Source organism: Mus caroli, unplaced genomic scaffold (genome assembly GCF_978045245.1).
Source record: "Mus caroli unplaced genomic scaffold, Mus_caroli_1 scaffold_11, whole genome shotgun sequence".
In the NCBI taxonomy this organism is placed as follows: Eukaryota; Metazoa; Chordata; class Mammalia; order Rodentia; family Muridae; genus Mus; species Mus caroli.
In genome coordinates, this window is record NW_028227266.1 from 7804241 (window position 1) to 7948419 (window position 144179).

General features: G+C 37.8%; 1 pseudogene; it reads left to right on the plus strand.

Moving 5' to 3' along the window:
* Positions 1–15400: 15400 nt before the first annotated feature.
* Positions 15401–71035, plus strand: LOC147001959 (uncharacterized; annotated as a pseudogene).
* The last annotated feature ends 73144 nt before the right edge of the window (positions 71036–144179 follow it).

Here is a 144179-nt window from a genome sequence, read left to right on the forward strand (position 1 = left end):
AAAATACAACAATTGTTCAGAGACTGTAGCATTGAACATGTTACACACATATCTTACAATCCTACAGGTGTAAGAATTATAGAACAATCATACAAGACTCTAAAGAAAATTCTCATAGCACAAAAGGGATATATGGACTCTCCTAAAGATAGTTTAAATAATGTTGTATTGATTATAAAAATTTTAAATGTCAATAGCACAGGTATCACAACTGCTGAAAAGCACTGGATTTTAGAAAGGACTGATGAATTAGATTGAAATAAATATGTGATAACCTCAGTACAGAAGACAGGAGATGTGTCACACTGGAGAAGCAAACATGTTTTTATTTCAATAGGAGAAGAAAAAACTTTGTAATCTTGCAAAATTAATAAAGATCAACTTTGACAGGTGGAGACTCCTGAAGATCATTATGTTATAGACATGAGAGAAATCAAGAGGATTTTGTAGCCAACACAATTTAATGGCTATGCTTAACTAAAGTCCTGCCTGGAGGTATTTTCTTGTTTTAGCCAGTCTCAGAGATGTTCTCATGTAGAGGGATCAACAATAAGTTACCTGTTTTCTTCTTCTTGACATTTCAAGTTGTGTAGATAGAAACTTACATTATAATTTGCTTATACAATCCTAACTATCTCATAAAGAAAGACAGGTGCTTTACCTGCTTGATCAGACAGCAGAGAACTATCCTTAACTGAATTGTGCACCCTGGACATTCCATACATTTTTTTATTGCAGAGCTATCTTTATCTTTGAGAGTCATATTCTTATAACAGCAATGATGTCAATGCAGCCCTCTCAATATCCGTCCTCAATCATGCTGAGATGCTGTGACATATATTCTAGCATCCTGCTTTATTCTACCACAGAATGCATCAGTGCTGTTTCCTCAAAAATCTGCATTTGGAACAATATCAAAACTGCTATCTAGATTGTCCATCAGTCAAGCTCTCAACTTTCTCAGCAATTTCTGAACTTTGCTTTGGACAGCAAATGCTTCAGTTAGCTTTCTTGAGACTTACCAATATCGTAAGCAAGGTGGGCTCAAAAGGAAAACAATTCCTCAAATCAGCAGAAAGCATGTGTTGTCCCCATCTCCAAGAGGTAAATTGGATGGTTTTGGTTGTTCAATGAATGATGGATATTTGTCATCATTTAAGATGGATGGTTATAAGTTGTTATCATCTTGAACAGAGAGGAAATAAAATGAGAGAGGTTAGATTCAGTATTTTTTTTTTCATTTTCTTTTTTTTTTCCTCTATCCTTTTTTCTTCTATCTATTGTTAGGGGAGAAAGAAGGATAAGGTACAAAATGAAAAAGGGGAGATATGGGAATAATAAATGAAAATAGGAATGAAGGGAAGATTACTGAATCTACCTTTAAACTATAAAATGACTACTAGCTAAAAATCATACCTTTATAAATGTATTTGTATTTTGATATAACATTAAGGTTATATTTTGTTGCAACATAGTGTGTATCAAAACTTTTTAAGGTATTATGCATATTTAATTCTTAAAAATATTTTAAGTTCTACTCCTTTTGAGTGCTGTTATGACAAACTGTTTAGGATAATTAAGAAATACAAATTGGTAGTCAAACTCATGGTCCCTTTAGATACTAGTGTACTTATTACAAAAGTATGTTTTGAAGGTTGATCATAGATAATAGCTAGAAGCAATCATTGGTTGCCTATTCAGATATACTATAAATAGGTAGATAGTCTTCAAGAATACCAGAGATCCATATAAAATGACATTTTATGATAGTTTACTAACAAAAGGCATTTATGAAAATAAGACAGCAAGAAGATGATGACCCTTCACATAGAATTTACTTCAAATGTGGCAAGCTAGTCACTGTTATTCAAACTATACAACTGAAACACAGAGAAGTCTACTGCCGAATTTGACAAGTCAGAGTAAGGAGTCCTTTATATTTCCTGCTTCTCAGAAAAGTCTGCCATATATTCTGGGAAAGAAGTCCAAAGATGATGCTTTAACAGCTCAGGGAAATTTTTGAAGCCTTTCTCAGCTAAACAGATTTCTTTGTCATTTTTATAGCTTTATAAGCTGCTTGCCTATACTTCCTGCATATTCAGGTTAAATTTACTCCTTCTCAAGTCTCTATGGGCTCTAGGAACAGATAGTTACTGCAAGCTCGCAATTAGGCTTCAGTTGTTTCAGATTGAGGAAAACCTTATAAGGTGTAAGAAGATATTTTTCAGTTGATAATGCAAGTTGTAATAGAAATTGATTTAGGTATTGAACTTTGAACTCATGAAAATAGGACAGGTAGTAGAGTACTTGCTTTAAGGTTGCCAAATACATATAGCCTAGATATTATGAATGTAATGTTAACTCATAGTTTTTATTGTTGTTTTTATTATTTATAGTTTCTTATTTTCCTTTCTTTTTTGTTGTTGAATATTTTCTTTATTTACATTTCAAATTTTAGCCCTTTTCCCCACCTTCCCCCCTCAAGCCTCCTTATCCCATCCCTACCCTGCTTCTATGAGGGTGTTACTCCACTCACCTACCCACTGCCATCTCCTCACCCTGGCATTCCCCTACATTGGAGCATCAAGCCTTTATAGGACCAAGGCTCCTCCCACAGATGCCCAAACGAAGCCATCCTCTGCTACATATGCAGCTGGAGCCATGGATCTCTCCATGTGTACTCTTTGGACAATGGTTTAGTCCCTGGAATCTCTGGGGCATATGGTCAATTGACATTATTGTTGTTCCTATGGGGTTACAAACCCCTTCAGCTCCTTATTGAAATTTTCTTATTGAGAAAGAGAAAGATCCTTTTATTGGACTAAAAGGGGGAAATGTAGGGAAAATTTCTTGTGTACTGTATGGAAGCACAACTTATCAATAAAAAAAGCAATTGACCAATGAGCTGAGGAGATGAAGGAGTTCTGATAGGGAGAGAGGATCTCTTGGATAGAGTCATGCATGGGAAGATTCAGTCTAAAATCTAAGGAAGACTATCACATTAAGTTGAAGTAGAGGTAACTAGCAATGTTGTATGACTTAGACTAGTTAAAATGGGATAACTGAATAAACACACATGAATATACATAGTAAATAAACTAATTAAAATTGATCTGGTAATATTTATGCCTATTGTTAATGGGGTTCTTCTGTCGTTTATCTGATTAAAGAAAAATCAAGAAGAACCTTAGAGCATGGATCAAGTTATCTCATTGAAATCTTATCTACACATGCTTAACATTAAACTTATCTTTGCTTTTCAGACGAGCAACTGAGGGTGAGGTTAACCGAGGGAATTCAGATAATTAGTTTTCATCCTTGGAGTAGTGTCAAGATTGTATTTTCTCTGTGACTTGACACTAGGTACCACATACTATGTTACTAAAGAATTCTTAGTCTCAGTAAACTTGATTTTCATTATTCATACACAAAAGGTATGGGAATGATATATATTTAGAAATAATGCATCATTCCATGCATTTATCAATGAATTTAGAAGAGGAACCCCTACAAAATGACTGGTAATCTTTTAATATGGCACAATTAAGTTCTTTTCCTTGTTAAAACTTATGATCCTTTCAGGTGTATAGAGAACCATACTCTTATTTCTAGAATGTTAGCTAAGCTAAGTTTCAGAGATATATTTATTCCACACTATCAATTATGTAATAAAATGTTCAATAAACAGCTAGCAAATAGAAGATTGTCGAGAAAATGAGACAATCTTATTACTGCTGCCATGAAACTCATGAAGAGCTAAGTTTACCTTGGATAAATTGATGAACAGTTTTGAATGAGTGTTTGGTGGCAGAGGTGAGTAAAAGATTAGGCTGTTTCCAGTTTCCCATAGAAGGTTCTTTAGGCACTACAAAATTTTATTTGTATTGATTTAAAAGGTAAAAAATAAATACAAAGAATTGCTCCAACACATAAGGAGTGATGTCCCAGCTGTGACTGCTATGACTTGCAGAACACTCAGTGAGTTAATTTTATATAGAGAACAACTAATTCAAAGATAAATGCTTAATTGCAAGATTTCCAGTTTATATATTTTGTTGTGGTGGAGTAATAGCTAATTTCATGGTCTGCTTATATAATGCTCATAAAATCTCTACTTAAATCCACAGTACTCAGATGTATCCAATTACTGCTTCTTTTCATTCTTGATTTACCCAGAAAATGCTACAACAAAGAAGAAAACTTTCAATGAGAATATATGTTTAGAATAGCAAAGTTGTATAAAAGTAACATAACAAGATAAAAAGTCTGTCAGAACCAGTAGGTCACAAGACATGTAAATAACATTTACTACTTTACAGGATCAGGAGGTAAGGAAGCATGAAAGAACAAAAGGTATTAATACTGGTTGATATGTCAAAGAGCCATAGGATTCATGTTAAAGAAGCCACAGTGACCAAAACAGGAACAAGTTGAATGATATAACAAATAATGTTGGATTAAATTTAATTAAAAATATAAAGCAAATATTCACATTTTTATATGAATGAGTAAGTCAATGAATTAATGGTTAGCAAAACACCACCCATGCAGAGATTATTTAAATGATTTGTCTTCCTGAATTTAAGTTATTCCCTTTTTCCTGCCCGATGAAACTTTATATTTGTAGACCTTAGTCTTCATGGCAGAGAAGTCTAACAATCTCAAGTTTGCATTCTATACAATTTTAACCCAGTGCTTAGTCTAACAATCTAAAATTTGCATTCTATGCAATTTTAACCCAGTGCTTAGACACCAAGGTGTCATCTCATGTAGTAAAATTCTATGATTCTTGTGCTCAAAATTTTGGTCTCCTTTGTACCTAGTTGGGCAGTCATGAAAATGGCACCAGACAAAGTACAAAGGAAATTTATCCTAAGAAATAAGTAACTAGCAAGATCAGAAGAATCAAGGAAAATCCAAGAAACTGCCCAGTCAAAAAGAGCATATGAAGCCCAGTGAGCAGATAGATTGCAGTCCACTGACAGGATCTTAGAGCACCAACAATAAGAAAGGATTATGAGAGAGGCTCTGGGAGTCTGAAGAGAGTGTGGGCTGTATTTATGAAGGCTGCAATATTGATTCACTGTCACTAGTGCTCATGTGTAATCCAAATCGGCAATGTCAGTGAGAGTAACCACGGTGCAAGTACAGAACATAAAAGAATCTCTCTTCTAATATTTGTTTAATATTCAAATTCAATTTATTTCCTTTAAATTTATTTTACAAATGATAATATTATTGATATGTCTTCATTGTATAAAGTGATGAGCTTGGTTAGGATTATTTTACACATGTGTATCATGTTACTATAATCAAATCTTTATTGCCACTAACTACTTCTCATTATTGCTGCTATTATAATCATGGTATAAATGACCATAACCCTTGCCTTAGTTACTTCAACTGCTTCAAGACATGATCTTCCTGATTTCACCATTTCCTTCATGATGCAATTTTGTTTTATTAGGCTCATATAATGGTACTTTAACAACATAAGTTAGATCATATCATTCATCTGTTGAAATATCATCAAATAAATTTTTGTCTCATCCACAGTAATTGAAAAGTCATTATGTCATTTGATTACCCATTTATCTTTGCTCTTGCTCTACATCAACCACTCTGGCTGCTGTCTCTTATTTAAACATGATAAGCATAACCACTGTTGTGCCCTGAATTCACGGGAAACCCAGATGAGTCCAAGAATTCCAAAGTCCGCTGCAATTCGCAAGAGTCTTTCATTGTTTCATGTTCGAACTTTGTTCTCCTGCCTTGCACTCACAAAGTGAATGCTGGAAATCGACCCTGAGTCTAGAAAGCATTGGGTTTATATACGGTATAGTTAGGAATAATGTGAATATTCACAGAAAACGGGAGTATAGGTGGAAGAGTACTGAAGCGGGAGGTGGGTTAATGGATGTCTGTTCAAGGATTAATTTTTACTATCTGTGATCTGACTTCTGTTTATCTTTTTTAAATGGTCTCCTTTGAGCTTGTTATTTCTCTAAGGTCTCAAGGACAGGTACCTGGAGTTTTGCTGCTTATCAGCAGGAATGTTTTGTTGTTGTTGTTGTTGTTGTTGTTTTGAGGCTGGGAGGATGTCTCCTCAAAAAGTCTTCATTAAGGGGAATTTTATGGGGAGTGCCATTCTAACACTAGGGAAGGGGTAGGGAGCCCGTGGCTGGTGAAGGAAGATGCAGCACAGAAACCAGCTATCTGCATATCTTGCTTACCTAGTGCTGCAGGGAGGATGGGAGCTTCTGTGGAGGGGGGTCGGGGTCAGGAAGTGCAGAGGCAAACTGTATTCAACAGTGAAGTCTCTCTAGTATCATTATTTCGGGGGTAACACAGCCATCTCCTGGAATTCATTTCAGTCTATGTCTGTAGTGATTTATCTATTTTATCCTTCCTCATCCAGCACCTCTCCATCTCGTCAGAGCATTCTCTCCACTCTCATTTTTATTTTTTAAATTTTATTTAATCATTTTTTATACACTCCAGATTTTATCCCCCTTCTGTTCTACCCTCTGACTGTTCCACATTCCATATCTCCTCCCCACTCCCAGCTCCTATCTTCATTTGGATGTCTCTACCCTCCCCCACTCCCCATCCCACCAGACCTCCCTACTCCCCGAGGCCTCCAGACACTTGAGAGTTAAGTGCATCATCTCTGACTGAACCCAGACTGAATACAGTCCTCTGCTGTATATGTGTTGGGGGCCTCATATCTGCTGGTGTATGCTACATGGTTGATAGTCCAGTGTCTGAGAGATCTTGGGGGTCCTGTAATTATAAATGACCATAAGTGAAGAGTTAAATAATGAAGATTGGCTGTCAATAGGATTTTTTTTTCCACAGAAACACACACACTTAAGATGTTATCTTCATTGAGGCATTACCTTCATTGTAATTCTGTTGAACTGAATATGGTATGTTTATTATTCTGAGGTTGTCTTTAATAAGAAATATTTACAATTACACTTTGTAATCCAGCAGAGTGAAATTATTCCATATGCTACAGTACATCCAGCATAGTCATAATGATGCTTAGCTTCCATATCTCTGAAATATCATGAGCTGACATGGCTATACACATAAAATGATACAGTTTTCTTTAGTTGATATTGAAATAGAAGTATACCATTAATTCATTTGCTTATAATATTTAAATAGGATGAGTTGTAGTCTTGTTTGAAATTTGTTGTAGTGGCTATTCCTGATTGTCAGTTTGACTATATTTGGAGTGAACTACAATTTAGAATTAGAAGGCTCACCTGTGATCCTGATCTTGAGGCTGAAATATACAAGTTTCTGACTCAGATCTTGGCATGTAGATCTTGAGACATAGTGATTGTGAATATCAGGAGACTAAGCAAGGAGATATCTAAGTTCAAAGTCATCTGGGACAAAGCATGTCCCAGATCCAGATGTGGTAGTGATATACACCTTTAATTGGGGCCACACCTTCTGCTGGAGATCTACATGAGTTCTTTGGAAGAAGGAAGATTCAGTCTTCACCGTCATCCCTTGCGGGATGAGCAACTGCTAGATCATTGGACTTTAATTCACAGCTGCTGATGTTCATTGTTGGGGAGCTGGACTGCAGACTGTAAGTCATCAACAAATTCCCTTACTATATAGATACTAGCCATAAGTTCTGTTACTCTAGAGAACGCTGACCAATACATTTGTTATTTAGAATACCCCTTATTTGAATCTCTGGTGATTCTTTTCATTTTTGAAGTACCACAAAGAAGAATGTTATAAATGAAAACTTTATTCATTTTGAAACATGAGATGCTGATCTTACTCCTGTTTTAAAATCTGTTTGGTTTATATGTGACAGTTTGTACTGTCAATCATTGTCTGGATTAAGTAATGATTTTTGCTTACGATAGTACTGAATCTACAGTTTTACTTTCAAAGTGGAGTCATCGCCTCTAAATTTTCCAAATATTAAAACTTTACAGAGTGATTTATGCCATCTCAGGGAAAATGTGATAGCTCTTTCAATTATAAGATACCTATTATGTCCCTTTGAATGACAGCAGTTAGTTTTCATTGAGGTGGAACAACTCTAATGAAACTATTTTCTTTGAACAAAAGCAATTTAAACCTTTGCTTTCTGTGGGGAGAATGAGCCAAAGATAAACTTTTAAGAAAAATCTGTCTTGATAATTAAGCATGCAAGCAATCATACATAATTAGTTAACATGTATGTGCCAGAAAGTAGAACATTGCAGACTAATTGATGGACAAATTAGAAAATATCTTCAGGAGACAACTATACATGTATGTATTACTCTAAAGTATAATTTCTAATTCTGTTCCTCATTCTTGAATATTGTAAAGATTCAGAGTTTCTTTCCTCTGTTTATATTTGGTACATCACGACTTCTAAAATTAACTGATAGTAAATGTCCAACATTAAGGTTCTCTTTTGAGAACTACCTCTATCTGACCATGTTTTAACTTCCATTATGGAAAATGTCATTTTGTACAAAGGGCCACCAATCTTGGATTATTGTGGCTTGTGAGTCTAATGTGTACACTTAAATTTAAATCACTGAGTCCTAGGCTAGGGAGATGGCTCAGCAGTTAATAGCACTGATTGCTCTTCCTGAGTTCAGTGTCCAGCAACCACATGGTGGTCACATCCATCTGTCATGGGCTCTTATTACCAATTCTGGTGAGTCTGAAGACAGCTACATATAGTTAGATAGACAGACAGATGAAATCATTGAGTCCTTCACTGGAATAGACTACCTTGGTTTCAAAATATACTTGAATTGAGTCTACCTGTGGTCTATGTAAGGGAAGCAAAGTGAAGTAGCAAACTAGACCACTCTGTGAGTAGAAAAACAGTTTATTGAGGATAAAGTGCAGGGCTCTCCCTCAGGAATAGATAGCATAAGCTATGTGGGAAAGAAAGTGGATTTTGTGTGATATCAAAGTAGGGGGTCTTTGGGCTAATGCAGGCTGCTCTATTGGTCAGAACTTGTTATCTTTTGGGGCAGGGGATAGATAATGGAAGTAGTGGTTTTCCCTGTAAACAGAAACCAGCATCATGAGATTCCCAAGGATGGCTGAGTTAAACCAGATCATAGTTCTCCCTGCATTAGGCCAAAGTAATGATCATAGGGCAGTGTTAGCAGAATTGCCAAACTTGAGGCCTGATATAGATCTAATAGTGTATAAAACACAGACATGCATTTTTCTGTTTTACAGGAAGTTAATATATATGCAGCAACTCTAGAATCTAAAACACATTGTTTGGAAACAGGAAATCTACCTCATTTTCAATACATGAAATATGTTGTCCCTTTTGTTTCTGTGGATCACTGACATCCATCTTCTTACAAGACACATTGATTTCTGTCCTGGTTCGCTGAATCTCTCTTCATCTGATCACTTATTTCTCAGTTGTCTACTTCTTCCTGCTAATTGCTTATGGTAATATGGGGTCTCCCCTACATAAACTGTCTTTGGCTTCTAGAAATGCTTAATCAACCTAGAAAGTGAAAAGGAAATAAAATCACAACAGATACCTCAAAATTCTCTGATGTTAATTTGGAACACAAACCCAATTGTTTGAAGGGGAAAGAATAACTCTAGGGTAAAATTTATTATCCAGAATTCCATGAACTACTAGATTTGTTAGCATTAGGTGAGTCTATATATAGCCAGAAGCTCTCTGTAGCCAGTTCCAAGACCTAGATAAAAGACGTCATCTCTACGTAAAAGCACTGCCCCTGTTTCCATTGCCATGACACCTGCTGCACATCCTTTGGCACATGCATCACATGTGTCAGAGCCTGGATAAAAGATGTGTATCCTGATGCACACCCCACTTCTTCTCCTTCCCTCTTACCCTCTCAGAGGTCACCTCTACCAATAAAACCTCTCACATGAGACCTGTTGCTGGTATGATCTTCCTGGGTGCGTGCTGCATATTCAAGACTGGAAATGGAGGCTAATCTAAAATCTACTTTGTGTGGACTTCCTCCATGCTCCCTTTCCCCTTTTTCCCTCTCAGTGTATCATGTAAATCTCTTATTATGTGCAATCCCTGAACAAGTGTCTACTTTTCTGGAAGATCAGAGCATCCTATGTAGCCTGTTTTTCTCTCAAGCTTTTCAGAGTTATCCCATGGCCTTTGTATAAAGATGCCTTTTATTTAAATGGAAAGGACATATTTTTCTACTTTCTGCATACAAAGAAAATTTAGACAGAATATCCTTTCATCAAAGTATTATAAATGGGGCATGAAAGTTTCAACTTGACAATTGTAAGGGCAATATTATGAAATATTGAGTATCAGTCTGCTCCAGTAGAGCTGGAGTTTATGATCAATGCTGATATTTATATCTGAGTTATTTCAAGCAGTCACTTTTTAACTTAAAATATACCTACTTAAAACTATTCTTCAATTTTGCACCTGAATATAGATTATATCCTTTGAATAACTTAACTTCAAAAGCCACACAATTTTATAATCACTTGGAAGTTTCTCTATTTCCACCATCTTACAGGCAGAAATTTAGATGTTCTCTCTCCCTTTCCCTCCCCATTTTTCCTTTGTTAAGAAAACTAATTCTATATCACAACAAATCTTCCTGAAATGCACTTCTATGGCATAAATCAAAGATCTCACTCTTTCCCTTTTTCCTAGTAGAATTTGATAATCTTAGAAAGACTCCTTAAATTATACCATATGTATGTCAGTCGCTATGACATGAAAGACTTGATCTTGTGTTCTTTCATTTTGACCTTTCTGTAACATGAATGGATGCAACATATGCATCATTGGGATTTTTTTTCTTTGCATACACTGGAAGATAATCCTTGACTTCTATGAGATGGGTAGTAGAGGGTCTATATTAGAAACAATGTAAAATGATTTATATGAGCTTTGCCTGAGTTTAAGTGAATCAAATATTAAAGGCTTGCCTCCACTGTAGTGAGAGATTTCTTTCTAAACCCAGGTATGTAATATGAATATGTTTTTGCGTTAAACCAAGGTGTGGGATATGTGGCACCTTCATACTGTCCATTGCCATTAACTATGATTGTCTTTTGCTCTAAGGGGTTATGATTTTTGCCAGATTAAGATAATTTAATTTTGGGGAATCTGGAAAAATATATATGGAAGAAGCTAGAGGTGACAGAAGCCATCTAGGATGCTCTATGAAAGATAAGGGAGTTTCCTGGAGATGGCCCACCATTTTGCATGACTGAAATAGGAGCACTCTGGAGAGGCATAGCCATAGAGACTTCATCCCAGGATTGTTTCTAGAAGCTCATACCTTTCCTAGCAACTAGCAGCTTTTGGCCACAAAGTTATTGATAGAAGTTGCCAATGGTAAAGAAGAAAACTCCATGCCTCCCCTTTTCACTGGCTGCCTCAGTTTACCCTGTGATGCTGAGCAGGCAGGGATTCAGTGTTACTCCTCATGTGCTGTTGTTGTCCCTGCTGTTGCTGATGACTGTTGTTGTGGTTTGTCAAGTAGTTCTGAGCAAAGGGAGGAAAAGAAGAAAATGGATATCCTGACAAAGAAGATTGGACATGCTTCAAGTTAGCCTAGCATGAATCAGCAGGAAGTATGCCATCTTTCCCCTCTAGCCTTTCTTTATGGTCTAGTGTTGAAGGGTTGGAATGAATTAGGGTTGAATATATGTTGGAAGGTTGATAGGTATAAGAATCGAATAAAATGTAAAAAAGAAAACACAAACAAACAAAACAACAAACTATCAGTAACTGGTGCCAAATATAAGGCTAGAAAGAAGGGGAAACTTGGTTTCTAATGACATAGAGGAAGAAACATTGGGAAAAAATGAATATTCTGTTTCAGGGGTGTATTGGTGCTGTGGCTTATGGGTTTTGTCCTCTTTTCACAAAAAGGAGATTTTATATTGCTTGTTCTTTTTATTCTTCTGGTTCTTCTTCTTCTTTTTGTTTTTGTTCTTCTTTTTCTTGTTCTAGTTCTTCTTTATCTTATTCTAGTTCTTGTTCTCCTTGTTCTTGTTCTTTTTCTTCATCTTGTTGTTGTTGTTGTTTTCCTTCCCCTCCCTCCTCCTCCTCCTTCTTCCTCTTCCTCTTCTTTGAGTATATTTAATTAGATAAATTCTTCATTTACATATCAAATCTATTTCCTTTCATAATTTCCTCTCCAAATTCCCCTATACAATCCCCCTGCCCTGCTCCCCAACCCACCCACTCCCCCTTCTTGGCCCTGGCATTCACTTGTACTGGGACATAAAAACTTCACAAAACCAAGGACCTCCCCCCATTGATGGTAGATTAGGCCATCCTCTGCTACATGTGCAACTAGAGACAAAAGCTCTGGGGGGTGCTGGTTAGTTCATATTGCTGTTCTTCCTATAGGGTTGCAGATCCCTTTAGCTCCTTAGGTACTTTCTCTAGCTCCTTCATTGGGGGACCTGTGTTCCATCCAATAGGTGACTGTGAGCATCCACTTTTTTTTTCTTTTTTGAGATATTTGCCATGTACTGCCATAGCCTCTCAGGAGAAAGCTATATCAGAGTCCTGTCAGCAAAATCTTACTGGCATATGTAATAGTGTCTGTGTTTGGTAGTGGTTTATGGTATGGATTCCCGGGTGGGGCAGTCTCTGCATCGTCCTTCCTTCCATCTCAGCTCTGAACTTTGTCTCTAACTCCTTCGATGGTTATTTTGTTCCCCATTCTAAGAAGGAACGAAGTATCCACACTTTGGTCTTCCTTCTCGAGTTTCGTGTGTTTTACAAATTGGATCTTGGGTATTCTAAGTTTCTGGGCTAATATCCACTTATCAGTGAGTACATATCAAGTGTATTCTTTGTGATTGTGTTACTGCACTTAGGATGATATTCTCTAGGTCCATCCATTTGTCTAAGTATTTCATAACTTCATTGATTATAATAGCTGAGTAGTACTCCATTGTGTAAATATACCACATTTTCTGTATCGATTCCTCAGTTGAGGGACATCTGGGTTCTTTCCAGCATCTGGCTATTATAAATAAGGCTGCTATGAACATAGTGGACCAGGTGTCCTTATTGTAAGTCAGAAATTCTTCTGGTTATACGCCCAGGAGAGGTATTGCTGTATGTTCCAGTAGTACAATGCCCAATTTTCTGAGGAACCACAAGACTGATTTCCAGTGTGGTTGTACCAGCTTGCAATCCCACCAGCAATAGAGGAGGGTTCCTCTTTCTCCACATCGTTGTCAGCGTCTGCAGTCACCTGAATTTTTGATCTTACCCATTCTGATTGGCATGAGGTGGACTTTCATGGTTGTTTTGATTTGAATTTCCCAGATAATTAAGGCTTTCCAACATTTTTCCAGGTGTTTCTCAGCCATTTGGTATTCCTCAGGTGAAAATTCTTTGTTTAGCTCTGTACCCCATTTTTAATAGGGTTTTCTGGAGTCCTTTGAATATATTTGATATTAATCCCTTATCAGATTTAGGATTGGTAAAGATCATTTCCCAATCCGTTGTTGGCCTTTCTGTCTTATTGACAGTGTCTTTTGCCTTACAAAAGCTTTGCAATTTTATGAGATCACATTTGTGGATTCTTGATCTTACAGCACAAGCCATCAATGTTCTGTTCAAGAATTTTTGCCCTGTGCCCATATCTTTGAGGCTTTCCCCCACATTCTTCTCTATAATTTCAGTGTCTCTGGTTTTATGTGTAGTTCCTTTATCCACTTAGATTTAAGGTTTGTATAAGGAGATGAGAATGGATCAATTCCCATTCTTCTACTTGATAACTGCCAGATGAACTAGCACCATTTTCTGAAAATGCTGTCTTTTTTACCAATGAAAGGTTTTAGTTACTTTGTCAAAGATCAAGTGACCACAGTTCTGTGGGTTTTCTGGGTTATCAATTCTAGTTCACTGATAAACCTGTCTGTTGCTTTACCTGTACCATGAAATTTTTATCACAATTGCTCTGTAGTATAGCTTGAGCTCAGGCATGGTAATTCCACCAGAGGTTCTTATATTGCTGAGAATAGTTTTTGCTATCCTAGGTTTTTTTGTTATTTCAGATGAATTTACAAATTGGCCTTTATAACTCGTTGAAGAATTGAGTTTTAATTTTGATGGGGATTCCATTGAATCTGTAGATTGCTTTCAGCAAGATAGCCATCTTTACTATATTAATCCCACCAATCCATAAGCAAGGGAGATCTTTCCATCTTCTGAGATCTTCTTTGATTTCTTTCTTCAAAGACGTGATGTTCTTATCATAGAGATCTTTCACTTTCTTAGTTAGAGTTACTTCAAGGTATTTCGTATTATTTGTGACTATTGTGAAGGTAATTGTTTCCCTAATTTCTTTCTCAGCCAGTTTATACTTTGTGTAATGAAAGGCCACTGATTTGTTTGAATTAATTTTACATCCAGCTACTGCACTGAAGCTCTTGATCAGGTTTAAGAGTTGGAATTTTTAGGGTCAATTATATATACTATGAAATGCTCCTCCTCGTCTTTTTCGATAACTTTGTGTTTGAAGTCAATTTTATTTGATAGTAGAATGGCTACTCCAGCTTGTTTCTTTAGACCATTTGCTTAGACAATTGTTTTCCAGCCTTTTACTCTGAGGTAGTGTCTGTCTTTTTCCCTGAGATGGGTTTTCTGTATGCAGCAAAATGTTGGGTCCTGTTTATGTAGCCAGTCTGGTAGTCTATGTCTTTTTATTGGGGAATTGAGCCCATTGATATTAAGAGACATTAAGGAAAAGTAATTGTTGGTTCCTATTATTTTTGTTGTTAGAGTTGGGATTCTGTTCTTGCAGCTATCTTTTAGGTTTGTTGAAGGAGCACTTTCTTGGTTATTCTAGGGGATAATTTCCCTCCTTGTGTTGGAGTTTTCCCTTTATTATCCTTTGAATTACTTGAGTTTTGGAAAGATATCATATCAATTTCATTTTGTCATGGAATACTTTGGTTTCTCCATCTATGGTAATTGAGAGTTTTGCTGAGTATAGTAACCTGTGCTGGCATTTGTGTTCTCTTAGTGTAACCTCTTCCCCCCCCCCCCCCCAACCTGAAGCTGGCTGAACCAGACCTGGACTTTGCTGCCACTAAGGAGATTATCTAGGGTGGAGCTTGCCTCCCTAGATCACTCTATTTTTCAGCCACTGTCGCTGCTACCTGCTGGGAGTCTGCCTAGCTATTCTGGAGACGACACCCTATCCTGCACGTGGCCACCTGCAGCTGGGCTCCAAGGATGAATTGGTGGGAATGGGCCTCCCCTCTCCTTTAGAAAGCCCATCTGCCATTAAACATTTGAATCTTGAGCAGACTAGCATGTCTTGGTTCCATTATTTCTCGACCCACCTAGATTCCCTCTTTTCTTTCAGCTCCAGGTTGCATCCCAGGCTCGAACGCAGACATGAGAGCTGTAGGTCGGCCCAAACAATTTGGTGTACCAATGCGGGTCCTGGGAGTGGCAGAAGACACTGGAAGAAACACTGCTGGTATGGAGCTCCACAGATAGGAAAGAATTTGAAAATTCGTACTGGGACACAGAGAAGCAACGGGCAAAAGGTTGCTAAGGTGTGATACGGTCTGAGCTGGAACAGCGCAGGTTCAGCAGTGATATCAGGATCTAGGAAAGTAACAGGCAGTTGGCTGCAGCATTCAGAAGCTGCGTTTTAGGGAGAGAAATAAAAGGGTTTGGATTAAATAATCAGGCAGATTGGCTGCAGTAGGCAACTGCATCAGGTGGGAGGAAAATGGATTTTGAAACTCTCCCAGAGGCAGAGAGAAATCTTGGGGGATGTCCTGCCTTTTTCTCTCTAGCCCTTACAGCAGAAGTTCTCTGTTCTCTTTGTTCTGTCTAAAGTCTAATGTCTAGTGCACCTGTCTGTTCACGTGTTCAATTCATGTGTGTTCATGTCTAGTCGTCTGAATGACTGAATGTTCTGTGTTTCATGTTGGAAAATAAAGATGGCTAAAACTTTATCTGCTGGTTTAGCAAGAGAGTGGCCACAAGCTTTAGCCAGGATCAGGCACAGCAGGAGGGCCCCTGCTGGAAAAACTGCTTTTTAAGAAAGGGAGTCTGCAGCCTCATGGTTTTGGGGTGAAAAAGCTGATAGATGTTTTTTTCCTAAGAAAATTCTCTGCAATCATGATTATTGCATTTAGCTAATAACAAAGTGCTTTTTATTTTATAATTATAGCTAGAAAAATTAAAATTCTGATTGGTCTAAGTGTAGAGGCTTCATTTGATTTTTATTGGTAATGTGCTCTGGGTATCTTCACAAGAGTATCAGCTCATAAGTTATTGGTTAGGATTAAATAATTATAACATTGGTAACAGAAGGTTAACTATAAGTAATCATTATAAAGACTGTCCAAAACTTAGAAGCATAGACAGACAGTCGAATTGTTCCCCCGAAATCTGTCCTCAATACAGGAGGGCCAAAATGCTCGGGTTAGAAAAATTTTTCTCATGTTCGAGTTAATGCAAGTTCAGAGAAGCCTTGGGGCAGTTGGCACATAATCTCCTTTGTTTCTCAAACTGTGACTAGGGAAGTTCTGAGAACTGCCCCCCTCCCTGCCTTCAGGAGAAAATTCCTTTTAGCCATAAGAGCACCTTTGCAGATGTTGTTCTAAATAAAGTTTAAACTCTAAGTTTATAAAAAAGGTCAATCAGGCTATAGAATTTATCAGGACATTGCGATTTGACTTGCCTACTTCATGTAAAGTTATTGTAGATTTAAGAGTTTATTTTTTCCTTTGCATTCTGATAATTGTAAAGAGTTTTGCTTCTAGTGAACTGGTGATCATTGGAAAATTTTGCCTGTAGGTATGGCTAACATAGTTTTACATTATATAAGAAAAATTCTTAGCATATCTGCATCAATATAAGAAGCTAAGAGTTTGACTCTTTCAGTGTACATTGTTTCCTAAGTGGAAAGTATTTTATTAGCTAATGACTCTAAAGGGAAGTTTACTTTAAATCCTTGCTCTCACAGAAGGAGCTTTTAAATTCTGGGGAGTAGTTATTGCTCCAGAAAAGATTCAGAGGCAATATCTTTTTAATACTTAGGGTTTTAGTTCACTACAGAAGGCTTTGCAGAAAACAAAGAAAGCTTTTATAATTGTTATTAATTATAGTCAATGGTAATTAAATATTAGCTGTGCCCACAGCAATTCTTTGGCAAGAGAAAACATTATTGTAAAGTCATTTTTCTTATCTGCTCGGCCATTGGCACACGTGGAGCCAGCCAGCTGCTGGCTGCTGCAGGGCACAGCCTTGGGGCACACAGCTTTTCCTGAGCGGTAGTGGTAAGGGAGGCCACCAGAAAGCGGACGGCTTTGTAGCGAACTTAGGGGAAAGTTGGGTTTGCCATTGCACTCATGAGCTTCCACCTGTCCCCACTGGGGTCAGCTGTATATTTCCCGCTAAGACACGAGGTGCTCTGCTGTCCTCGCTTGAGCTTTCTGGACTACAACAGATTAGGCCACCTTCAGCCTCTTCTGCCTGAGAGGAAGACCGAGGGTGGGCGAGGCCAAGGTGGCTCATCTCAAAGCACAGTTTCAGCATCCTATTAAAACTACTGTGGTGCTAATAAAGAATTGTAAGATATATTTGTGTACTTTGGAAAACCTATAACAAAAATTGTGTCTTAAGAACCTCACAAAGTGTCTGTTCCTTGTTCAAAACAGCAATTAAATTGTTATTACAGAATATTAATAATTGACCTATTGCATACCATCATTTTAAATAAAATTGACAATCAATATCCCAAAGATAAATTAAAAACATTTTTATGCATCCTTTTGTGTCTTCTATAAATTCATGAATGCATGCATCCCAGTTACTGTGTTTAAAAACAACCCCTCTATGGGAAATAAGTAGATGTGGATTGGATCACACGCTTATCCTTTTGAGCTTCCCCCTCTTTCAGCACAGATAATTAAGTTGTGTGATGTGGATGGTGTTTTAAAATGCTGAACAATCAAACCTTAATTTGTATATTAATAGTCAATATTATATCTCAGAGCTCACAATTGCTAAAGATTGTTCGTCCCTAGGATGCTATTAATTCTCAAATTTGCAATTGCTTATGCATATACAACTTAAAAGTAAAAAGGCTGGATTTATATCTCAGGCAGTCTGTAGGTCCTACATATGAGATGGACTGGATATATAATCTCGTTCTTTATATATTCAAAACAGTTATGGTTTAAGATAATATTTTGGTATTCTTGGAATATGTGCATGTCAAATTGTAAAAATTGTTTTTGTTCTTAGTGTCCTCAGTTCCTACTTGTTTCCACATAATAGTGTTAATTCTTGAGGACTTACACTTAATAAATTGCTGCAAATAAATGCTCTTATTTTTAAATAAATTATACACATGTGACTATTAATAACTTTTCAAGCTTTTTAGTTACAACCACTCTTCAAGAGAAACAATGTAAAGTGCAATTAGTTACTGCCCATGTTACATTAATACTGACTATAGCAGTCAAGTATTTGAGATGTTTTGTCAACAAATTATTAATTCTCAAGGACAAGGTATTGTGCAACTTTAGAACTCTCGCTTCTTAAAAGACAAAGAAGGGGGAAATTATATCCCAGTGCATATAATGTATTCCTGTGCACATTATTTAAATCATACTTTTATTTCGGAATTTTGAAATTTGGATGTCAAAGAACTTAATAAATGCCTTATAGTATCTTAAAAGGATCTACTTATTGGCATATGGCTTGATCCTGAACAGCTACCTTATTAGGAAAGAGAAAAGCATAAATTTTCTTCACAGAACACTCCAGAAGCATGAAGGCTAATTCGTGTGACAAGCTGACAGGTAAGTTCGCTCAGTGCCCTGACTGTAGTGACAAGAAAGCTGAATTGGGTACATGTTTTCGACCCATCGTTGCTTGCCATTTTTCCAGTTTGGACAACCGGAGCTGCCATGCTTCAAGCTTTTAAAACTTATGGTAAAAAGAACATCTGAGACTGTGTAATCTGACTAAGAAAGATTAGTCATATAAAAGAGTTATAGTGATTCCTCTCATTCCCTCATTGTGACCAGTTATTCTAACTCAATCTTGGACTGGTCTAGTAATAATTCCAGTATTAGAGAATCCCAGAGAAGATAGCAAAATATTGTTAATTACCTAAAAAAGTTAATTTGGAGCACAGCTTCCACCCCCAGAGAAGCGACAGACTTTCTGCAGTTCTCAAAATCACCTCCCAGACACCTAGAGCTCTAAGTCTAAGCTTGATCAATGCTAATTTGCAATTGAATGGAGTACCTTGACTTCCCCCAAAGAAGCTTTTGTACTGCTGCCTTTCACTATCTTTGTTTTTCAAGAAGGTCAGTCAATGCCCTTCAGCCTGACTGCAGCAGGTGTACAGCCTCACCTCCAACAGCACAGGTGGCAGTTATTAATCTTCATTCAAGAAGCATTTGGGAATAAGGTTTGCTATGAGGTCCAGACAGTCTAAGACAGACACCCAGATCTTGGAATCACATCAATCTAGACAGAGGTACATGCCAAGAGGCCGTGGCTTATTAATAATTCACCACAGAGCCATGTAAAGAATTGGAGGCAAAGGTTAATGTCTTAGAAGTAGTAGTCTTAACAATAGGACAGAAAATAGCATATATTAAGGCTAGAAAGGCAGAAATTTCAGATATTAGCAATAGCCACTTGGACACTTGGATCATTGATGAATTGGCCAGAGATTTAAAAGATAATCTAAGTGCATTCAATCCCCTGGATTGGGTTCAATATATATTCCTATTTGCTGTTATTATTGGCACTATTTTATTAGTAAATCATTGTGTTTCCACTCATCTTTAGAGCACTCCTGAGATCTGTAGTTATGATGAGGCGGGACATTCTGGAACTTTGGCAGAAATATAAGAGAGAGAGAGAATGCTATGCATACTCCAGTGAAGTTTGCTTGGCAGGCCGAGAGGCCTGAGAGCACTCGTGAGGCAAAAAGTTTCACGGAAACTCACCTCCTGGAACTTTGGCTCTCTCATAATCCATATATTCTTACCCTATCCCCGAGTTAGTCTGGTGTATGGATCCATGTGCTCTCTTTTAGTATTATCTTATTATGAGTGCCTTTTAAGATTGAATTCTGACATAGCTAAGGCTTCACCAGTGTTCCAACTTCCTACAAAGACCTTGAAGCTGACAACTTGGAATTCAGTAGGAATTCAGTAAGGAAGTTACCTATTCAGTAACTAATTAAGCATTACAAAAGATGGAGCCAGCAGCTCAGGGCTGGTCTGCAGAGTGCTTACTAGGGACAGCAGCCAGCCTCACCATAACAAAGGAATACACAATTTGCTTAGTTAATAGTGGGTTTACCATGAGAAAAGTTGGGGAATCCCACTGAGAGAGGTTTCTTCACTAGGGCCAAAGAAATCAGGCAGAACTAAAGAGAATAAATAAAATTTATTCCTCAGTCCAGCTTTTTTTTTTAAATATTAATAACAGGGAGGAAATTGTAACCTCCCCCAAAACCTGAAGCTGGCTGAACCAGACCTCAACTTTGAGGCCACTAAGGAGATTACCTAGGGTGGAGTTTGCCTCCCTAGATCACTCTATTGTTCATCCACTGTTACTGCTACCTGCTGGGAGTCAGCCTAGCTATTCTGGAGACTACACCCTATCCTGCATGTGGTTACCTGCAGCTGGGCTCCAAGGATGAATTGGCGGGAATGGGCCTACCCTCTCCTTTATAAAGTGCATCCACCATTAAACGTTTGAACCTTGAGCAGACTAGGATGTCTTGGTTCCATTATTTCTTGATCCTCCTAGATTCCCTCTTTTCTTTCAGCTCCATTTGCCTCCCAGGCTCAACCCAGACATAAGAGCCACAGGCCAGCCCCAACATCTTAGGGGCTGTATAACCTCTGTCCAGGATCTTCTGGCTTTTATAGTCTCTGTGAGAAGTCTGTTGTTATTCTAATAGGTCTGCCATTATGTGTAACTTGACCTTTTTACCTTACTGTTTTTAATATTCTATCTTTATTTAGTGCATTTGTTGTTCTGATTATTATGTGTTTGGAGGAATTTCTTTTCTTGTCCAGTCTATTTGGAGTTCTGTAGGCTTCTTGTATGTTCATGGGTATGTGTTTCTTTTTGTTTGAGAAGTTTTCTTCTATAATTTTGTTGAAGATATTCACTGGCTCTTTGAGGTGAAAGTCTTCATTCTCATCTATACCTACTATCCTTAGGTTTGGTCTTCTCATTGTGTCCTGGATTTCCTGGATGTTTTGAGTTGGGATCTCTTTGCATTTTACATTTACTTTGATCATTGTGTCCATGTTTTCTATAGAATCTTCTGCACCTATGATTCTCTCTTCTATCTCTTGAATTCTGTTCCTGATTCTTGCAACTATGTTTCTTGATTTCTTTCTCAGGATTTCTATCTTCAGAGTTGTTTCCCTTTGGGTTTTCTTTATTTTTCTACTTCTATTTTTAGATCTTGGAAGCCTTTTTTCAATTACATCACCTGTTTGTTTGTGTTTTCCTGTAATTCTTTAAGGGATTTTTGTTTTTCTTCTTTTAGGACTTCTACCTGCTTAGCAGTGTTTTCCTGTAATTCCTTAAGTGATTTTTGTGCTTCCTCTTTAAGGACTTCTACCTGTTTAGCAGTGTCTCCTGTATTTCTTTAATTGATTTATTAATGCCCTTTTAAAAATTCTCTACCAACATCATGAGATAGGAAATTAAATCTGAATCTTACTTTTCAGGTGTGTTGGGTTATCCAGGACTCACTGTGGTCAGAGTACTTGGTTCTAATGATGCTGAGTGGACTTGGTTTCTTTTAGTATGATTCTTACATTTGCCTTTCACTATCTGGTAATCTCTGGTGTTAGTTGTTATAGCTGTCTCTGGCTAGAGCTTGTTCATCCTGTGATTCTGTTCGCCTCTGTCAGTACTCCTGGGACTCCAACTCTCTCTTGAGTCCCAGTGGTCAGAGCACTTTCTGCAGGCAAGTTCTCCCCTTGCAGGGAAGGTACTCAGAGATCTCAAGCTCAGCTCTGCCTTCTTGCTGAAGATGAAGACTAGAAGAGACACTGTCCAAAAAGCTCTTTTGTTTCTATGGCCCGCATACTCTCCTGTGCGTACTGGTCTCTGAGTGACCTGGGATAAAAAATGGCAATCTTACCTTTGTCTCTTGGTCAGAGCCCTCCCTGAGGGCCAACTCTCCTCTGGCAGAAATGTGTGCAGAGGTCTGGGTCTCAGATCTGCCTCCTGGCTGAGGATAAAGGCCTGAAGGGACCCTGTCCAAAAAGCTCTGTTGCTTCTGTGATCCAAGAGCTCTCCTATGCAGACTGGTCTCTGAGAGACCTAAGGTACAAGATGGTACACCCATCTGCATCTCAGGCTCAGAGCCCTACATGGAGGCTGAATCCTCTCTCCCTCTCCCTCTCCCTCTCCCTCTCCCTCTCCCTCTCCCTCTCCCTCTCCCTCTCCCTCTCCCTCTCCCTCTCCCTCTCCCTCTCCCTCTCCCTCTCCCTCTCCCTCTCCCTCTCCCTCTCCCTCTCCCTCTCCCTCTCCCTCTCCCTCTCCCTCTCCCTCTCCCTCTCCCTCTCCCTCTCCCTCTCCCTCTCCCTCTCCCTCTCCCTCTCCCTCTCCCTCTCCCTCTCCCTCTCCCTCTCCCTCTCCCTCTCCCTCTCCCTCTCCCTCTCCCTCTCCCTCTCCCTCTCCCTCTCCTTCTTCTTCTTCTTCTTCTTCTTCTTCTTCTTCTTCTTCTTCTTCTTCTTCTTCTTCTTCTTCTTCTTCTTCTTCTTCTTCTTCCTCTTCTTCTTCTTCCCCTTCTTCTTCTTCCCCTTCTTCTTCTTCCCCTTCCTCTTCTTCTTCTTCCCCTTCCTCTTCTTCTTCTTCCCCTTCCCCTTCTTTCTCTTCCCCTTCCCCTTCTTCCCCTTCCCCTTCTTTCTCTTCCCCTTCCCCTTCTTCCCCTTCCCCTCCTCCTCCTCCTCTTCTTCCTCCTCTTCCTCCTCCTCCTTCTTTCTCTTTTACCTGTACTTACTTTTCTTCCTCCTCCTCTTCTTTATCTTCTTCTCTTCTTCTGGCCTCTCCTCCTCCTGTCTCCTCCCCTCCACCCATCCTCTCATTCTCTTCCTTCTTTTTGCTGTATTCCATTTTAAAGAATGTTGGGAGAATGGCTGAACAATTGGAAAACTTGCAATTGGATTTGGAGGGATCTGAGAAACAAAAAGTTGATGACATAGGAATGCCAGAGGGGTTATCCTAGTTTCTTGTTTTTGAAAGGACTTTAGAGCTGACTGTGCAACCATTAAGGTTGCAGGTAGAGATGGAAGTGTTCAGGAAGTTGTAGTGCCAGAGAGCAGTGAGCAAAAGAGTTTGGACCTGGTGACTGAGAGTGGGAATTTCTTTCAGGTTGAAAGAGGGATTGAGCTAGAAAGCTGAACACCACCCTGATTAGCTCTATGCACTTTTGGTTTCAAGTCCCTGAAACCCATTCATGAGGCAGGGATTCTGGATTAGGAGACTATGGAGGACCACAGTGTGAAAGAGATATAGAGTTAAAGACAAATAATCCATTTCAAGAGTAATGATCAATTTTGAGCCAACTGTCTTACCAGATGAGAATTGGCCTTTGGTTACAAGATTATCACCATTAACTTTCCCAGTAGTCACACAAGGTCTGCTTATAAAAATGTTAGTGCTTTAATTGTGGTGATTAATTGATCTGATTTAATGCAGAGAATTTGTCCATTTACAAATTTGAAGCTGAAAGCCTCAGACTCAAAATGGCTGTGTGTTAACTCTGAGGAATATGGTACTCTCTCCCATAGAAGCAAGCAAACTTTCTGAGTGGAACTAGTTTTAGGTGAGAATTAGGCTGTGGTAAAGGGTATAATTGGGCTAGTGAGTACAACTGGAGGGTGGAAAGAACTCAACATAAACTCTTACTGGCAGAAAATGGCTTTGGGCCCTAGCTCAAGGATCCTCAGAAAGAAGTACCAGTGGTTTCAGCCAAGAGCAACAAATTTATCAAAAAGGGAAAAATATGGTGGAAATATGATGAGTGAATAAAAGAGAGATTATTGTATTTACTTTTAGACTAAAATAGTAAAAAGTATAAAATATTTTACATTGCTATGGATTATTATATATTGAGAGAAATTTGAGGTTGTTTTATTAAACTCTTGTTTAATGTATTATAATATGTAATTCATTTGAAAATATAATGTAAAGTTCTATCATTATGAAACCTACTATTGCAAATTGTTTAGGATAAATAGGAATTCAAGTAGTAGTTAGTTAGTTACCTATAAATAATCTTACTTGTATTCTTCTTAGGGATTGGTGTAGATGATTACAGATATTTACCTTTCTGAATATGTTTTAAAGTTAAGCTGATAGTACATAGATAGAAAGAAGCAGCATCTGTTCATTTAGATATACTATAGATACCTTGTCTTCAAACAATTCAGAGACCTATAGAATATAGCACCCTCAATCTACATAAAAAAGATTATGGATATAGAAGAACCTCCACATGGAGTTTGCTTCAAAATTGGAAAAGCTGGCCACTGGCAAAACAAACAAACAAAAATACAAAAACAACTCCTCTTACCTTGACTGCTCACAAACTGTCTAAACTAAACTACCTATCTAAACTGTGGACAAGGGGGACACAGGAAAATTGACTCCCGAATTTTGCAGAAATAGAGTCTTTCAAAATTCCTGCTTCACAGAAAATTCTGCCAGATATTATTGATTTATAGGCTAAAGATTAGGTGCCATAATGATACAGAGGAAGCTTGAGTGAATGTCAAGGCAGTGAACAGTCTGTCATTTATATAGTTTGTCAGCTGTTTTCTCTGTACTGCTGGGGTATGCTATGTGAAATTTTGTCTGTGTCCTTCTTCACCTACCTAAGGAATTCTATATTTGTCTTTAAGAAAAATCTGGCAGAAAATTAGCTGGGCTGGAATTGGAAGGAGGTACTTCCTGAGAGAGGTAAAGGAACTCTGTGAAGGAGAGAAAGGTGGTGCTTTTCACTAGCAGACTTGAGAGGAGATGGACCTGACCATGGCCTGCAAAGTATAGCTAGCCAGGTAGCTAGATGGAGCTAAGTGGGAGGTTTAACACAGATAAGCTGGTTGGGTGTCTGCCCAGCTAAGGCCTGAGTTTCTGAAACATGAAAATATAACTCGGTGATTATTTGGGGGAAAGTTGGTTAAGAAATAATTGCCACTCTATAAGTTTCCAACCCTAATTCATATAGACAGAACATAGTAATACTTTAACGTACACTGTACTTCCTGTTTATGCAGGCAATATTTATTCATCTCAGGTTTCTGATGTAGTCTTACCATTTTTATTATTATCAGATTACAAAAGAATACTCACAAAACAGGTTCAAGTTTATGAAGACAAAAAGCTTGTGTTGTTTTGATTATTTTACTTTGAGAAATGCAAGTTATGATAAAAAAGTGGTTTAGGTACAAAAACTTTGAACTCACTGGGTTTAGATAGTGAGGTATTTTCTACAAAGTTGCCAAATACATATGGACTTGTGGCAGGCTTTTTCCTGTCCAAACTATTTAATTTTTAGTGCAACAGGAGGCCGGTTATTGGACAGGGAAAAAGGAAGCATAGCTAAGAGTTGCAGGAGGAGGAGGAGGAGCAAGATGGAGGAAATACACGAAGAAGATCCTGATCCTGTGTAGTTTTAAGTAGCTGCAGGTAGTTATGACTAATATATAGGGAAAGAATAATTGGGATAACTTGTCTAATCTAGGTGGGCAACTTTTGTCATTATCAATTGGCACAGAAACTATTGTGTGGGCATCTTGAGAATTGAGAATTTACTGATATAAAAGTCTGACTGGTTAATTATAAGCTTCAAAAGATTGTTTTACTGGGTTACTGGAATGTGAGACCGCCAACTAGAGGCAAGGGAACCTGAGCAGGGAATACCTTGACTGGTCGCTGTGGGGGATGTGGGGTAGGGGGCTAGCTAGAGACAGAGGTGGCAGACCACACTAGGGTAGACAGTTGCCACAGGAGTATAGGAACTTGGAGGTTCTTTTTTAACATTTCACACAACATGGACCAGACATTGTAAACATAATTCTTACTTGATAGTTTTCATATTGTTCCTTTTGTATATAGTTTAATAGTGTTAGACAAAGAACAAAGTTTGAACTAAAGAGGAATGCATAGTGATACTGTTGGCTTCTTTAAAAGCCCAGTTTGATGATGTGAATGTTTTTGTTTTAGCTCCAGGTGTGGGATAACAGGCTGTTTCACAGATGGTGACTATGATGTGCCTTGTACACTAGCATAGGTATGATTCTTGACAGCTGTAGATATTTTATTCTGCACTCTCTGGAGAGTTTATATACAAGAGAGCATGAGAAGGCCTGGATTGGCTACTGCCCCTCCTGCTCCTCTTCCTGCTGCTGTAGCTGCTGCTTCCTGTTTATCAAGTGGCTGTGAGCAAAGAATTGAGAAGAAATAGGATACATTGCTAATGAAGATTGGACTTGTCCCAAGGCTCTTAACGTCCCTTATCAAAACAAAGTAGTCAAAAGAGGTCTATACCCCTCTTTCATCTAATCTTATTTCTTTTCTACCCAGTGTTGGGAGTTGGAAAGCATTAGGGTAGACTAAGTATTGGAATAATGGCAAGTATAGAAACCAAATAACATGGTCAAGGATATCAACCAAGACTCCTGTTTCAGTAAATCTCCAACCCCAATAAGCCTATGCAAAGAACACCCAACCTAATTATAGTATTTCTAAGCTGTACACCTTGTTTGGGCAGATATACCACTACACTACTCTATTCCCCAGCTATGAGATCCCTTGTTACATGTGGCTTCTCCAGGCCATGTGGGACTTCTCCATCTTCTTTCTACCTCCTCTTCCTCTGTCTCCTCCATCTCCTGTCTCTTCCTTCTTCCTCTTTCCCTCTCTAAAACTTCCAGCCCTACATTTCCCTCCTACTACCTAATCACTGGCTTTAGCCTTTATTTGACAAGGTAAAATGGGAAGAAAGTTCATATGAAATCACCTGAGTACATAATCCACTACTCATGAGGGATGGAGGGGCAACCCCTCTTGACAAAGCAGAGTTAGCATCAAAATAAAAACAGCTGAGTAGTACTCCTTTGTGTAAATGTACCACATTTTCTGTATCCATTCCTCTGTTGAGGGACATCTGGGTTCTTTCCAGCTTCTGGCTATTATGAATAGGGCTGCTATGAACATAGTGGAGCATGTGTCCTTCTTACAAGTTGGAACATCTTCTGGATATAAACCAAGGAGAGGTATTGCGGGATCCTCCAGTAGTACCATGTCCAATTTTCTGAGGAACCGCCAGACTGATTTCCAGAGTGGTTGTACCAGCTTGTAATCCCACCAACAATGGAGGAGTATTCCTCTTTCTCTACATCCTCACCAGCCTCTGCTGTCACCTGAATTTTTGATCTTAGCCATTCTGACTGGTATGAGGTGGAATCTCAGGGTTGTTTTGATTTGCATTTCCCTGATGATTAAGGATGCTGAACATTTTTTTCAGGTGCTTCTCCGCCATTCAGTATTCCTCAGGTGAGAATTCTTTGTTTAGCTCTGTACCCCATTTTTAATGGGGTTATTTGATTTTCTGGAGTCCACCTTCTTGAGTTCTTAAAAGAACTCACATGATATGTACTCACTGATAAGTGGATATTAGCCCAGAAACTTAGAATACCCAAGATACAAGTTGCAAAACACATGAAACTCAAAAAGAATGAAGACCAAAGTGTGGTCACTTTGCCCCTTCTTAGAATTGGGAACAAAACATCCATGGAAGGAGTTACAGAGACAAAGTTTGGAGTTGAGATGAAAGGATGAACCATCTAGAGACTGCTGCACCCAGCGATCCGTCCCATAATCAGCCTGCAAATGCAGACACCATTGCATATGCAAGCAAGATTTTGCTGAAAGCACCCTGATATTGCTGTCTCTTGTGAGGCTATGCCAGTGCCTGGCAAACACAGAAGTGGATGCTCACAGTCAGCTATTGGATGGATCACAGGGCCCCCAATGGAGGAGCTAGAGAAAGTACCCAAGGAGCTAAAGGGGTCTTCAACCCTATAGGTGGAACAACAATATGAAATAACCAGTACGCCCAGAGCTCATATCTCTAGCTGCATATGTCACAGAAGTCGACCATTATTGGGAAGAGAGGCCCCTTAGTCTTGCAAACTTTATATGCCTCAGTACAGGGGAACAGCAGGGCCAAGAATTGGGAGTGGGTGGGTGGGGGACTGGGTTGGGGAGGGTATGGGGGACTTTTGGGATAGCATTTGAAATGTAAAATAAGAAAATACCTAATTTAAAAAACATTAAATAAACAGAAGAAAAAAAAATACAAATATCACCAGGGCAGTCCACAACACACTCTAGGTATTTTAGGCTATATCCTTATCCTTGTATTGACCTCTATTTTGTCTCTACTGTTGTCTGATTCCGGAAAAAACAAAAGAGGTAGTAACAGTACTTGTGGGCATAAATATTTACTGACTGAGGAAAGTAGAGGGTCACGGTACAGATCAAAATTAACTCAGAAAAGTTATCTCAGGTGGTAAGGTAAGTGTCTCTGAAAATGCTATGTAATCATTACCTCCTTCCTTATACCATGCTTTCTCCATAAGAGTGAACTCTGGAGCCAGGCATGGTGAAGCACACCTTTGATCCCAGCACTCAGGAAGCAGAGGCAGGTGAATCTCTGAGGTTGAGGCCAGCCTGGTCTACAAAGTCTGTTCCAGGACAGCCAGCGTTATACAGAGAAACCCTGTCTTGGAAAAACCAGAGAGAGAGAGAGAGAGAGAGAGAGAGAGAGAGAGAGAGAGAGAGAGAGAGAGAGAGAACTCTGGTTATCTATCTCCTGCAAAGAATGGCTTATTGTGATCATTAATGGTTATTGTAGAGTGAATAACAAGTAAACAAGCTTCTGACTCCTTTGTATTCACAGCCTTCTGCTAGAAAAGTTAAATAAGCCTCCTCATCTTAATCTAACTGCAGTTCTAGGAGGGGTAAAATTTGATATATGTGAGTATTTGTCATGCCTCCTGCAGATGACACATGATTTTCATTTTTATTTTATCCCTTCTCTTTTGTAATGACTTATTCTACTTGTTTGATTTTTTTTGTTGATAAAAATATATTGCATATCCCTTTATTATTTGTTTGACCTTAAAAACAAATTCAAGTATTTTTGGATAAAAAATGAAATGCTTAATTTCTATCCATTTTAAATTTTCTTTTAAAAAGCAATAACAGTTGTTACAGTGTAAGCATGCAAATTTGTCAACAGGGTTGCTATTGGTGTTTCTGGTCAGTGTCCGTCAATGCTTCCTAAACATTACTATTTGTCAGAAACAACTGGAGGGATGATTTAAACAAAGACAGCAGTATCCCAAGTGCAGATATTACAATCCCCTATTCTGTTCTTACTATTCTCCTTTTTCCCTCTTCTCATTTGCTTTTCACATTTTATTTTTGTGCTATCTTATTCTCTAACTACTGACAGTACTTCTCTAGTCTTTAGTAAAATTGTAGTGGTGATTACAGCAGTGCTCACAGGAACATCTACTTATTTCAACTATAATTACTGTAACACCAGTGATTCTATTGTATGCTCTCAGGATTGCTAGTTATCTGTATAGTCCAGCTTTCTCACATCCTTGAAGACACATGAATCTGTAAATCCATATTTCTTTGTTAAGTTTACACCTGTAGAATATTATAACATACCCTTATTTTCCCCTCATTCTGAATAATTCATCCTATTTTGAAAATGGTGAACACAGCTGAGTTTTTCAAAAGTATTTCCTGACTAATTTCTGCCTCTCAACCTTCTCCTGAAAGAGAATACATTCATGAATTTAAGATTAGTTTGAATCATATTTACTTTCTTACTAGGGAAGAAAATTACAGACAATAAAGTTCTTTGTTGATTTCTGAAAAAGGTTAGAGAAAATGTTTATTAAAAATATGTTAAAACACTATGCCCCCTTAGTATTATGGCACACTTTTTTTCTCTTTTAAAACATTTGATTCTTCTAGTTTCACAGAAAGCAAAGGGTTTAAGAAAATGCAGTCAGCTGGGCATGGTGGCGCATGCCTTTAATTCCAGCACTTGGGAGGCAGAGGCAGGCAGATTTGTGAGTTTGAGGCCAGCCTGGTCGACAAAGTGAGTTCCAGGACAGCCAGGGCTATACAGAGAAGCCCTGTCTTGAAAAACAAAAATTAATTAATTAATTAATTAATTAAAAAAAGAAAATGCAGTCAATGCAAAATGAAATACTAGTAAATCAAAGACTTAGTAAATAGTAACTAAGACATGCTTATGATACTAAAATCAATGAACTGCAGGAGCTTTTTGTGCTTTTTTCTTTTCCATGATATTTTGAAGAATTTACCTCAATATCCACTTAATTTCAAGGTACTCAACTAGCAACAGATGCTCTCTACACTTAGATCAAATTTAGTATTGAATGATCTTTCTTTAGTTCCTTCTGTAGCAACATCTACATCAGATAGAACTGCCATTTTCAAATAATTTTGCTCTTCCTTCAAAATGGTTTTAACCTACATAAGTTAACAAACATTTGTTAGGCTCACGACTTATGATAGCATCGCATGAAAAGAAATATATTCAAAAGTCTGTAGAGATAGATATGGATCAGAAGTTCAGCTGCACAATTTATTCACTAGGTAGGCTAAAGTTCCTTAGTCTTTCTGGAATTCTATTTATAGAACAAAAACAATGCTTCATGCTCCAATGTATTACTTTGAGGTTTAAATAGAAGGCACTGGAATAATGATTTTAACATATGACATGCAAACGTTCCTACATATATGTGCACACATGTGAATATATACTCATACACATATTTATTATACTATGTCTTTTGTCACAACCTGAACCATTGAAAGTGACTACATTCGTCTCTACATCATCTGTTTCTGATTGTCTCTATTTTTACTGTTTTCTTGTGAAGATCATTGATAGTTAAACTCACTAATCTTGGTCCCATCTCTCTTTGAATTGTTATGATTACTGAGTTGCCCTGATATAGATCTTAATTTTAATTTAATACGGTAGACATTTACTGCTCTGGAAAAGCAAAATTATAGACTTGGTATATTTCTAAACTTAGAATACACTGCAAAGTAAAAATTATTATTTATCAGAAAAAAGTCATGGTTATTTAACATCATTTGGTAAAGTTTCATGCATAAGCAAACATATTTTCACAAAATATGCAAAGCATATCTATATCTATATATGAATATATGATAGAAACTTGGCAAGAAGCATAGCAGTCAATTATAACCACTACATTTTCTGTTCATTACAAGTTAATCCTTCAAGGTTCTACAGTCTCTTTTACTGAGTCATGTTTTAAAGGACATTTTTTATAGACATTACCAATATTTAAATACACTTACACTGTTGAGAGTAAAGATGAATATTAAGCAAACATCTAGATAACATATAAGTCTCAGAAGAAAAAACATCTCAAGGAAAAAAATTTAAAATAAGTTCAACTGGAGCTAGAGATTGCTCAGTGGTTAAGATTATACACTGTTCTTATAGAGGCTGGAACATAGCTCCTGGCACCCATGTCAGAGGATAATGATCCATTGAATTCCATCTCCAGATGATCTAATGCCATTTTCTGACCCCTGCTACTAACTCACCTCATATATGCATAAAGAGAGACATATAAAAACACAAAGTTATAAATAATAAAACTTAATATCTAAAAATTATGTTCAATTAAATGAAAGAAATGTGATTTATCAAATCCTTTTAAAGTAGGTAAAACAATACAAACAAGAATATTTGTACTATTAACTGCACGTGCCAGGGGAAATATCTCACATGAATAGACTTGGCTCTACATTAAAACGTAGGAAGTTAAAGCAAATCAAGAACACTACAAATACTAAACAAATTATATCAAATATATCTAGGAAAAAAAGGAGTGGTAAAAAAGATGGCATAAAACAAATAAAATTGAATGCAGATTTCAATGATAACAACAAAAGAACAACAACAACAACAAAAAAACAGAAAAACTAAACATAAGCATTGGTTCTTTAAAGAAAAGCAGATAGACTTCTAATCCATGCAACAAGAACAGAGAGAACAAAATTAGAAATATTAGAAACAAATAGAGATGATAGATAGATAGATAGATAGATAGATAGATAGATAGATAGATAGCTGGCACTAACTTTTTTAGATATTTGAGGCAATTTGGCAACCTGTACAACTGCTCAGCTCCTTGAAGATCAGACCTGTGAAAATTCACATCAGAGATAAAACAGACTATCTGAGGAAATTTATCAAAAGGAGCTGCACCAGCAAGAGTCTTCCAAATAAAAAGAGCAAAACTTCTAGATGGTCTACAGGTGAATCACATTAGGTATTTAAGAAAGAGCTTCAGAAATAGTTTTCAACAGAAAACAGGACAAGTTGATTGTCACCAAATCTATAAAAACTTATGGCTGATATTGTTGTTCATAAATTTGCAGCTACTCTACCCCTTGATGATCAAATATGGTAAGACATCAGATTAACAAAATATGTTTAAAAAAATCACATGACTACTTTAATAAGCTTGCCTTCTCCAAATTTAGTGAAAGACTGCCAGCTCCTTGCCAGCAGGTCTAGGCAAGAGGAGAGAGGTCCAGGTCTCGGTTCTGGTCCCGGTCCCACCAGTGTCTCTCCGAGGCTGAGCCGAATGGTGAGTGTCAATGGACCAAAAGAAACACAATGAGGCCAGGGTCTTGTTGACGCAGGAACTCAACTTTATGGCATCAACCTCTCTCTTATATAAGTATGGAATATAGGGAGGGGGATTTTGGTGGAGTAAGATGACATAGGAAGTGGGGAAGGATGATGGAGGGTATGAGGTTTATGACAGGATCAATGGCAAAGCTCTACATCAGCACCATGATACAGAAGTGACTGAGACAGTTCTCAAAACTCAAGCCAGGCTTAGGCTCTCCCACAAGGCCGCAGAAACTTGAGCAAGGCTCAGGTTTGTCCTCAAGGCCCAAAACAGGGCCAAAATAGGGCCCAACAAAAGACTGTCTCAGTATGTGTGGTGGAGACTACATGAAGATATATGTCCCTGCCTTCAAATCATGCACAGGCAGGGGCACTTGTTTATATATAACAGTGCTATGTTAACACAATACTTAACATTCTACACTAAATTTTCCTCTTGAAAGTACCACTAAGTTAAAAAAAAATCAAGCATAAACCTCCTTTAAGCAAAATATAAAATATTTTCTTTACTTCTATAAGGTGAAATATAAACAAAAATATATCGTTTTGAGATTAAGAAAACTGAATGTATTCATTTTTAGTTGACAAAATGATTAACAAAGAAAATTTCTTGATGCTAAGTGGTCAGATAAAGGTTGCTTGAGAAAAAATGTCTTACAAGAGCAAACCATATATTTCGTTGTTTAAACAACAGATTTGTCTCTCTCTGTTCTTGGGGGATAGAAGACACACATACACAAAACTGCTACAGATTCAGGTTCTGGAGAGGATGCTTGGACTAAGGAATTGCCTTCACTCTAGCTGTATACTCTCTAGCTGAAGTGATGAGCAAAATGTATCAGATCTGTACAATGGGGTTATCTTCATATCTAAGAAGATTCATTTATGCATATATCCAAGCAGACATCACAGTAAGGGCTGTGGTCATGTTAAGAAACAAAAAATGTAATCAAGAAGATATCTCAAACATAAGTATAACAAAAGAAAACTCTGGACAGAATTTTAAAACAGTGACTAGATACGTAATTCTGTCTTTATTGTCTTTATTGATACATATAAACTGTCCAGAATAAGCAGGTAGTTGAAAATTTAGTAAAGAAATACAATGGGGAAAGACAAATGAATACTCTATAATTGTAAATTAAAATATATAACATAAAGTGTTCATTTTATTTAATTTATTTTTGTTTTGCTTTTTTGCTGTTTTTCTTTTATTGAAAATAATTTTTTCATATAATATACTCATATTATGGTTCTCTTTCCCCAACATCTCCCACATCCTTCTCAGATTTTCCCCCAAATTCACACCCTTTCTTTATTTCTGTTAGAATACAAACAGGTATGTTAAAAAAATAATAAAATAAGAGAAGATATAACAAATCAGAATAGGAGGAGACAAAGAAACAGAAGAAAATATCAAGAGAAGAAATCAAAGAAGCAAATACACACAGAAATACAGATGCTCACACACAGAGAAATCTCATTGAAACACAAATTCAGAAATCATAATATAAATTCCAAAGAACTTTACTGATTAAAAAAAATTCTCTGGCAAAGTATTATGAGACAAAACTTGCAAAAATTTCACTGAGTTTGCTTTGTGGTAGTCATCTACTCCTGGGCAAGGGCCCTGCCCTGAGGGGCTGTGATAGGCAGTCTATTTTGGTTGAATAAGGCTTGTTCCAGCAACCCACTAGAAAATTCTGAAAGTTTGCAATATACTCAAGTATGGGACTGTGATAGCCTATTTTGGTTGAATGGGGCTTGCTCCAGTAACCCAATAGAGAAATCTACAAGGGACCTAAAGGCGAGCCAGGTTCCCAGACTCAAGTGCATATCCATAATTCTGTGACTCAGTCACACAGACAAAAATCCAAGCTTCTGGCATTCTGGCTAGACCCCACCCCCACAGTTACCAAACTATACCCAGGTATGCTCCTCCCCACAGTTACCTGATAGCCCAGCCCACTATAATAGAGGCTGCTTTGTCCCTCCTCTCTCTCTTTAAGGTCTCACCTTTCTTACTCTCATCTCTAGCATCCTTCTTTCTATCCCTCCCTCCCCTCTCTTTGTGGCCATGGTCAACCTCTCTCTTTCTACCTTCTCTCCATCCACCTGCATTTCTACAATAAATCTCAAAAAGAATAGAAAACCATAGACTGTCTCTGCTCATCAGGGCATACAGTGCTTGAACAATGAGATAGGCTTTCTCTTAACCAGCTGCATCTAACCTCCTGCCTGAAGGTCTTCCTGCGCTCCAGCCACAGAATGGACCAAGGACTCTCACCCTGCTATGGGAACCGCACAGCACCTCCCTCTCTCCCTGCCTTCTCCTCCCTTCAGCCCTGGAGCAGACTGAGCCCCCCACCCTCCACCGCGGAGGGGAGGCATTCTGTTCTCAGCTCTTCCTCGGTCTCTAGTGGTGTCTGGGATGCCCGTGGTTGAGAACCTGATACCTAGGAATGCCCCTTGTCCACCACCCACCGAGCTGGGGCCAGTGCTTCACACAGCCAGACACCCACCTGAGGCCATGTGAAAAGTGTGCAGCAGTCCTTCCACATCTGCCCACCCAGAGTACTGGAACTCTGGCAGGACATGGGTTTTCTCCCACTCCCTTTTTAACCGTGCTCCCTGACTCGCACTGCCCAAAGTCTTGTCAATTGTATCTTCAATGAGACTGTTGGAGAAAATCGCTATCTCTCTCTCTCTCTTTTATAATTTTATTTTATTAGATATTTTCTTTATTTATATTTCAAATGCTATCCTGAAAGTTTCCTATACCCTCCCCCCGCCCTAATCCCGTATCCACCCAATCCCACTTCTTGGCCTTGTGTTCCCCTGTATTGGGGCATACAAAGTTTGCAAGACCTAGGGGATTCTGTTCCCAATGATGGCTGACTAGGCCATCTTCTGCTACATATGCAGCTAGAGACACTAGCTCTGGGGGGGGGAGGGGTACTGGTTAGTTCATATTGTTGTTCCACCTATAGGGTTGCAGACCCCTTCAACTCCTTGGGTATTTTCTTTCTCTAGCTCCTCCATTGGGGGCCCTGTGTTCCATCCTATGATGTGAGATGACTGTGAGCATCCACTTCTGTATTTGCTGAACACTGGCATAGCCTCAAACAAGACAGCTATATCAGGGTCCCTGGGCTGGAGAGATGGCTCAGCCATTAAAGGCTAGGCTCACAACCAAAAATCGCTATCTCTTATAGAAATGGTTTAGAATTGGAGATAGTGTCTGGGTTTTCGATAGGGCCTATGTCCATATCCCTCTTAGCATTGGAGCTCCATCAGGCACAGACTCATGCAGCCATTGTGAATACTGTCACAGTCTCTGTGAGTACATATGTGCACTGGCCTTGCTGTGTTAGAAGGTCTTTTTCTTGGTGTGCTCGATTTCCCTTGGCTCTTACAATCCTGTCTCCTCTCCTGGAGGGTATTATGAGTCCTCCAGGGAGGAATTTGGGGGAGCCATCCATTTTGGACTCAGTAATCCAAGGCTTGTAACTTCCTACACATTGCCCAGCTATGGGTCTCTATACTTGTTCCCCCCACAATGCTGGAGTAAGCATCTCTGATGATGACTGAAAAAGACACTGATCTACATGAATAGTACAGAATGCTAGGAGTCATTTTATTGCTATGCTCCTTTAGCATAACATCAGTATTTTATTTTCCCCTATGTCTTTGTCCTACCTAGTCTCAAGTTTTGGGCCATATGAGTAGTGTCAGGAGTGGGCTTTAAATCTAATCAGAGATTGGTTGTTTATTCTTACCAGCTCTGTGGCACTACTGTATTAGTATATTCTTCAGGGAAGTCACCATTTTACATAGAATGGTTTGTAGCTGCTTTGATGTTTACCTTTCTTCTCTAATAATAATATTCAGAGTACCATCCAGCAACATGAGTATCCATCAGAAGAGGTAGCTCTAAGTAGCTAGCAACTCAAATTTTCCATCTTAAATAAGTTTTGCAAATGTTGTTCTCAGTGATAAGACATTACAATTAGCTGGTGGAGAACAACCAAAAAAGAATGACCTGTGTTGTTGTTCCCTTTGGGCAACAACTGATCAGATTTCACCCATGCTTAGAACTTGTAGCTTCCTTTGGTGACAAGAAATGTCTAGCTGGTGCTCTGTACCTGCATTATTTGGAAATTCCATTTAGGTTACCTTTCTAAAGGTATCTATTTTAGGAAGGTACTAATGATTTAGGTTTCCATATGTCACCTCAAATGGCCTTTAGTTTTAGTGTACCTCTCAGTATTCCAATCTCTTCTTCAACCTCCCATTGTTTTTAAACATTCTGGCTGCAGTGTTCCCTTGATTTTTTTCTCTGTCTTTTCCTGTCCCCACTCCCCACTGGCATCAACTTCTTACTGAGTTGCCTTTTTAACCTTATTATGAAAATGGATGTCTAGTTTTACTGCAACTTGATATGCTGTGACTGGTTGATACCTATTGAAGCCTTCTCTGTACTGAAGTGATAGCTCCTCTCCCATTGTTAAGAGTTCAAAAGGAAAACCAAGAAACAATAGTAATATCTGTGCACAGGGTCTGCCTAACCCAACTCCACACAGGCTTGCTGATTGGTGGTTCAATCTCTGTGAGTCCCCATCAGCCATCTTCCCCACCAGCACCACCACCACTTCCCAGTGACCAGTCAAGGTATTCCCTGCTCAGGTTCACTTGTCTCTGGTTGGTGGTCACACATTCCAGTAACCCAGTAAAACAAACTCTTGATCTGATAATAATAAAAATGGTAAGACTACATCAAAAACCTGAGATGAATAAATATTGCCTGCATAAAGAGGAAGTACAGTCTACGTTAAAGTATTACTATGTTCTGTCTATATGAATTAGGGTTGGAAACTTCTAGAGTGGCAATTATTTCTTAACCAACTTTCCCCCAAATAATCACCGAGTTATATTTTCATGTTTCAGAACCTCAGGCCTTAGCTGGGCAGATACCCAACCAGCTTATCTGTGTTAAACCTCCCACTTAGCTCCATCTAGCTACCTGGTTAGCTATACTTTGCAGGCCATGGTCAGGTCCATCTCCTCTCAAGTCTGCTAGTGAAAAGCACCATCATTCTCTTCTTCACAGAGTTCCTTTACCTCTCTCAGGAAGTACCTCCTTCCAATTCCGGCCCAGCTAATTTTCTGCCAGATTTTTCTTAAAGACAAATATAGAATTCCTTAGGTAGGTGAAGAAGGACACAGACGCAATTTCACATAGCATACCCCAGCAGTACAGAGAAAAGAGCTGACAAACTATATAAATGACAGACTGTTCACTGCCTTGACATTCACCCAAGCTTCCTCTGTATCATTATGGCATCTAATCTTTAGCCTATAAATCAATAATATCTGGCAGACTTTTCTGTGAAGCAGGAATTTTGAAAGACTCTATTTCTTTGGGAGTCAATTTTCCCCCTTGTCCACAGTTTAGATAGGTAGTTTAGTTTAGACAGTTTGTGAACAGTCAAGGTAAGAGGAGTTGTTTTTGTATTTTTGTTTGTTTGTTTGTTTTGCCAGTGGCCAGCTTTTCCAAATTTGAAGCAAGCTCCATGTGGAGGTTCTTCTATACCCATAATCTCTTTTTTATGTAGATTGGGGGTGCTATATTCTATAGATCTCTGAAGTGTTTGAAGACCATCTATCTCAAGTTGGAGCAGCCATTGGTTGGCCACTCTGCTTTTATTTCAAGTATTCTGGTAGCCAGGAGGAATTAATTGTAGGTTGAAGGTTTTGTGGTTGGGTTGCTGTACCAAGTCTCTCCAGTTGAAGTCTTTCCTTGTTACAAGACATGGCAGATTTAGGCTCCATATTCCCCATTGTGAGGAGTCTTAGCTAGAATCATGCTCACATATTCCTGGAAGCTACCATTCACCACTTTTAGCTTATTCCAGAGATGCTACCTACAATTCCACTTGACTCTCCAAGTATTCTGCCCTCAGTCCTTCCCTAACTTGAACCATCCTGTTCTCATCTCAACAACTCTATTAAAAAACATCCCCCATCCAGCCTCAATGTCTATTTTACTTCATCTTCACAAGGAGATTCCTATATCCCCATGAGACATCCTTGTTATTTACCTTCACTGGGTGTTTGGATTGTAGCATGGTTATCTTTTACTTTAGAGCTAATATCCACTTAAAATGAGTAAAGAACTATGCTTATCTTTTTGATCTGAGTTACTTCACTCAGGACAATTGTTTTTCATTTCACCAATTTGATGGCAAATTTCATAATGTCAGTGCTTTTAACAGTGGTTATCCAAACCAGGTGATTTCCAGTTTCTGGCTATTAAGAATATTGCTGATGTGATTGGGTTACCTCACTCAGTATGATGCCCTCCAGGTCCAACCATTTGCCTAGGAATTTCATAAATTCAGTCTTTTTAATAGCTGAGTAGTACTCCATTCTGTAAATGTACCACATTTTCTGTATCCATTCCTCTGTTGAGAGGCATCTGGGTTCTTTCCAGCTTTTCGCTATTATAAATAAGGCTGCTATGAACATAGTGGAGCATGTGTCCTTCTTACCGGTTGGAACATCTTCTGGATATATGCCCAGGAGAGGTATTTTGGGATCCTCCGGTAGTGCTATGTCCAATTTTCTGAGGAACCGCCAGACTGATTTCCAGAGTGGTTGTACCAGCTTGCAATCCCACCAACAATGGAGGAGTGTTCCTTTTTCTCCACATCCTAGCCAGCATCTGCTGTCACATGAATTTTTGATCTAAGCCATTCTGACTGGTGTGAGGTGGAATCTCAGGGTTGTTTTGATTTGCATTTCCCTGATGATTAAGGATGTTGAACATTTTTTTCAGTGGCTTCTCAGCCATTCAGTATTCCTCAGGTGAGAATTCATTTTTTAGCTATGAGCCCCATTTTTTAAATAGGGTTATTTGATTTTCTGGAGTCCACCTTCTTGAGCTCTTTATATATATTGGATATTAGTCCCCTATCTGATTTAGGATAGATAAAGATCCTTTACCAATCTGCTGGTGGCCTTTTTGTCTTATTGAAAGTGTCTTTTGCCTTGCAGAGGCCTTGCAATTTTATGAGTTCCCATTTGTCGATTCTTGATCTTACAGAACTCACACAATATGTACTCACTGATAAGTGGTTATTAGCCCAGAAACTTAGAATACCCAAGATATAAGATGCAATTTGCTAAACACATGAAACTCAAGAAGAACGAAGAAGACCAAAGTGTGGACACTTTGCCCCTTCTTAGATTTGGGAACAGAACACCCATGGAAGGAGTTACAGAGACAAAGTTTGGAGCTAAGATGAAAGGATGGGCCATCTAGAGACTGCCATATCCGGGAATCCATCCCATAATCAGCTTCCAAACGCTAACACCATTGCATACACTAGCAAGATTTTGCTGAAAGGACCCAGATATAGCTGTCTCTTGTGAGACTATGCAGGGGCTTAACAAACACAGAAGTGGATGCTCACAGTCAGCTATTGGATGGATCATAGGACCCCCAATGGAGGAGCTAGAGAAAGTAACCAAGGAGCTAAAGGGATCTGCACCTCTATAGGTGGAACAAAAACATGAACTAACCAGTACCCCCCAGAGCTCGTGTCTCTAGCTGCATATGTATCAGAAGATGGCCTAGTCGGCCATCATTGGAAAGAGAGGTCCATTGGTCTTGCAAACTTTATATGCCTCAGTACAGGGGAACGCCAGGGCCAAGAAGCGGGAGTGGGTGGGCAGGGGAGTGGGTGGGAGAGCGTGTTGGGGACTTTTGGGATAGCATTGGAAATGTAAATGAAATAAATTTTTAGAAAAGAATATTGCTGATATAAACAGTGTTAAACAACTGCCCATATAGTATGATGGAACACACCTTGGGTATATGCCCAGCAATGGTATAGCTTAGTCTTTAGGTAGATGGAAACCCAGTTTTCTAAGAAACCACCAGGTCTGTGGATTGTAACGTGGCTATCCTGTATTTTATAGCTCATTACCTCTTTTAACTGAATACATACCATACATTTCCTTTTGGGTCTGGGTTACCTCAGGATATTTTCTAGTTCCATCCATTTGCCTGCAAAATTCATGATGTCCTTGTTTTTAATAGCTGATTAGTATTTCATTGTGTAAATGAACTATATTTCCTTTTTCCATTATTCAGATGAAGGACTTCTAGGTTGTTTCCAGTTTCTGGTAATTGTGAATAAATCTGTTGTGAACACAGTTGAGCAAGTGTTTTTGTAGGATTGTGGAGAATTATTTTGGGTATATGCCCAGGAGTGGTATAGTTTAGTCTTCAGTAAGAACTCTTCTAAATTTTCTGAGAAACCGCCAAATTGATTTCCAGAATGGTTGTACAAGTTTGCACTACTACCAGCAATGGAGGAGTGTCTCCCTTGCTCCATAATCTTGCCAGCATGTGCTGTCCCTTCAATTTTTGATCTTAGCTATTCTGACTACTGTAAGGTGGAATCTCAGAGTCCCTTTGATTTCCATTTCAATCATGGCTAAGGATGCTTAACACTTCTTTAAGTGTTACTCAGGATTCCTTTGTTGAGAATTCGATGTTTAGCTCTGTATCCTAATTTTAATTGTTTTTGATGGTTGTGGTATTTAACTTCTTGAATTATTCTTATATTTTAAGTATTAGCCCCATGCCAGATGTAGGGTTTGTGAAGATTTCCCCCAATTTTTAGGCTGTAATTTTGTCCTATTGATAGTGACATTGATTTACAGGAGCTTTTCAGTTACATGAGGTCCCATTTATTAAATGCTGATCTTGGTGCCTAAGCAATTGGTGTTCTGTTCAGGAAGTTGCCTCCTATACCAAGAAGTTCTAGTATTCTCCACTTTCTATCTTATTAGACTTACTGTTTTACACTGAGGTCTTTGATCCAGTTGGATTTGCATTTTGTGCAGGGTGATAAATAGGTATCTATCTGCATTCTTCTACATTTAGATATCAAGTTGGACAAGCATGATTTTTGAAGATGCTTTCTTGTTATTATTATGTAATTTTGGCTTCTTTGTCAAAAATTAATTAAGCACAGGTAGGTGGATTAACTTCTAGGGTTTTGATTTGAATCTAGAGAACAACCTGTTTATTTTATGCCAGTATCATGTAGTTTCTATTACTATTGCTCTGTAGTACAGTTTGTAATTAGGGGTAATGATAGCTCTGAATATGCTGTCATTAAATAAGATGGCTTTAGCTAATCTGCATTTTGTTTGTCCATATGCTTTTGGATATTTTTTCAAGGTCTATAAAGAATTATATTAGAATTTTGATGGAAATTGATTGAATCTGTATATTACTTTTGAGAAGATGGTCATTTTTTCTTTTACTGTGTTAATCCTACTGATCAGTCTAGAAGGGAGAACTCTCCATCTTCTCATATCTTTTTTATTTTCTTTCTTCAAAGACTTGAATTCATCATTACATAGATCTTTCACTTGCTTGGTTAAATATCACACTATAATATATAATTTGTGGATATTTTGAAGGATGTTTTAATTTTTTAGTTAATATTTATCTAGAAAGTTTACTGAAAGTGTTTATCAGTAGTATAAATTCTCTATTTGAATTACTTGGGTCTTTTGTGTATAGTATCATACCATCTGCTATAATCCATTCTTTGATTTCTTCCTTTCCATTTGTGTCCCCTTCATCTCCTTCAGTTTTGTAGCTAAAACTTCAAGTATTAAATTGAATAGCTACAGTGAGAGGAGACAGCCTTGTCATGTCCTTGATTAATGTGGAATTGCTTTACATTTCTCTACAATGAATTTGAGGCTAGCTATCAGCTTGCTATATATAGCCTTCATTATATTTGGTGTATCCCTGGTATCACTGATCTCGCCAAGAATTTTATCAAGCAGTGGTGTTGGATTTTGACATAGGCGTTTTCATTAATCAGTGAGATGGTATTGTGTTTTTTTTTAATTATTATTTCAGTTTGTTTATATAATGTATTGTTTTGTCAGATTCTCATACATTAAACCAGTCCTGCATCCCTGTGTTGAAATAGGATAATCTGTTTTGATATGTTCCGTTATGAAGTTTGTGAGAATTATGTTGATTTTTTGCTTCAATCTTCATGAGGGGAATTGGTCTAACAATCTCTTTACTTGTTAAGTCTTTGTGTGGCTTGGATATCTGCATGACTATGGTCTCATAAAAGAAATTGGGAAAAGTTTCCTCTGTTTCTATTTTGTGGAATAATTTGAGGAGTATTGGTAAGTCTACTAAAATTCTATGGTAAAGCCATCTGGCCTTTGCCTTTTTTTAGTAGGGAGAGTGTTATTGGCTTTTTCTATTTCTTTATGGGTTATAGGTCTACTTAAATTGTTTATATGTTTTTGAGTTAATATTGGTAAGTACTGTTGATTGAGAAATTTGTCCATTTCTTTTAAATTTTTCCAATTTTGTGTACTCCATGTTTTTGAAATAAGACCTAATGATTTGGAATGATGAAATGTTTTGTAGATATCTGTTATTTGAGTCATAATGTCTGTTCATTCCATTATTTCTCTGTTTAGTTTCTGTCTGGATGGCTTGTCCATTGTAAGAGTGGTGTGTTGGAGTTTCCCACTATCAATGCATATGGTTTGATGTCTGATTGAAGATTTAGCAATAATACCTTTATGAATGGTGCTGTTGCACCTGGAGCATAGATGTGAAGATTTGAGACATCATATTGGTGGATTTTTTTTCTCCTAATGAGCATGAAGAGTCCTTTCTCATCTGTTTTGATTAATTTTGGCTGATAATATATTTTATTGGATATAAGAATGATTAAAAAAGCTTGCTCCATGGTTCAATTTGCTTGAAAAACTTTTCCAGGCTTTACTCTGAGGTAACATCTATATTGAAATCGAGTGTGTGCATCTTGCATGCAGCAGAAAACTCATATATTTCTACAATTGATTAGTCTGGTTTTTTTTTTGTTGTTGTTAATTGGGTATTGAGTCCATTGATGTTGAGAGATACTAATAACCCAAAATTTTTAATTCCTTTTATTTGATATTGCTATTGTTGCTGTTTATACGTGTGTGTGTTTGTTTGTTTTTTCATTTTTGTATTAAAAGTGTAAAATTATTTATTTTCTGTGTTTACTTGGGTTTCACTAACCTCTTTGAGTTAGAGATTTCCTTTTAGTATCTTCTGTAAGGCTGGGTTTGGGGATAGATATTTAAATTTAATTTTGCCATTGTATATATTGTGTACTCTATGTTGATTGAAATTTTTGTTGGGTATTATATTCTGGATTGACATCTGTGTATTTTGAAGTCTGAACCAAATTTCTCTAGGCCCTTCCAGATTTATAAGCTGAGAAGTGATTTTTATAGGTCTTCCTCCTATTGTTGTGGTTAATATTAATATTAATTTGGGGCTTCTACCCTGCTTTGGATAATTTTAATTCCCAGATAAAAGACACAAAACTTTATATTTATAGTCAGCCTTAAGCAGCATTACAGCTGTGCAGAGATTAACACTCCAAGATATTCTATCTACTTTTCTTTCAATAACCCTGAGATATGACTTGCCATCATCCATATGGGCAACTTTTACTCTGACTCCCTGCGTGGCCAGTTCTCATGATCCCTTACCCCATGGAGACTTCTCTCTTTCATGGCCTCTGCCTCAGACCCCAAGCCCCCAGAACTGAAGCCCAACCTATTTCTCATTTTCCCAGCAATTGTTTGTAGCATCTTCACTCAACCAATAATTTTAAATTAAGGAGAAAGGCTATATAGCATCACTTGGTATACATGAAGACTCTCTCATCCCTGAGGCAACCAGATCTTGAGAGCAATTATCAAGTATTAGCATACATAGCAAAAGATCAAACTTCAATAATTCTCCTTTCCTATCTTAATAAAATATTAAACAAATAAATTATTCAATAAAATATACCTTCTCACATAATATTAAACAATTATTATTTTTAGGAACAATCATGAAAATTATTAGGTAAGAGGTACATTCAAAAAGTCCAGTCTGTTTATATAAGAAAGGACAAGGAAAATATAATGGCTGGAACTAAACCTTGTATTTTTAAATAAGTTGCATAGCCATAATACCTTTATAAAAATTGTAACTTACATAAAATTAACCTTAATTTTGTATCAATACACAAAGATTTATACCAATGAAAGTCTTAAATCTGTTTCAAAATATAACAATTTGTACCAATGTAACAACAATCACCTTATTTAAGAATAGCAATAGCTCTAAACTGGAGTAGATTTAATAATCTACATTTTGTTTATTTATATATGATAATTTTATATTTCTCCCCTTTTCTTCTAAATTTCTTCCTTTTATCTAAGAGAGAATGGAGAGAGAATAGGACAGGAAAAGTAGAAATCCTTACTTCTAATATCCCTATTTAGTTTCTTCCCTGTCAAAGACCATAAGTATTTATAATCTTCTGCCAAAATGACATCACATGTAAAATTCATAAAATAAAAAAAAAACTTTGCATCCCAACTTAATGGCCTAGGACAATAATTGTCTTACAATTTCTTCTTGCTAAATTTGGGGAAGAATTCCTATTGGGGATTCAAAAAATTGGGAAAGTGATTAAGTCAGAAGAAAGACAGTGTCATTTGTTGTGCAGTCTGTATGTGTTGAATAAGTGAAATCTTGTTTGGATCAGTCTGTATAGCTGGATGAACCAAGGTCATCTGGGAATAGTGATCCTTCCTGAAGCTATTCTTTGAGGCAGGATCAAGCACAGAAACTGGAACAAGTCTCAGCATCTCAGCATCTCTGAGGGTGAATGTTGTTAGGGCTGCATTTTCTCTCTCTCTCTTGGTTTCTACCTCCAGATCCAAGCACCTAGAACCAAAACCATATCTATCTTTCTTATGTCCAAACAAAGGCTGAAAACATCAATACTCAAACACTAGTTTTGAATTAAGGAACAAGGTTACATATTATCACTTGGTGCCTATGAGGATTCCCTCATCGCTGAGGCAACCAGATCTTGGAGACCCATATTTAGCATTATACTACATAACAACAGACCAAACCTCAACATTATATGTTATTTGGCCTTTTTCTTGCAACTTTTAATGTTCTTTCTTTGTTCTGTAAATTTAGTGTTTTGATTACTATGTAGCAAAAAGATTCTTTTCCCTGTACGAATCTATTTGGTTTTCTGTAAGCTTCTCATATGTTTATAGCTATATCTTTATTTAGATTGAAGAAATTTTATTCTATGGTTTGTTGAAAATATTTTCTCACCTTTTGAACTGGAATTCTTCTCCACTTATCCCTATTATTTTTACGTTTGGTCTTTTAATAGATTTCCAGATTATGTTAGGAGTTTTTTAGATTTAATATTTTTCTTTTTTTAATTTTTAAATTTTAAGATAAGCTTTAAACTTCCATGTTCTGCAATTTTTTATTACAACATAATAGCCTTTGCTAAAAATATTTAGGAAATATGTTGTTCCATTGCTCCCTATATAAGAAACTCAAAATAATATTTCTCATATATTAGTCTAATTCTCCTTTACATAATTAGACTAGAATGTCATTACCAATACTAACTTCAGGAAAGAAGGTTAACCTAAATTTTGCTTTGGATTTGATAACATCTTCCTTGATCAGTATATTTGCTTCTTCTATTATATCTTCAATTCCTCAGATTTTTTTTCTTCCACATTCTATATTCTATTTGTGATATATCTGTAGTTTCTTCTGGCTTATCTCGATTTTTCACCTCCAGGATCCTCTCAGTTTTTGTTTTATTAATTCTTTCTACTTCCATTTTCCTGTCTTAAACAATTTTATCCAATTCCTTCACCTGTTTGTTTACATTTTTGTGAATTTCTTTAAGGTATTTATTAATTTTCTCTTTATAAAGTTCTTTATAATCTTCATAAGATTGGATTTAAAGTCATTTTTTGTGCTTCATTTGTGTTGGAATATTCAGGACTTGCTGTATTAGAACTGGATTCTGGAGGCCCCGTATTTCCCTGGCAATTTTTGATTCTGTTCGTCAGCTCACCTCTAGGCATCTGGGCTTTAGTTATAAATTTACATGCTGATTTCTGGATCTTTGTTTCTTTTTGTTTGTTTGTTTTGTTTTTTTCTAGACAGGGTTTCTCTGTATAGCCCTGGCTGTCCTGGAACTTACTTTGTAGACCAGGCTGGTCTCAAACTTAGAAATCTGCCTGCCTCTGCCTCCTGAGTGCTGGGATTAAATGCATGCGCCAACACGACCGGCTGGATTTATTTTTCTTATATGGATTTTGTTGTTGATTGATCCCCATTGGTTTTTGTTTGTTTGTTTGTTTTTCCCTAGTCTTACAGCTGAAGTGACCTGGGGTTCTGATGACCAATGATTCTTAAGGTCCAGTTGGGTCTTTCCACTCAGTTTTTGTAGCCAGCTTATTCTCTGCGTTCTTAGTACAGAGTAGTCTCCAGTAAAGCAGAAGTCTTCAGCCAGCGTTGTGGGCCAGATTATGGAGCCCAAGGGATGGATACAGTTTACAGGTATTGGGAGGCTTTATTGAGAGTTACTAAGTATTTGATGGTGTATTACCTAGTGTCCCTAGGACTGGGATAGCCTCTGAGTAAGCACCCTGAGTTGTGGGTTGGTATATGAGACCTAGGTGAGGTGGTGAAATTCAGGGCTGTTGGGAAGGATTTAAGGAAAGTTGTGGGTATGGATGGTTTCTTACCTGGGGTCCATGGTGCTGGTATGGCCTCTGGGAAAACAGCTGACATTGGGGATATCATCCCATTTTGATCCTCTTTTTCCAGCCCCCCAGCCACAGACCATCCATAACTATCTATTCTATTTCTTATTCCTAAAGCGATCCAGCTTTATCCCTATTGATCTTGGCCATTCTGACCTGAATAACATAAAATAACAAATTAGCTTTGATTTCTCTGATAACAAAAAATGTTGAACATTTAAGTGTTTCTCAACCATTTGAGTTTCCTCTTTTAAATATTTTATGTGTATACATGTACCCCAATTTTAACTGGAGTGTTTGTTTTTTTTTTGATGTACTTTCTTTTGGTTTCTTTATATATTTTAGATATTAGCCCTCTTTCAGGTATGTAGTTGCTAAAAAGCTCTTCCAACTCAGTAGTCCACTGCTTTTTCCCAATGATCATGGCCCTTGGCATATAGAAACTTTCAGTTTCATGTAGCTCCATTGGTTAATTTATTTCTTAGTTCCTGTGCTATAGGCATTCTGCTATGAATGTCCTTTCTTGTACTTATGAGTTCAAGACTATTCCTCACTCTTCTTTTTGTCTGATTCAGGGTCTTATGTAGAGGTCTTTGATCCTTTGAGCTGAGGGATAGATTGGAAATGGAGAAAAAAAAACCACTTAGGCAAATTATCAACAGTATAGTAGCTAGTATTTGTAAAACTAATTACTAAGAGGTAAATCTAGCTGAAAAATGAGTAACAATACTACCAACTAGAATTTCTGAAATGTAATGAAATCATCCATTTATCACCAAATCCCATGTCTCTATAAATATTTGACAAATAACTGTTAAAAAGAAAACATACAAAGCATTTTATAGTCAACCTTCTGAAAATCACAAAGAGAAACATTTCAAAACAGTGAAAATAAACCACACTACAGGGAGCAAACCTCTCTCTTCAGAGCCACAGCCCACAGAACAATAGGAAATCTCTAAGATAAACATGTAGCAAACCAAGAATTCTACATTCAACAGCCACATCTCCAAACAATAGATGTGAAACAAAAACATTTTCACATAAAAGATGAAAAGATTTGCTGCTGTCCAATCTTGGAGACAAAGGCTGTCAATCAAACTCTTGAAGGCTTAAGAAGGAGCAGTGACAATGTAGGAGAAGCAGGAACACAAAAGGCAATGGAGGTATCAGGGGTACCACTTGTGAGGCTCACTGCAAAAAGGATTGCATGCTTGTCTCTGAAGCTCCTTAGAGATTAACTCACTGTTTAAAGAAAAAAAAAACATTAATATCCCATTGAATGTGAATTTTGTAGATATAAAACATGTAAGAACCATAGCACTGGCTCTGGCATAATCATAGCTATGGATTTATTATTGTGTTCACAATTATGGAGAAGCTTGATACATACCTGTTTCTTTGATTTTTTTTCCAGAGAGGCCATTAAAAATGCCAGAATATTTAACTGTATACTATATAGTATGTAGTATGCATACTTTTACATCATCTATTACCCCAAGAGATGACAAAGCTTTGTGTAGTAGCACCCTCCAAAATCCCTGAACTTTGAAAATAGAGAATTGTTCCAAATGAGATGTCAATCTTGGGTGCGTTGTGAATTCTAGATCTAGTAAAACTATATTGAGATACCACTTTTCTGAAAAAAAAAAAAAAAAAAAAAAAGCAATAGCAAAAGTCCAATGCCACGTACTCTGTTTGAGTCAGCTTAAGCCGAGAGGCTTGAAAGTCACTCGTGAGGCAAAGAGCTTCAAGGAAGCTCTCTTCCTGGAGTCTGGCGTTCCCTCTAACCCATACATTAATTTTCCATTCCCGCGTTAGTCTAGTGTATAGATCCATGTGCTCTTTTTTTAGTATTATCCTATTAAAAGTGCCTTTTAAGATTGAATTCTGACATAGCTAAAGCCTTCTGCCAGTGTTCCAACAGTCCTAGAATGTCCTTGAGCAAGACCATGGGCTTGAAATTCAGTAAGAATGTAAAAGCTAAGTCACTCCCTTACACAGGAATTTACCATCACTAAGGAAGAAGGAAGTTTCAGACCAAAGGAGAAACCAGAATAGATACTTAGAACTATAGCAAAGTTACACCCATACACACGTATTTACAATGGCCTAAGGGGAAGGTGGACTATACAATAGACTAAAATAGGAACTATGGCAAGGGCGCAAAGCCCTTGACCCTGGTTTCTAAGATTAGTGAATCTGAGGTGGAGCCCTTGTTGATCCAGTTGTTATCAATGAATTCTATCCCAGGTGGTTCCTGTTAGACCTTTTGTGTTTGCATCCCTCTGTTTTATGTAAGATTCCGGTTACCTCATTTGTACCTTGCGAATATGTCACCCAACTTCCTTATTGTCTTCTGCATAAGAAGTCTGATGCTCGATTTGAAAAATACATTCAGATTCCACACGACCTCTTCTGTGTGCGTCTGTCTGTCAATTCATCCTACGCTTTGTCCATCCGCGACTAAAGACCTGTTCCATGCAGACAAAGGGACCCAGAGGGTCTGCGGCAGTCCAATAGGTAAACAAGGAAAATGAGGGAATATAACAAATTGTTAGTTCAACTCAATGAGATCTACAAATACCTTAAATGTTAATAAGATACATCTTCTTCTTCTTCTTGTAAGACAGAAATTGCACAAGACCTGATCCCAAATCCCAACATACATGTAAAAGATGTGCATTGTTGTACTTGATTGAAACACCAGAATTAAGAGGTAGAAACAGGTGGATCCTTGGTTTACCCTTGCCAGGCAGCCCAACCCAAACTCTTAGTTTCTAGATCAGGGTAGATGCCTTGTTTTAAAAAATGAGATGGATAGTGAGAATGGATGACATCATATATCTTCCTCTGACAACTTCCCAGGGTCACATGTCTATACACATGTATGCAGCATATGACATACAATTATTCTTTTCCTCCTCCTCCTCCTCCTCCTCCTCCTCCTCCTCCTTCTTCTTCGTCTTCTTCATCTTCTCTCTCTCTCTCTCTCTCTCTCTCTCTCACACACACACACACACACATACACACACACACACACAAACACACACACAGAAATACACACAGAGACACACAGACACACAAACACAGACACCCTCCCCCACCCACACACAACAGAAAACCTCAATCAATATACTGCGGAAGCATTGATACAGTCTCAGAGGAGTTTTGAAATCATTGGCATCATGAAGGATGTAGAAGCTATAGTAGTTATCAGTTATTCCTATGGCATTTTTTTTAATGGCATTCTATTCAACTCACATGGTTGACTTGAGCAGCGGATAGCAGGATCCTGAAAAATGGCAGAGAATTTCTTTAAACGTACCCATGTGCAGCTGCTCTACCATATATACTTTCAGTGTTTGTGCAATTAACATATCTTTCGGTACCTGGTTTGTAACTATTGATATGACAATTTTCTTTTTCTATCTCTGCCAATAAAGCCAACAAGCAGTCACATTAGTGAAGATGATTTGATTTATATACTTATTTTATACATATATGTACCTAGAGTCATGGAAAAAGCTGTGTTACTACATGTTTGTGCATATGTATCTATATGTTTGGTTAGGTGTTTGTGTATGTATACAGCAAATTAATAAATATGCTAATTTATAATTTTAAAATGTATTAGTTGTTATGAAGAAAAACAACAACAGATAAAGTAAGCAAATAAGCAATCCTCATCTGGTATAGGACAAGCTATACTACATGGACCATGTGATTACAACATATCAAGTGGCATTCAAGGTGACAGGAGCTGTTGGCTCCCTCTATCAATAAATACCAGTTTGAGTCCTAAGAATTATTTTAGGAAAATATTGACCATCATCTTCATATACAAGTCCTTGGGACCTTTGAAGCCTTAGTTCATATTAAAAGCATGACTAATTTGTTATTGAACTTCTGAGTGTTATCTAATACAACATTCCATAAGTCAGGACACATATAAAGGTATATCATCAAGAAATCTAGAAGTGGGGCAGAAAGTGCAATCCCCAGCGATGCCCTGGAGTCACAATAAGATTCATAAACATGTAGACCATCTTATTGTGGTCTCCAGTCTTGATGCCCTGTCTTCTCGCCCTGATCTTGTAACTAAGACATCATTGAGATATTCTTATGATCATTTATAGAGAAAGTTGACATTGCACGACCTGCTTTACATATTAATAGTACATAGGATGCACTATTGTACAACTGTTGTTTGTGCCTTAAAGAGACCTGAAAGACAAGACTGAAGTAGACTCCTTTGTGGAGACAATTTTGAACAATGTGCTTCACTGAAAAATGTTCTTAGAAGGAGAAACAAGCAGATTAATTATAACACACTAATACAAAGTTATATATACCTCTTCATAAGATTGAATTAAACTATTATTGAAAATTTGTTCAAAGAAAATATGGAATAAAGTTAGTGGACAAATTTGTCCTAATATATTCAAGGGAGCAAGACTGTGGTTTTTTTGAGGGGGGGTGTAGTTGGTTATTTATTTATTTATTTATTTATTTATTACTCTCCATAGGCGATTTCAGTAAAGAATGTTTGAGAATTCATCAGATAGAAAAAGCTGCCCTGGAAAGACCAGCCATCAGATAGATAGAACTGCCCTGGAAGACAAGCCAGCTGCTTGTCCTAATCACTCTTCTTGTTAGTCAAGAGAATGATGTTATGAAGACAATACAGAAAGTAAGACATCCACAGACACTTACCAAGGTAAGTCATCTGATGTTCCCAACTAAAAGCCCAATCTTGTCGCTACAGAGTGCCACTGTGCCCTAGATATGATCTTCTACCTGGGGACAGCTGTTAGATAGCTGGGGGTAGGCTTACTAGACAGCGTTGATTTCTCATGAGAGGACCAGAAATGTGATCATAAGATATGTATTTGCCTCCTTTACATGAAATTCTTGAAATACTTGTCAAAGTTATTATTCAGGGTCCTTCATGTAGCTTCATCCATTGAAACAATATTACTTGAAATGATATTGCTCAAGGTATTTTGAGTAACCAAATCCTTCACTTTATAATGAAACCAATAAATGGTTAAAAAAATCATGGCACTTTGTAAAGAACTTTGCAAGTAGTTGAAAAGACACATTTGGTTATTCTCTTTCCCTGTCTGTCTCTGATTCTGTCTCTGTCTCTGTATTCTCTCATTCTCTCTCTCTCTCTCATCTTGTACCAAGTAGTCTCAAGTAGTCTTTATTTTCACAATAACAGACTACTATCTATGTTTTACTGACAAAAATTTCAAAGTGGTTACATATAGCACAGTATTTCTTTCAATAAAGCTTCAGTTCCCTACAAACAGCAATTTATTTAAAGTAACAAATTTATGCTTTTAAGGTGTACATAATGGTCTGAGGCTCAGTGGTTAGAGTGCTAGCCTATCATGTGCTGTAACTTGGGATTGATTCACAGCATTATATAAACTGGGCATGGAAATGCACACCTATAATCCCAATGCTGGAGATAGGAGGATCACAAACCTCCCCTAGTTATATAATAAATTTCAGACCAGCCTGCCATACATAAGGTACTCTTAAAAACATTAAATGGCTAAACATTAATTTTTACTATATAAAAATTGAAGGCTGTTATACTGAGAGATACTTTCTCCTTCATATGAAACAGAAGGTAATCTGACAATTCAAGTCTCTTTAAAACTTAGGAACTTCTTATATGACAAATTATAATTCACTCCATCAGAAAAAAAATCTTCCAGCCTCCCAAACCAACATTTCCTATTTTAATCTAAAAGTCGAAGAAACCAGTGATAAATGCCTTTCATTTGCCTATGGCCATGTTAAAGGACACAGGGAGCAAAAGGATTTAAACTTCTACAGCCATAACAGAGAATTCCAAGTTCTGTTTAGGTGTACCTGGATTTGAGCTTTTCCTTTAAGAAAACCTTGATTTCAGAAACTTGTACCATCTAGAAATGCAGAGAATAAAAAACATGTAGATTTTTGTTGTTTTGTTTGTTTCATTTAGATTTGAAGATGAAATTTTTCTTCTTCTTCTCCTTCTCCTTCTTCTTCTTCTTCTTCTTCTTCTTCTTCTTTTTCTTCTCCTTCTCCTTCTCCTACTCCTTCTCCTCTTCCTCCTCCTCCTCCTCCTCCTCCTCCTCCTCCTCCTTCTTCTTCTTCTTCTTCTTCTTCTTCTTCTTCTTCTTCTTCTTCTTCTTCTTCTTCTTCTTCTCCTTTCTTCTTCTTAATTTAAAACACATAGTATAAACCAGGCCTCAAGACATTTAAATATATTTCATCAAAATATAACATTATTTTGTATATAATTTAAAAACAAAATTTACATAATAAAACTTAAAACATTTTATCAAAATGACAGAAAAAATAATTTCTCACCAAAATTCACCATTTAGAAATGAAAAGACCACATACTGAGAAAGAAGAGATGATATACATTCTTAACTCAGGAAGATTTCTATAATCTGTAAACACTTTTTATGGATATGCAATCCACTTTAACAGGCACTTCATTGAATAAGGCTCTTGGGTTAAGTGGTGCTTGTTCTTACTCTCCATCATTATCTATCTAGAAAAGTCAGATGAAAATTAGTACAAGGAGACACTACCACATTCTTTGTAAAAGAGATAAAATTTATTTACTTTTAAAGCTCTTACAATGTCTGACAATTTGGCCTAAGAAATCATTACTATAGCCCAGGCCGATCTTTATTTTCTCATACAATTTCATTTTTTAATGACCATTACAGAAACCCACATAAATTGCAGAGTTTTGGTACCCAGTCCCAGTAGAAACATCTATAAAAGTTGCACACACACATACATACATGTAACCTCCTTCAGCCTACAAAGGCTGGATCAGACCACACGCCACTGAGGCGGGGCCACTTGCTATGCTGCTTCTCATCCCTCTCCTTTGATGTGACAATGCCTGCCACCTGCCTGAGGCCTAACTGGTTCTCTAAGATTTTCCTGAGTTAATTGCAAACTGTAAATTTGGCTAATTTCTGCTAAAAGGTTGTTCTGACAACTTCACAAGAAACTTGGCCTGACTGGGGATGGGCTCCCCTCTTTATACGTGCAGATTTTATTATTAAACATTTGAACCTTGAGCAGACTCTCTTGTCTTGGTTCCATTATTTCTCTACCCGCCTAGATTCCCTCTTCTCTTTCAGCTCCAACATGCCTCCCAGGCTCGAATCCAGGCATGAAAGCCACAGACTGGCCCCAACAGTTTGGCGAACCAACGCGGGGCCTGGGAATGGCAGAGGACATTGGAAGAAACACTGCTTGTAGGGAGCTCCACAGATAGAAAATTTTTACCAGAACATGAGAAGCAATGGGCAAAAAGGTTGCTAGGTGTGGTACAGTCTGAGCTGGAACAGCGGTGACCCAAGCTGGATCCACTCAGGTTCAGCAGTGATACAGGGTCTAGGAACATAACAGGCAGCAGCTGCAGCTTCCAGAAGCTGACTTTTAGGTGAGAGAAATAAAAGGGCTTGGATTTAATAATCAGGCAGATTGGCAGCAGTTGGAAACTGCATCAGGCAGGAGGAAAATGGATTTTTGAAACTCTCCCAGAGGGCGAGAGAATCGGGGACACCCTGTTTTAGTCTCTCTGGGCCTTACAGCAGAAGTTCTCTGCCCTCTTTGTGTTTTTGTCTAAGGTCTTTTCTAATGTCTGGTGCACCGGTCTGTTCACGTGTTCAATTCATGTATGTTTGTGTCTAGTCATCTGAATGACTGAATGTTCTGTTTCATGTTGGAAAATAAAACATGACTAAAACTTTATCTGCTGGTTTTGCAAGAGAGTGGCCACACACTTTAGCCAGGATCAGGCACAGCAGGAGGGCCCCTGCTGGAAAAACTGTTTTGTTTTGTTTTTAAGGGAGTCTGCAGCCTCATGGTTTGGGGCAAAAAAGCTGATAGATGGCTTTTTCCTAAAAACATTCTCTGCAATCTTGATTATTACGTTTAACTAATGACAAAGTGCTTTTTATTTTATAATTATAGCTAGAAAAATTAAAATTCTCTGATTGGTCTAAGTGTAGCCGCTTCATTTGGTATCAGCTCAAAAGTCATTGGTAAGGATTAAATAATTGTTACATTGGTAACAGAAGATTAGCCTTAAATTGGCAATTCAGGAGTCTTTTCAAACACGTGACATAAGCAGGCCAAAAACTGGGCCTCCTAAGATACTTCTAGCTGAGATAATATTTAATGTGATTCTTATCCCAGAAAGTAGAATTAGATAGATTTAAAGCAATGTCTCTTTACTGAAGCATTAAAGCTTGCACTGTCATGCATTCATAGGTGTAAGTTGGCAGCCAAATCTCGCAATGTGGTAGTGAAGATTTAGTGTTGATTCTAAAGTGATATATTGCATTGAAATTGGGTATTGCTTTCCCAAGGCTGTAGCTATTATTCTAACGTTGCATAAGATACTTAAAAACCATGGTTAAAAATTGCCAGTGTTCCTTTAACTGCAGCTGGCAGTTTGATAGCAAATTTAAGATTTTAACTCACCCATATATTGTTAATTAAGATAATTACAAGAGTAATCATCTTATGAGAGCCCTAACACAGCTCTCTGTGGCTATACAGCCATACAAAGCTCAGGGCAGCCTCAGTGAGGTTTGTGTGACTTTCTTTTGTTTTGCAAATGGTATGCCTAAAGAAGTTCTTGCAACTTGCCTCTCCTTGCCTTCAGGGGAATTTTCTTTTAGCTAAAAGAGCACCTTTGCAGATCTAGCCAGATGCTGTTTTAATAAAGTTCAAATTCAAAGTTTATAAAGGATCAATCAGACTATAGAATTTATAAAGGCATTACAATCTAGTTTGCCTACTTCATGTAACGTTATTATAGGTTTAAAGTAACTGTTGCTCCAGAAAAGACTCAGAGGCAATATCGTTTTAATACTTAGGGTTTTAGTTTACTACGGAAGGCTTTGCAGAAAATAAAGAAAGCTTTTATAATTGTTATCAATTATAATCAATGATAATTAAATATTAGCTGCCCATTTTAGTTAATGGTTATTAAATGTGCCCATAGCAATTCTTTAGCAGGCTGCATTGTGACTAAGGGTGTGAAAACCTTAGCTGTCATTAAGCTGACCCTAAGCAGAGCCGCTTTATCCTTACTGTAAACATTTATCTAGTTCCTGTAAATCCTTTTGAAGCCATTACTTTGTTTCCTGTCAGGTAACTTTAAGGTACTTTGCCTGCTGTGACTTCCTATCCCCTTTATTTTCTGTATTCTTTGTCAAGAGAAAACATTATTCTTATCCTCCTGGCCAGCCAGCTGCTGACTGCTGCAGGGCGGGGCCTTGGGGCAGGTAGCTTTCCCTGAGCATGGTGAAGTGGGAGGCCACCAGAAAGTGGGAAGCTTTGTAGTGAACCCAGGGGAGGGCCTTGCTCATCATTGGCCCCATGAGCCTCTGCCTGTCCCCACCGCCCTTGCTTAGGTTTTCTAGCCTACAACAGATTGGGCCACCATCAGCCTCTTCTGCCTGAGAGGAAGCCTGAGGTGGCAGCGGCAGCAGAGGAGGTGGCAGCCGAAGCCAGTGCCAACAAAGATACGCAATGCCTTCACTTTGGAGATGCAGGGCTCAGCAGCAGGTCAGGTCAAAATCCAGAGTCCTTTTCAGAGTGGCTCCGCAAGCCATGGTGGCAGACTGCCTAGGCTTGGCTCCGCTAGGCCCAGAAGGACAAGGGCAAACGGGCCCTCTGAGGTGCCCAGTGGGTGTAGGGCCTGGAACTGCGGAGCCACAACAAGGCAGGTGGGCGAGGCCAAGGTGATGCTCATCTCAAAGCAGAGTTTCAACATCCTATTAAAAATACTGTGGTGTGTCAGGAGGAATTTGGTGGTTATCATGTAGAAGAATGCAAATTGATCCATTCCTATCTCCTTGTACTAAGATCAAATCTAAGTGGATCAAGGAGATCCACATAAAACCAGAGACACTGAAACTTATAGAGGAGAAAATTTGGAAAAGCCTTAAAGATATTGGCACAGGGGAAAAATTCCTGAATTGAACAGCAATGGATTGTGCTGTAAGATCGAGAATTGACAAATGGGACCTCATGAAACACCAAAGCTTCTGTAAGGCAAAAGACACCATCAATAAGACAAAAAGGCAACCAACAGATTGGGAAAGGATCTTTGTCTATCCTAAATCAGATAGGGGAATAATTTCCAATATATATATAGAACTCAAAAAAGTGGACTCCAGAAAATCAAATAACCCTATTAAAAAATGGGGCTCAAAGCTAAACAGAGAATTCTCACCTGAGGAATACCGAATGGCTGAGAAACACCTGAAAAAATGTTCAGCATCCTTAATCATAAGGGAAATGAAAATCAAAACAACCCTGAGATTCCATTTCACACCAGTCAGAATGGCTAAGATCAAAAATTCATGTGACAGCAGATGCTGGCTAGGATGTGGAGAAAGAGGAATACTCCTCAATTGTTGATGGGATTACAAGCTTGTACAACCACTCTGGAAATCAGTCTGGTGGTTCCTCAAAAAATTGGACATGGTACTACTGTAGGATCCCGCAATACCTCTCCTGGGCTTATATCCAGAAGATGTTCCAACTAGTAAGAAAGACACATGCTCCACTATATTCATAGCAGCCTTATTTATAATAGCCAGAAGCTGGAAAGAACCCAGATGCCCCTCAACAGAAGAACGGATACAAAAAGTGTGATACATTTACACAATGGAGTACTACTCAGCTATTAACAAGAATGAATTTATGAAATTCCTAGGCAAATGCATGGACATGGAGGGCATTATCCTGAGTGAGGTAACACAATCACAAACGAACTCAAATGATATGTACTCACTGATAAGTGTATATTAGCCCAGAAACTTAGAATACCCAAGATATAAGTTACAATTTGCAAAACACATGAAACTCAAGAAGAACGAAGACCAAAGTGTGTACACTTTGCCCCTTCTTAGAATTGGGAACAAAATACCCATGGAAGGAGTAACAGAGACAAAGTTTGGAGCTGAGAAAAAAGGATGGACCATCTAGAGACTGCCATTTCCAGGGATCTATTCCATAATCAGCCTCCAAATGCCGACACCATTGCATACACTAGCAAGATTTTGCTGAAAGGACCCAGATATAGCTGTCTCTTGTGAGACTATGCCGGGGCCTAGCAAACACAGAAGTGGATGCTCACAGTCAGCTATTGGATGGATCACAGGGCCCCCAATGGAGGAGCTAGAGAAAGAACCTAAGGAGCTAAAGGGATCTGCAACCCTATAGGTGGAACCACATTATGAATTAACCAGTACCTCGGAGTTCTTGACTCTAGCTGCATATGTATCAAAATATGGCCTAGTCGGCCATCACTGGAAAGAGAGGCCCATTGGACATGCAAACTTTATATGCCCCAGTACAGGGGAATGCCAGGGCCAAAAAGTGGGAGTGGGTCGTTACGGGAGTGGGGGGAGGATATGGGGGACTTTTGGGATAGCATTGGAAATGTAAAAGAGGAAAATACCTAGTAAAAAACATAAAAAAAAACCCTATTGTGGTGCTAATAAAGAATTATACGATATATTTGTGTATTTTGGAAAACCTATAACAAAAATTGGATCTTAGAAACCTGACAAAATGTCTGTTCCTTGTTCAAAACAGCAATTAAATTGGTTATTACAGAATATTAATCATTGATTTATTGCATACCATCATTTTGAATAAAATTAACAATCATTATCCCAAAGATAAGTTAAAATTTTGTTTTTATGCATGCTTTTGTATCTTCTATAAATTCATGCATGCATGCATCCCAATTATTATGTTTAAAAACAACCCCTCTATGGGAAATAAGTAGATGTGAATTGGATCACACCTTTATTCTTTTGAGTTTCCTCCTGTTTCAGCACAGATAATTAAGTTGTGTGCTGTGGATGGTGTTTTAAAATGCTTAACAATCAAACCTCAATTTTTATATTAATAGTCAATATTATATCTCAGAGCTCACAATTGCTTAAGATTGTTTGTCCCTCGGATGATATTAATTCTCAAATTTGCAATTGCTTATGCATATACAACTCATAAGTTAAAATGCTGGATTTATATCTCAGGCAGTCTATAGGTCCTACATATAAGATGGATTGGATATATAATCTTACTCTTTATATATTCCAAACTGCTATGGTTTAAGATAATATTTTAATATTCTTGGAAACTGCATATCGAATTGTAAAAAATTCTTTGCTCTTAGTTTCCTCAGTTACTACTTGTTTCCACATAGTAGTGTTAATTCTTGAGGACTTATACTTAGTAAATTGCTGCAAATAAATGCTCTTATTTCTGAGTTAATAAACAAATAAATTATACACATGTGACTATTAATAACTTTTCTAGCTTTCTAGTTAAAACTGCTCTTTAAGAGAAACAATTGAAAGTACAATTAGTCACTGCCCATGTTCCATTAATACTGATTATAACAGTCGAGTATTTAAAATGTTTTGTCAACAAATTATTAAGTCTCAAGGACAAGGTATTGTGGAACTTTAAAACTTTAGATTCTTAAAAGACAAAGAAGGGGGAAATTATATCCCCATGCATATTATTTAGTGCATTCCGGGGCACATTATTTAAATCATACTTTTATTTTAGAATTTTGAAATTTAGATATCAAAGAACTTAATAAGTGCCTTATAGTATCTTAAAAGTATCTACTTATTGGCATATGGCTTGATCCTGAACAGCTACCTTATTGGGAAAGGGAAAAGCATAGGTTCTCTCCACAGAACGCTGCAGAAGCATGACAACTATCAGAAGGATTCATGTAACAAGCTGACCTGTGAGTTTGCTGAGTGCCCTGACTTTAGTGACAAGAAAGCTGAATTAGGTACATGTTTTCAACCCATCCTTGCTTGCCATTTTTCCAGTTTGGACAAGCGAAGCTGCTTTGCTACAAGCTTTTTAACCTTATGGTAAAAAGAACATCAGAGACTGTGTAATCTGACTTAGAAAGATTAGTCATATAATAGAGTCATAGTGATTCTTCTCTTTCCTTCAATGTGACCAGTTATTCTAACTCAATCTTGGACTCGTCTAGTAATAATTCCAATATTAGAGATTCCTATTATAGCTAAAAATCTTAATTACCTAGCAAAGTTAATTTGGAGCACAGCCTCTACTTGCAGAGAATCTCTGGCCTTTCTGCTAATTCTCAAAGCCAGCTCCCCCACACAGGGAGACCAGAGCCTGAGCTTGATCATTGCTAATTTGTAACTGAATGGAGTACCTGGACTTCTCCAAAAAAGCTTTTATACTGTTGATTTTCACTGCCCCACCTTTGTTTCTCAAGCAGGTCAGCCACTGGTTCAGCCTGACTGCAGCAGGAGTAAAACCTTGCCTCCAACAGGGCAGGTGGCAGTTATTAATCTCATTAAGAAGCATTTTAAGTTCATATTGTGGCTTTTGTCTGATTTGAGTGTAAGGTGTGATATGAGGGCCGGTTATTCAATGACAGGCCACCAGATCTCAGAATCATACCAATCTAAGACAGAGGTACATGCCAAGAGGCCGTGGCTATTAACAATACACCACAGAGCCATGTTTTGTGTAAAAACACACACACACACACACACACACACAAACAAGTTGCACGTACGCTCCTATGACAGATAAGGGTGATTCAAGAAGATCTGAGATCCTAAGACAGGGATGGCTGCCAGCCACCATAACTCCCAGGCAGGACTATAGAGCATAAAAAAATTTTATGCCTCAGTCCAGTTTTGTTTAATATTATTTAAAGGGGGGGGAATGTAACCTCCTTCAGCCTAGATAGGCTAGATCAAACCATATGCCACTGAGGTGGGGCCACCTCCTGTGCTGCTTCTCATCCCTCTCCTTTGATGTGACAATGCCTGCCACCTGCCTGAGGCCTACCTGGTTCTCCAAGATTTTCTGGAGTTAACTGTAAACTGAATTTGGCAAGTTTCTGCTAAAAGGCTGTTCAGACAACTTCACAAGAAACTTGGCCTGACTGGGGATGGGCTCCCCTCTATATAAGTGCAGATTTTACTATTAAACATTTGAACCTTGAGCAGACTATCTTGTCTTGGTTCCATTATTTCTCTACCTGTCAAGATTCCCTCTTCTCTTTCAGCTCCAAGATTCCTCCCAGGCTCAAACCCGGACATGAGAGCCGCAGGCCGGGCCCAACACATACACACAGAGAGACATCTCAGGAAATAGTGTGAAAGAGGGTATAGAAATATTGTAGAAGTCAAAACATCAGGGAGTTTGCTGTGACATTGTGTCTCCTACTTATGTTAGAAGCTACAGCTGTAAAGTATTCCCAATATAGCTAAATCATAAGCTGTACAACAATAACACCAGTGGGCATGTAACATGGACATGGGATAACTTAGGAGGCCTTGATCCTACTCAAAGAACTGCAGACATATTGAAGCATTGTAATACCCTTTTCTGACAAATGTTATTTTGGCTCACGGGAAAGAAAAGGTTATATATCTGTATTGCTGCACTCTGCTTTCTGAAAAAAAAAAAAAAGACTTTAAATGTTCCTATGAGAGTTTATAACAGCCACTTTTTAAAGAGTGTCTTAAGTTACACAGAGCTAAGGAGGTCTTATGAGTTTGTGTCATCACCCTATTATCAGAGCACTGAACTGCAATTGTTGCAGTGCTAATTGCTTGTCTCCCTGTTTTTACCATTTTCAGAAACATCAGCTCCTTTCACACAGGGCAAGTTAACTGAAATATAACCTATGATGACTTTAAATTCACAATCATACTCCTTTTCTGGTAACATTATATCTTTTATATGAACTACTTCAATCTAAATTCCAATCTTCATTTTCTCCAGAATACATATTTTGGTAAGAACCTGCACCTTAGTATAACTATCTTCATAGTCTTGACCTTTTCCTTAGTTGTTCCTTGTGGATCTCTTTCTAATTCCAAGCCTTACAATGAGTTATGTTTAACTCAGTCACCTAAGATGCCCCTTGGAATTCTGAGATTTATTTTCTTTGGATATAATATGTACTTTAATATCTTTCTGTGGTCATACCTCATCAAGAAGGTATTCATTTTTTTAAATAAAATGAAGCAAACTAACTATAAGGGGTGATCTCTAAAATGTAACATTTGTGTTTTTATATTTCAGCAAACAAATGATAATTGTACTATGCTTGAGAAATATAACGTGATTTTTTTTTTTATAGAAGTGTATATTGTTGGGCTGGTTAGACTGGTTTATGGAGTGAACATATTTGCCCTCACAATCCTGTGACTTGAGTTCTGTTCACTAATACCCATATAAAAGCTGAACTCAGTGGGAGACTCTGTAATCTAAGTAGTCTTATGATAACATAGAAAGTGAAGGAAAATAATTTTCTGAATTTTATAGTCTTTTGCCTTTAAGTATGAAGCTCAGTGGCAAACAATGAAACCCTACATTAAGTGTTAAGCACTGACCAACACCCAAGGTTCTCCTATTATTTCAACTTGCATCAGGTGACAAGCTGGTGAACACACACACACACACACACACACACACACACACACAAAGAGAGAGAGAGAAAGAGAGAGAGAGGTATTAGTTAGGGAAGCAGAAAACTGGCCTGAGTAGGGCCACAAGCCTCTTCGGGTCTGACCAGCACCTGGGTAGCTAGAGCGCAGGGTCGGCTGACACCCGCCAGCTACCCACGACACGCGCCACAGGATTTTGAGACTTCTGGTGAGTGGAACACAGCTTCTGCTCCAGTCCAATCATGCGGGACCTGAGACTGCTTTGGTTGGGGAGGCAGAAATCCGGCCTGAGTAGGGCCACAAGCCTCTTCCAGTCTGAACAGCACCGGGGTAGCTAGAGCGCAGGGTCTGCTGACACCTGCCAGCTACCCACGACACCCGCCACAGGATTTTGAGACTTCTGGTGAGTGGAACACAGAGTCTGCTCCAATCTTTAAACAGTGACAACAATAACAACTAATCCCAGAGATTACCAGATGGCGAAAGGTAAACGTAAGAATCTTACTAACAGAAACCAAGACCACTCACCATCATCAGAACCCAGCACTCCAATTTTGCCCAGTCCAGGGCACCCCAACACACCGGAAAAGCTAGACCCGGTTCTAAAAGCATATCTCACGATGATGGTAGAGGACATCAAGAAGGACTTTAATAACACACTTAAAGAAGTACAAAAGAACACTGGTAAACAGGTAGAAGACATTAAAGAGGAAGCACAAAAATCCCTTAAAGAATTGCAGGAGAACACTGCTAAACAGGTAGAAGACATTAAAGAGGAAGTACAAAAATCCCTTAAAGAATTGCAGGAGAACACTGCTAAACAGGTAGAAGACATTAAAGAGGAAGCACAAAAATCCCTTAAAGAATTGCAGGAGAATACTGCTAAACAGGTAGAAGACATTAAAGAAGAAGCACAAAAATCCATTCAAGAATTGCAGGAAAACCAGACCAAACAGGTGATGGAACGGTTTCTACAGGGAAGTAGAAACAATGAAGAAAACCCAAATTGAGGCAACACTGAAGATAGAAACACTAGGAAAGAAATCTGGAACCATAGATACGAGCATCAGCAACAGAATACAAGAGATGGAAGAGAGAATCTCAGGTGCAGAAGACTCCATAGAGAACATTGACATGACAATCAAAGAAAATACAAAATCCAAAAAGATCCTAACTCAAAATATCCAGGAAATCCAGGACAAAATGTGAAGACCAAACCTACGGATAATAAGAGTAGATGAGAATGAAGATTTTCAACTCAAAGGACCAGCAAATATATTCAACAAAATTATAGAAGAAAACTTCCCAAACCTAAAGAAAGACATGCCCATGAACATACAAGAAGCTTACAGAACTCCAAATAGACTGGACCAGAAAAGAAATTCCTTCCGACACATAATAATCAGGACAACAAATGCACTAAATAAAGATAGAATACTAAAAGCAGTAAGGGAAAAAGGTCAAGTAACATATAATGGCAAGCCTATCAGAATTACACCAGATTTTTCACCAGAGACTATGAAAGCCAGAAGGGCCTGGACAGATGTCATACAGAAACTAAGAGAACACAATTTCCAGCCCAGGCTACTATACCCAGCCAAACTCTCAATTACCATAGATGGAGAAACCAAAGTATTCCACGATAAAATCAAATTCACACATTATCTTTCCACAAATCCAGCACTTCAAAGGATAATAACAGAAAAAAAACAATACAAGGACGGAAACCACGTCCTAGAAAAAGCAAGAAGGTAATCCCTCAACAAACCTAAAAGAAGACAGCCACAAAAACAGAACACCAACTCTAACAACAAAAATAAAACGAAGCAACAATTACTTCTCCCTAATATCTCTTAATATCAATGGACTCAACTCCCCAATAAAAAGACATAGACTAACAGGCTGGCTACAGAAACAGGACCCAACATTTTGCTGCTTACAGGAAACTCATCTCAGAGAAAAAGATAGACACTACCTCAGAATGAAAGGCTAGAAAACAATTTTCCAAGCAAATGATAGGAAGAAACAAGCTGGAGTAGCCATTATAATATCTGATAAGATTGACTTCCAACCCAAAGTCATCAAAAAAGACAAGGAAGGGCACTTCATTCTCATCAAAGGTAAAATCCTCCAAGAGGAACTCTCAATTCTGAATATCTATGCTCTAAATGCAAGGGCAGCCACATTCATTAAAGACACTATAGTAAAGCTCAAAGCACACATTGCACCTCACAGAATAATAGTGGGAGACTTCAACACACCACTTTCACCAATGGACAGATCATGGAAACAGAAACTAAACAGGGACAGAGTGAAACTAACAGAGGTTATGAAACAAATGGATCTGACAGATATCTACAGAACATTTTATCCTTAAACGAAAGGATATACCTTCTTCTCAGCACCTCATGGTACCTTCTCCAAAACTGACCACATAATTGGTCACGAAACAAGCCTCAATATATACAAAAATATTGAAATTGTCCCATGCACCCTATTAGATCACCATGGACTAAGACTGATCTTCAATAACAAAATAAATAATAGAAAGCCAACACACACGTGGAAACTAAACAACACTCTTCTCAATGATACCTTGGTCAAGGAAGGAATAAAGAAATAAATTAAGGACTTTCTGGAGTTTAATAAAAATGAAGCCACAACATACCCAAACTTATGGGACACACTGAAAGCATTTTTAAGAGGAAAACTCATAGCTCTGAGTGCCTCCAAAAAGAAACTAGAGAGAGCACACATTAGCAGCTTGACAACACACCTAAAAGCTCTAGAACGAAAGGAAGCAAATTCACCCAAGAGGAGTAGAAGGCAAGAAATAATCAAACTCAGGGGTGAAATCAACCAAGTGGAAACAAGAAGAACAATTCAAAGAATCAACCAATCGAGGAGCTGGTTCTTTGAGAAAATCAACAAGATAGATAAACCCTTAGCCAGACTCACTAGAGGGCATAGGGAAAGTACTCTAATTAACAAAATCAGAAATGAAAAGGGAGACATAACAACAGACCCTGAAGAAATCCAAAACACCATCAGATCATTCTACAAAAGGCTATACTCAACAAAACTGGAGATCCTGGATGAAATGGACAAGTTTCTAGACAGATATCAGGTACCAAAGTTAAATCAAGATAAGGTTAATGATCTAAACAGTCCCATATCCCCTAAAGAAATAGAAGCAGTCATTAATAGTCTCCCAACCAAGAAAAGCCCAGGACCAGATGGGTTTAGCGCAGAGTTCTATCAAACCTTCAAAGAAGAACTAATCCTAGTTCTTCACAAACTATTCCACAAAATACAATCAGAAGGTACTCTACCCAACTCATTCTATGAAGCCACAATTACTCTGATACCTAAACCACATAAAGACCCAACAAAAATAGAGAACTTCAGACCAATTTCCCTTATGAATATTGATGCAAAAATCCTCAATAAAGTTCTCGCTAACCGAATTCAAGAACACATCAAAACAATCATCCATCCTGACCAAGTAGGTTTCATCCCAGGGATGCAAGGATGGTTCAATATACGAAAATCCATCAATGTAATCCATTATATAAACAAACTCAAAGACAAAAACCACATGATCATCTCGTTAGAGGCTGAAAAAGCATTTGACAATATCCAACACCCATTCATGATAAAAGTCTTAGAAAGATCAGGAATTCAAGGCCCATACCAACTATGATAAAAGCAATATACAGCAAACCAGTAGCCAACATCAAAGTAAATGGTGAGAAGCTGGAAGCAATCCCACTAAAATCAGGGACTAGACAAGGCTGCCCACTCTCTCCCTACCTATTCAACATTGTACTTGAAGTCCTACCCAGAGCAATTAGACAACAAAAGGAGATCAAGGGGATACAAATCAGAAAAGAAGAAGTCAAAATATCGCTTTTTGCAGATGATATGATAGTATACATAAGTGACCCTAAAAATTCCACCAGAGAACTCCTAAGCCTGATAAATAGCTTCGGTGAAGTAGCTGGATATAAAATTAACTCAAGCAAGTCAATGGCCTTTCTGTACACAAAGGATAAACAGGCAGAGAAGGAAATTAGGGAAACAACACCCTTCTCAATAGTCACAAACAATATAAAATATCTTGGCGTGACTCTAACTAAGGAAGTGAAAGATCTGTATGACAAGAACTTCAAGTCCCTGAAGAAAGAAATTAAAGAAGATCTCAGAAGATGGAAAAACCTCCCATGCTCATGGATTGGCAGGATCAACATTGTAAAAATGGATATCTTGCCAAAAGCAATCTACAGATTCAATGCAATCCCCATCAAAATTCCAACTCAATTCTTCCAGGAATTGGAAAGGGCAATCTGCAAATTCATCTGGAACAACAAAAAACCTAGGATAGCAAAAACTCTTCTCAAGGATAAAAGAACCTCTGGAGGAATCACCATGCCTGACCTAAAGCTGTACTAAGAAGCAGTTGTGATAAAAAACTGCATGGTACTGGTATAACAACAGACAAGTAGACCAATGGAACAGAATTGAAGACCCTGAGATCAACCCACATACCTATGGTCACTTGATCTTTGACAAGGGAGCAAAAACCATCCAGTGGAAAAAAGACAGCATTTTCAACAAATGGTGCTGGCACAACTGGCGGTTATCATGTAGAAGAATGCGAATTGATCCATTCCTATCTCCTTGTACCAAGGTCAAATCTAAGTGGATTAAGGAACTCCACATAAAACCAGAGACACTGAAACTTATAGAGGAGAAAGTAGGGAAAAGCCTAGAAGATATGGGTACAGGGGAAAAATTCCTGAATAGAACAGCAAAGGCTTGCTCTGTAAGATCGAGAATCGATAAATGAAACCTCATAAAGTTGCAAAGCTTCTGCAAGGCAAAAGACACCGTCAATAAGACAAAAAAGACCACCAACAGATTGGGAAAGCATCTTTACCTATGCTAAATCATATAGGGGACTAATATCTAATATATATAAGGAACTCAAGAAGGTGGACTCCAGAAAATCAAATAACCCCATTAAAAAATGGGGCTCAGAACTGAACAAAGAATTCTCACCTGAGGAATACCGAATGGCAGAGAAGCACCTGAAAAAATGTTCAACATCCTTAATCATCAGGGAAATGCAAATCAAAACAACCCTGAGATTCCACCTCACACCAGTCAGAATGGCTAAGATCAAAAATTCAGGTGACAGCAGATGTTGGCGAGGATGTGGAGAAAGAGGAACACTCCTCCATTGTTGGTGGGATTGCAAGCTGGTACAACCACTCTGGAAATCAGTTTGGTGGTTCCTCAGAAAATTGGACATAATACTATCAGAGGATCCAGCAATACCTCTCCTGGGCATATATCCTGAAGATGTTCCAACCGGTAAGAAGGACACATGTTCCACTATGTTCATAGCAGCCCTATTTATAATAGCCAGAAGCTGGAAAGAACCCAGATGCCCCTCAACAGAGGAATGGATACAGAAAATGTGGTACATTTACACAACGGAGTACTACTCAGCTATTAAAAGGAATGAATTTATGAAATTCCTAGGCAAATGGATGGATCTGCAGGGCATCATTCTGAGTGAGGTAACATATTCACAAAAGAACTCACACAATATGTACTCACTGATAAGTGGATATTAGCCCCAAAACTTAGGATACCCAAGATATAAGATACAATTTGTTAAACGTATGAAACTCAAGAAGAATGAAGACCAAAGTGTGGACACTGTGCCCCTTCTTGGAATTGGGAACAAAACACCCATGGAAAGAGTTACAGAGATAAAGTTTGGAGCTGTGAAGAAAGGATGGACCATCTAAAGACTGCCATATCCAGGGTTCCATCCCATAATCAGCTTCCAAACGCTGACACCATTGCATACACTAGCAAGATTTTGCTGAAAGGACCCAGATATAGCTGTCTCTTGTGAGACAATGCCGGGGCCTAGCAAACACAGAAGTAGATGCTCACAGTCAGCTATTGGATGGATCACAGGGCCCCCAATGGAGGAGCTAGAGAAAGTACCCAAGGAGCTAAAGGGAACTGCAACCCCATAGGTGGATCATTATTATGAACTAACCAGTACCCCAGAGCTCTTTTCTCTAGCTGCATTTGTATCAAAAGATGGCCTAGTAGGCCATCACTGGAAAGAGAGGCCCATTGGACTTGCCAACTTTTTATGCCCCAGTACAGGGGAATGCCAGGGCCAAGGGGTGGGGGTGGGTGGGTGGGGGACTGGGGGGGGGAGTGTATTGGGGACTTTTTGGATAGCATTGGAAATGTAATTGAAGAAATTACCTAATTAAAAAAAAAAAAGGCGTGCGCCACCATGCCTGGCTAAACCCTCCCCCCCCCCCCAAAAAAAAAAAAGAAAGAGAGAGAGAGAGAGAGAATAAATATCATCATAACTTGTTTACATTATGATTAAACAAAACATTAACATATGCATATGTGATATCATGCTCACTTGACATACAAAATTCTATAATGTAGTACTGTATTTTTTGATATGCAATATATCTCAAACCTTTGTTTTTCTGACTCTATGAAGGATTGTACTCTTTGTCCAGTAACTATCTGAAACAGGAAGAGATGTTAGAACAGACATTTCTGTAGTTCATAGTTGAGTCTGAACAACAGAGAGATAAGCTTAAGACTTGGCAACATAACCTAGAGGAAACACTAGAACTAAAGGTTCAGGATTTTACTGGTCAGAATAAGCAACAGAAAGAGTAGAATGAAGGTTGGGACAGGAACTGGAAGAGACACTAGGAAAAAAAAATGACAGTTCAGAGATCAGAGTGAACAACAAGGAGATAGAGATAAAATTTTGGAAGCAAAGTCTAGAGGATAATTTACCAAAGCTGGCAAATCAAAATAAGGCAGATGCTGCAATATTAGAATTACAACATAAGAAGAAGATAAGATTATGGAAGCAGGGCTTAAAACAGAAGATACAGAAAATTATAGAGCAGCATAAACACCAGAAAGAGAAACTGAAGACTTGGCAATGTGACTTAGAGGAAACACTAGAATTGAATACACAGGAAAGTATAGATCAGAATAAGAGGCAGAAAGATAAAAATGAAAGTGGGAGACATGAGCTGGAAAACATGCTAGAACAAAGGATTCAGCAGTTCACAGATCAGACTGAGCAGCAGAGAAAAAACAATGATGACTGGAAGCAAGTCTTTGAGAATAACCTTTTAAAATTAATCAATCAAAATTGCAATATAACGAAAAAAAATCAAGATGTGAAGGCAGAACCTGGAACAGAAAATACAAGAATTCAAGGAACAGGAAGAGCAACAAAAGGTGAGATATAAAGTGTGGTCACCAACCTTAAGGGAGAAATTTACATTTTCAAATAAGGAAAATACTCAGGTAAAGACAGAAGATAAAATTAGAGAAAGTCAACCAAAGGTTATTAGAAAACAAACTTTAGTCTATCTGATACATATATATATATATATATGCCTCCAGAAGTTGATGGTCCACAGGGTTATCAGGAATTTGAATGGCAATCCATGGAAGTGTTAGATCTGAGAAAATTTAAGGAAAGTATCACTTATTTTGGAGTACATTCACCATTTGTAAAACAAATTCTGACTTCTTTGGCTATTAAAAATAGAATAATCCCTCATGACTGGAAAGATATGGCAGGAGCACTACTAGAACCTGCTGGAAATCTACAATGGTCCACATGGTGGAAAGACGATGCAAGGGAGATAGAATGACAAAATAGAGCCAAGGGTGGAGAAATTTCCACAGACCAGTTGCTTGGTGAAGGTCGCTTTGCTGAGGTAGAGATGCATGCTGTATATAGTCAAGAAACTTTGGCATTGTGTCAATTTTCAACCTTAAGGCCTGGGACAAATCGAAGAATCAGAGAAAAGACTTGAACCATTTATTCATGTCATACAAGGTCCACAACAAAAACCTTCCCTGACGTTTTACAAAGGTTAACCTCAGCTGTCAAAAGGAGCATATCAGATTTAGCAGCAAGGATGGCAATAACTGATTCTTTAGCCTTTGAAAATGCAGCCGGGCTTGGTGGCGCACGCCTTTAATCCCAGCACTCCGGAGGCAGAGGCAGGCGGATTTCTGAGTTCGAGGCCAGCCTGGTCTACAAAGTGAGTGCCAGGACAGCCAGGGCTACACAGAGAAACCCTGTCTCGAAAAACCAAAAAAAAAAAAAAAAAAAAAAAAAATGCTGAATGCAAGGGAGCAATCAGACCACTGAGGGCAAGGTCAGCATCAATAGATGAGTGGATTAGATATGCAGCTAATGTTGGATCTTGCTCACCTGATATGACTGTAATAGGAGAAGCTGCCACTAGACACCTAGAGATGACCCACATTTTCAAATATTTCAATTGTGGTGAACAAGGTCATCTCAGAAATGAATTCAGGAAAAAACAAAGAATACTAAAATGGGGCCTATGCCTTCTGGAACATGTCCAAGTTCTGGCAAAGGTTGACATTTGACCAGGAAATGTAGAGCAACAACAGACAAATGGGGCAACACCCTGCCAAAAATCTCCCAGGAGGTCCTCCCAAAGTCTCCAATGCCAGGCAAGGAGAGTTCCTCTCCTCAGGACAATTAAACAACATCACTGCTTCAAAAACAGATGTTCTGAGACCAGACAGGGATGAGGCAAGTTCTATAAACCATTCAAAAAGCCTCAAATGGAGCAAAAATCAAATATTATGGCAAACTTGTATAGAGAATCAAAGGCCAAAACTAAGAATACTAGTAAACAATATTGAGATTGAAGAAATGGTTGACACTGGAGCATATGTCACCATTTTCTCTCCAAAATCTTGGCCTACAAGGTAGCTACTTCAAGAAGTAGAAATCCAATTTCAGGAGTTGGACATTATCCCAAATAAAGCAAAATACCAGATGGCATAAATGTATACAGGACCAGAAGGTCAGGTAGGAAATTTGAGGCCATACATGCCTATATCAGCCATTAACTTATGGGGAAGAGACCTGTGGGAACTAAAAGGGGGCAGAGGAAGGAGGGGGATGGAGGATAGCCCACGTCTGGCCAGAGTTCCACCTATGCTCTGGACAGGCAGATGCAAGAGGGCTGCCAGACATTTTCCACTCAGCTCTGGGTGGGCATCCAAGCCTCTGACCTACTCGACAGGGGGTGGACAAAGGGAAGTTCCTGAAACTCAAAGGGTCCCCGGGGTTACACCCTTTAGCCCGGATGTTATGGGAGAGAGGGCAGGGGAAAGAGAGGTTCCCACACAGGCAAGAGTGAGCACAGTGGACTTTGACTGGAGCACAGGAAAGTCTTCCATCGGGAGATTAGAAAGGGCTCATTAGGAGAAAGCCATCCCATCCTCCAAGCGCTCCGGGCCTTGATAAGCAGAGACAGTTTATAGTTTTAGAGCTTTATTATAGAAAGGCAGGGGGAAAAAGAGAAGGTAGAAAAGAGAGAGACAAGCCCTGGCCAAGAAGAAAGAAGGGGGAAAGGAGAGAGAAGAAAGGCTAAAGAATGAGAGAGAGAGAGAGAGAGAGAGAGAGAGAGAGAGAGAGAGAGAGAGAGAGAGAGAAACACAAAGAGACGAGAGGAGTGAGAGAAGTGAGCAAACAAGGAGAGGCCAAACAACCCCCTTTAAAGTATGCTGATAGCTTTTCTGTTGCTAGGTAACCGGGGAGGAGTTTAGCCTGAAGGTCAGAAGCTTGGGACATTGCCTACATGACTTCTAACCATGCTTCTCTTGTGGGGGCTGTGGGGAGTGGTAACTTAGGCAGGAGCCAGAATTCCAGGAGCATGAGAGAGCTCCTTCTGTCCCATGTAGGTAAATTATCACCACCGGCTCCAGGGGGTTCAGCATCTCAGCTTGACTGGAGACCAGCCTGTCTGTGCATAGCCCAATGCCCCACAGAGATTTATTACAGCAATGGAAAATCCAAATTAATATCCCCTCATTTTAAGTGTCTATCCAAGAAACCTGTCAGGCTCCTAACAACAATTTTAAATTAGTTAGGGAAAGTTATCAAAGGCAGTTACAGACTGTCCAAGCTGTCCATAAACAAGATAGAGAAGAGACTGACAATTCAGCTCTACCCCAAGAAGCCACTGCTGACAAGACACCAACAGCCTTACCACTAAGGTGGTTGACTGACCAATCCATTTGGATTGATCAATGGTGTATGACAAAAGAAAAACTACAGGCATTAGAACAGCTAGTACAGGAGCAGCTGGAGGCTCAGCATATAGAGGAGTCTACCAGCCCTCAGAATTCTCCAGTATTTGTTATTAAAAAAAAAAAAATCTGGCAAATGGAGGATGTTAAAAGATCGCAGAGCAATTAATAAGATTATTCAGCCAATGGGTTCCTTGAAGCTTTGGATCCCATTGTCCTCCTTGTTGACTAAGGGATGGCCTATCATAGTGATTGATCTAAAAGATTGTTGTTGGTTTTTTTTTTTTTTCATCATTCCTGTACATTAATATGATAAGGAAAGTTTTGCTTTCAATAGAGGTTGCCCAATAAAATATATCATTGGAAAGTCCTGCCACAAGGAATGTTAAATAGCCATACCTTGTATCAATATTTTGTACAACAGTCATTGGAGATGATCTGAAAACAATTTCCCCAATCCACTATTTATCATTATATAGATGACATCTTATTGGCTGATCCAGATATGAATATCTTTTTTTTAAATTTTTAATACTTTTTTATTATGTATTTTCTGCAATTACATTTCCAATGCTATCCCAAAAGTCCCCCATACCCTCCCCCCTACTTCCCTACCCACTTATTCCCATTTTTTTGGGCCCTGGCATTCCCCTGTACTGGGGCATATAAAGTTTGCATGTCCAATGGGCCTCTCTTCCCAGTGATGGCCGACTAGGCCATCTTTTGATACATATGCAGGTAGAGTCAAGAGCTCCGGGGTACTGGTTAGTTCATAATGTTGTTCCACCTATAGGGTTGTAGATCCCTTTAGCTCCTTGGGTACTTTCTCTAGCTCCCCCATTGGGAGCCCTGTGATCCATCCACTAGCTGACTGTGCGCATCCACTTCTGTGTTTGCTAGGCCCCGGCATAGTCTCACAAGAGACAGCTATATCTGGGTCCTTTCAGCAAAATCTTGCTATTGTATGCAATGGTGTCAGCATTTGGAAGCTGATGCCCCTCAACAGAGGAATGGATACAGAAAATGTGGTACATTTACACAATGGAGTACTACTCAGCTATTAAAAAGAATGAATTTATGAAATTCCTAGCCAAATGGATGGACCTGGAGGGCATCATCCTGAGTGAGGTAACACAATCACAAAGGAACTCACACAATATGTACTCACTGATAAGTGTATATTAGCCCAAAACTTAGGATACCCAAGGTATAAGATACAATTTGCTAAACGCATGAAACTCAAGAAGAATGAAGACCAAAGTGTGGACACTGTGCCCCTCCTTAGAATTGGGAACAGGTATAAATATCTTGATGAAGGAAAAACAAAAACAAAAAACAAAACAAAACAAACACCAAAAACCTTGCTTTGCTGGGGATTGCAAATACCACTAAAGTGGTTGAAAAAATACAAAGAGGGGATTCTATTAATTATCTAGGGTATAAAATAAGTCTGGAAAGTGTTAGGCTACAAAAGGTACAAATCAGAAGAAACCAATTAAGGACACTTAATGATTTTCAAAATCTACTGGGAGATATCAACTGGCTGCAGGCTGAGATTGGCTTGGCCACTCAGAAGCTAAGCAATTTATTTCAAACTTTACAAGGTGATAAAGATTTAAATAGCCCAAGGAAACTATCACCTGAGGCCGAGAAGGAGTTAGCTTTGATAGAGAGGAAATTTCAGGGTATACATCTAGATCATATTGATCCAAAGATGGCTTGCATCTTAATTTTCTTACCATCTACTTATTCCGCTACAGGAATTCTTATGCAGAGGGAAGATTATGTCTTAGAATTGATATTTTTAGCACATAAACAGAATAATAAATTAAAAACCTACACTGAGAAAGTCTCTGAATTGCTACTAAAAGAAAAAATGAGAATTAGTTGGAATGGATCCGGCTGAAATTGTGGTACCTTTTACGAATGCAGAAATTGCCTCCTTATGGGCACAAGATGTACATTGGCAAAGGGCATGCAGTAACTTCTTGGGAGAGATCAACAACAGATACCCTAAAAGCAAGTGGCTTCAGTTCATAAAAGAACTAATTGAATTTCCCTTCATATAATAAAGGGAACTCCAATATCTGGAGCCCCTACATTTTACATTGATGCCAGTAAATTAGGAAAGGCAGGATATAAATCAGAAGATGTAAGTAAGGTTTCTGAGAATCCCTAAAAGTCAACTCAAAAATCTAAATTATATGCAACAATCATGGTGTTGTCAGCTTTTCAAGAGTCCCTTAATATCGTAACTGCCTCTTAATATTCATAAAAAATTGCTTTACATATAGAGACTGATGAAATTATTCAGGGTGATTCTCAATTGACTTCACTATTTATTCAGCAACAACAAATGATCAGAAATAGGAGTTATGCACTACATATAACACACAGAAGATTCCATACAGGTCTGCCTAGGCCTCCGGTACAAGGTAGTAATGAAATTGACCAGCTACTGATAGGAAGTATACTAAAGGCTTCAGAATTCCATTTAAAAAACATCATGTTAACAGCAAAGGTTTAAAGGAAGAATTCTGTATCACTTGGCAACAAGCCAAGGAAATTGTGAGGCAATGTCCTACTAGCTCATTATATAACCAAACTCCATTACCTACAGGAACTAACCCTAAGGGTACCCAAAGAAAAGACATTTGACAAAAGGATATCTTCCATTTTACAGAGTTTCGTAAACTGAAATATGTGCACCATGCTATAGACACATATTCAGGATTTCAATGGGCAATGCCTTAGCATCAGAAAAGGCTGATTCTGTAATTACGCATTTGTTATACGTTATGGCCATTATGGGAATACCCACACAAATTAAAACAGACAATAATTTGGCATATATTGCTAATAAGATGAAGAGGTTTTTTGCATATTTTAATATAAAAACTGTTGCAGGCATATCACACAATCCTATAGGATAAGCGATTGTGGAGAGGTCTAATCAAACTCTAAAGCGGATGTTTGATTGGCAAAAAGGATCGGCAAGAACCTCCAAAGATTGATTTCATAGTGCTTTCTTAACCATAAATTTTTAAAATGCTAATTAACAAAACACCACAGCCGCTGAAAAGACACTGGGTTGTGGAAACTATTGAACTAAACCAGCCTGTTTATATTAAGGATATTCCGACATCTGAATGGAAAATGGGAAATGTGTTACTCTGGGGGAAGGGTTATGCCTATGTTTTCACAGGAAAGGAAAAGCTGTGGGTTCCTTCCAAGTTGATAAAAATCAGACACGATAAAGGGAGACAGACCTCCTGAAGACTTTGGCAAAAGAGAAGAAAAGGGACACTAACAATCAACAAAATAGGTGATGTATATGTGCTGATGTTTATGTCTCTGTATATGGAGATAGTTCTGGAACCAGCTGAGACTAAAATTTCTATACACAGCCAATAACACTTATTGGATACAAATTTCTTGTTTTTTTATTAGGTACTTTCCGCATTTACATTTCCAATGCTATCCCAAAAGTCCCCTGTACCCTCCCCACCCACCCCCCTACCTACCCACTCCCACTTTTTGGCCCTGGCGTTCCCCTGTACTGGGGCATATAAAGTTTGCAAGTCCAATGGGCCTCTCCAGTGATGGCCGACTAGGCCATCTTTTGATACATATGCAGCTAGAATCAAGAGCTTCTGGGTACTGGTTAGTTAATAATGTTGTTCCACCTATAGGGTTGCAGATCCCTTTAGCTCCTTGGGTATTTTCTCTAGCTCCTCTATTGGGGGCCCTGTGATCCATCCACTAGATGACTGTGAGCATCCACTTCTGTGTTTGCTAGGCCCCGGCATAGTCTCACTAGAGACTGCTATATCAGGGTCCTATCAGCACAATATTGCTAGTGTATGCAATGGAGTCAGCGTTTGGAAGGTGATTATGGGATGGATCCCTGGATATGGCAGTCTCTAGATGGTCCATCTTTTTGTCTCAGCTCCAAACTTTGTCTCTGTAACTCCTTCCATGGGTGTTTTGTTCCCAATTCTAAGAAGGAGCAAAGTGTCCACACTTTGGTCTTCATTCTTCTTGACTTTCATGTGTTTTGCAAATTGTAACTTATATCTTGGGTATTCTAAGTTTCTGGGCTAATATCCACTTATCAGTGAGTACATATCATTTGAGTTCTTTTGTGATTGGGTTACCTCACTCAGGATGATGCCCTCCAGGTCCAACCATTTGCCTCGGAATTTCATAAATTCATTCTTTTTAATAGCTGAGTAGTACTCCATTGTGTAAATGTACCATATTTTTTTGTATCCATTCCTCTGTTGAGGGGCATCTGGGTTCTTTCCAGCTTCTGGCTATTATAAGTAAGGCTGCTATGAACATAGTGGAGCATGTTTCTTTCTTACTAGTTGGAACATCTTCTGGATATATGCCCAGGAGAGGTATTGCGGGATCCTCTGGTAGTACCATGTCCAATTTTCTGAAAAACTGCCAGCCTGATTTCCAGAGTGGTTGTACAAGCTTGCAATCCCACCATCAATGGAGGAGTGTTTTATCCATTCCTATCTCCTTGTACTAAGGTCAAATCTAAGTGGATCAAGGAGCTCCACATAAAACCAGAGACACTGAAACTTATAGAGGAGAAAGTGGGGAGAAGCCTTGAAGATATTCGCACAGGGGAAAAATTCCTGAATAGAACAGCAATGGCTTGTGCTGTAAGAGCGAGAATGGACAAATGGGACCTCATGAAACTGCAAAGCTTCTGTAAGGCAAAAGATACCGTCAATAAGACAAAAAGGCAACCAACAGATTGGGAAAGGATCTTTGCCTATCCTAAATCAGATAGAGGACTAATATCCAATATATATAAAGAACTCAAGAAGGTGGACTCCAGAAAATCAAATAACCCCATTAAAAAATGGGGCTCAGAGCTAAACAAAGAATTCTCACCTGAGGAATACCGAATGGCTGGATACAAATTTCTAATGACTTCTTATTACATACCATCCTTTGTAAGGGCATTTATACAAAGTTATATTGCAGTTTGTACTATGTGATCAAACTAACCTGAAGAAAGGCTGTTGTCTTTATTGATCTTCATTGACCAATCTGTGTACCCTGCACACTCCATGTGAACTTTCTTTACAGAACTTACTTCATGTTGCTTTTTAAGTTTTTTATATTGCAGAATGAAAGAAGATAAAGACAGCCCTGGAAAGATTCACACTCTGGGACCATGCATTCCAGCTTCACACTTGATTCTACTTCAACTACATCGAAGCTGCTTCTTTTAAAGACTTGCTTCCAGAACTTTTCCAGAACAGCTAGCTTACCTATCCAGCCTTCTAAATGTCATAGTCAAGATGTCAGCTAAGCAATGAACTTTCTCAGCACACACTGACTGGAAAGCAAATGATGCCAGCAAGCTCTCCTTTGACAAAGCCAACTTTCCAGTTTCCTTTTGGACCCCCAGATGGGAATTCTTTGCCCCAATTCAGCTGGAAGCTGACAAAAGAAGATCATTGTCCCAGTTCCTTATGTTGGGGTGGATGGTTGTGGTTATTTTAGGAATCATTAATTCATTGTTATTTAAGGGATACTGTACAAATCTAGCTTTGGACAGGGAGGGAAGTAGAGAGAGTTAACCCATATCCTTGTCTGCTGTGGCTTTGGATGGGCCAGCAGGACCAGGAAAGGAGAGCTTGCCCCCTGCCATGAAAGTAGGAGAGCTAGTGTTCTAATCAATTTAAATAACTCTCAGGTCCTGATCCAGGGCTTTGAATTGGCCCACCCCACTATCTATCCATCAATGAACCACAAGAGTTCATGAAAATTTCATCCAACCGATCCAAAATGACAGTATCATGACACATGGCAATAATAGGATATCAGAAAGGATGCCCAGTGAGGTTCCAGTATTGCTGAGGTAGCAGAAGTCAGAGTTCATGGACTAGAATAATGAGTCATTGCAATGAATATTTGCAAGCAAAAAAAAATGTGGACAAAATGTTTTCTGTGGGATAAAATACATCTTCCACTATGAGATTATTTTTCTTTCTCCTTTTGGGAGAGAGGTTGCAAAATTGGAGGTTGGGTACAAAGGGGTACAAAGGGAGGGGGAGATGGGTAAGATTGGGGTGCATGATATGAAATTCACAAAGAACCAAAAAAAGTATAAAAAGAAAAAATAATAGTTTTATGGTGTTCATTGTGATAGGCCCTTGTCTGATAATTATGCCAGATAAAGAGGCAATAAAGTGAAACCTTTAGTATTGTGATAGAGTTTATACTTATGTCATATTTAGAATGAAGTCCAAAGGAGAAATTATACATGCTTATTTTTCATCTGGTTTCATCATAAAATGTGCAAAGATGTGCCTGTACTTCAATTGCAAACTCATGTTTTCAAGTTAGACTTCCTGATGAGCAATTTAAAACTTGATAAATAAAAAATAAAATAAACAATCTGTGACAATGGTGATTTGTCCTCCTTACCAAGAGAAACTGTCCATTTCTTGGCTAGGATTTTTCCTGGTTGTAATTGCCAATTTTCCTTGCCAGGTTCTAAAGTGGTGTTTGTCATTGTATCTCATTAGCCTGCGCTCATCAGAAGGAAACCCGTCCCCTCTTCGACTTTATAATATTTTCTTAGGCAAGTGTTAATAAAACAAACAAATCAAACTAACAAACCAAACAAAGAAAACTAACTTGGTGTCCATTATGTTATTTTGTAAGAGTTTTTTATTTCATATGAGAACTTCATGTCTTTCCAAAGGCATGAGCCATAAATTCTGACATTAGAAAACAGAAAAGAATGGCATGCACCCACCCTTCCAGTTATTGCTGCTTTCTGTGACAGACACATAAGGAGGACACTGTGATCACAAGCAGGCATATACAAAGAACTTGATAAATGCTCTCTGCCTTCATTTTTGTTATCAGAGTGTTTAATAAATCAACATGGTATTATCCTGGTGGCAAAGCTTTAAAAGCAGTTATTTTGATTATACTTGTTTTTGTTTTGCCTAACTCTTTAGGTACACTGAAAGCAATTGTTCAAACACTTGAAAAAGTGTTAGTTTTATCAATAGAATTATGTCTTAATGGAAACTGAGTGACAGCTATAAAGTTGACTAGTTTTATGCTACTTTTATTTTTATTTTTACTTTTTTTAACCTTTCATTGTGTGGAAGATTAGATAAAACAGGTAAAGGGTCCTGGGTTTTAAGGCTTCTGTCACAATTTGTAGATGAGCTTTTTTCGTGAATTTCTGTGGTTCATTGATGGGTAGATGTTGGAGTGGGCCAATTCAAAGCCCTGGATCAGGGTCTGAGAGTTATTTGAATTGGTCAGTCTACTAACTCTCCTATTTTCATGTCAACTCTTTGCCTCCCACAACCTGGCAACCAGATCCAGCTCTACCCTGGCACTCAGGTGAGATGAAGGGCCTATTCACTTGAATACTGCAGCCAGTCAGGAAAAGGGCCACAATCATTATCCAAGCCAATTTTCCCACGTGCCATAATTGGTGAGGAACAAGGGAGGGAAAAAGTGTATCTTTCTTTTGTAACAGCTACCACAGAGCAGGCAAGAGGCAGGGCCAGCTCTCCCACACTCACAGGCTTAAGGCCAGCCAGCTCTACTATGCTGATGACATATGGTTCAGGGCCCTCTCTTCAGAAGGCTACAACAGATAAGGCTCCAATGACCCTGGGGCAAGTTCTCCTCCATGCCATAGGTGCATGAGTGAGGAAGGGCATCTCTTCCTCATCCACTTCCCTACATGAGAGTTGAGTGAAAGAGCCATCTTGCCTAAGCTCATACACTTGAGGCTGTCTCACCTACAATTCCAACAACTAGGGCTAGCTCTACTGTACTTCCTGGGCAATGTGCCAAGTTGCTTTCCCAAGTACTGTAGCTGACTAGGAGTGGGGTCAGTTCTCCTACTCTCATGTCCCCAGAATCACCTTTCCTATCATGCCCAGGCAAGTAGTGGGGCCAGTTCTGCAGATCCCTCAGACATCAACCTGTCCCTGGACCATAGCCCAGACCACAAATGTCTGCCTGGTATTTAGTGGCAACAGACTCCTGCTGCCACAGGTCGTGGGCACATATTTGGCCCCCAGAAGAAGCACAGCCCAGGAACTCACTATAGTCCCTGGTGGCAATACCAGCTATTCACATTGTGCTCTTCCTCACAGTTCTTGGGTCTCTAGTTCTGCCTCTTTTCATTGTGCCCACATTCTTTTGTTTCCTTTTCTTCCATTTTCCCACCACTTACTTGCTCCTCTTAGTGGCACCCTGGATCTCCCAGGAGTAGTCTCAGGAGTACTATGTACCTTCTGCACAGTATGGCACTGGTCAGGGGTCATCACCGGTATGGTCTACTCACCCACACCCACTCATGACCAGACTGGTGGTCATCTCAGGCTTGCTTCCTGCCCAGGCCACATAGCACCAGATTGGCTCTATCCTCTGGCTCACCAAGCTAAGGAGCAGCCAGTCCACTTGGTCCCAAGCAGGGTTCATCTTTTCTCTGGCTTGCTCCTTGCCCTGGGAGCCCAACAGGGCTTGTTAGAAATAGACTCAAATTACTACTTCTTAGTAAGATGGTTCTCCAAAAAAGTAGAAGCATAATGAATCAAATGTAATACTTAATGGTCAAAAGTGATTTCAGTGCTGCAGAATTTGTATATTTTGTATATTTGAATTTGTATATTGTAAGAACCAAGTTCTGTTTTGAGTGATGCCCTTACTGCTGACAAGCTTCATGCATTTGACATCAGTGTGCACCTCTCACACTGATGGTGGTGGTGGTGGTGGTGTGTGCTTTGTTTCATTTCTGCCTATGAAGGAAACTGTGCCTTGTTTGCGTGTTGCTTTTGTTTTTACTTCCTATCTTTTCTACTCCACTGTCTCTACTCAAAGTCAATTCCTAAGAGCAAGAATGATGTTTGAAGCTTCTTTTGTTCAAAATCATAGCAGCTGGTTCTCTCCAAATGGTAGCTAATTTTCTTCCCAGAACATCTTTTTTCTTTCATTAAAATAAAATGATGCCCACAGAGAAGACAAGTGTTTGAAGAATATCTCCTGCAGGTATTGAAACCAAGGAAACTAAATTCCTGTCAGAGGTCAGCAGTAGGCTTTTTCTACTGCTAATGTTTGCACTAAGTCTGGATGCTCAAGCCATACATTTCTTTGTATTTTAAACGGGAAGAGTGCATAGTAGATCTCTTTTCTCATAGAAACTTTTAAAATTGGCATAAAGCCATTGCAACTGTGAGGATGCCTGGCTATCCTTCACAGACATGAGGTTAGTAGTCATCTGATGAAGAACCAGAAAAGTAAGCTCTCAGCCAGCAACAAAACTGCTTCTCTCAGGACTCTACATTCATGGTCAAATAAGTAACTGTGAAATCGCAACTGTAACTCAAAACACTAAGTTATATAAATATGTGATCAAAAATATTTTTGCAAGTTGTGTGATTTTAGTTGAAATTAGAAAGATGAGATAAATAAATTGTCAAAAGAATATTACAATGAGTGGAGTGGACATTTTAGTCAGGCTTTATGATATAAAACAGAACAAATCAGCTCTTTCATTATGATTTTCTACTATTTTTCATGTGAAAGACCTAAAAAAACAACCCCTACTCTTTACAGTGATAATCTACAGCCCTGGGAGCACATACACATGTAAGCACACAGAAACATAAAACATACAAACAAAAACACAACACACTTAACCCATGTCTCCATACACACACACACACACACACACACCATTACCCATGTCTGTATACTCACACATACATTCAACCATTCACACGAATCAGTACACACTCACATGTACACATACACACACAATCACATGCACACAGACACACATTCAAAGACATAGACACACATGTATACACATAGATATACGCATATACACATACCTATACACAGAAACATATACACACAAAACAAGTTAATACATATATATATATATATATATATATATACACACATATATACACAAAATGACACACAGCTTCTCGTACATAGATACACTCATACACACATAGACAAATAAATACACATACATGTCTGCCCAGAGATTCTTGTTGAATATTTTTAAAATCCAAAATTCTTATGTATAACTATTATGTTTACTAAATATAGTTGTATTCTTGGATATTTTTGTACAGATTCATCATTATATGGTTATCTGGTAATTTCAAAAGATCAAAATCTGCTAAAATCTCTAATTTCCTTAACATTTTGGATCCACAGTCATGCAGGACTCACAGGGATCCTCTCTATACCCACCTTTCTCACATAGGCACATTCAATGTCAGCATCCCTAGTTATAGCGACACACCTGCTAGAGCTATATATGTTATAGATCTTTATTCCTTAAGTCCACAGTTTACTTTGAAAGTCATTAGTTAGGCTGTATATTCGATGTACTGATATACACATCATGATATGCATTCACCTGGTAGCACCAATAAGAATAGCAACAATATAAATAGATACAAAACAAGGTGATTGCTGGATCAGAAAGCAAGTGTATATTTACCTTTCCAATAGTCTGGCAAATTTCTTTGCCTTCCCAAAGTGAGTATATTTCTGGCCTCACATTATCTGTCCTTGGGTGTTAGTGTTTTGGATTGGATATTCTAACAGGCCTGGAGTAGTAAATCATTGCCATTGTATTTGAAATGTATGGATTGTGCATATTGAGCATGTCATGATATAATTCCATGACTGGAATACTCCTTGTTGAAGCATCTAGCTAGTATTTTTGTCCACTGTTTTAACTTATTCTGTTGTCTTAGGTTGCTAAACTTGTAATTTACTCATATATTTGGAATAAGAGTATATCTTTTACCAATGTGTTCTCCATGCTCATATTTTACTTGGTGTTGAGGCTATTTGTTTATTTGTTTTAATTTTCACTCTTTTATCCTTGGTTTTTGCTGAGCAGAAGTTATACATTTCAAAGCAACTCAGACAATAGACAATTTCTTTCATGGGCCATATCTTTGGTATTGTACCTAAGTGTCCTCACAATAAAAGTCATCTAGCTACTTATCCAATAAATATTCAACAAAGTGTACTGTCTTGTTGGGTTACAAAGGCTTTGTACTCGTCTTGGCATTCTTTGAATAACACTGTACCTGTACCATACAGTTGGTCTAGGTTATACTTGGTGAATCACAAAACAAAGCAAAAAGAAATGAGCATGGAATGGAGAGCTGTAGGGAGGAGGGTAGGTTGGAAGAGGAGGGAAATAAGTAACAGACCAGAGAGATGAGAGCAGTCAGAATACCTTGTGTACACCTAATAAGTTTTCAAAGAAAATTTTATTAATAAAAATTAGTAAAGTCAGAATGTAAGAGAAAATGCAAGGTTTTCAACCTTAGTCAATAATTTTGACCTAATCTTATGACTATTTATTTATTGCTATTAAAACAAAATTATTGTTCATATCAACCTCAGATTAGCTCATAGAGGACTCTGGCAAATTTCTTTGCCTTCCCAAAGTGAGCATATTTCTGGCCTCACATTACCTGTAATTACAACTACAAACTACATACAAACTACAGGTTACAAGTGATAGTCTGCATGGTCTTGATGTCATGAACATGAACTACATTTCTGTTTAAGTGTAGCTTATGTGGATTTATTTATCTTAGAAGAAAAAATGTTTACTCTTGGTTTTGTTTTAATATGGTTAATGAGATAAGGTCTTCAACAATGAAATGAACTACAGTGTAAGTTCATCTCAGTTTCTGATGTGTATGGAGTCTAATGATAAAAATATATTTTTAAAATAGATACAAAATTCAACAAAATGTAACATTACATAACTGTTATAGAATGCTGAAAGAATACAAAAAATACTGAAAAAAAAACATGCTGGTAACGATGTGTGGAATGGTATTCATTCTTGGTGGTGTTAAAAACTGGTGTGGCGACTATGGAAAACAGTATGGAAAATCATTCATTAAAGGCTAAAAGAAGAGCATTCATATGCTTCCATTTTATCCTCCGAGGTATGTGCCTAAAGGACTAAATGCCTTATTCTAGACACTTGCTCAGCCATATTCACTGCTATTCAATTCAAGTATCTAGGAAATGGAAACAACCTAAATGTGCTTCAACAGAAAAGACAATGTGGTACATATACATTATGGAATACCATTCAGCTGTAAATAAAAATTAATTACTGGATTTGCTAGTAAATGCAAGCAACAAAAACCAAGAGTAACCACCTTTGTTATTCAACCTTCTTTTTGGTCTCAAGTAAACTTCAGAGCACAATACATAGTTACATTAGATATCCTTCAAAGAGCAACCTCTACGTAGATGAAGAAATATGAAATATTTCATATTTCCTTTGCTTTCTTTCTTCCAGTGTGGAGATCATTCATTGGCTTGGAATTGATGGTAAAATGTGTCCTATAATCTCTTATTTTAGCCTTCTTCTAGTTTGTACTGGAAGAGAACAGATAAAAATTCTTCTATAGAATTAACTTACTAATTACATGATCTCTTGGCATATATCTAACTTCAGATAATTACCCAAACAAAATGTAAAAACTGATAGAAATAAGTACTGGTTTTTGACTAAATATTTACCAATACTCTTTATCACAATAACACAAAATAATAGAAAATTGCACAAAGCAAAATCACCATAAAAATTAAAGCACTGCCAATTAAATAGTTGTATGAATTATATTTGACTGGTTATTTTATTTTTCTCTGAATCTTTGACAATTGTTTCACATAACAAAAGTTATATTATATTATTATTATTATATTCCATCTATATGAGTCACCTTATTTTAGAAGCAGAATGAAAAATAACAGAAGTATTTGAGTCATATTCAAAAGCTCCATACAGGCACACTACAAAACTCCTAATTATTTTCTAGAAATTGCGTCTTCTCAGTCCTGTCCTGAAGCTCTTTTGATCACACTTCTCTGATTCTAGTTATGGAGAATAACTAGAAATTAAAAGTGCCAGACACAGGGTAGTGTTTAAATAGAAAATGAGAAACAGCATCAAACACAGAAGGAAACTCAAATCTGTCACTAACATAGATCAAAACATTTGATTAGTTGGAGGAGGAATCCACCATATGGTAGAGTCTTAATAAATGTTTAATCACAGTAAGGATTGAAAGAATAGTAGCAACAAATAACAATAATTAATCCAATCTACTACTGTCTGAACCATCTACCCTAAAATTAGTGGAAACTAATTTACATAAAATATCTAGAAGGGTGTGTGGAAATATTAGTCTAATAAGTAGCCTGTCTTGAGGGACAGCTACTTATTAAGTAGTTACTAAAATATTTTGTTCTAATATGTCATTATTGTATTCTAAATTATATGTTTTGGTTTGAAAACAACTCTATAGAATGACAAAAGGCTGTAGTCAAATTTTTGAATTGGTATTTCCCTTGGCCTGTCAGAATTCTATATAATGCTTGCCTTCAGCACTAGTGATCCAATTACACTATGCCTTCATGTTGAAGCCAGTTTTCTGGAAAGAGCAGAGTTTAATGTAGTGCAGCTACAGAAAAAAAAATCAATATCAACAGGCAAAATAAGCAACTCTCAGCTCTTGGAGAAGGCAGTGTTCGAAACATGAAGGATCAACATATCAACCAGAAAGGCTGCTGAGACCAGCAAGGATATTCTGACAGCAACACATAGCCACTGGCAAGGGTTTGAGACAGGGATGCCTACACCCTGGTTATAGCCGAATTTTGGAAGATGTAGTTACTGAAGGTTGTGAGTAACTAGCAGAGACACATTTTAACAGACAGGTTTTCTAATACCTAAATGTCTCGCAGTATTTCAAATGCTTATACTGGAAACAATCATCCTCAAAGTATACTTAAAGAATTTTAGGGTAGATATTATTTAACCACTCAAGAGATCCTGCTTTTAACATTTATTATAACTGCTTTCCTCAGTCAGCTATTTGTCTCCTGTCTTCATCTATCAGTCATTCTTGTTTTGATGAGCCTCAAAGAAAAGTGAATAAATCACCATATATTTCTTAAATGAGAGAGTCTAGATCTTGTTACCTATGGTGACAAATTTGCACGCTTAATTTTTTTTATTATTTGAGATGCAGACATTAGTACAAATATAGGATAAGATCTGTTATGCCAAGATAAAACAGCCTTTTGGAATTTCTTGAAAATAATAAAAATAATAATTTGCTTAAAATGAATTCTCTGTATGCCAACAATTAAATATATTTTAAGTGCTTTTTATAGTCTCTACATTATTTACATCAAAGTTAGAAGTTGATACTGTGTGAACACACTTTCAACAGCTTATTACACCCTTAAATAGCTTATAGGAATTAATTTATTAAAATTTGTATGTGTCAGAATAAAATAATATTTTTAATAAATTTGATTTCCTTGGCCTCATAAAAGATATATTACACATATATGTAGTATACATATTTTGTGTATATAAATATATATATGTTATATTTTAGATACTTCTTTTTTTGATTTTCATACATGAGTAGTATATTTTTTCATAGTTATTAATTCACCCCTATACCTCTTCAAATCCTCCTCTTAAATTCAGGTTCTCACTCTCTTACACACACACACACACACACACACACACACACACACACTGGTTATTGCCAAATGTTGAAAGACCTAATTACTGAAGGTCATGGATAAGCAGTAGTAGAGACATATTGTTACAGAATTTCTGATGTCAAAATGTCTCCACAGTATTTTGAATGCTTATAGTGGAAACTCTCATTTTCGTATGTTTGGGTGAATATCTGAGTATCAAGTACAATTTGAGGCTGGAAAATGGTTCAGTCAGTAAAGCATTTGCAGCCCAATTGTGAGGTTCTGAGTTGAAGTCAAAGAATTTACAAAAAAGTTCAGTGCCCTTGAAGCAGTAGCCCGCCACACCCAATAGTGACCAGTGAAAAATTCTTGAATCAAATAAGTAGGAAAGTTAGAACTCACTCGAACTGCAATTGTCCTCATATCTGCAAAAGTATAAGGTTGTACTTATTTACCCAAATCCACACGTGCTCACCCCCCATCATCATCATCATCATCATCATGCAGTGTGCATGAAGAGTGACCCTTTATAATTTAAAACCAAAAAGAAAGGTTCTGAAAAAAATTATATTTCTCATTTTTTTCCTTGTATACGTTGGGAGAAATAGAATTGAGAGAAGGAGAGAGAGACTCATTTTGTCCACTCATTGAGTACCATTGACAGCTGTTATTGCCCTGTGTCCCATGCAAAACACTGAGTACAATTTGCCCTGATCCTAATCATTTCTAAAAAGCACGCTGTTCAGAATAAACTCCCACAAAATGAAAGCTTATACTTTCAGAGCAGACATTACTTTTGAACATGTTTGTTTATGTCCATATCCCCATGATGAGAACACAAATTGCTTTTAAGATGTCAGAAACCTGTAATCCTCAACCTCACTGTGTGCACTTAGTTTCCCTACTTAAACTATATATTGCTATAGTGTTATTTGTGATAATGTTACTATATCCCCTTTCCAAGTATATGGCCACATGAATGCATTTTAAGAGGGATTTAATCATGCAATAAATTCTTACTTGGTTTAAATATAAGAATGTATTTTTAGCAAACACTTTTAAATGGATATATCACATTTTTAGTATGATTATCCATGTAAATTTAGTTTAAAAGTTGATGTGGTTAAGGATGTTTCATACTTATAAATACGTCATAAATGTAGTCTCATTTAAATGAACATGCATGTTTTGTGCTGTTGCCTCTCAGTATGTACATATTTGTAAATATATTATAGATGTGGTTAAGTTTAAATGAACAAAAATTTGGGTTGAATCTTGGGAAATATTTTAGATGGAGACAGTCATATCCCTTTTGCCAACACATTTTGCCATTTAGTTTTCATTCTAGGAACATTTTGATATTCAGTTGTCTTTGGAACAATTTCCTTTGTACCATGGGTGCCTAAAACTTTTAATTGTTTAATGACAGCAGCTTTACAAGGAAGGAAAAAAAGAAAAACTAGCCAAGAATTTCATCAGAGCAAGAAAAGGAGATTACCAACTCAGAGGATCTTTCCTTTAACACACATATAGTGATGTGATTGTCTCTACATGAAAGTTGAAGTCTGTCTTGAAGCATGTCAATATATTAAGTTAATTTACAGTGTCCTTCTTCAGCAAGGTAAAGATGAGAAATATCTAACAGATAACACAATGGAAATATAAGTGCATGGCACAAATCATTCAATTTTATTCTCAAGTATACTCTATAAGTTGGTGGTTTTTTATAAACATTTTAAATTTTATTATTATATTATGTATGATATTTATTCTAAGCAGTCTTAAATGAACATACTGAGTGCTTCTTGATTACCCATTATATCCCTATAATGGATATATATATATATATATATATATATATATCATATATATAAGTACATACATGTATATGAAATACATTTCATATATATGTATAAATATATAAATTTTCTAAATTGTGTGATCTTGTCTTCAGGGAATTTATACTTATAATAATCATGACTATTTGAGTTTCTAATATAAAATGTTTAATGACAGCTATTCAATAATTGATAGACCAAAACTCAATTTATTGTCTGGATATTCATGTGGTTGCACTTAAAAATAACTAGCATCATATTCATAAGTGAAAACAAGAACACTTCTAATCAGTGCAAGGTTGGCTCACAGAAGAAATGTAAACAGTATTATGTCCTATTTTTCTCATCTTCACTGCAAATTAACTTCCACATAGAAACGGCAATAAGTTTAATGATATCTTTATTATTTTCTGCTTAGCTTATGCCTTAATTCACTCTAATAAAAGCTACTTTTACATAACTAATACCATGCCACATGATCTTACCTTTTTCTACTTCCCTCAGTATTTTGTACAGTCATATTGCTTATCAGAAAATATTTATTTAGTCCCTCAAATATCTTCTTTATACTCTGCACTAGCTAATTTTGTGTCAACTTGACACAGGCTGCAGTTATCACAGAGAAAGGAGCTTCAGTTGGGGAAATGCCTCCAGGAGATCCAGCTGCAAGGCATTTTCTCATTTAGTGATCAAGGAGGGAGGTCCACTTGTGGTCGTCTTGGTTCTATAATAGAGCAGTCTGAGCAAGCCAGGGAAAGCAAGCCAGTAAATAACATCCCTCCATGGCCTCTGCATCAGCTCCTGCTTTTTGACCTGCTTGAGGTCCAGTCCAAACTTCCTTTAGTGATGAACAGCAATGTGGAAATGTAAGCTGAATAAACCCATTCCTCCCCAACTGCTTCTTGGTCATGATGTTTGTGCAGGAATAGAAACACTGAGTAAGACAAATTGGTACCAGGAGTGGGATATCCTGTGACCATGTTTTGGGGAGGACTGTGGAAAGACATTGGAACTTTGGGCTAGAAGTTCGATTCAAGTGTAAAGAGCTCTGTCAGATGTTGTGTAGAAGATTGAAAGATAATGTTGACAAAGTACAGAAGATGGAGGCCTTGCTCATGAAATTTCAGAGGGAAAATTAAATACTCTTTTCAGGGCCATTGGTATTTTGGAGTTTGATTATTCTGTGGTTTTGGTTAACTGGGATGAAGAATCTGCTGTGATTAAGAAGATACCAGAACTACTAAAGCAAAACCTTTGCATTACTGAAACTATTAATGCTAGTTAGCTGGAGCTAAGAAATTAGCAGTGAATAAGAAGGGACCAGCATCACAGCACCAGGACCATGTCACCTAGGGCATGGAATTGGCATACACCCCCCAAGGCCCCTAGAGGACTCTCCACATGATCTTAGGATCACTAGTGAGTGGAACACAACATCTGTCCCAATCCAATTGTAACAGTTCTGTGACAGCAGGAACAAGGACACCAGAGACCTTGTTAACCAGAGGCTAGGGTTCTTTTTTTTATCAGTTCTGGTCTGTTTGGAACAGGCCAGACAGCTCCATGATACACAAAGGAAACACCACTTCCAGGCACTATAACAAGCCCAGGATCTTAGGGCAACAGGATCCCAGGATAACAGGAGCTGGGTCACACCAGTATTTCAGGGTCTCAGAAGAAGCTTGACTGCCAAAAACTCTGACACACCCAGAATCTCAGGTTCACAGGAGCCCACAATCAAAGGATCACAGAGAAAGCTGGACTCTGAGGAGTCCTGAATCCACTGGGATTATAGGAAGTACAGGCTCCAATCAGATATATTGAGGGCAACATGAACTTGAGATAATCAGATGACAGGAGGCAAGCATAAGAACAGAAGCAAGAGAAACCAAGGATACTTGACATCATCAGAAACAACCTCTCCCACCATAGCAAGTCCTAGATATACCATCACACCAGAAAAACAAGATGGGGGTCTAAAGTTGCTTCTCATGATGATGATGGAGGACTTTAAGAAGGAAATACAGGAAAACACAGGTAAACAGCTGGAAGCCTTTAAAAAGGAAACACAAAAATCCCTTAGAGAGTTACAGAAAAACACTATCAAACAGGTGATGGAATTGAATAAAACCATCCAGGATCTAAAACTGGAAGTAGAAACAATAAAGAAAATCCAAAGGGAGACAAGTCTGGAGATAGAAACCCTAGGAATGAAATCAGGAACAATAGATGCCAGCACCAGCAACAGAATACAAGAGATGGAAGATAGAATCCCAGGTGCAGAAGATTCCACAGGGAACATGGACACTACAATCAAAGAAAATGCAAAATGCAATATGATCCTAACTCAAAACATCCAGGAAATCCAGGACACAATGAGAAGGCCAAACCTACAGATAATAGGAGTAGATGAGAATGAAGATTTTGAACTTAAAGGGCCAGCAAATATCTTCAACAAAATTATAGAAGAAAACTTCCCAAACCTAAAGAAAGAGATGCCTGTGAACATACAAGAAGCCTACAGAACTCCAAGTATACTGGACCAGAAAAGAAATACCTCCTGACACATAATAATCAGAACAACAAATGCACTAAATAAGACAGAATATTAAAAGCAGTAAGGGAAAAAGGTCAAGTAACATATAAAGGCAGGCCTATTAGAATTACTCCAGACTTCTCACCAGAGACTATGAAAGCCAGAAGATCCTGGACAGATGTTATACAGACCCTAAGAGAACACAAATGCCAGCCCAGACTACTCTACCTAGCAAAACTCTCAATTACTATAGATGGAGAAACCAGAGTATTCCATGCGAAAACCAAATTCACACACTATCTTTCCACGAATCTAGCCCTTCAATGGATAATAACGGGAAAACACGAATACAAGGACGATTTTTAATAGGATATTTTGTTTATTTACATTTCAAATGTTATTCCTTTCTCTGTTTCCCCTATACAAACCTCCTATCCCTTCCCCCCTTACCTTGCTTCTATGAGGGTGCTCCCCCACCCACCTACCCACTCCTGGCTTACCTCCATAGCATTCCTCTACACTGGGGCATCAAGCCTTCACAGAACCAAGGACATCTCCTCCCATTGATGCCAGATAAGGCCTCTTCAGATCCTTCAGTCCTTCCCCTAACTCCTCCACCGGGGTCCCTGTGCTCAGTATGATGGTTGGCTGCAAGTATCCAGATTGTGTTGGTCAGGATCTGGCAGAACCTCTCAGTAAACAGCTGTATCAGGCTCCCACCAGCAAGCACTTCTTGTTATCAGCAATAGTGTCTAGGTTTCATGACTGCATGTGGGATGGATCCCCAGATCTGGATGTCTTTCCTTCAGTCTCTGTTCCACTCTTTACCCCTGTATTTCTTTTAGACAGGAGCAATTCTGAGTTAAAAATTAAACGGGGGTGGGGGGAGATGCTTAACCTCTGGATATGGTCTCAACAGGTTCTCCCTCCATTTTGTGGGTTATTTGTGGGGTATTTTAGCTAATATCATCCCTCGTGATCCTACCTTCTATTTCCCTTGGTTATTTTGTTCCCCCTTCTAAGTAGGACTGAAACATCTACACTTTAATCTTTCTTCCTCTTGAGCTTCATGTAGTCTATGTGTTGTATCGTGGATATCCCATGCTCTTTGCCTAATAGTCACTTATCATTGAGTACATACCATGTGTGGTCTTTTGTGACTAAGTTTCCTCACTCAGGATGCTATTTTCTAGATCCATCCATTTGCCTGGGAATTTCACGAAGTCATTGCTTTTAATAGCTGAGTAGTACTCCATTGTATAAATCTGTCACATCTTCTAGTAGATTGGCATGGCCCTCAGTTGAGGGAAAGAGCCACCCACCAATCTCAAATTTTTTAACACATAAATGTTCCTGTTCAAAGGAAAGACGGGGACAAAAAAATGGAACAGAGACTAAAAGAAAGTCCATCCAGAGACCACCTCACCTAGAAATCCAACCCATCTGCAGACACCAAACCCAGACAGTATTGCTGATACCAAGAAGCATTTGCTGTCAGGAGCCTGGTATGGCTGTTCCCTGAGAGCTTTTGCCAGCACATGGCCAATACAGATTCAGATACAGCCAATCATTGGACTGAGCCTAGAAACTAGCATTGGAAGAGTTAGGGGAATGAATGAAGGAGTAGCCGCATAGGAAGAACAATAACATCAACTAACTAGAGACTGAAGAGGTCCTAGGAACTAAACCACCAACTAAAGTCTATACATAGAGGGACCCATGGCTCTAGATACATATGATCTTACCTGATTTCAATGGGAGTGGAGGCCATTGGTCCTGTGGAGGCTCAATGCCTAAGCATGGGGGAATGCTAGACCAGTGAAGCAGGAGTGGGTAAGTGGAGACGCACCCTCAAAGAGGCAAAGGGGAGGGGAGAGACATGTGATGGGATGGGAGATATGTGGAGGGGGATATAATTTGAAATGTAAGCACATAAATGATTAAAAACTTATTGGTGTCTTAAACTCATTTCAAATAAAAGAAAGAAAAGGTGACAGCATGTCTCGTTGGAAAAGTGTTTGTTGCCATCCTGAAGACCTCAGTTCCCTCCTTACAACCCATAGGTGAAAGGGTAGAAATGAAAGCAGTGAGCTCTGCTGCCTGCTTCTGGGATTTGTTAAATGTGTTCTCAACACTTCTGTATAATTTTGAAAACAATTTTTAGGTCTTAACTAGGTTTTATTAGAATTGGAAGGGAAAGTGAATAAAAATCATTTGGTCTGAAATATGAGTCTGGTGAAAGAGTTAAACCATCACCAACTTTTCTGCTAAGTGGAAAAGCAAAGTGTTTATCTGATAGCTAACAACAAGGAGGGTTTTAAAACAAAATCTTTGAAAAGCTCTCGAAATCATTAAATTCCTGAGTTTGAGCAAAAAGTGACTCAATAAGTAGAAATGAAACATGTTTTTATTTTTCTTTTATTTCCTATTAATCATTATTCATTTGCATTTCAAATGATATCTGCCTTACCTGCCATCCTTCCACAAACCCCTCATCCTACATATGCTCTCTCCCCCTTCCCCTTTGCCTCTATGAGGGTGCTTCTCAACCCACTCACCCACTCCCGCCTCACTGCTCTATTATCCTCTTACAATGGAGCATCCCTCCACTGGGGGTCTTGCCTGTCTACAGGAAGTGGTCTTTACAGGTCCTATTTCCCCTTTTCTGGGTACTTTGGCTAAAGTAATCCCGGTTGGGTCCTGAGAGCAACTAGCTTCTCTGTCTGGGACTTTTTAGTTGTAATCCGCAGTTTCTCATCCCCACTGCTCCTTACTTCTATTCAATTTCATGACCCTCTGTAGTTCTCTCCTGTACTTTCCCATATCCTGACACTCTTCCCTCCTCCCTCCCTCCCTCCTCCCTCCCTCCCTCCCTCCCTCCTACCCTCCCTCCCTCCCTCCCTCTCTCCCTCCCTCTACCTTCTGTGATTACTTTGTTTGGCCTTCTATTTAGGACTGAAGTATTTACACTTGGTCTTCCTTCTGGTGGTGCAGGCAGGTAGAATTGCTGACAGAGGCAGAGGCAGGAGGATGACAAGTTTGAGGCCAGCCTGAGCTACACATTTTTTGCTCATTTTAAAAGTACAAAACACATTCCAGACTTACTGTAATTCCCCAGTTATGAGAAGACTGGTAACTCTAATGACTTGAATTATTTTTTTCTCTTTGGAAAACTGATTATGCAGTCCACACAAAAACAGACACCACATGCCTTGTCTATAGGCAGATGCCACTCCCAATGCTTTGAGAGTTACAGATGTGAGGCTTCTGTGGTGTGAGCTCTCATACCAATTTGTTCTGTGGTGATATCATGCAGCTAGCTTTTGGAAGTCATGGCAGTTTTCTATTCACTAAAAACGAAAAACTTTTTATGTGAAAAACTACAAGTGCCAAAGGAAAAGTTTTATTTTTAAATCTAACAATTACATACAGAGCCATTATAACTGTTAGTCTGCTCACATGTTCAGATTGTCATTCCAGTTGTTTTACTTTTTTTCTGATACTTTATTGCCTTTGTTTCCATTTTTATGTCAATTCTATGTTAACTACAGACTTTTACCCAGGCTTTAAAATTTAATATTAAAAGGGAACCTGGAAGACTGCAATGACTTAATCGTTTCTGTAGTTTATAACTGAAGCAAAACAAACAGTGGAATATCACCAGCTCTTTGAACATGAAATTCACAACGGATCTTGGAGATGTAAAGTAAAAGAAGCAAATCACACACAAGAGATAAGAGAAAAGTATTTTTATTTCCATAGTTTGGTGAAGAAAAAAGCAGATGGCTTATGGAGAAGTGAAGTTGTGCTGTGTAATAGTTTACCAAGAATAGAAAGCAAAGGCAGTAACGATGCAAGAACTGATTTCCAATGCGGAAGGTCAACCATCTGTGAAGCCTGTTCTTCTTTTTGAGACTGTTCAGAGCAAATAACAGACTATTCACCATATCAGGGTATGTCATAAAAGCCTGATGCTAAACAGACCTTCAACCTACCTGCTTTATAGTATGTCATTTTTCTTTGTTTATGCATTCCATATATATTATCCAGTACACAACAATGCCTATCCAGCAACACTGCCAGGAAAAACAGAATAATAAATCCTATTTATATATTTCTTTCTTAGAGACAGGAATCAAAAATTGTATTTTAAAATTAGTATTCAACTTGAATTAAAGCAATCTAAAAATCGCTTAATTCTTTTAAAAAGATTAATAAAGATTTTGCAACACTAAGAGGCTTATTTTTTTCCCTTTTGAAAGTAGACAAAAAGGCCACTAAAAACATACATGCTTAGTCAATTCTGCAGAGTCTCAACAGTTGATATATTTTAGTGAACACTGAGATAAAAAGTCTGTTTATTCTTTAATGTTCCATAAAAATATTAGAATCATGTATTTTGATTGGTGGAAAATTTGATATCTCATTTTTCTGACCACAGTTTTTCCATCGAGGGCCAGTTTTCAAACTACATTACCTATGTGTTCCCCACCCTAGATCACTAGATACTGTACCACAACATCCTTATTCAAACATGTCCAAGACCAAAGGATAGCATGCCCATGTGCTGTGTGATAGTCTGCTAATGGAGTCATTTTCCCTCAAAATGGAGTTATGTCTGGAAAATAACTGGCCTATTGCTAGTGAGTCTGGAATTAGATGGGATTATCTGTACTGAAGATTCTGGGTTCTGCCACTTTTTGTTGTGATACTTTGAAATGTGGTTTGACATCCATATGCTTCATTACTTCCTTTATAAAATATGGAAAACAATAACATTTTTTCAGGGTTTTCAGAAAGAAGAAATTAGTCAGAATCTGTAAAATTATCACTGCAATCCTGGTACATGAGTGACTATATGGCTGTTAGTTAAAAAATCATGGATTTGGTAAATATGGACTTTCTCCAAAGACCCCAACAAGTGTGTCTATGTGTTTGTGTGAGTGAGGCCAGGTTTACAATCTGGTCTAAGCTGATGTAATATTCAAGTTTAAATGTTTTAACTACTAAGACATGATCGAGCTGTGAACCATCTTTTGCTTTAAATGCTTACCTGTGCTTTGCTGCAGGATCTTAACTTCACATATAATGCAATAAGTTATAGTGCAATCATTTACAAATCACCATTACTTTTCTTTTTAAAATACAGTTTTCATAAGAACTCTAAGTATATGCACACACATATGTATGTGTATATATATATATATACTCTATAATATTTTGCTCTAAAATGTGTATACATTGGAAAACAAAATCAAACTAATTGCCATTCCCTTCTTATCCTGGTTATGTTCTGATTTAATGCATTTTAAATTAAAAATATAATTACATAATTCCCCCCATCTCTTTCTTTTCTTTAATTACTCCCCAGGTCTCCACCCTTCATTCCCTCCCATTTGTGCTCCCATCTGTCATCTGTCTCCTTCAAAAATTAATGACCATTTTCTTTTATTACACACACACACACACACACATACCACAGTGCATATCCTTTTTGCTTGTATATATATATATATATTTATATACATATATATATGTATATGTGTGTATATATATATATGTATATATATATATGATTTCATGGCTAAACACTTTGCATTAGATAACTTTCAAAGGTCTTATACCTAGGATAGGTTAATTCATTCTCTCTCTCTCTCTCTCTCTCTCTCTCTTTCTCTCTCTCTCAGCAGTCATGAGTTGCCTATAATTTTTTTCTACAGGTGGGACTCTGAGGTTTTCTTCTTTCCAGAATAGCATCTTTATTGATAACTTCACTGTTCAGTTCTTATTTAAGCATTCATTTCCAGGAAACTCAACCTCAGATCAGACTTCTCAGCACTCTGCTTTGAATAATAAGCCCGATTTTACTTCAATGATGTTCCTGGAGCCTTAGGTACAGAAGGTATGTTGAAGATGTATCCACTGAACCTTGTCATGTATGCAACTGTGGTTTTCAGTGAGGCCCATTTGTTACAAAGTGAAGCTTCTGTGATGAAGGTATAAGATAACATTGAGAATACAGTCAGGAATTCCATTATTCTAGTAAAGTAACAGTGTAAGCTCTCCTCTAAGATCTATGCCCTCTCATGTCTCAGGGAGTTGGCTAGTACTAGGAATTATATTCTCTGGTAAGTGTACTTTAAGTCTGATTGGACAACTGTTACTTCCTACTAATATATGAGTGCCACCAATGAACTTTTATCTGTCTGTTTCTGTCTGTCTGTTTCTGCCTCTCTCTGTCTCTCTGTCTCTTTCTGTCTCTCTCTCTCTTTGTGTCTCTCTGGCACTCTGGTTCTCTGTCTCTGTCCCTCTGTCTCTGTGTCTCTGTCTGTGTGTGTGTTGTTATTGTTGTTGTTGTTTTTGTTGTATGTGTTATGACACTTGGGCTAACTGCTCCATGTGAAAGCTATAAAACAACCTAACAAACTGTACCAGTCATGAAATACTCCACTGGAATTGTTGCTTAAAATAGTCCAAGTGACTCCCAGAACAGTAAAAGCTATTGCACTTGTTTAACTTTCAGAGGTGGAAGATAAGAAGGGACTTTCTGAATACATGTATGTTGAAATACAGGTTTATTAAACATGGGATCCTCCTGAAGTAGAAATTTCTGGTTTCTTTTTAGAGGCAATTGTTTCATGTGATGTTTTCCTGGAAACTTTTCTATAAGAGAATGTTTTTGTTGAAGCAGACACATGAGAGGGTGTTTTGATGAGAACTCTCAGGTGGTGTTTTTCTGGAAGCTGCCTGGAAAAATAGCATAAGATGTTTTGCTAGAGTGGATGCTTGAGAAAACAAGTGATGTTTGGAAAGTGCATAAATACAACCCAACAGACAACAATGCTGGGTGGTATTGGTTTATTTTGACACTCTTTGCTGGTCTTCATTGGGCTTTGCTGATGCTGGTCTTCACTGATGATGCTTGACTTTGCTGATGATGTTGTGGCAGTGATTTGCCTTGCCACTCTTTGCTGATCTTTATTTGTTATGATGATCGGAGAGAATGTAGACAGAAATGTTCCAAAGCACTTCTTGTGATATTCCAGCAGCTTCTGGACTCTTCTATAGACTCAGCCTGATTGGCAGACCCTTGTTTGTTTTTTTCTGAATAGAACTGCTGTTGCTGATTTGTGAATGTTTTTTCTGAGTAGATCAAACTACCACTGCTGATTTGTGTGAACTGAAGTGCTGATATCCTGAAAACAAAACTTGGAATTACCCCCCAAAACAATTTTTAAGCAGGTCCACATACCCCATTTCACTTATTAACCTTTTCTTCCCACAAACTCTGGTGGTTGGTGGGCTAGAAGGGATGTTAAAGAGTTTAAAAACCCTTATTAAAGTAGGTTTTGAAAAATCTAAGCCTACGGCCTCGTTGCTGTGCTCTGAACTTCTTAATATCAGAAAGTATTATACAGGCTTCTAAGGGAATAATATAATGAACAGTCCTATATAGCTATGACAGCTATGAACCATAGCACTGGTTACTTTTTATATTATGAACATAACCTGGAATCATCTGAGAAAGAGAACATTAATTGAGAAACTTACTCCATTGGCTTGGCCTGTTGCCTATCTGTGACAGACTGTGTGCATTGATGTGGAAAGCTCTCACCTGTGGACATCACCATTACTGGGTCAACCTGACTACATAAGAAAGTGAGCAAGCCACTAAGCAGCATTTCTCCATGGTTTCTGCTTGCATTCCTAACATGAAGTCCCACAGTGCTGGACTATAACCTGAAATTATATGTCAAATAAACCCTGTCTTCTTCAAGTTCCTTTTAGTCAGAGTATTTACACATAGCAAAATGGCAAATTAGAGCAGTCTGATAGATTCTGGTTATTTTGTTAGTGAAAACTATAAGCATTCCTATTTAGCAATGTTTAAGAATATAATAGAGCAGTATTAAATGTTTCTAGAATATGAATAAGTAATAAAAACCAAAGAAAAGTAAGCCATTGAAAAGATTTTTGGTTCCACGTACTCCATACATTTTCTATGAAATCCACATCAAAATGTTAATATATTAGCAGAAATATAGAAAACAATCATTAAACACCCATAGAAAAGCACCTTGGCTATCAAAGCAATAGTGAAACAAGATCAGAGAAATAAACACCACAGTATGGAGCTTCAAAACACACATGAGTACTAGAAATCCAAGCAGAATAGCACACTTATTTATGTGTAATATGATCTAGTAAACATATTTCATGGTCTGCAAAATAATTCAAATCAATATTTTGAAAGGACATCAGCATCCCTTCTCAATTATGTATTTCTTTTAATACACAAAATGTATAAGTAATATGAGACTATCAAATAAAAAAGATAATGAGTTATATATTAACAAGTGGTTTTTATATATCCACGAAGTACAAAAATCATGACATTTATGACAATAAGAATTCAGAAGAAATTAAGCCCATTGAAATAACTCAGCCCTAGGGAGACAAATGATTTTGTCACGTGAAATTAGTCTATAAAATGGAGAATAGTGGTTATCATGTTTATGGGTTTTTGTGTAAATATAAAAGGTGTCATTTTTAGAAGAGAAAGTAGGCTAAGACATCTTTTAAATTAAATAATTGAAATAAAAATTTAATAATTATGTCACCATAATGTCATAAATTCTCCTCTATGTTATCTACCCTGTTATACTGGCAAGGATATTTGTTCAATTCCTATGACATTCTACTTTGATTCCTAAACTCTGTATTATATTTTGATTTATAGTAATGTGATATATTCAATTTGATGCCTAGAATGTACATGGTGGAAAACCAAAAATGATACCTTCATGCTTACAAGTGATGTCTCTATATGTCTTATATTAGAGAAATAGTAAAATGTAGTAAAAATGTAGACAGCTTACTGTGCATGCACAATCTAGCAAATTCAACACACTTCAGTGGCAACTGTCTTTTAACTAATACCTATCAGTGTATAAATACAAGAGAATGTTTAAGAGAAAAAACAACAATATCAACCAACCAGAACCCCCAGAGATCCCAGGGATTAAACCATCAACCAAAGAGTAGACATGCATATGTAGCAGAGGATGGCCTTGTTGAGCTTCAATGGGAACCCTTGGTTCCATGAAGGTTTGATGCCCTAGTGTAGAGGAATGCCAGGACAGGGAGGCAGGAATGTGTGTGTGTGTGTGTGTGTGTGTTGTGTGGGGGGGTATCCTCATAGAATCAGTGGGAGGGAGGATGAGATACAGGGTTTGCAGACAGGGAAATCTGGAAAGAGAATAACATTTGAAATGTAAATCCAAAAAATATCCAAGAAAAAAATAATGTATAAATGGAAAAAAATTGGTAGGACAAGGACAGATGCTTTAGAGTCATTCAGAAATCCAGTGAACATCTTAATTTCTTACCACAGTTGTTCCTATAACTACTATAAATTCATTGTTTTGTTGATTTGCAAATAACTCAATATGAAGCATTTACATGAAAAATCACATGAGCATTGCTGAAGAACTTGTATACTATATACTTTGATAAGCATCATGTTTAGTAGGTGGGAGATGAATGATTTCAGAATGTATTCACAGTGGGTGTGACCAAGCATCCTGTATTCTTAAAATAGAATTATATAATCCTGCTTCTTTCTGCCTCTCCAAAACTCTCACTGAGCCTTTCTCTTTTCAACTTCCTTTATTTCTCTCTCTCCTTCTGAAACCACATCCCTTTCTCTTCCCTGAAGCAAACCCATGCTATAGGTTTTATATCTAGTTTGTTATCTGATAACAGATAAATGAAACTTTCAGAAAGGACACGACTCATACAAATCTTGATACTCTAAATTTTCAAATCTATTCTTCAGTTTGTTAGTTTATGTACATGTCTCTTTATAGTATCAGCATCCTTTGAAAGTTCACTTTATTCTAACTGTAACAAAGAACCTTAACATAATCTGTGAATCTGCCAGTGTCAAGAAAGTATGAAGCATGGAATTATTTGTATAATGCTGTTGGGAACAAAATAAGGGGGGGGGAAGTGGGAGAGAAAAAGGGGCCTAATGTCCAGCCAGAGTTCTTGTGCTCTGGGCAGGTAGATGCAGGCAGAGCTGCTGGACACAAGCTTTTCCACTAGGCATGCCTGACCCTGGCAGCGGGGGTGGGGGTGGGGTTGTGGAGGGGGTGGAAAGGGAGCAGCTCCTGACTGGGGACCACAGAGGTACCTTGCTAAAGCCCCAGGGTTGTAGGAGAGAGGGAATAGGGAAAGAGTTCCCAACACTGGCGAGAGTGGCTCAGCTGATCTAGAAGGAGCAGAGACTTTCTATGGTTTAAGAGCTTTTTTTATAGAAATGCAGGGGAAAGAGAGAAGGTAGAAAGAGGGAGGGGGGTGGAAGAGGAAAGGCTAGAGAGAAAGAGAGAAAGAGGGAGAGAGGAGAGGAAAGAAGACAAAGAGATGGGGAAGAGGAGAGAGAAGTGAGAGAAGTGAGAGGTGAGAGGACAAAGGAGTGAGAGAGCTAGGTGGGGGCTGAGCACCCCTTTTATGGTCTTCACTCTTGCTAGGTAACTGGGGAGGAGTTTAGCCTGAAGGTCAGAAGCTTGGGCCATTGCTTATGTGACTACTGACCATGTTTCTCTTGTGGGGGCCGTGGGAGGTGGTACCTTAGGTAGGGGCCGGAGTTCCAGGAGAATGAGGGAACGCTTACTGTGTCATGTAGGTGAATTATGACCATTGTAGTTCAGACCTCAGCTCAACTGGATACCAAGCCTGCAATTCCCCACATAATGCCACAGTATGACTAACTTTTGCTTGTTGAATTACTTTCTGATATTTTCAGGCACAGTGAAGAATCTAGCATGCTATAATGCCTGCTTTATGTTTATAAAGGTTTATCTTCTGTGGTAACAATGGTAGGTGACCCCTTTACCATGTTTCACTCTACTTTGTTTCCTTGTTTTATTTATCTATTTATCCCCCAGGATTCTGTCACAGGCTATTTTTTTCAGGTTTTTTTTTTAATTCTATTAGTACTGGTAATGAATTTGTATGTTTTTAACTAAAAATTCTGCCTGGTTAAAATTTATATTCTGATGAGCTGCACAGTCCAGTCTAGTATGGACACTATTACTAATGCCAGCAACTCCTAGCAGCCTTCATTTCTTGAATACTTCAATATCACCTTTTTGTCTTTTATAATATGATCTAAGCATCTACAGATGCAGGAGAAAATTTGAGCGTTTGGGTTTCATCACTCTGAGAGTTTCAAATTTCAAATTTCTGTGGCCATAAATAATTGCAAATATTTCTTGGCATGAGTATTTAAGCTGCCTTGTCCTTAACTAAATTTTTGGAGCCGTTCTACTCTTCTCCACAGATAAATAATAGAACCAGCAGTCCAGATCTTACTGAATTAAATATTATCCTCTCTCATGCTTTAAAGGTCATGGGAAATTTTCTTTGTAATCTGCTCAGAGAACCAGTGCAATTCAGTAGGGCTGTTGTTTGACCGAGAACAAGGGGACTTGGCCATTCAGTGTGCAAGAAACAAAGACATCTGTCCTCTAAGAAGCAGCTGAGTTCTTTACAATAATACAAGGAATTAACTGAGCACAGAGCTCTATTGTTGTATGACTGTGTTCTTTACAATCAATCAGAATCAGAGATCTGAACTTGTGAAGGCTTCTAGCCCAAAAGAACTTTGTTCAATAAAATTATTTAAGTTTTAACAAAATTGATTACTACTGTAGGAGACATTCCCATTGATGGGTTTCATTCCCAATATACAAGAGCAAATGACACATATATTGATGAACACAACTAGAAAGTAAGTTTAAATACATAATGATAGTTTCTAAAAATACTTTAAAATGTAAGCAAAAATATTTTTCCTTATAATAAAAATTCTTAAGTCCCTGGACTCCCATTTACCTCTTCCTGCTGCTTGTTTCTAATCCACATTTTGTGATTTATTGTTGAAGTTATTTCTTCCTGAGGTGTCAGAAAGATGTAGACCTCAGTATTTGACAGAATGGGAACTGTGAGTGGATAATATGCCTTTTTTCTTAATCTTTTATGCAACTCTAAATATTGCCATGAAAAATAATTTGGCAGAAAAAGAAAGCTGAGGTCCAATTTAGCATTTCTCTAAAACCATGATTCTGGAAGTCTACTTTTGAAAGGCACGTTTTGCAGAAACTCAAAATTTCCATCCATACTTCTGCAGGTTATATTACTTAATTGTTTTATTATGTCTATAATATTAAGCCTTTAGATGGAATAATAGTAACTTTGGGACTTGGATGATAATTTCTATCCAGACAGCGTTCATGGATGCTGCTTTAGGGTTATGGTTGCTGCGATAAAGAACCATGACCAAAAGAAACTTGCAGAGGAAGGGTGTTTGCAGTTTAGGCATCCATGTCACAGTTCAAAGGAAATCCAGAAGGAATTCAAGTATGTTAGGAACCTGGAAGCAAGAACTGAACTAGAAGCCATGTAGACTTGCTCATCCTGACTTGAATGTCAGACCAACAGCACAGGGGGTGGGACTCCTCAATTGGCCACCCATTCAAATGCCCTAGAGGGAAGAATCCCATTCCTGTGGCAGCAATCTATCATACCATAAAATAACATGATTGAAAATAAAACTCAAAATTAAGGAGACATCCCCAGAAAATCAAATTTCATTCTCTTTGAGTTGAAATGGAAATGCAAGATTTTAAACTAATTGTCTCAGAGACAACAACAACAAAAAAAGTATGTCTGGAAGTGGATGGATTTTAAGAGTTGCAAAAGGGGTAAATATGGTCATATCAGATACAAACTTATCAAAGAACTCATAAAAAAGAAAAAAAATCCATGTTATTTTTGTTTTTTTTCTAGTTTTAATACATACATTTAAAAGTTTCACCTTGTGACATTTTAAATTTTGGGTTAAATTTATTTTGAAAATTACATCTACCATTAACATGTGTACAGTCACACAAGTTTCATGTCATTAAATGTTTAGCAGGAATAATGATAAGAAAATCCCTGTTAGACACATTTTTAGTTTCTACAAATACAAGTAACAAGCTATTGTTTCTCTCGTTGGTGGAAATAACCCTCAACTTAAAAACCACTTCTTTTCATGCAGATGTGTGACCACATACCAAGTATAATTCTATTCAAAGCCACACTACATTGTCATATTTACTGCTCTATTAGAGAGTTCTCTCTAAGGATAGCACTTCCAAGCAAAGACAGCTGCTGAGCTCAGTTTTCTATTATTTAAAATTACTAACCAGTTATTGGGCTTTAGCATCACAGTTGAGCCTGTCATCTACGACAGACATAAATAAATGCATGTTTTTTTTGGTACATATTCATGATATATTTGTCCAATAGATCCTTGGGAGTTTGCCCAAAAATTAAAAAAATAAAATAGATTCCATATACATATTTACTATCTACTTGAGCTCTTAGCTTGCACTACAGATTTTAAAGAAATTCTTATTTAAATAGTCTTCAATGAGATATGTATGGTTCCATGTTTGTTTCATTTTCCATCAGTAGGGTGTTAAAAAGATTGTGTATTGCTCTTCCAGATGATCTAGGTTCAATTCCCCAAGTCTGTATGACAGCATGACATAGTTTTAAAAACTAACCTACCATTCCTTAAAAATGAAGAAACAAAGAAAGAAAGAAAGAAAGAAAGAAAGAAAGAAAGAAAGAAAGAAAACAAAACAAATCAAAAACTCTGCCCAAACAGAGATATATGAGACAAAATTCTACAAAACTACCATTGATTTTGTTTATATTGTCCTGGGTACAGGGCCTACCCTCAAGTGTGGTTTGTATACCAAATGGGACTTCACTGGAGAAATTATGTTTTCCTTTGCAAGTGGTTGTCAATTGGAGATGACTTGTTAATTAAGGATAGAAGATAGGGTCAACTTCATCCTCTCAGAGCTGGGACTCCACTTAATTAAAACTGTGCAGGCCTTGTGCATGCTGCCACAGCTCTGTGAGTTAATGTGTCTATCTATCCTTTTGTGTCTTGAAGATACTGTTTCTTTGGTGTCTTCAATTCCTATTGGCTCTTAAAATCTTTCTGACTCCTCATCTTAATGGATCCCTGAGCCTTGAGAGGAGGGGTTTGATGAAGACATCCTACTTAAAAGTGAGTGTTCCAAGGTCTCTGATTCTCTGCATGTTGCTCCTGTCTCTGTATTAGTTATTATCTACTGTAAGAGAAAGCTTCTTTGATGATGGCCAAATGAGACACTTGTAAAAACAATTCCATGCATAATATCCAGAAACTTTTTATTACTTTTAATGACAGCACTTTGATGAAAAAACAAAACAAAACAGCAACAAGAAATCATCCTTGTCTTTCATGCAGCTATCTTCTCTACCTCTGTAATGTTGTCACCTGCATGGGCTCTCCACCTCTCAGCCATCCTCAATTAAGGGAATCTCTAGGCCTCTGTATGTATGAACTAAATGCAAAACACCTTGAGAGCTCTAGCTAGGAAGTGAAGAGGTCATATGAGCCTGGAGCAATAGAATATGGAGGAAAGTGTGAGGTAATTAGAGATAAATGGTGGGGAAAGGTAGATAGAGGGCAAAAGTTAGAGAAAAAAAGATATTTCAGGGAATGGCAAGACTAATAAATAGGGAGAGTGCAGCTTGATTTACATGCATGGTTAGAGAAAATTAAAGCTAAATGGTTGAAATAGAACAAGGTGCACTGAAAAATTAACTGTATTTCTTTCCTTCATATTACTGGAAATAAGTTTCATTGTGTAATTTCATAGATAAGTAGTATGAGTGAAAATAGAGAATCAGTGACTATCAATTTTTGTCAAACTAGCCCACTTATATAAGTTGTAAGAGTGATTTTTACGTTGTGGTAAATTATCTGTCATGGTTCAAAATTATATTTTAAGGTTGTTTGCTGAATGCTTTGCTAAAATTCTTTCTGCATGATTCTAAAAAATCCGATAATCCTCTTATTCACAGAAGAAGAAAAAATACTCCTTGGAGTTGCACACAACTAGCATGTTACACAATCTACTTGTTTTTATCTCAGTCCACTGCTTGGTAATTGTCCACCAAAGGATGGAAGTTGGCAGTAACTTTCTTGCACATCAGCATATATAGCAGGATTTCCCACAAGTGAGTACAATAAGGAGTCCATTACTCCAATGTGAAAATCCATTTTGACAACTTGCTACAGGTCTTAGGATTAAACCTAATTAGAGGAACCTCATTTCTCAAAATACAGTAATTCAATCCTCACTTGGTTAAAATAACTGAATCCTTCTTTACCATTTTTTAAAATTTAAACTGACTGAATGTAGTATCCTATCAGGTTTTCTTGTACTTAGGATATATTTAACATTCAAGACAAACTCTTCTGATGATATTCATACTTTCCTTTTCTTGTGATCATCACTGCCCTTCCTATTCTGACCCAAAGCTCAACATACAGGTTTATTTTTCATTTTTTTCCAGGCACCAAAACTAACCCTTTGTTTGAGACTACAAATATGTGGACTGTTAAGTACCTAATTACACACTTCTTATGTATAAAATACTTCTTGTCTACTTTATACCACTAAAAAATCATAGTATTCATTCTTTGAGAGATTAATACATTGCATTTTGGTCATAATCACTTCCATCCCCCAGCTCTTCACCAAACCCTGATTATACCCAGTATACTCTAAATATTAGTTTCTCAACACAATATCTGAGTATGAAGCTTTATGAATGTTCCTAAAATGCATCTTTTTAACAGAATTATTACAAAAAACACTACTTATTCTTACAGCATAGATGAGGTTTCTAGCCATATTCATACTATTTTATCACAATTTTCTTACAGTTTACAGTTAGAATTTAACAATTCTTTTACTGTTACAGAATTCACCTTCCTTTCAGTCAATTTCCCCTTTATTTCCAAAGCCCACTTTCTAAACAACAATTCAAAATCTGTTTGAAAATGAGTAAATATTATAAAGCTAAAATCTCCTTAAATACAACATACATGGGAAGTAGACTAGAACAAGCATTGCTTCAAAAGGAACAGAAAAAGGACTTCGCAGGGGTGGGTGAAAATACATTCTAGGGGGAAAAGTTGTATTGAGCACCAATTATAACTTGAAAGCCACCTAGACATATAAATAATGGGGTCAGATTAGTTTTAAAATTCATTCTTTAGATTTATGTCCAAATGTGGAACTGAAGGATATTTTCTTATTTATTTAATTTTAAATGGATTATTTTAAAAATATACTTAGTATTTTGGAAAGTTTAAAACTAGCGATGCATGACCAATGGAAAGTGTAACATATAGCCTTCAATATGCCTATGGGGGAACAAGAGTGAAACTATATCTTCTTTTCTAATTCGACTACACAGAGAACCTGACCAGTATTTGCTCATATGCTATTGTTGCTTCAGTGTCCAGAGAGTGGATAAATTTTTATTAAGTATGATACTTAGTATAAATAGGTGTTTATTGAATGTTGATGTGTATAAACTGTTAAATGCAAGATTTTACTTATCTTAGTTTTATGTTAGCTTACCTAAATGTTCACCACATGTATGCCTGTTGCCCACAGAAGCCAAGAGATGATCTTGGATCCCTAAGGCTTCAGGTTTCCAGCTGCCCTGTGGGTATGGGTGCTGGAAACAGAACCCAACTCCTTAAAAAAGCAGCAAATACTGTTAACATCTAAGCTATCTCTGCAGTAGTATACTTATAATGGGAAAAGCAAAGAACAATGATTTTATTCCCTAGCTTTCCTTTTACAAGTAATGTCCTAAAATCCCCTATCTCAGAGATAATTTACTAAGTGAGTCCCTAAATTAGCAGTGTGTTCAAAGTAAAACCTGAGATCTCTCTCCTTAAATACAACAGCTCTAATCGGAGAAGGTGAAAAAATGGCCTTTTTTGAATTCATATAGCACATATGAATAAGAATAAACCAATGCATATGCAAATAAGAGGCAAATGGCAGGCACCCATTGTACATGCCGATGCATTTGGAAGAAGTTGGAAGTCACATGATTAAATAAGTGGCCTTTCTTTGGGCAGCTTATTCTATTAATTTTCAAGGTCATGGCTTCCAACTTACTGAATTTTTTTAATAAAATATAAATGATCTTGATAAAATTACATGCATTTCTTCAAGTCTATAGATAATAAAGCATCTACTTCATTAAATACTTGTTGCAAAGGTATATGTTAAATTGGTATGGAGACCTTTGTGCTGTGAGGAGACACACGATAAGTAATGCTGTCATTCAGACGGAAGACAAAGAACAACTTTCTAGTGTATCTGCTATAAAGCAATAAGCACAAAGGAAATGGCTAAGTGGAGGGATACTCATGCCACATAGGGATGTTATCAGCTTTAAATTATTTCTTTCATTTATTCATCTATACCACCACATGATAGATATTTTGTAAACAACTTACAGTGAAGGAACTTTAGACTCAGAAAAGTTGAGGAGGTATGAAGAGTCCTATGTTTGCATTAGTTTCCCCTCTATGACTCCAGTTATTGATTTAAATATCTTTTACCTATAATGATTCTACTTTTACTGTCAACTGAAGTAGATCTAAGCAGAACAGAAGCCTAAGTCTGATAGATCAGTACAGTTCTCATGTTTGCACATTACATTATGTAGGACAAAGTTAAATTTCAATGCATTTTCTTCAAGTTTATTTAACAGTTTTTGAGTCATTTTACATGTGAAGAATACTGTCCTAAAACAGACACAGTGTCCACTACATTCATAACTCCTTTGTACTGCTGCAGAGTGGTTAATTAACTTTTTCACTCCCTGGAGCATTGCTCTCTGACTTGGTCATGATGACTCATGTGTGAGAGTCAAGATTGATATAGTGATGGATTGGAGAATGACTAAATACAGTCACTGTTTCTCATGCAAAAAGTTGAATCACACAATTCTATGTATACTCCTTTTGTATTGCTATTATCTTTAGAATGATTTTTAGCTTCCAAATGATAAAAAACAGTTTTTTAACTGAAAGATACTCTACTTATCTATATCTGATTCTTCTCAAAATGGTACACAAATATCATTGAGCAGATGGTGACATTAATCATATATCCCGTTTCCAACAAAATAGTAATAAAGGCTTTTATTTATGTATGATTTTCATTATGTAAATAGAGTCAATTTAACATATTCATGTTGTGTGTCAACATGTAACCTGTTTATTTTTTAAATAGAATATTGATATACTTACTTGTTTCTTTTCAATTTTAACATGATAAATATTTACATATGTAACTCACAATTATAATCAGGATATAATATCGCCAAAAATGTCTATTTTCAAAAAAAAAAAAAGAAAGAAAGGAAGGAAGGAACAAAGAAAGAACGAAAGAAAGAAAGAAGAAAGGAAGAAAGAAAGAAAGAAAGAAAGAAAGAAAGGAAGGAAGAAAGAGAGAAAAAAATAAATTGAAAAAAAATCTTTAAAAATAAACAATAAGACTCCATACCCTTAAGTTTTGGGTTATCCTTATGGTGTTAGTATTGGGATGTCTTTCTGATTCCTCAAGCGGAGTTGCTCCAACAAGGAGTTGATTACATATTCAGATGATCTCATGTGAAACTTCTCCCATTTTTAGCTTGTCAATAAAGGCTAGAACCTGTGATTGGGCAGCAGAGGATAGAGAGGCAAAAACAGGTCTATGAGAGTGGGTACAGGTAGACAGGAGAAGAAGAGGAGAAGGGAAGAAGAGAGGACAGAAGAAGAGGAGGATGAAGCCATTATGGAGCAGAACCGTGAGACCATGAGAAACCACAAATAACAAAGGGTCTTATAGCTGTGGAATAAGTTAGAATAGTGTTAGTTCTGCACAATGTAGACTTATAGCTTATAATTATAATAATTGGATTGTGTTTTTTTTTAATATGGCCTTATTAGGTTAGGAAATTCCAACAACAAATTGGTGCCCACATATAGCTGTACCCAAATTATTTTACTTAATGGTCCTGGCAGCTGAGGCCCTCCTCACTACCAGATCAAATATTCTGGATTCTCAAGTGAAAGGTGCATGCACGCACACACACACACACACACACACACACACACACACACACACAATTTACATTTTGATATGCCTAAGACAGCTCAGTGACTAGGCCACTTCCTAACCTCTATATGGCTAAGCTGCTCCACTATAATATTCCTGAGTTATTACTTACTAGAATCTATATTCCATCATTGCTGTCTCAGCCCCAGATATGCAGCTCTCTCAGGCTGTGTTTCCCCAGCTCCCACATGGTGGCTATGCTCCCTTTTTCTACCTCTTAGATGTGACAACTTGGTTCTCCTTCTACAGCACGGCAGATCTCTCTCTTCCTTCTCCTTCCTCAGTCCCTTGCCTGGGAGTTCTAAAAGTTCACCTATCTCTTCCTAACCATTAGGCACAGGCAGATTTATTTACTAATCAGAAACAACTGGGGGCAGTATTCCCTCAGTGTCTTTTGTGCAGAATTGCAGATTCTCATGCAATTTTGATGACTCAGATTAGCATAATACAAGCAACATTAGATAAACCCACAACATATAGTATCTTATTTGTGTGAAATTGTGTTCTATTGGTCACATACTCAGTTTACCTTACAGTGTTTATTTGTCATTGCTTTTCATTTACATTTTCTACTTAATTATCTTTTCAACAAATTATTTGTTTTGGGTTGTATATGTGAACTTGAGTGCAGGTACATTAAGAGGCCAGAATAACACATTAGGGCCCCTGGAAATGATGGTGTGAGCCACCATACATGGGTGCTGGCAACTGAACCCACTTCTTCTGCAAGAGCAGAACCACTGAGACTTCATCCATTTTTCTATTATGCTATTTTTTTTATGTAAGTAGCTGGAGTTTTACTTATTGGTCAACATGTTTTCTATATATTCTTAATAGCAATGCATTTCTAGTCCTATGTTTTTTGAAGACATAGTCTAATTTCATGACTTGAAAAACATGCAAATTTGATCTATGCAGTATGATCTTTGCATTTTCTGAAATATTCAAACATTAATTTAAAATTTATTTTTCTTCTTCATGGTAGCATTACGTATAAGATTTATTTAGATGGATGTTGTACCATAAAGATACCATATATCTTCTAACAAAGATAACTAATGAGTCTAGAAACATTTACTAAATAAACTCTATGAAACTCCTCCTCATGTGTGGTGTGCATGTGTGTGCACATAAGTATGTGACTGGTTTTAATCATATATTGTCATTCCTTTATTCTACATTTATAGATCTAGTATATTAATTTTCCTCAATGTTTGATATTTAAATCTATCAAGAATATTCTTGGTGATCAATTATAGAAGTATTGTTTATGAATAGGTGATGGAATTTCCTGTACATTTACCCATTAAATCACAGGGTATCTCTATCATAGTATATTACATTATTATACTTTTACATGGGTATTATACTCTATCTACTAGCTATAAAAAGCAAGTAAATGAGCCCTTTTAAGTTAAGTTCTTATAAATTACTGAATTTGTATTTGACTGCTCTAATACTCTCTTTTTGACTAAGTAAAGCAATTGAAAACTTTTGGTTTTGCAGTTGGCCCTTCTGTCTCCTTTCCAGTTTTAAGATTAAGGCATAATCACAAGTTGTTTACTCTACTAAAATAAAGGAGATGTTTAAAGTTTTCTTATGCTTAAATAAATAAGAAGCAAGAACAACAACCACAAAATACAATGTATAAGGCATGAGGGGTGACTAATGCCTGTAACCGTAGAATTACCATAAATGAGGCCAGTATAGGCTATGTGGTGAGTATCAGCTTAGTCAGATATATCCAGCAGAACCCTGTATCAAAAACCACACCAAACTAATTAATAACAAAGAAGAACAAGTCCTCAATCAGTGTAGAATTAAACAGATATTTCTGGAATGGAAAAAACTCCCTGAAAGGCCATTTTAAAACATTATAAATTTATAAAATTTAGCTGAACCTATCATCTCAAAATTGGATTTCCAGGTTTCCCTTAGTTACTATTTGGTTATAATTTTTAAATTACATTTTCAAAAGAAAGCAAGAATTTACAATTATATATTAATTATTCTTTAAAAAAAACTAAATCATATGCTACTTTAGTAGTTTGGAAAGTATAGAATTTTGATGGAACTGGCTGTGAACCAAAGCTTAAATGAGAGCATCAATCAAGCATTGAACATCATTGTAAGATAAAGATAGAGCTGGGAAACATCAGGGCACAGGTCTGTTCCATTTCGTGTTATATTAGATGGTTTTTAGACACCCCTGGTGAGGTTCCATGACAATTCTGTATTTGTGTTATTACAAAGCAAGAGATATTCCCATTATTATGTATTTTCATTTTAGTTTCATCTAGTGATGTAGCATATATTTTCTGAATTATGGGCACCAATTTTGCATGATTATTTAGAGTTATCATTACTATACCTAGAAGATATACTTTTCTAAAAGTATTCAGAGTCTGGGAGCATGGCTCAACAGTTAAGAGCACTTTCTGTTTTTCTAGGGGACAGAGGTCAGTTCCCAAAACCCTAGTAAGACAATGCACAACCAGCTTTAAATCCTGCCTTTGGTGACACATTTTTCTGGCCTCTGCAAGCACTCACAAATATGAGTTCTTCACAGATAAAAAGAAACATATATGCAAATAAATGAAGATAAAGTGTTATGTAGGTAGGGCATCTTTCCTTGGTAACAGCATGAGTTTTTATTTCTGTATGTCTTACATTTATATACTTACAGAGAAACCTGGCTATCTCATATATTTTTCATGAATAGTGAGTATGTCTCCACTGGACACACCGGCACATTTCTGTAATCCTGTCACTTGATAGCTAAAAGAGGAGGATTGAGTGCTGGAGACCAACCTGGCCTCTACAGTCAAATTTATGCCAATGACATTTTCAGAACACTTTAAAAAAAAAAGGAGAAGAAAAAAGAAAAAAAAAAGACTTTATAAAAAAGAATCCTCTTTTGACAGGAAAATTGACTACAGACCTACTAAGTAATCTCTTAGTTCATAGCAGTTATAGCATTTGAACTGATTATACATAAACCATGGTAAAGATGATTATTTAGAAATAATGTAGAATTATTATGTGAATTTTTAAAGCAGGTACATATTACTGATTTTTAAATTCAGATTAGGATTTTGAAATAGTTGCACTTTAAACAGATGTTTTAATACCAAGTTTATTTATATCAGGTTGTCTTAGAATTTTCATTGCTCTGAAAATACACCATGACCAAGACAAGTATTATAAAGGCAACAATATATTTGAGGCTGCCTTACAGATTTAGAGGGTTAGTTCACTATCATCATAGCAGGAAAAAATAGCAGTATACAGGCAGATATGGTACTAGAGAAAGAGCTGAGAGTTCTGCATCTTTATCTGAAGGCAACTAGTAGAGACTGGCATCCACAGCCAGCTATGAGGGAGGTATCTTTCTCACTGGGTGGAGCCTGCACATTGGAGGACACCTTCAAAGCCCACCAGCATAGTGTCACAATTCTAACAAGGCCACACCCCCTAACAGTGCCATTTCCTATGGTCCAAGCATACACAAACCACCACATTCCATTCCCTGGCCCCCATACACTTTTCTATGGGGTCATAATTCAAAGTACATTTAGTGCAGCTTTGAAATCTCCATAGTCTATCATAGTCTTATCAAGGTTTAAAAGTCCAAAGTTCAGAGTCTTTTCTGAGATTCATGCAATTTCTTAACTATAATCTGCTATGAAATCAAAATAAAAAAGCAGATCAATACTTCCAACATATCATGACAGAAGATATACATTACCACTACAAATCATCATAATAAAGAAGTACTCTACCAAAACGAGACCAAAAACCAGCTGGACATACTCCAACTTCTATGTTTCCATGTCCTATATCAAAGCCCTCTTCATCCTTGTTGACTGCTATTGATAGAATTGACTTTCGGCAGCAACAAACTCAGTTCTCTTGGGTTGTTTCTACTCTGATAGCAGCTTTTCTCAGCAGCTATCTCACAGTTCTGACATCTCTAACATCTTTGGGTATACAAGACAACTTCAATCTTATAGCTTCTTGTTCCAACACCTGTGGTCTACACATGGTCTTCTTGGCTTCTCCAAAGGTCTTGGGTCATTACTCCAGCTCAACCTTCTATAGCACTCTAGTCTGTGGTTAACTCTATTCCACTGCTGCTGCTGTTCTTCATGGCCATCCCATGGAATTAGCATCTTCAATTTGCTAGAGTCTTCCACTACACCTAGGCTTCACCAAAAGCCTCTCATAGGCTCCCTACATCGTCCCATGCCTCAACTTCTTTGCATAACTCCTGTAGTCCTAGGCCATCATCACCTGTAACTAAGACTGCACTTACAACAGGGCCTTCTCTGGCCTCTCACAGAGCTGAGTTTCAGGTGCTCCTGATGACCCCCCTTTTTGCCTTTAAAACTAGTACCACCTGGGTGATTCTTACTCATTGCCAAGTCTAGCAGCAGCATGAGATACAACCTTGGGTATCTTTGGAACACAGCTTCTTTGTGCTCTCATAAAGCACTTTGAAGAACATCTTGCCTCAGTGATCACTTAATCACTTAAAAAAAACCTTAATCACTGTTAGTTTCTCAGAGTCACATAACTAGTATCAGTTTTCCAGTAATCACTTCTCTTCTTGATTGTAGAGCAAGACCCACATTGCCAAAGCTGCTAAAGGTCTGCTGCTTGCTAGAGGTGAAACATGACTCCCTTGTTCTATTACATTTTTCATTATAGATCTTAAGTTGAAAACCAAGAATTTGCTAATGAGTAATGTTAATTTAAACGGACATTAAATATAAGGAAATTATTTTCATATAAATATGATCATTATAAATATTTGGCAAGAAGTAATTTGAACCAAAAAGTTGACATAGTCATGATTATCTGATATTTATATATTAACAAATTTAAATTAATATTTTGCTAGTTTGGCCATAAATTTTGAGATTTAAGTCCCAATATTAAGACTGAAGATTAATAGAAGAAAGATAAAGTTATGCAGAGAATATCTTGTGTGGATGATTCACCTATCAAGTAAAAACCTTATGGCCTATAAGTAAAGGGTAGAACAGAAAGTGAGACATTTGGGGAGCAAAAAGAATTCTCAGATTGAGTCAGAGAAGATTTTGGGAGGCAGGTGTATCATACAACCAGCCCCCCTGGAAGAGTGTAGGTTAAAATGAATGAGTTATTTTAAGTTATATTCTTGTCAAAGAAGAGTCTAGCTATATTGTCAAGGGTTTTGTACATACATTTTGAGTCTGAGTCTTATTTCTAGGAGCATGGGGGTGGAAGGAATAATCAGAACCAACTTCTACAAAGGTATATAATATATAGTTACTCAACACTACACAATTCGCAAACATGTTATTTTTTGCCTAAAATATTTATAAGAAATTTGAAACAAATGATTATACATTTCTATGTACATTAAAATATCATCAGATTTCAGGTGGCAGAGACAGGAAAATTGTTAGACACAGATAGCCTAGGCTTCAAAGTAAAACTCTGTCTTCATGTTGCCCAACTCTCCCTCACCTGACAAATAAATAAGGTTGAAACAAAACTTATTACATACACAAAGAAGAGTAGGTTCAGTTGTAGAGTCTCACTGGGTCCTTTAAAGTTAATATTTTTTTCCTTGAAATGTTAGGTAAAACACTGTGTAATGTTAAAACCAGAACACTCAAACAGCAGGACTCAAACCATGTGCAACTTGGTTAAAAACTAGCAATTTGATGAATTTTCAAAACATCTTCTTATTTGTTAAATACAGACTGAAGATTGCCTTGAACTGCTTAACAAACAAAATGAGTGACTGATAAGGATGCAGAAGTTAATCAACCAAATGCTAAAAATTTCAGTGCTGTATATGTCCTTTAAGATTCTTAATATCCTGATGCTATGTCATTCCTCAGGTCCTCTTCTCGTATCTCTTCAGAAAATGACAGGGTTTAAAAAGAGATTCTATTTCAAAAATGATTAAAGTAGCCTAAGATTATAATGTATCCATCAGAATTTTCCCAGTATTAACTATAAACCATACAAAAATTGACATGTACTTTATAAATTAAGCTTCACAAAAATGAAAGAGTACACATGGAGGGCCCTTTGGATCCAGCTGCACATGTAGCAGAAGATTGCCTTATATGGCATCAATTGGAGGGGATTCCCTTGGTCCTGTGGAGGCTCAATGCCACAGCATAAGAGGATGCTAGGGCAATGAGGAAGGATTGGGTGAGTGAGGGAGCACTCTCATAGAGGCAGAAGGAGGGGGGATAGGATGGAGGTTTGAGGAGGGGAAATCAGGAAGGGGGACTATATCTGAAATGTAAGTAAATAAAATAACAAATAAAATAAAATAAATGAAAACAAAGTGACTACTTCCAGGACAAAATGAAATCTGGCATCTAAATCAAAATTTAAAATTTAAATTTAAAATAACAAAAAGTACAAACAAAAAATGAACAACTCTAATCACTTATAAGAACATGAAGAGAAAACAGAAATTAATGCAAGTGAGAGTAAGATATTACAGGAATTAGAGCCTGGCTGGAAACTTTTGTTCTTCCCTTATTACCACAGTAAGTTATTTGCAACCAGCATGCTTGTGCCTAAAAGCCCAGTTGCCACAGGCTTCTGAAGGAATGCCTACACTCTTGTGTTTTGGACCAGTTCCTGTTTCCTAGTTGTAATCACATGTTGGCCACATTCCTTTCTCTTCCCTGCAGCTGCTCCTCTGAAGGAACTTCAAGTGTATCACCATGCTGGGAGTTCCTACTTGTGCATCTGGTACATGGGAAGCATTTAAATCAGCTGGATCATGAAACACTAAGATTTAGAACAAGGCTGTGTCAGACTGCATGCTGTGAAAATGTCTCTGCTTAAGTCCTCAAGCGAGGAGTCTCTTGACTGTCTTTAAGCTTCTCAGAAGAGGAAACTGAATGCAAACACCTTGCTAGATGCCCCACAAAAGGAAACTAAGGGACAGTAATACTGAAGTTCAGATCTGCAGCATGTACAGCAGTGCCAGGTAGATGTGGTAGCCTGTCTGTAATTCCACTGTTTGGGAAGTAGAGATACAAGATTCTCTGAGCAAGCTTGAAAGGTACACTAACAAACTTAACCAACTTTCTCTTCCAGTGTGAATTACTGCCATAATATGTAAAGTGGAAAATATAAAGACATCAGCCTTAGGCCTCAAAACATACTCAGACATGTACACTTAAACATATGAATATTCACATGCTCATGCATATAACCATATATAGTGACTATAAAAATGGGGACAGTAATAATTGTTATGTCATGCAATGTCTTTTTGCAGATATTGTTACCAAAAGGAAGAGATATTCCCTAAACCTGTGTAAACAAATTATGTATATATTATCAAAGTTACTCTAGATTTGAGTGTCACATAAAACATACTGTATGGATAAATAATTAAGATTAATTTCTTGTAACTTGGACAGGATTTTGTAAAAATCAGTGGTTCTCTGCTTTCACAGGGTTTCTCTGTGTAGTCCTGGCTGTCCTAGAACTCACTTTGTAGACCAGGCTGGCCTCAAACTCGGAAATCCACCTGCCTCTGCCTTCCGAGTGCTGGGATTAAAGGCATGGGCCACCACACCTGGCTTGGTTCTCAGCATTCCTAATGCTGTCACTCTTTAATACAGTTCCTCATGTCGTGGTGGTCCCCACCCATAATTTTTTATGGCTCCTTCATAATCATCATTTTGCTTCTGTTATGACTCATAATGTAAATAACAAGAAAGTCAATGATTTCAAGAAAGACACTGATGGAATTATTCCTTCTCAATTATATGGGTTATGTACACCTGCATTAAACTTCCAAAGTGAGCATTTCTAGGAAGTTCCCAACAGCTGAAATCTGACTCTGTCCAGATAAACAAGGTCTGTTAAGTAAGCAAACATTGTTCTCAAAGCCAACCGGGGAACATGATTAATATACAATTGCTTCCTGTCATTATGCCCTGATTTTGCTCTAGCAAAGTCAATAGGTAGTCTTGACATGAGGCCTTGAATACAAAGATATTCTACAGTCCATGGCCTACTATATACATCTTAATCTGTTTGTGAATTTCTGTCATGGATTCTTGTCTTCCTAAAGATGCTTCCACTCAAATTAGAGTCTTATATACACAAACACGAAAACCTATATTGACTTCACAGCAGAAAGAGCATCCTGATAACCCTGGGAAAAGTTGTACTGCTATAAATTTTTAAGAGCTTTATCTGTTTGAATCAGAAACTGTGATATAAGGTCTTTAGAGAAGCTCTGGGTGGAGGACTTCCCTAAAACAAAGCTTCCCTGATTACAGCTTTACAGCCCATGTTAACAAGTCTTGGCATTAGGCTAGAGCTTCCTAGTGACTTCTGATTCCAGTTAGAAAAGTGAGAACATTATCCTGTTAAAACAATGTAACATCCTAAGAAAGGCTATCATGATAAATAATGTTCTAGACTCAAGAAAGCAAACACTTAAAGTTGGAAAGTAATTTAAACATAACAACAAAAAAGAAAATCATATCTCTATATCTCATTTAAGAAAAGCGTGTCATTGTGTACAATTAAAGCAGTAAGTGATTTTTAAAAATCTGAAAGATTGCCCTTTCTGTTTAGGAAAATTTAGATGTAAGCTATTCACAGCCATACCACAGTTACATGAAGAAGAATTGTAATATTTAGTGAAATATCACTGAGTAAAGATATTTTTTCTTGGCAAGTTGGTACTTAACATTACTTGATTGATTAATCTAACTAACAGATTATAAAAGATTTTGGTATAAGAAAGGAAATAGTGAATTCTGGAGAAGAGAGAAATCAAAGTCACACAATTTAATCATTTGCTGGTTCAATGGCTTTTGACTTCAACTTTGTCATAGCACTCTTTCCTTAGAGACTTTGAGGTAAAGCTCATAAGCTTTCTTGTTTCACTGACTATGTTTGATGGCATATTAGGGGAAGAAACAGATAAGCAGTCTGAAAAGCAAATATGAAATTTAAAATTGAGAAAATATGGAGGGAATACAATCTATAACAAAGGAATCTAAGCAGGACTAGTATTTGAAAAAAGTAGCATTTGAACAAACTAGATACAAGGTCAAATGGAGAGAGGAACAGGCTTGCTGGGGACAGTGAACATGCAGGGAAAACAATCCTACATAGTTGACCCAACTCCTTTCTTACCTATGAGCTCACCTCTGATGACCTCTTGCTACTGAAAGAGTAGTTTTAACTTACTGACTCCTAAAACTGAAGAGAAAGGTGGTAGTATTGACAAATAAATGTTGTCATAGGCATGAAGGTCCTTTTGAGACAATCTCAAGGGTCTGGCTAACAATTACAGAAAGGATATATAATGTGAATTAATGAATCTATGCAATGACAATGAGCCTGGCAGTTTCAAGAACATTGTTATAATGCACTTGGATAATCCTGAAATCTACTGTATAACCACATGCAATAATATTTCTTTTTTTAATGTATACATTTTTCATTAGATATTTTCTTCTTTACAATTCAAATGCTATCCCGAAAGCTCCCTACACCCTCCCCCTGCCCTGCTCCCCTACTCACCCACTCCCACTACTTGATCCTGGCATTCCCCTGTACTGGAGCATATGATCTTCGCAATACCAAGGGCCTCTCCTCCCATTGGTGGCCAACTAGGCCATCCTCTGCTACATATTCAACTAGAAACACAGCTCTGGGGCTACTGGTTAGTTCATATTGTTGTTCCTTCTATAGGGTTGCAGACCCCTTTAGCTCCTTGGGTACTTTCTCTAGCTCCTTCATTAGGAGCCCTGTGTTCCATCCAATAGATGACTGTGGGCATCCACTTCTGTATTTGCCAGGCATTGGCATAGACTCACAGTAGAGAACTATGTCAGGGTCCTGTAAGCAAAATCTCCCACCCAGGGATCCATCCCATATAATATTTCTCAAATCAAATGCATAAGCCTTTATACACATGAACACATTGAGATTATATATATATATATATATATATATATATATATATGTGTATATATATATATATACATATATTCCACAATGGTAAAAATGTAAGTGGCATGTATACACAGCCATACACACAAACACATTGACTCTACCTAAGAAGAGAATTTCATGGCTGTCAAGAAGGTCCAGTTACTAATTTTTCTAGAATTGTAATTAAAAGACTGAATGAAAGTCTTGATATGATCTAGCAGTGACATGAACAGGTAGGAACATTGTTAGGATTTGAATGTGAATTGTCATACTTAGGCTCTTGTTTTTATTTTATGTTTTTAACTTTTTTATTTTTTTTCTCCAGCAGGAAGTAATATCTTGGGAAACCACCTTTTGGAGCATTACTGTAAGAAATGGGTCACTTAGGTCTTAAATAAGACTTGCTCAGACTTTCTTAATCCCACATCCTTCTTCTTTATTCACCCAGAGGTAAGCAAACTTTCTCAACCACAGTTCTGAGTCAATACCGTAGATGTAAGGGTCTGTGATTTTCCAAAGAATAATACTGCTGACTCAAATAATAAGCAACAGCAAAGAGTTTTTTTTTCAGAAAGCAATCCTGTGTATAGGGATCTGCTACCCATCACAATGGTCTATGGTTTGAAAGCATAACTTAAAGAAGATTAGAAGGGATAAGTGATTTTTTATCTTGATTGGTTACCTCTATCTGTAGATCTCTGGGATTTGCTATGGCTCTGGGTACTTTCCAGAACCATTCTGAGGGAGCCTGGGATCTGAAAACTCTTCTGTTGTTAACTCACTGTTCTTGCATCAGGCCAGGTGGTGGGGCAGTTTCTGATTGGCTGCCCACAGCCTGTGGTTTTGTTGTTGTTGTTGTTGTTGTTGTTGTGGTGGTGGTGGTGGTGGTGGTGGTGGAGGTGGTGGTTGTGGTGGTGGTTTTTCACCAGAAACTGACTTGCCCAGTTCTGGGAAACAGGAACTTAGGCCTATTCTCCAGAACTGCCATTTTGAAGCTTGTCATGGAATTAGCCTGGCTTAGTCCTCCCAACCCCTTCCTTGAGTAATCTTGAATACTTGAGATGTTTCTATGGGCTGGTGGTATTGCTGTTTGAACAGTGAAAATCTATTCTTTAACAAATCTAACCAAGACTTTGATTGTGCAGGGGTTGCAAGTTAAGGCCAACATCAGTAGGAGTCAGGGATGGGTTAGGGCTGAGATTGTTCTGTCCCTGATTCCGTGGGAACCCCAGGAGAGCTCATGAAGCGCAGGTTCCGATGCAATTATGCATAAGAGTTTTATTATCATTATGAGTCAGACTCAGAGCACAAATCTTCCCACCTCAAAGGACAAGAGTGCGATCCCGAGCCTAGAAGGCTTGGCATTATATACAGCATAGTTTGAGATTCTTTGGATCTTAGTGTGACCGCAGCGGTAACAAAACAAGTCATTTTTCAAATAAGATACCCATTTGTTCAAGCAGCAGGGAGATGGCCAATTGTCTACCTAAGCTGGCATCTGGTGTTTTCGTTAAGGAGTACCTTTATAGAAGCAGGGACAGCAATATTCTAACACCAGACTGAGTCCTCTAGGAGCGACCATGGAGGGGGAGGAAGCCTCGTGGTGATTGCTACAGGAGGTGGCACGGGGTGGGGGGAGAGGAACTTCTTTGAGAAAGCACAGAAGCAAGCCACCTACGCACTATAAGACAGCGGTGGTTAACTAGGGAGACCAGTTGAAGAAGGACTCATATCCAACCTGAGACTGTTCTCTTAGTATTTGTCTGTCTTTTAACCTTTTCCTAAGCTGAGCCATATTCTGCCTGACTAGTCCTGAATGATTAGGCCAAACACAGCATTCCTCAACCAAGGCCATACATAAGTTGCTTTGCCGAAGGAGAGAGAAATCTAAGCCTCTTCTATTTTGTAAAACTACTTGTGCTAGAGAGGAAAGTGTGTCTTGAAAACCATTAATAGATCTTTCTATTCCTCTTATACCAACATCTATTGCTGTGTATCAGGTCTTATCTTGGAGGTTTAAAGATGAAGCTCCTGTATGAGCTGTCCCTGCTGCCCCAATGTCCAGTAGTTTGGATAGTCCACAACAATCACAGCAACCCATTTTACTGGGTGAATTCAGGAGTCTAATTGATTGAGAATATCTTCTCCTGTACAGAAAGTTATCAGAAGATGTACTTAACACCAGAATATGAATGCAAGGGATGAGTCCTGAAGCACAAGCCCATTAAGCATTTTCTGAAGGTAATAGATACCCATATTTTATAGTGTCAGGAGTCAATATGAAATTATAGAGATTTGAATATTTTGGGGGTATCTAGTTCCCAACATGGAGGCCATGTTTCTTCCATCTTTTGCTTTAGTCATTCCCATGGTAGACATGGAGGAATGGTTTTCTGAGAAATTGACTATCCCAGGGTAGTTCAAACAGTTCTTCTAGGTCAAAGACCAAGTCAGAAAACCAAATATTTGCTGGTGACACTTTAGAGGTTCTGTAGAGGATGTTTCCAGTTCTGGTGTTAGTTATCATCTAACTCAAGTTGTGGGGCTGATGAGGTTTAGCAGATCATTTAATAGGCAGCAAGTATTAGCAAGCAGAATCAGGAATGTTGAAGTGGTCGCTTTAGCAGCTGTAGAGTGACCTTTTATTGTTTCTGAGGGGAGTCCCCTCAAGTGGGGACCTCAGTTGTTGAGTGGTCTCCCATCCATCAGGTTTGACCTGGGAGTGATGTATCCAACTCTGGATCTTGGGAAGTCTTGTGATTGTGACTCTTAATTAAGATCTTGTCACCTGGTTCAAAACAATGGGAGATAAGGGGAGGAGCAGATTCATAAGACTGATGGATGGCAGGCCAGAGTTGCTTCTGAACCATGGAAGGCCATGGAAGACTCCAAGAAATTACATTGATCATATTCAGCTAGAATATCAGATTGGAGGTCAAGTAGCATGGGATCTGTCTGACCTCCCATTTAAGATCTCAAAGAGTGTGAGATCCAAGGTGTAGGAGGTGTTTTTAGCCCTATATAATGCATAAAGTAGGAGAGTTACCCAGTCACTGCCATTTCATGGGTTAATTTGGTTAAGACCTTCAGGTCTCTACCTGCCCTGAACTCTGGGATCTGTATGAATACTGTAATTTCCAATTGGTCCTCAGAACCTGTGCTAACGACCAAGTTATCTGATAGATAAATGATGGACTGTTGTCAGACTCAAATAGGGTGGGCAGACCATACCTAGGTATGATGTCTTCTAGTATCTTCTTTGCCACTACTTTGACAGTATTGTTCCTCATAGCGTAGGCTTCTACCCATCCTAAAAAAGTTATCTATTGTATCTCCTGGCTTTATTTCTGTATAATCCACTTTCTGGTTAGTTCCAGGCTGTTGGCCCCTGTTTATGGACCTTGAGCTACTCCTAAATCCGATCCTGAGTTGCTGATGGCTTGGCAGGTGGGACAGTATGAGATTACCTGATCAACCAAGTGTCCCAAGTCACATTATGTATTTTGCTCCTCACAGCAATTTTTAGAGTTTTCGATGATCCAGGTGTGAAGTTTGATGAATCTAATAGAAGAGTTACTTACCTAATTTCTTAGGTAGGATGGTGTGGCTCTTCGGGGTCAGCAACCATTTGTCTCTTTTATAGAATCCTTTGCCTTTTATTTGCTCATGTTTGTCCTCAGCAGTATATTCAGGAATAGGTGGGACCACAAGGAGTGGTGAGACTACCAGTATGTTTGTGGTGGATGTTTGGGCAGCCTCCCTTACATCTTTATCAGTTAGCCTATTCTGATATCCAGGGCAACAAATTATGGCCTCCAGTAAAGCTAGTATTTCTTCTTTATTTTTAATGTTTTTTCTTCTTCAGTAGTCGATAACCCCCTCTGTTGGTATGTGGCCCTATGAACATGAGCAGTAGCAAAGATATATCTGCTATCAATGTAGATGTTTACCAGTTTTAAAGCCTGGGTTAGAGCCTTTAGTTCAGCTTTCTGGGCTAAAGTTCCCTACGTCAAAACAGCTGCCCAAATGACAGAGTCCAAGTCTACTACTGCTGGTCTCACATACCTAGTTCCATTCCAGATGAAGCTGTTCCTGTGCCAGGATATGTCAGCCAAGTACAGCCTGGTATTCTAGACATGCTCTAAAACTACAGAGCAATCACGCTGCAATTCTGAAGACAGGTCAGTTAGCAGGGTGGCTGGGTTTAGGGGTAATGGTTTGTGATCCCACCCATTCCTGAATATACTGATGAGAACAAACATGAGCAAATAAAAGGCAAAGGATTCTATAAAAGAGACAAATGGTTGCTGACCCCCAAGAGCCACACCATCCTACCTAAGGAGTTAGGTAAGCATTTTATGTGAGGGAGATTCAAAAGCAAAGTCTGGAAGTGCATCAATCTGATATTCTACAGCCATTAGATAGAGGTATTCTTGAAGGTCACCTCAATATCATGGGAGTAGTGATAACAACTTTCTGTCTCATGGTTATCTTGTCAGTGTTCTTCACCAGGAGGCAGTGTTAGCTATGATCCAGAGACAAACTGGTTACCCCTGGGCCACTGGATCTAACTTTTTAGATAAATAAGCTACTAGTCTTTTCCATGTACTCAAAGTTTGGGTGACTATTCCTTTGCTATTCCCTTTCTTTCATCCACATACAGGTGAAAAGATTTGTGAATGTTCAAGAAAGCCAGGGCTAGAACCTAGAATAAGGCCTTTCTCAAGGTCTTAAAGGCCATGCTTATCTCAGGGGTCTATTCTATCCTATCTCCTTGGCCTCTGGTCACTTTGTTTAGTGGCTTTGCTATCTCAGTGAAACCTGGCATCTAGAGTCTACAAAACCTTGTAGATACCAGAAACTCCCATACTTGCCTTCAGGTTGGTAGAACTGGGATGCTAAAGATGGTTTGCTTTCAGGCATCTGACAGCATGCACTGACCCCCTTGGAATATGTACCCCAGATAGGTGACATGAAGATGACAAAGCTGGGTCTTCTTAGCAAACACTCAGTAACCAAGTTGACTCAGTTTCTTCAGCAGGTCTTGGGTGGTCTTCTGGTATTTTGCAATCAGTGGTGGAAATAAGGAGGTCCTCTTTGTACTGAGTTGGGTTATTTTGGGGTGGGCCTGGTAATACTTAACAAAGTCCTCATGCTATGCCTCTTCAAAAATGGTGGTTGAATCCTTGAATCCTAGAGACAAACTTACCCAATTTATTTGTCCACTGAAACTTCTCTCCAGGTCTTGACATTTGAAGGCAAACCGAAGCTGGTTTTTGGGTACCAAAGGTAAACTGAAGAAGACATCCTTCAAGTCGAGCACAGTGTACATATTTGCTTGGGAAAGAGGCAGCTCAGCAGTATGCATGGGTTTGGTACTGTGGGATAGATGTCTTCCTATTACTTATTTACTTTTCTCAAGTCCTGCAGCAGCCAATAGTCATGGGGATGGTGCTACTTGACTGGAAAAAGAGAAATGTTCTATGCTGATTGGCAAGGAATCAGAATCTTTGACACCAAGAACCAGTTGATGTGTTCAGTAACCCTTGTTATAGCTTCTTTGGGCATTGGATATTGCCTGATTCAGACTGGAGTGTCTCCAGCCTTCAGCTGGGCTACTTCTGGTGTCCAAAGATAGGTGAATCATATTGGATTCTTTTCTGTGCAGATATCAAGGACATCTGCCAGAAGTCTCCTCAGAGATGTGGCTGGTTGAGGAAACAATTTGTACTCTTGTTCTAGGGCCAAAGTCAGAATATGGATGGTGCTGTTCATATTTAATACTTCAACTTTCTCTGAGACAAATGGATTTGGGTTCCTATTTTGGTAAGTATGTCCCTTCTCAGAAGGGGATATGAGCAACCTGGGATGACCATGAATGAGTGGGTTACACATCCCACTCCCAAGTCTATCTTTCTTTGGCTAGACCATGGATAGGGCTTTCCTGGTGTTCTTTCTACCCACATGTTTTTGTCTGACAATGGCCCCAGTGATGGTTTCAAAACAGAATGTTATGTCCCTGTGCTCACCAGAAAGTCTATGAGCTTCGCCTCTGCCTTTAGGGCTACCCAGGGCTCAGTGAGGGGGGTTGAGCCTTGGTGCTCTCAGTCATCTAGTTTTAGTTCTAGAACCTTCGGACCCTCCCTTTGATTTTTCTTAGGGCATTCATGTTTTCAATGGCCTTTCTCTTCAGAATAAGCATATTATTCTTTCTCTAATAGATGACAAATTTTTCCTTCAGTGGGGGGCAGGCTTACCTTTAATTCTCTCTCATTAGGACAGCTGCAGTATGTGGCAACAAGTAGCACTTTCCCTAATCCTCTGCTCTGCCAGTTCTCAGAAATCTCCTGGTTGTTGCAAACCTTCCCAGCTATATCTACCAACTCAGTCAATTGCTTACTTGCAAAGCTATCAAGACACTGAAATTTCTGACATTTGTCAGCAACAACTTGATTCACAAAAACCACACTGACACCTGACTGGTGTTCTCTGGCTTCTAGTGCAAAGGTCTATATGCTTCAAAAAGGTTCTCAAAATATTCTCTGGTAATCTCATTCTTTCCTTGTATCACCTGGCTTACACTTTGACAAAATTGTGGACTAGCTAGTTTCCTCACAAAGACCTCTTTAAGAGAATGTGGTGGTAGATCCAGAGTCTCTCCCTACCTTCAGCCATGTTGACATCTCAGTACAATCAAACCAAAGAGAAGGCTGCATCAGCATCTGGGTAGGTTGGCCATTTGCTGCCGGAATCAATTTCTGGGCAGCACTCATCATCCCTATTGTTTGGAACATAAGGAGAGAGACAGAATGTATTAATGTTCAAATATAAATAAACATTCACTGTAATAGTAGAAGATTCAGACAAAACAAAACAAAAACCTCAAGACATAGAACCAGATAGGTCAACTACAGACCTTCATTTATCCACCTGTTCCCAAAAACTTAATCCTCAGGCTCATCCTGAGCTCTGCAATAGAACACTCATGGCAGCCTCCAACCACAGGATCTCTAGTGGATCCCATGGACTGTCACTTTCAAACTTCCTTCTCTCTACTCCTTGCTTTTTAACAGACCCTAACTCAAACAAGCATTTCTTCCTAACCCATAGGCTACTACTACATGAAAGCAGGGAGGCACAACAGTCAAAGAAAATAGAAAGTGTAAAAAGCTTCTCACACAAAATATCCAGGAAATTCATGACACAATGAACAGACTAATTCTAAGAATAATGGGACTAGAAGAGAGTAAAGAACCCCAGTTCAAAGAGACAGAAAACATCTGCAAGAAAATCATAGAATGAAACTTCCCATACCTGAAGAATGGGATGGCCATTAATGTAAAGACGCCAACAAAACACCAAATAGATTGGAACAGAAAAGAAAATCCTTTCCTTATATAATAATCAAAACACTAAATGGGCAGAACAAAGAAAGAATATGAAAATCAGTGACAGAAAAAGGAAAAACAACATATGAAGGTAGTCCTATCAGAATTACACCAGAATTCTCAACAGATAGGCTCTAAAAGCCAGAAGATCCTGGACAGATGTCATGCAGACCCTAAGAGAACACACATTCCAGCCCATACTACTATACTCAGCAAAATGCTCAATCATCATAGATGAAAAATAAAATAAGATATTCCATGACAAAACCAAATTTAAATAAAATCTTTCTACCAACCCAGACCTAAAGAGAATAATAGAAGGAAAATTTGAGCAAGTGTATCTACATCTTGCCCCCCTCCCCCAGGCAAAGAAACTAATCATCTCACACCAAACCTAAAAGGATAGAATCATTTACTCATTGTACCACCTCCAACAACAAAACTAAAAGGAACCAGCAGTCAATGAATGGTCTTTAATATATCTCAACATCAATAAACTCGATTAACCAATGAAAAGACATAGGCTAACAGACTGGATACTCTAGCAGGGTTCAGCAATTTGCTGCATACAAGAAACACAACTCAGTGACAAAAACAGACACTACCTCAGAGTAAAAGAGTAGAAAATAGTTTCCCAAGCAAATAGTCCTAAGAAACAAGGTGGATTGACTGTGATTCTAACATCCATTAAAATAGATGTTCAACCAAAAGTTATCAAAACCAATGGGAAACAATACTTCATACTCATCAAAAGAAAAAAAATCCACCAAGATGAAGTTTCAATTTTGAACAGCTATGCCACAAATGATAGGGTGCCCATACTCATAAAAGTAAGTTTACTAAAGCTCAAAACACACATTGATCCTCACATAATAATAGTACTCTCACCAACACGTAGGCCATTGAAACAGAAACTAAACAGAGACACCACAAAACTAATAGAAATTATGAACCAAATAGATTTAACTGACATATACAGAACATTTTACCCCAAAGCAAAAGAATGTACCTTCTTCTTAGCACCCCATGGTATCTTCTTCAATATTGACCATATAGATGGAGACAAAACAAACCTCAACAGATATAAGAATATTGAAATATTCCCATGCATCCTACCATGGACTTAGTCTAGATTTCAGTAACAACGAAAACAGTAGATGCCCACAAACTCATGGAAACTGAACAACTCCCTTTTCAATGACTACTTGGATAGAGAAGAAATAAAGAAACAAATTAAAGACATTCTAGAATTCAATTAAACTGAAGACACAGAATACCCAAACTTATGGAACACAATGAAAGCGGTACTCAGAGAAAAATTCATAATACTAAGTGCCTTCATAAAAAAAATTGGAAAGATTCTACACTAGCAACTTAATACCTGAAAGCTCTAGAAGAAAAAGAAGCAAAAACTCCCAAGAGGTGTAGCAGGATTTTCCTCTAATTACATTAGTGCAGAGGAAGCCTGTGAATGGTCAGGGAAAAGGAAGGTGGAACTAAGAGTTACTAAGAGTTGCAGAGACAGGTAGCATCTGGAGGTAGGAGGAGAAGGAACAAGCAAGTGGACCTGAACCTGCCTGGCGTTTACCAGCCACAAGTAGTTGTGATATCGTAAGGTTAGAATATTTGAGATAAAGCTTTTATCATTATCAAGTGGTTCTGAAATTATTATATTGGTTTCTTGTACATTGTGATATTATTGAAACATAAATCTGATCGGTTAATTAATCTTTAAGAGTCTTGATTTTACTGGGTTACCGGGTATTGTGATATGCAACTGCAAGGTTGATGGTTCCATTTAGTTACTGAAATGTGGGATCATCGACTACATGAGTTTATGGCTGAGGAAGAACTAGCAGCTCCAGAGACAAGCAAGGGAGCTGGGAACACAGCAATAGGGCACAGCAGGGGCTAGCTTGGGAGAGTACCTCATCAAGAACACACAGGTGCTGGCACTAGTGCAGGAATGAGCCAGTCTATTTTTTAATATTTCTCACTACAAAGAGAAGTAGAAAGCAGAAAGTAAACAAATTAAGGGCAAACATAAGTTAGAAACAAAGAGAAAAATACAAATTATCAAAAAAGAAAACCCAACAACAACAACAAAACAAAACAAAACAAGACCCCCCCCCAAAAAAAAAAAACAAAAAACAAAAAACAAAGAAACAAGAGCTGGTTCTTTGAGAAAATCAACAAGACAGATAAAATCTCTGTCAAACTAACTAAAGGGCACAAAGAGAGACTACAAATCAACAAAATCAGAAATAAAAAGGAGATATTACAACAAAAGCTGAGGAAATGCAAGAAAATCATAGAAGAAAACGTCCTACACCTGAAGAAATAGATGGACATAAATATAAAAGAAGTCTACCTGGAACAATTAGAAAACAAAAGGAGATAAAGGGGATCCAAATTGGAAAGGAAGAAGTCAGGAATCAATATTTGTGGATGATATGTTAGTATACATAAGCAACCCCAAAAATTCTACTCGAGAACTTGTAGAGCTGAAAAACAAGTTCAGTAAAATGGTAGGATACAAAATTAACTCAATCAAATCCTCCTCTGGCCCATCCAGCAGGCCTTAGTTTTTCCCTGGGTCGAGGAGAACTGAGGACTGCCAGAGAAGTGGGCAGAGAAAGGGAAGCGAGATCAAGCAAAGAGTTGTCAAGGTCTGTTTAATGGAGGCTAAGAGCCTGGTTATAAGCACACAATGAGAAAAAATAGGGAGGGGTCGAGGGGGTATAATAAAATACAGAGAAAGCGATGGACATCTAGGGCGGATGCTGATTGCAGGTTTCAAACATTCTGCAGTTTATCTTGGAGTGTCAGCCCTAACTAAACAGTCCCAGGCAGCCATCAAACATCTTGTAGCTATCTTGGAGTGCCATAAACAGTCCCAGGCACCAAATGGAGACATGGAGGAGGAGGTGAAGCTGGCTTTATCTAAGCAGTGCTAGGTGCCAAGTGGATACATGAAGGAGGGAGTGAAGCTGGCAGTCCCAGGTGGCCAGGTGGAGACAATGAAGGAGGGGGTGACATAATTCCCATCAAAGGGTCAGCCAGATCTTCAGGGTGAGATTTGTTGCAGGTCTAGTTTCCCACAGTTTGGTCTCTCACACCACTCTATACAAATAATAAATGGGTTGAGAAAAAATTACGGAAATAATATCCTTCATGATAGTCACAAATTATATAAAATATATTGGTGTAACTCTAATCAAGCAAGTGAAAGATCTGTAGGACAACAATTTCAAGTCTATCAAGGAAGAATTCAAAGAAGGCCTCAGAAGATGAAAAGATCTCCCAAAAAGATGCCTCCATATCACAAGGACATGTGCTCCACTATGCTCAGAGAATCTTTATTTGTAACAGTCAAAGCTGGAATCAACCTAGATGTCCCTCAATTGATGAATGGATACAGAAAATGAGGTTCATTTATACAATGAAAACTATTCAGCTATTAAAAACAAGGACATCTTTAAATTTACAGGTTAATGGATGAAACTAGAAAATACCATCCTGAGTGAGGTAACCCAGATCCTAAAGTCATACATGTTATGAACTCACTGATAAGTGGATATTAGCAAAAAAGTTAAGAATATCCAACTCACTTAAAAAGAAGCTTAACAAGAAGGAAGACTCCTGTGTGGATACCTCAAACCAACTTAGAAGGAAGAACAAAATAATCGTGGGAAGCAGAGAGAATGGGAGACAGGGAGGGAGAGGAGAGGGAAAGGTGAAAATCAGGGACAGTATTAGGTATGGAGGTTGACAGGAAAGAAGCCTAGAGGGCTGGAGAATGAAGTGAAATATGCAGAAGTGTGGGGTGTGGGGCTTGGGAAACCTCTATAAAGTCCCAGAAACCTGGAATGTGAGAACCTATGTCTCCATGGGGATGACATTAGCCGAAATGCCCAACTGTGGGCATACTGTGTGCCCAGTAGCTAGACAGGACCTCTAGTCGAGAAATGGGGCTACCTACCCATCTTTAAAATTTTTGACCCAGAAGTGTTCCAGTCTAAAGGAAATACAGGAACAAAAATGGGATAAAGATTAACAGGAACGCCATAAAATGACCAACCCAAATTGTGATCCATCCCATGTGTGCATACCAAACCCTGATACTATTACTGATATCATATTGTGCTTGCAGATTGGAGCCAGACATGACTGTCCTCTGAGAGGCTCACTCAGAAGCTGAAAGGGACAAATGCAAATACTTACAGTCAACCATTAGATTGAGATCAGGAACTCCCATGAACCAGTTAGGGAAAGGACTAAAGGAGTTGAGGAGAATTGCAACCTCATAGAAAAAACAACAATGTCAACTAACCCAGATGCTACAAAGCTCCCAGTGACTAAGCCACCAACCAAGAAGCATATGTGGGCTGGTCCATGGCTCCAGGGTCCTGGGGCTCTTGCATAGCAGTGACCTTGTCTGGCCTCAATGGGAGAGAATGCTCTTAATCCTGTGGAAATTGATGCCCCAGGGAAAAGGGATGCTAGTTGGGGTGAGTAAGGGATGAGTGGGTGGGTGGAGGAGCACCCTCTTAAGGACAGAGTGGAGAGGGGCATGGGGTGAAGAACACAGGAATAGGGGTCCAGGAAGGGGGTAACTTTTGGAATATAAATAAATAAAATATCTTAATAAAAAGTAAATAAAAACAATTGACTTCTAAAATTAAAAAGAAATATATTTGGAAATATAATGTAAAAAGTAAAGCCAAATCGAGGAAAATCTGGAAATGAAAACTATGAATTCAAACAGTCAACTTTTACTAAGAGAATGTAAGAGATGGAAGAAATAATCTCAGATGTTGAAGATACAATAGGAGAACTGGATATATCGGTCAAAAAAAATCTTAAATCTAAAAAAAATTACAAACACAAAACATCCAAGCAATCTGGCACCACACTATGAAAAGGCCAACCCTAAGAATAATAGGAACAGAGTAATGAGAAGAAAACCAGATCAAAGGCCAAGAAAATACTTTCAACAGAAATATGGAAAGAATTAGATGCCTATAAAGATAAAAGAGGTATACAGGACACCAAATTATTGAACAAGAAAAGAAAGTTTTCTTACCACATAATATTCAAAACACTAGACAGAGAATAAAAGGAAAGAATATTAAAAACTGCAGGAAAAATACTAAGTAACATGTAAGGCAGACCTATTAGTTATACCTGACTTTTCATTGGGTACTCTAAAATACAGAAGGACCTGGACAAATGTGCTGCTGGCCATTTATGCCAGGCCAGAATACTATACTGGTCAACATTTTCAATCACTACTGTTGGAGAAAATGATCATTTCATAATAAAACCAGATTTAAACAATATTTATCTAAAATTTCACAATTACAGAAGGTGCTAGAATAAGTCTCCATATAAAATTGTTAAATATAACCATGAAAGCACAGAAAATACAAAACCTTAGAACAACAAGAACATGAGCACACATACACACACACACACACACACACACACACGCACACAGAGGCACACATACCACCATTACCACCACCACCACCACCAATAACAACAACAGCAAAATAATATGAATCATCAATCATTGGTCATTGATAACTGCAACATCAATGGCATCTGTTCGCCAATAAAAAGACACAGACTAACATGATGGATATCAAACAAGGCTCTACACATCTGCTAAACCTAAAAATATATACCTCAACATCAAGAATAGATAATAGCTAAAATAGATTTCCAAGCAAATAGACCTAAGAAACATGCTGGTTTAGCTATTTTAATATCTCACAAAATAGACCTCACGTGAAAAGCATGCTGAAGATATAGGAAAAGGTACTATATACACATCAAAGAAAACAATCATTTCAATTATTAACATCTATTGCTGAAACTACAATGCCACCTAAGTCCATAAAAGAAACCCTACTAGAGCCTAGTTTGCATGTTGGTCCTCACACACTTCTCTGTGTATCATGGACTTTTCTTCAAAATTGATCCCATACTCAGAAACAAAGTAAGTCTCAACAAATACAAGAAAAGTGAGGTAACTTCCTGCATCCTATCAGACGACCAAGGATTAACACTTGGTATCAAAACAAAACAAAACAAAACAAAAAACAAAACCAAACAACAACAACAACAACAAAACAGAAACAACAGAAATGTTACAAACTCATGGAAACTGGACAGCTTTTTATTGAATAAAAAAATGTGTTAAAACAGACCTTAAGAGTGAAATTAAAGACTTTCTAAAATTGACTAAAATGAATTCACAGCATAACAAAATTTATGAGAAACAGTGAGAACAAAACGAAGAGGCAAGTTTATAGTACTAAGTGCACAGATGAACAAATCAAAAGGAATAGACAGCAATAAATTGTCAAATGGAGGGCTGAAATCAACAAGACAGAAATAAAGGAAAAAAATCAGTAAAATTGATAAACCTTTACTTAAATTACCAGGTGGGCAGAGAAACTCAAATTACCAAAGTCAGAAATGGAAAGGGAGACATAAGACACATAGGAAATCCAAAAAATCACAAGGACATACTGGAAAACTTGCATTCCACCAATGCACAATCTAAAAGAAATGAATGATTTGTAATAGTTACAATGTACCAAAGTTAAATCCAGATTATATAAGTAATTTATAATACATATAACCCCTATTACAACTTCCACCAAAAAAATAAATAAGTAAATAAATAAATAAATAAAAGCCCAGGACCAGATGGTTTTAACACAGAATTCTTCCAGATTTTCAAGAACAGTTAATGCCAATATTCCTCAAACTATTTTATCTACTGCATTTCATGAAACCACAGTTCTAGAAGTTACACCAATTTTTTGTATTGGTTGAGACTTGCTTAGTTTCTGAGTATGGGGTCAATTTTGAGGAGAGTTCCATGATACATAGAGAAGAAATATTTTAGGGTGAAATGTTCTGTAAATATCTGTTAAGTCCATTTGTCTTATAATGTCGGTTAGCACTAGCATTACTCAATTTAAGTTTTATCTGGATTACCTGTTTATTGGAAGAGTGGGTATTGAAGTCTCCTATCAGTGTGTGAGGGTCAATAAGTGATACAGGCTGTAATAATGTTTATAGACTTGAGTGGCCATAAACTTGTGGACTTGTGGTTTGAGCCAGAGATGTTAAAAACTGAAGTGTCATCTTGGGTGATTTTTTTTTTCTTTGACAAGTATATAGTATCTTTCTCTAGATCTTCTGATTGGTTTTGATGTGAAGTCTACTTGTGAGATATTAAAATAGCTACACCAGATTGTTTCTTATGTCTATTTTCTTGGAAAATCTTTTTGCAATCCTTTACCCTGTTATAGTGTCTATTTTTTATGTTGAGGTATTTTTTCGATTAAGAATATGAATAGACTCTTGTTTCACAGCCAAACCACATAACCCAACAAAGAAAAATAATTACAAACCAATTTCCTTTGAGAACATAGATGGGAATCTACTCAATAAAATACATGCAAACCAACAATTTACTGAAATAAAGAAGGCTTCATCTAATAGATGCAGAGATGGTTCAACAGGTAAAAATTAATAAATGTAAACCAACATATAAACAAATGAAAGATAAAGGCAAGATGGTCATCTCATTAGATACATAAAATGCTTGTGAGAAAATCCAACACCTGTAGAGGATTTTAAATCCAGCAATATGGCTACTCTCACAAGGGATCACATCCTAAATCCCATGTCTGTGTGATCTGGATGGAATACTGGCGAGCATTTAGTTCTAGGATACAGAGGCAGGCAGATCTCTGAGTTCAAGGCTAGCCTCGTAAGAGCAAGTTTCAGTTAAAGAAAAGATTATGTCCAGGCATGGTATTACAAGGGATACAAGGCACATGCCTAAACATAACAAAGGCAGTTTATTGTAAGCCAATAGCCAACATCAAGCTAAATGAACAGAAACAAAAAGCAATTCTACTAAAGTCAGGATTAAGACAAGACTGTGTACTCCCTCTATGCCTAGTTAATATAGTACTTGAAATCCTATCTAGAGCAATAAAACGAGTGAAAGAGATCAAGGGAGTTAGGAATTAGAAGCGGTCAAAACTCTCACCATTCCCAATTTCAAGTTGTACTGCAGAGCTATAATAGTTTAACTGGCAAGGCATTGGCACAAAAAACAGTCAGGTGGATCAATGGAATTGAAATCCCAAACATAACTCTATACACCTATGTGGGTCTGAGTACCAGAGGCCTTCCACGGAGATCTCTGGCCAGGCCTGGTGCAAGGGTTTCTGCTAAGGGAAGCGAGTGTGGGCAGGGAGAGGAAGTTGCTTTCCTGTTTCTGCTGCTCTACCTCTGTCTCTGCCATGCCATAATTCCATGCTGCCCTTCTCTGAATCCGGTCGGGCTGGGTCAAAGAGAAGCAGACTAGCTAGTGAGGAGTGCTGCAGAGCCTCAGGCAGTGCTTCACTTGGGGAGAGCAGATCTCTTCCCAGGTGTTACAGCTCTTAGGACAAAAGACTCAGACTACAGAGTAGTTCTCGCACACCTTTTACTCCCTGGGTAGGGATTTATATACAGTTTTGGGGATGATTCAGGGTTTGACAGCAAGTACCTCTCATTGACTTGGACTGAGAGTTTGGGGAAACCTTATTTGCATGTAGGAGGGCTTGGTGCAGCTACTATGCGATTGATGCCACTTACCTTTCTGCAGGGGGGCTGTTGGAGGCTGTAGCTTTGTGACAGGAACCAGGTGCCCAGGAGGCATGGCCGAACTCCTTCAATCCCATTCAGGTGGAAATCACTGCCTGCTGGGGCTCCAGGTTCCAGATCTTTGCTCTACCAGGAACCAGTCTGTTGGTGCACAGCCCACCACCCCACAAACCTATGGACACCTGACTTTTCTTTTCTTACAAAGAAGTTAGAAATACACACTGGGAAAACACAGCATCTTCAACAATTGAGGCAGGTTAAACTGGGTGTTTACATGTCAGTAATACAAAATATATATTGCAATATATTCACAACAATATATTGCAGAAATGCAATGATATATCCATAATCATCACTTTGCACAAAACTCAACTCCAAATGAATCATAAACCTCAAAACAAAACCAGATACTCGGAACTTGATAAAAGAGAAAGTGGAGCATTCCATAGAATTTATTGATGCACTTTTTATTCAATAAAATTCATTAAATGAACAAAGTCAGGATGACAATAGAGACAATAAATATCATTAGTCTTTTATGTTATTAGTAGTGTGCTACTTAAAAGCAGAAATATATGGCATGTGAGTAGGTTACAGAATATATATATAAAATAGTGATCAACGTTCAAGACAAGAGAATCCACTGGAGGCTTGCCACAGGCAACTCCCTTTGCCGGGGAGCCCTGTATTTCCTTACACTTTTGTCTTTAGACCTTTGTTCCATATATTTTGATATCTTCAAATGTGGCTTTGTTGTTGTTACTACCAGATTCATAGAATGAATTTTTAAAAATTTAACCTAGGAAATGAAAAAAATCTGAATAAATCATGTTAAAGTAGTAAACCAAGTTGCAGTAGTATTATAAGAGTCCATGCCTAAAAAGTATAAAATTTGTATTAAATTCTACCATTTACATTGATGGGATTGATATGGCTTTACTGAGTAAGATGTTTTTGTTTACTTTAATGTCTTAATTTTCAAAGAGATATGCTATACCACTCAACTAATAATATTTATAGACACTGAATGCCACTGAATCACATCTGTAGACTTAAAAGTTATTAGCATCCTATTTGCTATACCCTTTCCATTAGTGAATATTCATTTTCTGAAATGGGTGCTTTGCCATGCATGTGCCTACTTTATTTCATGAATTTATAATAAAACACACAATATAAAATATTTTTTCTTTTCTTTTCTTTTTTTCATTTTATTCGTGTACATTTCAAATGATCTCTCCCTTCCCAGTATCCCTACACAAATTTCCCATCCCATCCCCCCTCTCCCCTGTCGACTTTGCCTCTATGAGAGTGCTCCTCTACCTACTCATCCTTTCCTGCCTTTCAGCTCTTGCATTTCCTAATGTAGGGCCTCCACTCCCATTGACATCAGATAAGGCCATCCATCCTCTGCTATAGATATATCTGGACCTATAGATACCTCCATGTATATTCTTTGGCTGATGGTTTAGTCTCTGGGAGCTTTGGGTGGTCCAGTTAGTGGATATTTTTCTTCCTATGGGGTTGTAGTCCCCTTTAGCTTCTTCAGTCCTTCCCCTAGTTCTTCCATTGGAGTGCCGGAGCTGAATCCAAAGGTTGTCTATGAGTATCTGCATCTGCATTGGTCAGGTGCGGGCAGAAACGCTCAGGGAACAGCCACATTAGGCATGGCCAGCAGTAATGTTAGGATTTTGTGTCTGCAAATGGATTGGACCCTAGGTGAGATGGTCTCTGGATGACCTTTCTTTTAGTCTCTGTTCTATTTTTGTCCTTGTCTTTTTTTTTTTTTTTTTTTTTTGTTGTTGCACAGGAGCATTTATAGGTTAAAATTTTTGAGATGGGTGGGTGGCCCCAATCTCAACTGGGGGCCGTGCCTATCTACTAAAGATGGCCTATTCATGTTCTCTCTCCCCTTTGCTGGTATTTCTGCTAAAGACATTACCCCGTTTTATACATAGAAATACATATTTTGATTTTAGTTCTATTTTCTTGAATTGTGTGCTTTTCTGTGACAAGTAACCTCCCTCCTTTTAAATAACTAGTTTCCTAAAGACACGCTACGTTCTGCTACTTATACGCATATGCATGCTAGTCTTTAACATGACTTGAGATTATCACTAATTTTTTTTCTAGTTTATCTATAATTTGGCTTCTGTACCATTCACCAAGTAGATGTTAAATATTCTCTGTGACATCTAGGTGGATTTTTTCCCCCACAGTTTGCTATTTCTATCAAGTTAATTGCTTATGTGTTAATGGGAGGATTTTTTTTATTGGGGTTTTTGTTATCTGACATTGCCTGTCACTGAAATATATAAATGTGTTCATCATGCACAAATTATCTATTACAAAGTCAAGTGTAATAGACATGCAGAACATCATTCTTTCATTTATACAACGATACCTGGAAGCAAATAACACATGGAGGTAAGTGCTCCTTACAAGTTGCATGTTTTCACCCACACATACATTAAGATCTATCATAGAAATGGACAAGATACATGGTGGGATCATTAGGTACTTGTACTCAGTCACATCATAATTAAGCAATTAACTAATGAACATATTGAATCAGAAAACATAAAAATGAGAAAACTTAAATTTTATATAGATATTTACATGTAATTATGTATCATTTTACACATAAAATGTGAGATAATATAAATTATATAACTCAGAACACCTAATTATGGAGAATAATAAGCCTGTCATACAAAATCCCTCATTTATTGATGTATCTCTTTACATTTTTTATTCTTCCTCATAATTTGTGAGGTAAGAATAGTTCTTACTTTTATTTCGTTATATATGTAACCATTCATGTAGAAATTGAGTGATATACTCACATTTACAGTCAGAAAATGGTGAATATGTATCTTGAAAAGAAGAAAATGTAAGTTTAATAGTTTTGTCTAAGATTTGTCTAAGTTTTTGAGACCAAAATATATCAAAAATACTAAATCTTCCATAGCTTACAAAATATTTTTCTGAATGTTTATAAATCCAATGGAATATAAAACCCTTGTAGAAAGTTGCAAACATTCTAACATACTAAAAAAATAGAATATAAATCATATTTTCCATATTACTGAATAACATTTAGAAACAAATTTAAATCAGGCATATGTTATCTATCTACTTTCTGATATTTCTTTTACATTTGTAAAATTTTGTTTTTACACATATGAGAAACTTGCCAGCATATAGTCATGTGAACCATGTGTGTACAGGCCCTGTATAGGACAAAAATATGTGGCGGATTCTTTGATATAGATGGTATGTGCTTATCTACTGGAGGTGGTCTCTACAGGTTCTATCTCTCCTTTGTTGAGTATTTCAGTTAAAGTCATTCCCCATTGGGCCTAATGGTGAAAATTATTCTCTTCCTCCCTTTGTCCCTATATCCACTTCCTTCTTTGCTTTGTCCATTCTTCATTTGCTCTTCCTTCATCTCCCTTTCCTTCCTGTCTTCCTCCCACTTTTTATTTTTCCTTTCTTTCTCACTTTCTCCTCTAAATTTTTTTTCCTAGCCTCTCTCTCTCCTGATTTTCCCCTTCCTTTCTCTTCTCTATATTCCTCCACACTTCTCTCCCCCCTTTTTTTTTTAATATAACCATCTCTACTGTGCTTCCAGAATCTGTTCACTTAGACTGAGCCTCTGGAGCATAACCAAAGAGTTGACTGAAATCATGGCTCCATGCTAACAATGACTGGCAGATACTCAAAAAGCAAATACAAGAAAATCCAGCATAGGTGTTATTGATACCAGGGACAGATTGTGTTTTTGATGTTTCTGACATCCAGTGGATTTTTCCCTTTATAATTAAGCAACACCTTTTAAACCATCATTTTCATGTGTTATCTAATATTTTCATGGTTGTGTTTCTAACAGTAGTTGATGTTTTTTGATACAGTCATTTATTTATGCCTAGAATTATAGGAAATCAAATAGATTGCTTTTTATTTTATATTTGAAGATATAAAAGTATTTCATTTATTGGGAATTATCTGTTAAAACAGAATAACTAGTAATTCATAAATAATAAAGCAACTCTTGGTGTTTTCTTTCAATGGTTCAGCCACAGAAAACATATAATTCACAATAGAAACAGGGATGCCCATGTATAGGCATTGCATCTATGAAATGAAAAGAAGACATGGAGTGTAAGTCACAAAGAACAAGAACTACAAATTCTCTAGAGAACAGTTGGCACCTATTTCCATTTGTCTCTGGCCCTTGTTGGTACCAAGCAGGAGATTCCATAGAATTATATTTAATATTTATTTACTCCACTCTATTTTTGTCTCTTTATAAAAAATTTCGAGGTGGTAAGATTTCCAGGGTTCCTTACATGATGATGAACATATTTTATGATCAATTATTAGTATGTGTATCATCATCATATATGTATATATTTTTCAGACTATATATATTTAATTATTAAATAAATTCATCTATTTATTTAATTATATATTATATATTTAGTATCTACAGTCACAAATATATATATATATATACATACACATCTTATGGTAATATACACATCAATATATTGATATCAATACAAATAACACAATATATCAATACATATAAATATACGTTTAATATATATTGAAACAGATTTTGGAAAAAAATTATATATATATTTTTCTGAAAATCTAGCTAAAGACTGAAGATTAATATTGAAATCAAACTTAGTGGGTCTAGATTTTTACACTTCAGCTCAGTATAGAGAACAATAGCTTGTGCTAGTGATGTTGTTAACACTGTTGGAATCTAGAACACTTCTCTCCAGGTTTAGGACTTGTGATTCAAGAAATGGAAATGAAGACTTCCACAGATTGCAATGTAACAAGAAAATTTATCCATCCAGAAGAGTCATAGTGGAGGTTAAAAGAATACACGGGCAAGGTTGATAGCAGGTCACATGAGTGACACAAAGGCCCTGAGTTTGATTCATGAAATCTAAGAAAAGCAGTAATCTGATGCGAAGGACATAATTTGAGTGTTTGTTCATATTTATTGGCAGAAAACTTATGTGATGTCTTATCTCTGAGCATGCTCTTTCCATCCTATATATGATTTTAATCATATGTACACTCAATTATACACCTACATAAGATGTTAAGTATGGAATTTTCTCTAAAAGTTCCTAAAGGTACGAGTTTCCTTAAGGCAAAGTATTCAAAAGCTCTAGGCTGATTCCTTACCTTTAGTTCCTAGGTGTCCTCTTGTCCTCTGTTGTGTGCTTAAGTGGAAATGGTTTGTTATTAAGGAATTGATAAAGGAGTAAGTTAGTCGCATTACTTAAAATAGGAATATGTGTAACCCTGTGCACAGGGTAGTCCTAAGTCATCATGAGGTTGCTAAGTGACTTGTTCAGGAAAATGTGTGTGTGTGTGCATGTGTATGGATGTGACTGTATGTGTATGTCTGTGTGCATATTTGTGTATATGTGTGTGAATGTATGCATATGTCTCTGTGTATGTATGTTTATGTGGGTATGTGTGCATCTCTGAGTGTGTATGTGTTTGTGTATGTGCGACTGTGTGTATATATGTGTATGTTTGTATGTGTATGCATATATGTATGTGTGTGTGCATGTGTGCATGTATGTATGTGTGTGAGTGTATCTGTGTAAAGATGGGGGTCTCTAGTTACATTTTTAGAATTCACATAGTCCAAAGAACATGGAGCCCTAGATGTCATTTTCTTCCATAAACTTTACAGCATAAGTATAAGAACCACCTTCAGGTGAGTTTTTTTTTTTTTTAATAACTTTTAAGTTATTTCGTTTATGTTGAAGGACTGTACTCAGTTGACAGTAGTTTCTTGGACTTTCAACTTTGGACTTTTTGATGGTGGAGTAGCTCTCCATTTGTAGCATAAGCGGTATTGGTTAACCATTTTAAACTCCCTACCATATACCATGTTCATTTAATTCTTAGAGTAGGTTTCATAAAGCCATTTTCCTGAAAGCTTGTAATATACTCAAGTATGGGACTGTGATAGGCAGCCTACTTTGGTTGAATGGGGCTTGCTCCAGTGACCCAATAGAGAAATCTACAAGGCACCTAAAGGTGAGCCAGGTTCCCAGAGTCAGGTGCCTAGCCATAATTCTGTGACTCAGTCATGCAGACAATGGCCCAAGCTTCTGGCATTCTGGCTAGACTCCACCCACACAGTTACCTGACAATAGCCAGGTATGCTCCTCCCCACAGTTACCTGGCAACAACAAGATAGCCCCTATAAGAGGGGCTGCTTGGCCTCTCCTCGCTCTCTTAAGCTCTCACCCTTCTTACTCTCTAGCCCTCCTTTTCTCTCTCCTTTTCCCCCTCTCTCTAGGTGGCCATGGCCAGCCTCTCTTTCTACCTTCTCCCTTTCTCTCTGCCTTTCTACAATAAAGCTCTAAAACCATAGACTCTCTCTGATCATCAAGGCCAGCCATGCTTGAACGATGAGATGGGCTTTCTCCTAACCAGCCATGCCTAACCTCCCTGCAGAAGGCCATCCTGTGCTCGAGCCATGGACCTGAACAAGGACTCACTCCCTTGTGGGAACCATCGAGCACCCCCTCTTCCCCTGCCCTCTCCCCCCTTCATCCCCAGGGACAAGTGCTGCCCTGGGGCTCCTTTTCTATTCTCAGCTCCTCCACCTGTCCAGAATGGGATGATGGAGGCTGAGAACCTGGTACCTGGAGCTGCCCCTTGTCCACCACCCGCTGTGTGGGGTCAGTGGTTTAACACAGCCAGATGCCCATCCAGGGCTGCGTGGAAAGTGTGCACAGTCCTCCCTTGTCCACCTGCCCAGAGCACCGGAACTCTGGCGGGTCGAGGGTTCTC